This window comes from Schistocerca nitens, chromosome 9 (genome assembly GCF_023898315.1).
Source record: "Schistocerca nitens isolate TAMUIC-IGC-003100 chromosome 9, iqSchNite1.1, whole genome shotgun sequence".
In the NCBI taxonomy this organism is placed as follows: Eukaryota; Metazoa; Arthropoda; class Insecta; order Orthoptera; family Acrididae; genus Schistocerca; species Schistocerca nitens.
In genome coordinates this window covers 252592043-252736221 of record NC_064622.1, presented here as the reverse complement: position 1 = coordinate 252736221, position 144179 = coordinate 252592043, and positions in this window count along the sequence as shown.

Here is a 144179-nt window from a genome sequence, read left to right as displayed (position 1 = left end):
CTTTAAGAGAAGACTTTCTGACACTTATATTTACGCTTCATATTGATAAATTTTTCTTCTTCAGAAGCGCTTTCTTTGTCAGAGCCAGTCTACATTTTATATGCTCTCTACTTCGACCATCGTCAGTTATTTTGCTCCCCAAATAGCAAAACTCATTTACTACTTTAAGCGACTCATTTCCTAATCTGATTCCCGCAGCATCACCCGATTTCATTCGACTACATTCTATTATCCTTATATCCTCCTTTGAAGACACTGACCATTCCGTTCAACTGCTCTTCCAGGTCCTTTTCTGTCTCTAACGGAATTACAATATCATCGGCGAACCTCTAAGTTTTATTTCTTCTCCATGAATTTTAATTCCTATCCCGAATTTTTCTTTTGTCTCCTTTACTGCTTGTTCAATATACAGATTGAATAACATCGGGGATAGGCTACAGCACTGTCTCACTCCCTTCCCAACCACCGTTTCCCTTTCATGTCCCTCGACTCTTATTAATGCCATCTGGTTTCTGTACAAATTGTAAATAGCCTTTCGCTCCCCGTATTTTACCCCTGCCACCTCCAGAATTTGAAAGAGAGTATTCCAGTCAACATTGTCAAAAGCTTTCTCCAGGCCTACAAATGCTAGAAACGTAGGTTTGCCTTTCCTTAATCTGCCTTCTGATATAAGTCGTAGGGTCAGTATTGCTTCATGTGTTCCAACATTTCTACGGAATCCATATTGATCTTCCCCGAGGTATGATTCCACCATTTTATCTATTCCTCTGTAAAGAATTCGTGTTGCTTATTTAGCTGATATTTCGGTAATTTTCACCAGCTTCCTTTGGGATTGGAAATATTATATTCTTCTTGAAGTCTGAGGGTATTTCGCTTGTCTCATACATCTTGCTCACTAGATGGTAGAGTTTTGTTAGGCCTGGCTCTTCCAAGGCCGTCAATAGTTCTAATGGAATGTTTGCTACTCCCGGGGTCCTGTTTTGACTTAGGTCTTTCATTGCTCTGTCATATTCTTCACGCGGTATCAATATCCCATTTCATCTTCACCTACATCCACTTTCATTTCGGTAATATTTTCTTCAAGTACATCCCTCTTGTATAGACCCTCCATACACTCCTTCCACAATTCTACTTTCGCTTCTTTGCTTGGGACTGGTTTTCCATCTGCGCTCTTGATATTCATACAGGTGGCTCTCTTTTCTCTGAAGGTCTCTGAAGGTCGCCACATTATTCTAGGACAGAGTTGATGAAAAACAGAAATATAAAGCACTGAAATTTTCTGCAGTATGTATCGCAGAGAGAGCCTAGACATCGAGATGGAGGAGTTTATAAAGAAATAAAAGCATTAAGCCCAATGAGACTTCGGGAAGGTGTCACATCGTTTATTCTGATAGATGTAACATCATTCAAAAAGTTCTCGCAGATGTGTAATTGACTCTATGAGTATTTGAATTGTAAAACTCTATGCATTGTACTGGACGGACAGAGTTACCCGTGTTAAGATGGTGATCAAAATACCCAACGGGCGTGTGCTATGTATGCTGCTCGGTATCCTGGACGACATCATCCAAGTGTCCGGACCGTTCGCCGTGTTAAGATGGACTATTTACCAATTGCGGAAAAGGTCGATATCGTGTTGATGTATTGCTGTTGTGATCAAAATACCCAACGGGCGTGTGCTATGTATGCTGCTCGGTATCCTGGACGACATCATCCAAGTGTCCGGACCGTTCGCCGGATAGTTACGTAATTTAAGGAAACAGGAAGTGATCAGCCACATGTGAAACGTCAACCACGATAGGCAACAAATTTTGATGCCCAAGTAGGTGTTTTAGATACTGTCGCGGCTAATCCGCACATCAGTAGCAGACAAACTGCACGAGAACCGGGAATCTCAAAAACGTCGGTGTTGAGAAAGCTGCATCAACATCGATTGCACCCGTAACATATTTCTATGCACCAGGAATTGCATGGCGACGACTCTGAACGTCGTGAACAGTTCTGCCACTGGGCACAACAGAAATTACGGGACGATGACAGATTTTCTGCACGCGTTCTATTTAGCGACGAAGCATCATTCATCAACAGCGGTAACGTAAACCGGCATAATATGCACTATTGGGCAACGGAAAATCCACGATGGCTGCGACAAGTGGAACATCAGCGACCTTTGCTGGTTAATGTGTGGTGCGGCATTATGGGAGGAAGGATAATTGGCCCCCATTTTGTCGATGGCAATCTTAATGGTGCAATGTATGCTGATTTCCTACGCAATGTTCTACCGATGTTACTACAAGGTGTTTCACTGCATGACAGAATGGCGACGTACTTCCAACATGATGGATTTCCGGCTCATAGCTCGCGTGCGGTTGAAGCGGTATTGAATAGCATATTTCATGACAGGTGGATTGGTCGTCGAAGCACCATATCATGGCCCGCACGTTCACCGGATTTGACGTCCCCGTATTTCTTTCTGTGGAAAAAAGTCGAAGGATATTTGCCATCGTGATCCACCGACAACGCCTGACAACATGCGTCAGCACATTGTCAATGCATGTGCGAACATTACGGAAGGCGAAATACTCGCTGTTCAGAGGAATGTCGTTACACGGATTGTCAAATGCAATGAGGTTGACGGACATCATTTTGAACCTTTATGTTGTTAATGTGGTATTTACAGGTAATCAGGCTGTAACTGCATGCACTCTCAGAAATGATAAGTTCACAAAGGTACATGTATTACATTGGAATAACCGAAATAAAATGTTCAAACGTACCTACGTTCTGTATTTTTAATTTAAAAACCCTACCTGTTACCAACAGTCGGTCTAAAATTGTGAGCCATATGTTGGTAACTATTACAGCGCCATCTATCACAAAGCGAAAATAGTAGTCCAACTAAAATATTCATATTTCTTTACGTACTACACGAATATGTAATAAAATGTGGGTTCCTATTTTTAAAAAAAATGGGGTTGATATCCGTTTGACCTATGGCAGCGCCATCTAGTGGACCAACCGTAGCGCCATCTGGTTTCCCCCTTCAAGCTAGACAAGTTTCGTTGTTTGTTGTTTTTTCGTTTGACGCTTATTTCGTGAGAATTTGGCCCGGTCACTATCAATGGACCACCCTGTATAGATTTAAGTGAGTTTGAACTTGTGTTGCATTTAACGCACGGATGATGGGAAACAGCATCTCCTAGGTAGCGACGAAGTGGGTATTTTCCCGTGCGACCAATTCACGATTTGTACCGTGAGTATCAGGAATCTCGTAAAACATCTAATTTCCAACATCGGTGCGGACGGAAAAAGATCCTGTGAGAACGGGATCGAAAACGACTGAAGAGAATCGTTCAACGTGACAGAAAAAGTGCAACATTTCCGCAAATTGCTGCAGATTTTAGTGCTAGGCCATCAACAAGTGTCACCATGCGGACCATTCAACATCATTGATTCAGGCTTTCGGAGCCGAAGTCCCACTGATGCACCCTTGACGAGTGCACGACAAAAGGATTTACGCCTCGCCTGGGCCCGTCAACAGTGACATTGGACTGTTGATGATTGGAAACATGTTGCCTGTCGGATGAGTCTCGTTTCAAATTGTATCCAGCAGATGGACGTGAACGGGTATGGAGACAACGTCATGAATCCCTAGACCCTTCATGTCAGCAGGAGCGTGTTCAAGCTGGTGGAGGATCTGTAATGGTGTGGGGCGTGTGGAGCTGGAGTGATCCGGAACCCCTGCTACGTCTGTATACGAATCTGACAGGTGACACGTGCGTAAGCATCCTGTCTGAGCTCCGGCATCCATTCATGTCCATTGTGCATTCCGACGGACTTGGACAATCCTAGCAGGACAGAAGGACACCTCACAAATCCAGAATTGCTGCACAGTGGCCCCAGGAACACTTGCCTGATTTTAAATACTTCCGCTGGACACCAGACTCCCCAGAGATGAATATTATTGAGCATATCTGGGATGCCAAGCAAGGTGCTGTTCGAAAGAGATCTCTACCTCCTCGCACTCTTACGGATTTATGGGCAGCTCTGCAGGATTCACTGTGTCAGTTTCCTCCATCACGACTTCAGACATTAGTGGAGTCCATGGCACAGCGTGTTGTGGCTCCTCTGCGCGCTCCCGGGTTCCGTACATGAAATTAGTCGGGCGTACCAGTTTCTTTGGCTCTTCACTGTAAGCGGTAATGCCTGAACAAAGAAAACTTGTTCGACTTTTCTTATGTCATGAGTGTTGTCAACTACCATAGCATGTCACTTCGTATAGGAATAGCACTACGTAATGGTGTAAAATGAGTCAAACACAGCAAATCAGTACCAAGGAAAGGGAATGAAATTTATTGTAATGGCTCTGACAAAGAGCAGGTCATGTGTGCAGTAAATGTTATACATCACGCTAGTTCGACCAGTTCTATGGTACTGCAGTGTTTGAAGTATGTAAGATGTTAGGAACAACACAAACAACCAACAAATTAACGGCTAAACTTTTAAGATTATGAAAAGACTTTATAGCCCTTACAGAATTGAGACACAAATACTAGGGAGAAATGAGAATCCTTAGAAGGGTAACGGTTTAAACAAAGGCAACTGAGACTGCAGCCCACCAATAGAAACTAGGTCGCAGTTACCGGCCAATGCCTTACCAGCTCAGCAGCATCAGCTGACACGGCTTCGGCGTGAGGGATATCACGCAGGCTGTCGTCGCATGAGCGGCCGACTACCGATTAGGCCAAACAAGACCTTCTACCGCTCTGCGCATGTCTCGAAGCGGTCTCGGTACAAGGGGTGTTCCGTAACATCTGGGCCGTCCGGTGATACGTAGCCTGTGTGGGCGTCGCCATATCTGTGACGCTGCCTCCGCCGGGCCGCAAACACAGGACCGCTGCCAGAGTGTCCAAGCTGTGCACACGGACGTCGCCCCTCTGCAGCACCGGCACCAACAAACTGTGGCATCGACGCCGCCACTACTGTCCACCTGCTTCGGGTAGCACGTAGCGGTGTGCTGGGTTCCGAGGATCACCTCCAGTCGCCTGCAGCCTATCTGCCTAAAATGTGCTGAGCCATACCTGTTCGTATTCATCAATAAAGTGTTCTACAAGCTGAATTATTAGTGTCACAACTTAGAAGAGCTTTGGTAGACATAAAATTCGACTAAGACAGAAGGGATCGACAACATTCCATCGAAATTTCTGAAAGCATCTAGGGAAGTGGCAACAAAACGATTTTTCTTGTTAGTGTGTGGTATGTATGAGACTGGTGACATACCATCAGACTTTCTGAAATACAACATCCACACAATTCCCAGGATTGCAAGATCCGACAAGTGCGAGAATTATCACACAATCGACTAACAGTTCATGCATACACGTTACTGACGAGGATAGTGTACAGATGAGTGCATCACAAAATTAACCTATCATGATCAGTTTGCCTTTAGGAACGTCAAAACCAGGAGAGAGAGGCTATTCTGACGTTTTGGCTGCTACAGGAGCCAGGAGAGAAGAAAAATCAAGACACTTTCACAGGATTTGTCGATCTGGAAAAACGATTCGACAACGCAAAATTGCGCAAGATGATCGAAATACTGAGAAAAAGAATTTTAAGCTAAAGGGAAAGACGAATAATGTACAATATGTACAAGAACCAAGAGGGAACAAACACCCCCACCCGAGCCCCCCAATCTTCAGTCAGCACATCGAAGAGCAACAACAGATATAAGAGAAAGGTTTAAGAGTGGCCTTTAATTTCAAGGTGAAAGAATATTATTTGTAAGATCTGATCTAGCTATCCTACGTGAAAGTGAAGGATTATAGGAACTACTGAATGAACAGTCTAATGAGTACATAATTTGGACTGAGAATAAATTGAAGAAAGACGAAAGAAATGGGAATTAGCAAAACTGAGAATAGCGAGAAAATATCACAACTGGTGACAAACAAGTAGATGAGGTTAAGGAATTCTGCTACCTAGGCAAGAATATAGCTCATGACGGACGGAGCAAGGAGGACATAAAAACAGACAAGCACTAGCCAAGGGAAGTCTACTAGTAGCAAACGTAGGTCTTAGTTTGATGATGAATTCTGGAGCGGAGAATTGTACGTTAGTGAAACTCAACAGTTGGAAATCCGAAACAGAAGAAATTCGAGGCGTTTGAGATGTGGTGTCACATAAGAATGTTGGAAATTTAGGTGGACTGGTAAGGTAAGGAAGGTGAGAGAACCGACGAGAAAAGGAATACCTGGAAAACACTGGTTAGAAAGGAGAAATAATATTGGGACATCTGTTAAGACACTAGCGAATAGTTCCATGACACTAGAGTGACCTTTAGAGGGCAAAAAGTGTACAGAGATTGGAATACATCCAGAAAATAATTGAGGATGTACGTTTTAACTACTATTCTGAGATGAAAAGGTTGGCACAAGAGTGGAATTCATGGCGAAACCTATCAGACAGCCAGAAAAGAAAAATATTAACAAAGAAAAATATTAATAAAGAAAATATTAATAAAGAAAAATATTAATAAAGAAAAATATTAATAAAGAAAAATATTAATAAATGCTACTAACAATAAGAATAAAGCTTAGGCCCTACAGCAGGGTAATGCCGTCACATACTCTTGTGTGTCAATTAATTTGTTTACCGTTGAAAAGCGACTAATGAAGCAATACCTGGTCTATTGCGGGAATTACTTGCGACTCGGAGAACTCATTTTCATCAGCTGTCCAAACATACACTTAGTCATCAAAAGTTTCAGGACACCTGGCTGAAAATTCCAAATATATTCGTGGTCACCTCCATCGGTAATGCTGGAATTCAATATGGTGTTGGCCTACCCTTAGCCTTTATGAAATCTTCCACTGTCGCAGGCAAACGTTCAGTCGGGTGCTGGAGGGTTCTTGGGGAATGGCAGCCCATTCTTCACGGAGTACTGCACTGAGGAGAGTTATCGATGTCGGTGGGTGAGGCCTGGCACGAAGTCTGCGTTCCAAAACATCCCAAAGGTGTTCTATAGGATTCAGTTCAGGACTCTGTTACTGTCGTGTACCCACTCCGCCACAGTCAGTGCATCATGAATATATGCTCGATCGTGTTGAAAGATGCAATCGCCATCCCCTAATTCCTCTTCAACAGTGGGACGCAGGAAGGTGCTTAAAACATCAGGGTAGGCCTATGGTGTAATAGTGCCACGCACAACCACAGGGGTGCAAGCCCCCTCCGTGAAAAACCCGACCACACCATAACACCACCGCTTCCGAATTTTACAGTTGGCACTACACACGCTGGCAGATAGCGTTCACCGGGCATTCGCCATACCCACACCCTGCCATCGGATCGCCACATTCTGTACCGCGATTTGTCACTCCACACAACGTTTCTTCACTGTTCAATCGTCCAATGTTTACGCTCTTTACACCAAGCCACCTGCCGCCTAACTGTCACAGTACTTGCAGTGGATACCGATCCAATTTGGAATTCCCGTTTGATCGTCTGGATTGACGTCTCCCTATTACACATTGCCATCCTCTTCAACTTTCGGCGGTCTCTGTCAGTCAAAAGACGAGGTCGGTCTGCACGCTTTTGTGCTGCACCCGTCCCTTCACGTTTCCACTTCACTATTATGTCGGGAACAGTGGACCTAGGGATGTTTAAGAATGTGGAAATCTCGCGTACAGACTTATGACACAAGTGACACCCAAACACCTGACCACGTTCGAAGCCCGTGAGTTCCGCGGAGGGCCCCATTCTACTTTCTCACGATTTGTAATGACTACTGAGGCCACTGGTATGGAGTACCTGGCAGTAGGTGGCAGCGCAATGCACCTAACATGAAAAACGTAAGTTTCTGGAGGTGAACGGATACTTTTGATCACATAGTTTATGAACAACACAAAATTTTGTTTTCTTAGGACCATAGTACGAAACGCAAAGTATATTCTGTTGTTGGTGAACTACGAAAGAAAGAAATTTTTCACACATTCGTTTCACAATCTACGTTCTTCACCACACTGAATCACTTGATAATGCTATTATTTGAAAGCAGAATGTGATATTTGTAAGTTACGTAGTCTCTATAACAGTCACAAAATTGTGATAATACAATTATCCATTCAAACCAATTTAGGTTGGTGACAGGATAGAGGGTAAACCCTTTTTGTTATACAGCTCAGAAAATTAAATTTCACTCTCAGTGGGTAATTGACTCCAAGATGCTAACAACTGACCTAGAGTATGGTGTACCAAGGAAAATGTGATGTTTTTTGGTCGGTACTTCAATGTAGTGACCGATTTTAGAACCACATGAAGGAGTGCACAGTTCGGGCAACCATAAGAATTTGACGCCATTTTCTGTACCCGTTGTTGTTAGACGTGGGATATGTATTGTGCAGCATTACTAAAAATGTGTCGTTTAAAATGCACGTGTCGCATAAGCTATTTCGAATTAATGTTAATTCTTCTAATTTTATGGTGACTAAAAGATATATATTTTAACAATTTTATAACATATTGACTAAGCCATAGTTCTTCGGTTGTCCACTATCTTGTACCTTGAAACAGAAAAATGGCTCTTACTGTGGAACATATGACACTTGCAAATTGAGTTTCTTTAATGTCATAATGGTTTTAACAGTTTTGAAAATGGAAATTTGGGTTATTGTCTTTCCATTTCAAAATGTATTATGTAACAGACTGACGACTAAATACAAAATTGACAGGATTCTCTCGACTGGAACGCATATAAACATCAATAAATATTTCTTCCTATGGATATGACAATGTTGTACTTTGGAACATGATTTCTCAGTTGAAAATAAAAACTTAAATTTTCCACCGTAATATTTTTAATTTCCGATAAAGGCGAGTAATATACTGTATGTACCAGAACTAAGAGGAAACAAAAACCTCCTCCCCAGCCGCACCCACTCGCCACCCTCTATGTTCAGTCAACACATTGATGATGCAATAACAGAAATAAGAGAAAGGTTCCAGAGTAGTATTAAATTTCAAGGTGAAAGGACATTACTTATAAGAATCGCTATCGCTACCCTATGTGAAAGTTAAAAACTATAGAACTGTTGAATGAAATGAACAGTTTAAAGAGGACACAAAATGCATTGAGAGTAAATCTAAGAAATAGGAAAGTAATGAGAGTTAGTAGAAATGAGAACAGAGAGAGACTTAATATCACAATCGGTGACCAAGAAGTAGATAAAGCTAAGGAATTCTGCCATCTAGGCAGCAAAATAACTCACGACTGACCGAGGAATGAGAACGCAAAAAAAAAAAAAAAAAAAAAAAAAAAATACAAAAAAAAGCACTAGGACTGGCAAAACGGGCATTCTTGTCCAAGAGCAGTCCACGAATATCAAATATAAGTCTTAATTTGAGGAAGATTTTTCCGAGAATGGACGTTTGGAGCACAGCGTTGTGTGGTAGTGGAACATGGACTGTGAGAAGAATCGAAGAATTTGAAATGTGGCGCTACAGAAGATTTTGAAAATTAAGTGGACTGATAAATAAAGAAATGTGGAGGTTCTCCGCAGAATCGACGAGGAAAAAAATACACGGAAAACGCTGACAAGAAGGACGGACAGGATGACAGAGCATATGTTAAGACATCAAGGAATAACTTCCACAGTACTAGAAGAAGCTATAGAGAGTAAGAGCTGTAGAGGAGGACAGAGACTGGGATACATCCAGCAAATAACTGAGGACGTGAGATGCAAGTGCTACTCTGAGATGAAGAGGTAGGCACAGGAGCGATACTCCGAAAGTTGGAAATTTGTGGTAAGATCCTTTGGGACCAAACTGCTGAGTCATAGGTCCCTAAGCTTACACACTACTTAATGTAACTTAAATTAACTTGCGCTAATGACAATACACACATCCATGCCAGAGGGAGGATCGAACCTCCGACTGGGGGAAGCCGCGCGGACCGTGACAATGAGCCTCAGACCAAGCGGCCACCCCGTGCGGCTCGGAACTCGTGGCGGACCATATTACACCAGTCAAAAAACTGGTGATTCAATAAAATAAAATAAAATCAACCACTGGTTGCCTTCTTAGATCGCTCCATCTCCTATCTCCAACAGAGAACCACTCGCCCACTCATACCCTGCAGTAAACTCTGTTCCAGAAGAAAGACTACGTAGTTTTACGATATATGGACATGTGAGCTCGCACTGCTTACCAACGTTACGAATGTATATAACAGAAAATGACAACGTATATGTATGTGTATAAAGTTGACATGGCTTAAAGCCAAAACATCTGTACTTGATAATGGCCTAAGGCCGAAATTGCAGTGGTGGAAATGAAAAGTTTAACAGTCACTGGCGTAAACATGATGTCTTTCAAACATTATTAATTGTTAACCTACATAAGTTAGAATGTCGTGAGCCACAGTAGAATAGCTATAGTAACAGCACGGACTGTCGATAGCCAGTCCCCAAGTACTCATCATTAAAAGTTCAACACCATTGGAAACACTTCGTTTTGTGTCGAGAGTTCTCTGTCTCAGCTTGCTGCCACCCTCAGCAACGTAAAGCTGCGATTCTGTAAGTGAGTGATGAAGTATACTGTCTTTGTGAGCGGATGATTGATTAATAACAGTAGTTCTACTTATATTTAATTTTATTATGCAATGAGACACGATCACAAATGTTGATACTAAATGTTTGTATTACAACAACCTTAATTTAATATTATATTTCTTAGGTGGTATAAACCACATTTGTAGAAGGCTGTCGCTATAACGCACATTCAGGAATCCATGTTATTTCCGTTTTAAATTCATACCATAACAGCTGATCGGTACCAGTCGCGGACGCTCTGAGCTGTCGGTACTGGAAAACAAACAATAAAACATTCTCCCTTCAAAATGTTCAAATGCGTGTGAAATCTTATGGGACTTAACTGCTAAGGTCATCAGTCCCTAAGCTTACACACTACTTGACTTAAATTATCCTAAGGACAAACACACACACCCATGCCCGAGGGAGGACTCGAACCTCCGCCGGGACCAGCCGCACAGTCCATGACTGCAGCGCCTAAGACCGCGCGGCAAACATTCTCACTCTCACATCCTCTAACAGCGCAATGGCCGCTGTAGTTACCTCTCTACCGCTGATGTAGGCGGCCAGCTCTACTTAGTTCAAAGCCGAATTCACCAACGTCAGTTAAAAGTAAGTAAGTCTTAAAATATGTAAGTATTTGTGTTTGTTAGTGAGCAGGAAAACTACTCTTATGAAGTTCTCAACGGTCGTCGGCGTTTGTGGAATCGGCTTTCAGTTGCTAGATACATGTTGTAAAATATGGCTGAGAATCATGGGCCTCACAGATATTTAATTCGGGTCGCATGTGGCCCGCGGGACTCAGTGAAACGACCACTGTTTTAGAGAATACATTAAAATTTCAGAAATATGGCAACAGCGCAAACAAGAAAGAGGAAAGCCACAGGGTAAACACAGTCTGGAGCCCCGTGCTGCCGCAAAAGACCGTGTGAAGTAAGAAGGGCAGAACGACAATATAGTGAACAGCAAAAAGCTCTCAGACGTTGACGCAACAGGCAGCTATAATCTTCGACCGGAGTCCGGCAACGGCAATGGAGGGTGAACCTTCTTTCACAATGCTAGCCCCTCGGGTGGTGCCATACGTCAGATGAATTATTAAAGAAATGTCGATCGAAGACAGTAGCAGGTCAGCAATACAAGTGGCGACGAAAGCTTCAGCAATAAAATGTTTTACTACTGACCACGTCAAAACAATTTTTTCAGAATACGTGTTTTATAGGAATGAATAGATGTATCATCTCACTGCATATTTGGTCATAAAAATGTTGATTGTGTTAATAGGCGGATCTAACTTCCCGTAATATACGAGTAAGGTTAACGACGTCACCAGCCTGGCATCGTGTCTCGACTTCGACCTTGCAGCCTTCCTCTAGAATCCTGTTTTTATCGAGCGGCTTCACCAGTCCACTTTGAAGCTCAGCTCAACATTGGTCTTTGCGCTTAATTTGATCTTCCCCCATAATGCGAACGCTGTACATCGAGGGACAGCGTACTATTCCACTCCGCAATAACACACAGAAGCACACATTACGAAGACTAAGTTTCCAGCTGCAGGTCACGAAAGGCCTGCTGCTAACGGAACCAAGTAGGAGAGGGGAAATGTTAGTCGGCGAATAAACACCAGAATGTAAGGTCACCACTGAGCTATAACCATAAAAAGAACATCCTGAACTGCAATTGAAATGAGAAACACTTATTTAACATCGTACTTAACTCACAGGCAAATGAAACTAAAATCTACCGGTAAACTCATAACTACAAAGACCCTGACGAGAACATTACCTGAGATACACACTCTTTCATACCATCTCGAAAGTATCAAATGCTACTCGTAACTCCTCGTTACCCATGAAACATGAAGAGTATAATTGTAAATTTGTTCAGTAATGTTTCATATCAATTTGAGGTGTGGAAAGTATTAGTCATATATGCGACGCATGCAGGCAATGTAGTGCTTCTCCATGTTGGTTTCACAAGTGCTTGACAATGACAAGTAGTCAAAATTAGCTAATCGCACAATTAAATAAAATTCATGTTACAGTACACTACGGATCCTGTTTACGCTTACTAAGCTTCTGGAGGCCGTGGATCCACACAAATACAAAATCTTAAATGTAAAAATAATTGGTCAACCAAATCTTCAGTCTCAGGCTGAGCACGCCCAGCTTCGCCGGAAAATTACAGGGCCCGAGAGTCAAAAATACCTTTCTCCCTGGACATGAAAAAGGAGCTTACAATTCGCCAAAAGCGTTGTCGTTCCTGTCACTTTTCATAAAAATAAGTAATTCAGTGAAATTAAGGAAACTAATTTACACTATCGTTCTAATTCAAAGTAATTGAGTGAGGCTCATACGATAAACGTGCGCTATTGTGCCTTTATACAGAAGGGCAGCATAAAATGCCACAGGTTTACCTGACACAGAATGTCACGGAGATAGTGGAAAACATTAACTACTAAATATTTCAGAATGGAAGCCAACTAAAACGCAAAGGCCTACGTACAAAGTTTCAAGAACATGCATTAAGTGAGGAATCCACATCTATATGTACACATCGTCAGGCGGCTTGTGGAGTATGGATGTAGATGTAGATGAACATCCTCAAGTCGTACAGTGCATGGCGGAGCGAAAAATGTACCAAAATTAGCCATTCGTTTTCCTATTTCTTTCTCGTATTGTGGAAGGATAAATGACTGTCTGTCTCTGTATGCGACCAAATATCTCTTAGCCGTGGTGAAAGCATAATGGTCACACAGTCATCTTCGAACAGAGTTTACCAGAAAGGGTTTCACGAGAAATACGTCGTCTTTCTTCCAATGATTCTCATTTAAGTACCCTGAACTTTTCTCTTACTATTTCACATGGACTATGCCGACCTATTACGATCCTAGTATAGCATCTCTGAATTAGTTCAGTTTAGTTTCTGTTCTCATTTCGTCTTGCTTCGAAATGTAAACAATGGAGCAGTAATCAAGAACTGGTCGAACTAGCGTCCTATATGTTATTTGTTTTACAGTTCCACCGCACATTCCAGGAACCCTTCCAACATACCTAAGTCTACCATTTGCCTCACATAATAATGATTTTACAATGAAATGAGTTACCCTAACTGCATACAGGCGCTGATATAAGTCAACGGCGCCAGTTAAAAACGAGTGCCCCGGCAGGGACTCTAATCCAGGATCTCCTGCTTACATGGCAAACACATTATCCATATGTGCCACAGAGAACACACATTATAGTGTGACTGCAGGGACCTATCTCAGGCACGCCTATCGTGAGATCCACATTCGCAACTTATTGCCCCGCACTATATTCATATAGTCCATTGATCGTGACCGGGCCAAATATCTCCGAAATAAGCACCAAACGAAAACACTACAAAGAACGAAACTTGTCTAGCTTGAAGGGGGATACCAGATGGCGTTAGGGTTAGCCCGCTAGATGGCGCTGCCATAGGTCAAACGGATATCAACTGCGTTTCTTTAAATAAGAACCCCCATTTTTTATTACATATTCGTGTAGTACGTAAATAAATATGAATGTCTTAGTTTGACCACATTTTCGCTTTGTGATAGACGGCGCTGTAATAGTCACAAACATACGGCTCACAATTTTAGACAAACAGTTGGTAACAGGTAGGTTTTCTAAATTAAAATACAGAACGTAGGTACGTTTGACATTTTATTTCGGTTGTTCCAATGTGATACATGTACCTTTGTGAACTTATTGTGGTGTCACCGCCAGACACCACATTTGCTAGGTGGTAGCTTTAAATCGGCCGCGGTCCATTAGTACATGTCGGACCCGCGTGTCGCCACTGGCAGTGATCGCAGACCGAGCGCCACCACACGGCAGGTCTCGAGAGACGGACTAGCACTCGCCCCAGTTGTACGACGACGTTGCTAGCGACTGCACTGACGAAGCCTTTCTCTCATTTGCCGAGAGACAGAATAGCATTCAGCTAAGTCCATGGCTACGACCTAGCAAGGCGCCATTTGTAACATTGCATGTATCTAAAGAGTCTCACTTGTATCGCCACAATCTCCAGATGTCTCATCAAGAACGATGTATACAAGGATGGATTAAAGTTAAGTATTCGAGAAGCTACGTACTTTTCTTTATAGCATTCATAACGTATCCTGTTCCAGACCTCACTCCATCCTTCGTGAGTTAGCACGTGCATCTTGGCCACCTCTTTCAATTAGTGTGCGTAGTGTCGGCAAGTCTGCCGACACTACACTTATCATATCTGAGAACGCATGCTGTTACAGCCTGATTACCTCTAAATACCACATTATGGCAATAAATGCTCAAAATGATATCCGTCAACCTCAATGCATTTGGCCATAGGTGGAACGACATGCATCTCAATAGCGAGTAGTCACATCGGTAGAACATTACGCAGGAAATCAGCATACATTGCACCATTTAGATTGCCATTGATAAAATGGGGGCCAATTATCCTTCCTCCCATAATGCCGCAACATACATTAACCCGCGAAGGCCGCTGATGTTTCACTTGTCGCAGCCATCGTGTATTTTCTGTTGCCCAATAGTGCATATTATGCCGGTTTACATTGTCGCTGTTGGTGAATGAAGCTTCGTCGCTAAATAGAACGCGTGGAAAAAATCTGTCATCGTCCCGTAATTTCTCTTGTACCCAGTGGCAGAACTGTACACGACGTTCAAAGCGGCTGCCATGCAATTCCATAGAAATATGGTACGGGTGCAATCGATGTTGATGTAGCATTCTCAACACCGACGTTTATGATATTCCCGATTCTCGCGCAATTTGTCTGCCACTGCTGTGCGGATTAGCCGCGACAGCAGCTAAAACACCTACTTGGGCATCATCATTTGTTGCAGGTCGTGGTTGACGTTTCACATGTGGTTGATCATGTTTCCTTAAATAACGTAGCTATCCGGCGAACATTCCGGACACTTGGATAATGTCGTCCAGGATACCGAGCAGCATACATAGCATACGCCCGTTGGGCATTTTGATCACAATAACCATACATCAACATGATATCGACCTTCTCCGCAATTGGTAAATGGTCCGTCTTAACACGGGTAATGTATCACGAAGCAAATACCGTCCGCACTGGTGGAATGTTACGTGATACCACGGACTTATACGTTTGTATATTATTACAGCGCCATCTATCACAAAGCGAAAAACGTGGTCCAACTAAAATATTCATATTTCTTTACGTACTTCACGAATATGTAATAAAAAGGGGGGTTCCTATTGAAAAAAACGCAGTTGATATCCGTTTGACCTATGGCAGCGGGCCAATCATAGCACCATTTGGTTTCCCCCTTCAAGCTAGGCAAGTTTCGTTCTTTGTAGTGTTTTCGTTTGACGCTTATTTCGTGAGATATCTGGCCCGGTCACGATCAATGGACCACCCTGTATATAAGGAGATGGTATCTGTTCTTTTGGACATGTCCGAAAGAACAGATACCATCTGTGTCCATGGAACCCGTTAGAATGAAATTACAACGAAATGAATAACCCTAGCTGCATACCGGTGTTGATATGAGTCAACGGGGATAGTAGAGGGAGAACAAGGCTTGAATAGAGCTTCACACTGGTAACTGTAACAAATTGTGTTTTATTGTGAATTTCTTATAACAGCTCGTGTTCAAATATCCTTTGCAAACCTCAATGCATTTTACTCACGTTCTAAACAATTGTGTATACATTAAAGCTACACCAACACCGATCAACATATAATAGAATTGATCCAAAGGTATAGTAAAACAGTCTGTGATTTGTGGTGGTATTTTCGAATGTGCTGTGAACGAAATTTCCAAAAAGCACACGTCACTATCGTCAGCTCAGTACTCATTTAAAAGCACACGTCACTATCGTCAGCTCAGTACTCATTTTTATCGACCTGAAAAAGCTGTGTTGAAAGCAGAGCACATGTTAACACGATATGTCCGAAAGAACAAATACCATCCTCATATATATATATATATATATATATATATATGATTTCAGTTCACTGTTTCATTTGACATTGCTTCTTGGTGTTACTGCTATATACTTATACCCAAACCTCGAGATGTCAGGCACTCAGATCCGTACCAAATGTTGGGTGTCGATAGAGTATCAACCAAAACACCGATTTAATTTGTGCTACCTGCTGTCGTCCAGTAGAAGATGTGTGAACGGTAATTAAAAGTAGAAGTACGGAGAATATGCAAACCATATCTGTGTTCTACGGAGGTTAAGATGTCTGCTAGGTGAGTGGGCGCCAGCACGGTAGGTCAGCGATTTCGGTCAGAGGGTAAAAAAAAAAATTAAAAAAAATTAAAAATCTGAGTAAACGAGTCAACAACGAACTTGAACGGATATTATCGAACGTCCGCCCAGAACAAAATGAGATGAAAAAATAAATAAACAATAAAAGTTTGTAGAGGGTCAGATTGGCGTGTAGAAAGTCCGAAATCCACTAATGGCAATTTTTTTAATAGATGACGCCTGAAACTACTGTATGGGAGAACATTTTTCTGTCATGTAAAAAGAGGTTTCGGAGTTTGTAGCAATTTTCTTTTGCCAGTCCGCTTTCGCTTCGTAAATTGAAAGTAGCAAAGCTATAGCGTACGTTTGCATAGATAACACCAAACGTATCTATACAAATGAACTCTATAGTTTTGCTTCTTTCAGCTACTTAAGTGAAAGCAGCCTGCCTAAAGAACATTGCCAGAGACTCTTAAACGTCCTTTTACATCGCAGAAAAATGTTCTCCCATGTAATAATTTCGCGCGTAATCTGTTAAACAAAAATAAGTCGCCGTCAGTGGGTCTCGAAGTCGTGACGTTTTGTACAACGCTCTGATGCTCTACCAACTCACCTACCAGACCGCCTCATGCGCGGATGTCACAGATACGGTTTGCCAATACTTCGTGGTTCTGGTGTGCCTTTTAATAACCGTTTGCGTATTTTCTACTGAACTACAGCACACAGCACGAACTAAATCGGTATTTGTGATGAAACTCTATCGACACAAAATGTTTGGTACTGATCTGAGTGTCTGACTTCTGGAATTTTGGGTGTTAGTGACGTGTGTATGTTGTTGACCAGAGACTTTGTACCGGATGGCTACCACTGAAGAGCAGCTGCTCATTCAGGTCCAATATGGGCTGTAATTATCGTACGGCAGCGAAATGCGGTAGATATGCTAATGCGTTACTGCGGAACCGATTTAGAAGACAGAATAGTTCCAGCTGTGGTCACCAGGTACAAATCTGACGCTGTCCACCGTTTGCATGACGGTATGACATCCACGCTGTCATTTGACAAGCCATAATGTGATTGAACAGTACGGCTATCGAGAACATAGACAGTATGCTGCTAGTGAAATTGCTTTTTCGTGAACGGTGACAATTACGGACAGTGCCGCATGGAGAGACTATCGCCTACTGAAAGGTCTTAGAAGACGGACGTCACTAAATCGTTAAAGAAGATAATAATGAAACTCGAAAACAAGGTTGACCTTAGTGTGGCATCTGGAATAGGAAGGTGTTCTATATCAGTGGAAGTTATTGACGCGGTTGCTGTTGCTGCAACTGACCATGCACCACGTGTCCCCGGCAGTGCTAGCGCCCATGCAGTATCACGAGAATTGTCCATCCCATAGTCAACAGTACGGAGAGTTTTGTGGTCTAATTACACTGATACCCGTAAATGATCCAAACGGCACAGAAACTGAAGCCTCATGATCCGCAGTAGCTTTCTGAATTTTCTCTTCGGTTTCTGGACGGATCAGCTGACGAATGTCGTTCTTCTGTGAACAGAATACACGCATAGGGCCTGTCAGGCGTCCCGTGACGTTTTTAAGGCAGAAGGTGTAGAAACTACTGCTTTCATGCAAAATAGGTAAACACCTCATGTCGTTGGCCAGTGAAATGTAACCTTCTCTGGACGTTTCCCAAAAATGGTTCAAATGGCTCTGACAAGGGAACCTCCCCATCGCACCCCCCTCAGATTTAGTTATAAGTTGGCACAGTGGATAGGCTTTGAAAAACTGAACACAGATCAATCGAGAAAACAGGAAGAAGTTGTGTAGAACTATAAAAAAAAAGCAAAATATACAAACTGAGTAGTCCACGCGAAGATATGCAACATCATGGACATTCCGAAACTAGGAGCGCCGTGGTCCCGTGGTTAGCGTGAGCAGCTGTGGAACGAGAGGTCCTTGGTTCAAGTCTCCCCTCAAGCGAAAAATTTTTCTTTATTTTAGCAAAGTTATGATCCATCCATACGTTCATTGACGTCTCTGTTCACTGTAATAAGTTTAGTGTCTGCGTTTTGCGGCCGCACCGCAAAACCGTGCGATTAATAGACGAAAGGACGTGCCTCTCAAATGGGAACCGAAAACTTTTGATCGTAAGGTCATAGGTCAACCGATTCCTCCACAGGAAAACACGTATGATATATTCTATACGACACTGGTGACGGCATGTGCGTCACATGACAGGAATATGTTGTCGACCCACCTAACTTGTACACTTGGCGAATGGGTAAAAAGATTCTTCCACGGTGCCCGATTAGGTTTACTTGTGGATGTGATAATTACTCCCAAAAAAGTGATGAAAACATAAGAGTTTGTCACTTAAACTGCAACAAATCAATCGAAAAGACTCACACGCGCACACTTTTCCCTGTGCTCTGTCAAAACATATGTTTTTTACGACATTGGTGACGGCATGTGCGTCACATGACAGGAATATGTTGTCGACCCACCTAACTTGTACACTTGGCGAATGGGTAAAAAGATTCTTCCACGTTGCCCGATTAGGTTTACTTGTGGATGTGATAATTACTCCCAAAAAAGTGATGAAAACATAAGAGTTTGTCACTTAAACTGCAACAAATCAATCGAAAAGACTCACACGCGCACACTTTTCCCTGTGCTGTCAAAACATATGTTTTTTACGTTTTCAAATTTTTCCGTGTGTAGACCGTCAAATCCTGCATATGTCCAAGCAAATCCGAACATGTCCTGGAATTTTGAACTTTGATAATTGTCTGAAAATAAAGAATTAAACTTTTTGCTCGAAGGAAGACTTGAACCAAGGACCTTTAGTTCCGCAGCTGCTCACGCTAACCATGGGACCACGGCGCTCAGGTATTCTGTCGGTACTTGATGTTGCCTATCTTGCGCATGGACTACTCAGTTTGTATATTTTGCTTATTTTTTCATAGTTCCACACAACTTCTTCCTGTTTTCTCGATTGATCTGTGTTCAGTTTTTCAAGGTCTATCCACTGTGGCAACTTATAACTAAATCTGAGGGGGGTGCGATGGGGAGGTTCCCTTGTGAGCACAATGGGACTTAACTTCTAAGGTCATCAGTCCCCTAGAACTTAGAACTACTTAAACCTAACTAACCTAAGGACATCACACATATCCATGCCCGAGGCAGGATTCGAACCTGCGACCGTAGCGGTCGCGCGGTTCCAGACTGTAGCAGACGTTTCCCAGATGCATGGCCTACAAGATCAGCTGATCTGAATATATGTGTCTTTTGGCTCCGAAGATACCTAAAAGAAGCGTTCACGAGAGACGCCTTCGGTCTCTATCTGATCTGAAGCCCATTATAGAGGAACACTTTGTTCCGATTCAACGGAAACTGCTGCTAGTAACTGTTGTTCACGTTTTGCAGATGCAGTATATCAACAATAAGCCTTTCTCACTTGTTTGACCATTTCCCTATTCGTCCCGTTCCTAATCCGTTACATATTGAAACATTTCTATTACGTCTTTATTGTATTCACAACGCCAGATTTGCCCCTGGTAGCTTAAATTGGAACTCTCTCTCTCTCTCTCTCTCTCTCTCTCTCTCTCTCCTTCCTTCAGTGTAAATCGGTAGTCGGACACGGTACGGTTCTTTGTCTCTGTTGCAGTCATTATTTTGTATTACATTTATCCACATTTAAAAAGAGCTCTCATTGATCACATCTAGTGGAATTTTGTTTGAAGTTTCTTACACTCGACGAGCAAACGATACCTTCCTACAAGCAACTGCACCGTAACTGAATAACCTATCTGATAAACCAGATATGCGTAATGAAAGCATTAGAAATAATGTGGAGTTTCCATTGGGGACAACTGATGTCGCTTTCATTTCTGTGAAACGTTTGCCTCGCAGTATAAAGTGCTGGGTTCTATTAGGCAAATGTGCCTTGCCGGCCGAGGTGGCCGAGCGGTTCTACGCGCTACAGCCTGGAACCGCGCGACCGCTACGGTCGCAGGTTCGAATCCTGCCTAAGGCATGGATGTGTGTGATGTCCTTAGGTTAGTTAGGTTTAAGCAGTTAAAAGTTCTAGGGGACTGATGACAGAAGTTAAGACCCATAGTGCTCAGAGCGATTTGAACCATTTTGAATGTTCCTCGAGGCAATCACACACGTGGTGACTTCAAAGAGTAAGCTACACATAATGTAAGCAGCACTACACTTCAAAGTGACATAAACACACGAAACTATTTTTGACATAATTTACATTCAGAATGAGATATTCACTCTGCAGCGGAGTGTGCGCTGATACTGGCAGATGTAAAGCTGTCAGGACCGGGTAAGAGTCGTGCTTCGGTAGCTCAGATGGTAGAGCACTTGCCCGCGATAGGCAAAGGTCCCGAGTTCGAGTCTCGGTCGGGCACACAGTTTTAATCTGGCATGAAGTTTCATAATTTACTTTTAATGTAACGTTCTGCAAACTGTTCAACTCCTCGACGACGGAAGTTCCGTCCTAGGTCACGGAGCCATGCGATAAAGGCTGCGTGAACACCCTCAACATCGGAAAGCCTCTTTCCCTCAGATACACTTTCAGCTTCCCGAAAAGAAAGATATCCTATATTCCCGGTGAGCTTCATCCACGTCTGTGTGGCTTTGAATAACTGTTCACTGCTGGATGCGACGCAGCGTTTCGTCCATATGCCGTCAGAGTCTGTGTGCAGTTGAGTCTTTTTGCCCACAAGCATCGTATTGTTCCGCTCACTTACTTTGTAGAACGTTTACAGTAACCGCGCCATTTCTCCACTACACTATGATGCACCTCCTCCATGCATCGCAGTAGAACCGTGTTTGCATGAAACGTGAAACATGTACTCTCCTCTGAGAATATACCGCTCTTTTCTCCCAATTATATGAGCGTGCAACGATATGTGTAACTTACTTTGCCAAATCCTTACGTATCAGCGAAGGTACTCCTTAATACCGCATTTTGGTTGGTTCAGTTTTGGGGAATGTCGGTCGCACAGCAGCTGGAAATTTCTTGAGGGAAGTCATTTTCTAGCGTGATCTGTTTTTATTTTTGAAATAATCAATTTACTTCCCCTTAGGTATTCGCAACCTATCTTTGTAACTTCCAATACAGTGAAAAACTGTGACTACACAACATCTTACATTCCTCACATCTGTGCAACACCCGGTAGTGCCCAAAATAGTTTCTCAAATTTTTTTACATTTATTTCTTTTACCTTACTTTTTACAATGAAAAATAAAATTTACCTTTCTGCTTTTAATACAAATAAATCTCACCAAATATACCAAGCAAGTAACGGTAAACACTAACGAAAGTAACTATGAAGAAACTTTGGTTAACAGATAAAATACTTATATTGAGCGACGAAAGAAACAAGAATAAAAGTCTTCAGGAGAATACTGGAATACAAAAAAATTAATCACTTATGAATGAAATGAATGAATTGCAGGGAAGCCGAGACTAAATGGCTGCACGAAAAATGTGAAGAATTGGAAAAAGTAATTATCGTCGGAAGGACTGACTCATTATACAGAAAAGTCAAAAAAACCTTCAGCGACACTGAAGGCAGAGGAGAGAACGAAGAGGTGGAAAACTTATAATCAGGGCTTCCATGGTGGGGAGTATTTGCCCGACGACACGATAGAAAAACAAAATTGAAATCTGTATGGAAGACATAGAGGATCCACAAAGATAGACAGAATTTAAAAGAGCTCTGGAAGACTTGAGATCAAATAAGGCAAATGAGGTAGATAACATTACACCAGAATTCCTACAATCACTGAGGGAAGTGGCAACCAAACGAGTATTCAAGCTGGTGTATAGAATATATGAGACTGGCGAAGTACTATCAGACATTTGTAAAAATATCATCCACACAATTCCGAAGATAGTACGAGCTGGTAAGTGTGACAACTGTCACACACTCAGCTTAACAACTCATACACCCACAATGCTGACAGGAATAATATACAGAAGGATTGAAAAGAAAACTGAGGATCTGTCAGATGATGATCAATTTGGTTGTAGAGAACTTAGAAACACCAGAGAGGCGGTTCTGACGTCTCATTTGATAACGTAAGCAAAATTGAAGAAAAATCAAGAGATGCTCATAGGATTTGTCGAATTAGAAAAAGCGTTCGACAGTGTAAAATTGAACAAGAAATTTGAAATTGTAAGACACACAGGAGCAAACTATATGGAAAGTAGGGTAATAGACAGTATGTATATGAACCAAGAAGGGGTAATAAAACTGAATCACAAATAATGAAGGGGGTGCAGCCTTTCGCCTCTACTGTTCAGTCTACACATCGAAGAAGCAATGACGGAAATAAAAGGGATGTTCAAAGTTGGGATTAAAATTCAGGGTTTATTAGTTTGTTCATTTACCATATACCCGATTACACACTATCTGTGATACTACAGGTATGTATTTTGTGTGTGTGTGTGTGTGTGTGTGTGTGTGTGTGTGTGTGTGTGTGTGTGTAGTGTAGTGTAATGTTCGTGTTATATGATGGTGTGATGTTGATGATCGTGAAGGAGAGAACGAAATTCTGTGCCGGCACTACCATACTCCTAGCGAACAGCACGAAGGAGGCCTCCTAGCTTCACGCCCATATCCGATGGACGGGTCACCATTAACAATGTCACATGCCCTCACTTCATGAGACACTGTGGAAAGGTTTGGTATTTAATATTCAAGGTGAAAGTACACTCTTTGACATAAAACTTGACCGGCGGCCGGCCGCTTCAGAGGCTAAGTCCGCGCCGATCGCGACATGGGACAAAAAAACTGGCCAACTCGCTAATTCTCTAAGTCCGGTTATCTGCACAATCTGGCAACACTGTAGACTGCGGCACTTCCTGGAGGAAAACTTGTCTCATGATAGAGAAACTCTAGGCTGATTACGCCTGTGGTCTAGCGGTAGCGTGCGCTGTTTCTGTTCATAATGTCAGTGGATCGAGAGCAGCTGGCATAAAATATTTTTTATAGCCTCCTCTGTCTGAATGCTGAAGACGTGAATGTAATGGTAGCGCAGATTCAATCTATTTCACTTTGTGACACACCGATATCAAAATTTTATCCAGTAACGATTTTGCGGCAGATTTCCTGCAGACTGTCCTCTGGACGCCGTATGCGGCAAAGCTCCGGGATCCATTTGCTGGCTACTAGCAGCGGCCGTGGCGACAGCAGCGGCGCTGCACTCCCCCGTTCTTTATCGGAAGCGCCTGCTACCGCTCATCGCTTTTGATAATTTAAAACGCTTTATTATTAAATGTTGCTCCACAGAAAATTTCTACAATTTCCATTCACGCTCAAAAGCAACGGAGACAGACGCCCTGATTAGTAGGCGGGTATTATATTACATTAATCGGCAAGAGCTGAGTATGGCCCGAAATTAATTTTATAGACTGGGACGAAATTAAACCACCTCACTACATTCGATGAATTTATAAATGCTTCATACCTCGTTTCTTTTCCTTTCAAACTCAATTATTTGTGCAACTTTTGGTCAATGTTTGGATGTTTTCGTCAAGCCAGGGTGAGCGTCTGTGGTGTAAAGTGTATTACAGTTCTTGTTTCATTCCTTATGGTAAGTCTATGCGATAAACTGTGTGAATACCTTGCAATGCATGCTCTGTAGCAGTGCAGGAACACTGCACATTTGGAGTTCCATGTATGGGTTCATGAAGTATTTATTGTTGATCGGAAGTGATAGTTAAGGTCATCAGATTTAAACCAGAAAAATTTGTCGTTTTGAAGGTTTCAGAGAACGGAAAGGAATTGCTAACGCCGGTGTTAGAAAACGTCTACAGTTAAATGCTATTGCAAAAATTTAGAAGAAGGGAACTATATTAATGAACATGTGCACTTCATAAACAACCTTCTGACATGTTAGACCTATATGACGAACAAAGCTCAAATTTATATCGTTGACAGTCGGTTTGAATCTTTTCAGGGTCTATTTTACAGTGAAGCACCTTGGAATTTGCAAAGCAGAAATCCATGATATTAACTTAATTTACTAAGTCGAAATCGGACGAAGATTGATGTTTAAAGGCATTCTTCAGATTTCGCATAAGAAATTTTTACTAGCAGTTTGCAACTCCATTAATTAAAATGGAAAATAAAAGGTTGTAGTCAGCGGCTTCTACCGTGATTCGAGCTGCTATGTCTTATAGTACAAGCACTGCAACGCACAAGGGAACCTCTGAGCTAACGACACACTGGCGGCCAGAGGCGGAATATAGTCACTGCGATGTTGCCTGAGCCTCAAAACGCAACCTTAAACACACGAACAGAGGAGGTGGAGATTACTGTTTTAACGTCCCGTCGACAACGATGTCATTAGAGACGGAGCACAAGCTCGGATTAGGGAAGGATGGGGAAGGAAAGCGGCCGTGCCCCTCCTAAGGAACCATCCCGGCATTTGCCTGAAGCGATTTAGGGAAATCATTGAAAACCTAAATCAGGATGGCCGGGCGCGGGATTGCACCGTCGTCCTCCCGAATGCACACACAAACAGGTGTTACTTATGTGAAGAACGCCGTTCTTGGAGTCCAGAAATTAAATATACTTTCTAATTGTGTCATCTTGCAGTGGATTATATCGTACGAGTCTTCGATGTGGAAAACGAATGTCAAGTGAATTTAGCGAGGTAACGCCGACCTACACCCGGAAGTAAATGCACTATCAGAGTGTTGACAAATACTTGCTACGACGCTGCCATTTCTAGGCTCTCTGACGAGGCAGCTCTTCAGCGAAATGCTTGCCGTGATTCTCCGATACGGTTCTTCAGAGTGGAGACGCGCGCGCACGTTTGGTTTTTATGCGGCGTTCTCCCCTGATGGTTTCTGACGTCGCCTTGTGGGCTATGTATACATATGAGACATTCAATTATCATTAATCCAGAATCATACAAGTTTCAGCTTCCGGCGTGGAAGAAGGCTGTTGACGCCGACATTATATCATTTCAACGTAGGGAAAGCAAAACGGATCATTCAATGTTTCTCATTCAACATAAAGCATGTGAGATAATTTTCCGTAACGTTCATAATCATCTAAAAATACAAACGAAGTAAAAATACACCGGAAGCTTATTCGAATTGAATATAACGCTTTGCACCTCGATGTCGAATTTGTCCACTTGCAATCTTATGCAGCATACACATAGAATGTCATGATTACCACGAGAATGAAGAAATATGTTGGTAAGGATGGAAGCAAGAAGAGACGCAGTCAACAAATATTCTATTCCTCATGGCATTCATTTCATTTGACACGTAAGAAGAGGTAAAGCGGGAATTTACTTTCGTTAACACGAAAGATATGCCGCACATATTGATAACGAGGAAGTCTGCGTCTTCATACGTTTCCTCCTTGAAATCTGTATGCTCTATTATAAATTAAGTAGCCCGATCATTGTTTCAGTAATGTTACACTCTTGTTTGACCCCGTAACGATGAACAGATTCCAAATGCATGTCTCCCTTCCTGGGTTGTTTTTTGTGTTTTATTGCTTGGAATTCCTGAAGCAGACCACTGTGCCTTCCCCCCTCGTGGGTTAGGTCTCAAAACTAAACCGCTTTGTATCCAATGGCATAATTTATTCAGACAGCATCAGCATAAGACTATCAAACAAAGCCTTCCATTTACAGTTGCAGCACTCTAACCAGCACTGACCAAAGTGTAATCCACGGTCATGGTCCTAAATTACCAGCTGTCTGCTACTGTGGCAAAGTCCGTACTACACTTTCGATTCCGCAGCACCATTTTATGTGGTAACACTGTGTAGTTGCACAGTTGTGCTACCAGGTCTGTCCTCACACTGTCACCTTTATGTATCTCACTTCTCCTGTAGCGTAGATCACGAGGAGCCGAAGTAAATGAGTGTATTCTGCATGACGTAACATTCAGTATTCCCTTCTTTCATAGCCACTCTTCATGTGCATCGATACCAAATAGGAATGCGAAAACTCTTGCGAGTGAGAGAATGACAATAACAATCGTAACAAGAACAAGCAAATAATGAATGATGTTTATTCCAACGCAGAACGAGAATGGCTTTAAATATAAAAATCTGTATCTATATCTATATCCATATCTATTGATCTTTGAGTTGGCACAATGCAAATATATTCTTAGCATTTAGTTACTGAATTTAGTTCTGGATGTTTGCAGAGAAAAGGAAAAGTCGGTACTTCTCGCTAGTGTAATATAATGTGAACCAGCAACTACCCTTTCCTTAGAACACGACTCAAGCAGGTCCTCAAGTAGGTAGCAAGGCACTGCTGCATTCTGTTCCCTGACATTGCTCTGATGACGGTTAATGCAGATAGTTCCGATTATGAAATACAAAACGTATTGCAGGTTAGTTCCTATGATAGTAACATTAAATTTGCGTTGTAGACGGCACATGAACGTGACGACTATCCATATTACTCATCAATATAAAAAGACAATATTTTGGGAATTTAGCAGGATTACTCAAAATGAATTCTGAAATTGGGTGACTGACTGCACAGGTGCTAAACGTCGTCAAGAGTATACGATGTCCTAATCGCATTAGGAATATGAAGATCGTCTTCGACAGCTCGCAACTTTCACATTGCTATCTCCACCCTACTCCAGACAGCCCTCGGTGGAGTTGCACTACGTTGCCGATGTTATGGAAGGCCTTCAAACCGACAACAGACCACAAATTGAAAAATACAAGCGAATTCTCTTGCAGCGTAAGCTTATTGTAACTAATCTAAAAATTATTGGAGAGGAACATTGTCCTATTCAAAAAAAGTAAAATGTTACACACTGTTGACGTCAAACGGATATTATCTATGTCCTGTCTTGTGTCCTACTCATCTATAATATCAAGTGTACTATGAAAATGATTATATATAATGGATGATAGGGTAATGCATTGATACCAGATGGTGGGGGCCGGCCTGTGTGGCCGTGCGGTTCTAGGCGCTTCAGTCTGGAACCGCGTGACCGCTACGGTCGCAGGTTCGAATCCTGCCTCGGGCATGGATGTGAGTGATGTCCTTAGGTTAGTTAGGTTTAAGTAGTTCTAAGTTCTAGGGGACTGATGACCTTAGAAGTTAAGTCCCATAGTGCTCAGAGCCATTTGAACCATTTGAACTATTTAACACAAAATGACATTAAAAATTAAAGTTATTCACGAGCAGCTAGTTGAGAATATGTATGAACATTAAATGACACGACGAACTGAAATAATATGACGAAGAGTTCAGCGCTCACTGGAAATAGAGCCCCACACATATCGTTGTTGACTACACACAAAGAGACGTCAGCTACCGAATTTTTATCCACCAGCTGCTCAGAATAGCATCTTGAACTTACAGTCATCTCGCAAATAGTTCTGTGTCTCACTGGGAGTTAAAAACGTCAGATATCATTAGTGTTGACAACGAATGAAAATACATTAAAAATCAAAATTATTATCCACCAGCAGATAGGTGTTCTCATGATAGAGCTTGATAATACATAATTAAATCTTTAGTGCCGGGCCAGGATTCGATCTCATTCACGCGTAATATGTGAAGGTGTTGAGGAATCTGCAGTTTTGAACAAACAACAAATTGTAGCCGAGCTGTATTGCCACGAAGGGATCAAATTCCGCGTTAAGGGCGGTCTGAGTTGCATTCCCAGTTTAGAACCAATTTTATCGACATACAGAAGCTCAAATAAAAGATGGAATAAGTGTCCTGTGACCATACATAGCGTTTGTGTCGTCACTTGAAATAAATAACTAGTATAAGAAAGGTTACTGGTGATAGAGTTTCTACATGTCGCCACTCCAGACTTTATTGTGGTTCAACCTACCGTCTACTTGGTAAAGAAGGAATATCATCTTTAATGTGAAATTTCAGACCACGCAGCCATTATATCTCCTTCACTTGGTGTAGCCAGGAGAGAATGGAATCTGTCTCTCCCTATCTAAAATCATTGACGGAAGTGGGAATCGAACCCAGACCAAAGGTATAACAACCTACAATCCGTCCAACAGACCACGAAATCCTCTTCTCTGCGAGTCATTTTTCTATCGTAACGCAGTTGCGCCACACTGGATGAGAATTCTGACACACAGGCTCCCTGTAGTAATTTGCAGCATGTTCAGTAAATTCATTTACTTGGTTGACCGAATCACCATGAACTAGCTGCCTCGGCTACCCAGTGCATACATTCGACTATTTTGTAATCACAGAAATAAAATCACGTAACTGCCACCTACACACAGCTGCCAACAGTGTAGGATGCAGAAGTTTAAATAGGAAGTGTTCCTTTCCACTTGAGCTATTCTATTGCGCTATCTGTTACTAGAAAACGTCGTTCAGTCCAAAAGAAAAGCTGTAACTGTTTGTCTCTCAGAAGTCAAGACCTGGCCATATGCATAATCTCACAGTGCTGTGGAATCCAAAAGTTCTGGAGGAAGAGTTGCCGAGCTCTGGAGCTGCTGTAGCTACGTGTCAGCTTGTAGCATAGATAAGATGTCGCGAGTTCGAATACATTCAGTGCTACAATTTTTAAAACGCAATTCTGCTCTCTGCTGAAGGTATCAATCTAATGGAACTTTGAACATAATTCCCTTCACTTCTCAACCCAAAGTAGTCGCATGTGGAAAAAGGGCTAACTACTGTGACATTTTGTTCTATTCAGGTTTAATAGACAGCAGGCAGCAGATGCATGAAGATGTGCAGGGAGAGCGCATCGTGCCATAATATGTCAGAAAAGTATTTTCTACATTAGCCGTCGTGTGGTAGTGATATTTTATTCTTCTTCAAACTTTGTTTGACAGCTTTAACTCAGAACAAGTTTTCTACATGCATGTAATCAAAAAACTGCATGTGCATTGTCAGACTGTCATAGGTAACATCAGAGAATTCGCATATATCGTTGATGTTTAATTTCTCTCTCATGTTTACTATTGTTTTAACAACACTAAAGGAAACCTTACGAAAATTGTGCACTGTATTATAAGAAATGAAATAAAACTAACCATGATAACCTTACGACGAAAGTATCTGTACACAAGCATGCCTCTATCGACACGAATTAGTAAAATACTACTCACTTAGATTTTGATTGGGTCTGTGTTTGATTGGTATGCTGTGTCATACTCAAGAGGTATGCAAATGTGGCATTTCATAAATATAGTTACGTATTCCTAGAAACCCAAAATTCGCTTGGCAGCAGCGGAAAGAGGCCTTACCTGTTGTGCAGCATTGTAAGTTTTTCAACATTGCACTATGAGCTGAAAGCATTTTCTTGCGATTTCCTTATTGATGTTTGATCTGACTGCTTGTAGCTCTTTCACAGAAGGGATAAAAACGTTACAGTCAGTGAGACTGGAACTGCGAACCGTAACAGACGCTTTTTCACAGGTCAGCACGTTACCACAGAGCTGGCGAGGAGGTATGGGTCTTAGCTTCCTATTACGACGGCAATAGTAACTAGAACTCGTAAACCGCTATTTGAAGGTCGAGATTAGTTGCGGTTTCCACCTGCAACGACTTTCCTGGGCTGAAAACCGTAATTGTGCAATCTTTTGTTACCCTTCAAGCGATAATAACTCAGATTATTCAATGGAAATGACAGGTAAAATCAAGTGAACTTTGAGGCTTAATTCCGTGCACACCAGGAAGTAACTCGTCGATCACAGAGTTGCCAAATATACGTTGCCTTGGTGCCAAATCTCAGTTACAGTACCAGCAGGAAGAAGACGAACCGATGTGATCCTACAGCGGTCTGGGAAGTGACCATAGCTGGTGTCTCCAAGTCGCGGCTGCTACGGCCTGGAATACGTAATGCGTCTGATTCGCTTTCTGTAACTAGGTTTAGGGACTGGAGCGTAGTTACCAATAATACTCAGAAATGACTGCAAACTGAGCATCATAAATCAGTAACTCTCATTGTTGTTTTTATATTTCTTTCGTAAGTGTACTCAAAACTAAGAAAGTCATTCACAGGCGTTTTCGTGCCTCGCCGATAGTCGAGCACAACATACAAATAAAAATAAAAAAGAATGTGTGTGTGTGTGTGTTTGTGAGAGAGAGAGATAAATAAAAAGCAATGAGAGAGAGTGTAAAAAATTGTTGTAAAGAAATTGAGTCATGGTATTTAAAGAAATCTTTCATTAAAATGACACGTTCCACATCATTACGAAATGTCGTATTCATGATCTATGGAACAAGAGTTAATCTAATGTAAGCTAATCTAATCTAATCACATCATATTGATGATTAGCCATGAAGAGTCATGAATTACCGAAATTTTGGCCAATACCAGTAACCAAATCTAAACTTGAAAATAAAAGACGACAATTTTTGTAATAAACCGTGACTCCTATCAAGACCCTTTCGTCCCTGTTATCTAACCACGAAAGATGTCTGATATACCTCCATTCTGAAGTAACAAAGTGTGCATGCATTTAAAGATGACGTGCATGATGTGAAGTTCTGTGACGGAGATACGAACCCAACACGTAATCCGATTGTTAACTAAGAAAAATCAAATGTTACGTATCAGTTTTTCTTACGAGCCGCTAGGTGTCTGAATCTAAAATAAGGATACAAACTTTTGTGCCTAAGCGACAATCGAACTGCATACCTACCGTGCATCCACGAATATAGCTTAACTATCAGTTGCTTACTCATGAACAGTAAGATGTGTGCGTGTTTGACCAGAAATAACGACACCTGTTGCGATTGTTGGAAACACATGAACAGACATTGAAATTGCGCGTTAATTTTCACTAGCAGGTGGGTGTGCACTTGATAAAGCTAGAAATGAAATTATGAATATTTTTGTACTGGATCAGATTTCAGACCCACATACTTACCTTTGGACGAGACCTAGAGAAGATTGCAGTCTTGGTAAAAGGAACGAAATGACTGAACTATACTGTTCCGAGAGATTCAGATCCTCGAAAGAGGAGATACGAATTCGAATCACAGTCCAGCACCAAATTTTTAAACGTCTCTAGTTCAATCAAGTACAAGTAAAATAAGAGCCCTGTCCCTTTAAATGGCTATCGGTTCATCAAATAAAATAAAATTTCCTAATGTAAGTAAGCTTACTGGCGACTGTATTTCTGTTTACCATGACTTCCGTTGTGTCATTTCCCAACGTAAACCGGCTCTGCCCAGTTGGTAATGAAGGAACGTGATGTTTAATGCGGATTCCGGATTATAACGTCTTTCTCTTGAGGTTACCAGAGGTAAAATAAATCTGTTTGTGCCTCTTAAAAGTAAATGCCTGAACCCACGCATTGCACCTGGGATAGCTCGTTCCACCATACCATTTTGGCCACATTACCCAGCCCCAAGAGTGTGCTGTAACGGATGATGTGCTTAGCTTACAAAATTAGTCACGGTGGAAAAAATGCGAGTCTATTAAATGGTCAAGTAGAAGCAAGCTTCTGACGCAGAGATTATGCTATTCTCATGTCAGCAGGATGTAAAGACTCTTCTAGGCATCATAGGCTGGATGTGAAGCCATTTTGATTTTTCACAAATTCAGCAAATTTCGTAGTTCGAGAAAATCCACTGTGAAGTGTGAAGTTGCCGGATAATTCGATTATTACTGTTATTATTACTATCATTTTATTCATACCGCTGCTGGAACACGACCGTAGTCTTCAGGTAAAACGCGAGACCAGCTAATATGACGTCTGGCGACCGAAAGCACGTATCGACAAAATTTTTATCGCCCCTTTCCTCTCGGTGCTGAAGCTATGAGTGTAATTCAAGCGAATCTACAATATCATATTAGCTGGTCTCGCGTTTTACCTCAAGACTACGGTTGTAGTCAAGAGTAATGTACTAAGACTGGAGTCAAGACTTCCTCTGGGAAGTGCCGCAGTCTACATGTTGCTAGATCGAGCATATTGCCAGACATAGAATTCTGAGAGGAGCACGACTGTATTGTCCACCTTACGTGAACGACTCGGCGGTCAATTTTTTGGTCTGAGACTGTATCTACAACACATATTGCACGCTGAAGACCCAGAAGAATTTAAAAAAAAAAAGTAGTTTATGAGAGCAACGTTAACCATAGCGTTCGAAGTATTCATAGTATTGTATACGTGTGTGTAAAAGCCTTCCAGTGACCACTCAAGAAAGAAAAGGATACACAGTCTAGCTCCAATATTATAAATACGCCTCAGTTTGTGGATGAACTCAGACTTAGGTTGATAATAATTGTGAAAATTTAGCAGCACTGTACCCATTGGTGTTAAACTCGTTTTCAACCAATGATTCCCACAGCTACAGGGATACTACTTGTGATACCTCTTAGACAAAATACTTAAGCAGTGTTATCAGACGAAAAGATCAACCTGACACAAACTGTGGGAAGTTTGTTTTACAACCTTCGTACCTGGATATTCAGCTTTTTCCTATTTGAGATATCTGTGAACGTTGCTGCTTAGGACGATTTAAGCAGAAACTAAATTCCCTCAGCTTCGACAATGTTTAAAGAAATCGTCTTATTGGCACTAAATCGTGGTTTGTGAATTGTTTACCGGCCGTACTCTGCCGTATTTTGCCGGTTGGAAGGCAAAAGCTTACTGACAAATTTCACACAGAAATTACTGTTACAGTGTACTTATGGAGCCAAATGAGTGAATTGCGTATTTTCCGGTGAGAAAGAGCACTGGCAAACAGTCTTCGCTACATTAGGTTATTTAAACTGGTGTCACTCTGAGCTAGAATGTATGGTCAGCGACTAAGTGTAAGGTCAACGTTTCGGATGCGAGTTTTGCGACTGTGAAATACTTTCCTACATTATAGAAGCGAATATTAAATTTGAACTAATATTGCGAAATTTTGTACTTGGACAGCTTAGAATGAAAATACTTCTGTTTATTTCAAAGGGAAACAATAGATTTTCTAAAACACTGTCTGTCATACACAACTTGAAACAGGTCATGTCGACCAAATCATGTGGAAGAACTAACAGCAACGTATATCGGAAGGCAGTAAGATCTCTTGCCTTTTGGTTTGTCAGTACTCGATAGCCATTTCTAGGCGAAAGTAAATGAAGAAAGGCAGTGCGTTTTTGTTACCAAGTAACGTCTTCGTCAATTACTTTAGTTTTAATCTACGAGTAATTGCTGGTGTTTGATACTAACATGAAAAGGATTCCGTAGACAGGGAAAGAACCTGTTCTTGGGAAACTACATCTATAGTGACCAAAAGGCATTAAATGATGTTCAAGCACTTGTGTTACAGCAGCGGTATGAATAGAATGATATTAATAATAACAGTAATAATCGAATTATCCGGCAACTTCACACTTCACAGTGGATTTTCTCGAACTACGAAATTTGCTGAATTTGTGAAAAATCAAAATGGCTTCACATCCAGCCTATGATGCCTAGAAGAGTCTTTACATCCTGCTGACATGAGAATAGCATAATCTCTGCGTCAGAAGCTTGCTTCTACTTGACCATTTAATAGACTCGCATTTTTTCCACCGTGACTAATTTTGTAAGCTAAGCACATCATCCGTTACAGCACACTCTTGGGGCTGGGTAATGTGGCCACAATGGTATGGTGGAACGAGCTATCCCAGGTGCAATGCGTGGGTTCAGGCATTTACTTTTAAGAGGCACAAACAGATTTATTTTACCTCTGGTAACCTCAAGAGAAAGACGTTATAATCCGGAATCCGCATTAAACATCACGTTCCTTCATTACCAACTGGGCAGAGCCGGTTTACGTTGGGAAATGACACAACGGAAGTCATGGTAAACAGAAATACAGTCGCCAGTAAGCTTGCTTACATTAGGAAATTTTATTTTATTTGATGAACCGATAGCCATTTAAAGGGACAGGGCTCTTATTTTACTTGTACTTGATTGAACTAGAGACGTTTAAAAATTTGGTGCTGGACTGTGATTCGAATTCGTATCTCCTCTTTCGAGGATCTGAATCTCTCGGAACAGTATAGTTCAGTCATTTCGTTCCTTTTACCAAGACTGCAATCTTCTCTAGGTCTCGTCCAAAGGTAAGTATGTGGGTCTGAAACCTGATCCAGTACAAAAATATTCATAATTTCATTTCTAGCTTTATCAAGTGCACACCCACCTGCTAGTGAAAATTAACGCGCAATTTCAATGTCTGTTCATGTGTTTCCAACAATCGCAACAGGTGTCGTTATTTCTGGTCAAACACGCACACATCTTACTGTTCATGAGTAAGCAACTGATAGTTAAGCTATATTCGTGGATGCACGGTAGGTATGCAGTTCGATTGTCGCTTAGGCACAAAAGTTTGTATCCTTATTTTAGATTCAGACACCTAGCGGCTCGTAAGAAAAACTGATACGTAACATTTGATTTTTCTTAGTTAACAATCGGATTACGTGTTGGGTTCGTATCTCCGTCACAGAACTTCACATCATGCACGTCATCTTTAAATGCATGCACACTTTGTTACTTCAGAATGGAGGTATATCAGACATCTTTCGTGGTTAGATAACAGGGACGAAAGGGTCTTGATAGGAGTCACGGTTTATTACAAAAATTGTCGTCTTTTATTTTCAAGTTTAGATTTGGTTACTGGTATTGGCCAAAATTTCGGTAATTCATGACTCTTCATGGCTAATCATCAATATGATGTGATTAGATTAGATTAGCTTACATTAGATTAACTCTTGTTCCATAGATCATGAATACGACATTTCGTAATGATGTGGAACGTGTCATTTTAATGAAAGATTTCTTTAAATACCATGACTCAATTTCTTTACAACAATTTTTTACACTCTCTCTCATTGCTTTTTATTTATCTCTCTCTCTCACAAACACACACACACACACATTCTTTTTTATTTTTATTTGTATGTTGTGCTCGACTATCGGCGAGGCACGAAAACGCCTGTGAATGACTTTCTTAGTTTTGAGTACACTTACGAAAGAAATATAAAAACAACAATGAGAGTTACTGATTTATGATGCTCAGTTTGCAGTCATTTCTGAGTATTATTGGTAACTACGCTCCAGTCCCTAAACCTAGTTACAGAAAGCAAATCAGACGCATTACGTATTCCAGGCCGTAGCAGCCGCGACTTGGAGACACCAGCTATGGTCACTTCCCAGACCGCTGTAGGATCACATCGGTTCGTCTTCTTCCTGCTGGTACTGTAACTGAGATTTGGCACCAAGGCAACGTATATTTGGCAACTCTGTGATCGACGAGTTACTTCCTGGTGTGCACGGAATTAAGCCTCAAAGTTCACTTGATTTTACCTGTCATTTCCATTGAATAATCTGAGTTATTATCGCTTGAAGGGTAACAAAAGATTGCACAATTACGGTTTTCAGCCCAGGAAAGTCGTTGCAGGTGGAAACCGCAACTAATCTCGACCTTCAAATAGCGGTTTACGAGTTCTAGTTACTATTGCCGTCGTAATAGGAAGCTAAGACCCATACCTCCTCGCCAGCTCTGTGGTAACGTGCTGACCTGTGAAAAAGCGTCTGTTACGGTTCGCAGTTCCAGTCTCACTGACTGTAACGTTTTTATCCCTTCTGTGAAAGAGCTACAAGCAGTCAGATCAAACATCAATAAGGAAATCGCAAGAAAATGCTTTCAGCTCATAGTGCAATGTTGAAAAACTTACAATGCTGCACAACAGGTAAGGCCTCTTTCCGCTGCTGCCAAGCGAATTTTGGGTTTCTAGGAATACGTAACTATATTTATGAAATGCCACATTTGCATACCTCTTGAGTATGACACAGCATACCAATCAAACACAGACCCAATCAAAATCTAAGTGAGTAGTATTTTACTAATTCGTGTCGATAGAGGCATGCTTGTGTACAGATACTTTCGTCGTAAGGTTATCATGGTTAGTTTTATTTCATTTCTTATAATACAGTGCACAATTTTCGTAAGGTTTCCTTTAGTGTTGTTAAAACAATAGTAAACATGAGAGAGAAATTAAACATCAACGATATATGCGAATTCTCTGATGTTACCTATGACAGTCTGACAATGCACATGCAGTTTTTTGATTACATGCATGTAGAAAACTTGTTCTGAGTTAAAGCTGTCAAACAAAGTTTGAAGAAGAATAAAATATCACTACCACACGACGGCTAATGTAGAAAATACTTTTCTGACATATTATGGCACGATGCGCTCTCCCTGCACATCTTCATGCATCTGCTGCCTGCTGTCTATTAAACCTGAATAGAACAAAATGTCACAGTAGTTAGCCCTTTTTCCACATGCGACTACTTTGGGTTGAGAAGTGAAGGGAATTATGTTCAAAGTTCCATTAGATTGATACCTTCAGCAGAGAGCAGAATTGCGTTTTAAAAATTGTAGCACTGAATGTATTCGAACTCGCGACATCTTATCTATGCTACAAGCTGACACGTAGCTACAGCAGCTCCAGAGCTCGGCAACTCTTCCTCCAGAACTTTTGGATTCCACAGCACTGTGAGATTATGCATATGGCCAGGTCTTGACTTCTGAGAGACAAACAGTTACAGCTTTTCTTTTGGACTGAACGACGTTTTCTAGTAACAGATAGCGCAATAGAATAGCTCAAGTGGAAAGGAACACTTCCTATTTAAACTTCTGCATCCTACACTGTTGGCAGCTGTGTGTAGGTGGCAGTTACGTGATTTTATTTCTGTGATTACAAAATAGTCGAATGTATGCACTGGGTAGCCGAGGCAGCTAGTTCATGGTGATTCAGTCAACCAAGTAAATGAATTTACTGAACATGCTGCAAATTACTACAGGGAGCCTGTGTGTCAGAATTCTCATCCAGTGTGGCGCAACTGCGTTACGATAGAAAAATGACTCGCAGAGAAGAGGATTTCGTGGTCTGTTGGACGGATTGTAGGTTGTTATACCTATGGTCTGGGTTCGATTCCCACTTCCGTCAATGATTTTAGATAGGGAGAGACAGATTCCATTCTCTCCTGGCTACACCAAGTGAAGGAGATATAATGGCTGCGTGGTCTGAAATTTCACATTAAAGATGATATTCCTTCTTTACCAAGTAGACGGTAGGTTGAACCACAATAAAGTCTGGAGTGGCGACATGTAGAAACTCTATCACCAGTAACCTTTCTTATACTAGTTATTTATTTCAAGTGACGACACAAACGCTATGTATGGTCACAGGACACTTATTCCATCTTTTATTTGAGCTTCTGTATGTCGATAAAATTGGTTCTAAACTGGGAATGCAACTCAGACCGCCCTTAACGCGGAATTTGATCCCTTCGTGGCAATACAGCTCGGCTACAATTTGTTGTTTGTTCAAAACTGCAGATTCCTCAACACCTTCACATATTACGCGTGAATGAGATCGAATCCTGGCCCGGCACTAAAGATTTAATTATGTATTATCAAGCTCTATCATGAGAACACCTATCTGCTGGTGGATAATAATTTTGATTTTTAATGTATTTTCATTCGTTGTCAACACTAATGATATCTGACGTTTTTAACTCCCAGTGAGACACAGAACTATTTGCGAGATGACTGTAAGTTCAAGATGCTATTCTGAGCAGCTGGTGGATAAAAATTCGGTAGCTGACGTCTCTTTGTGTGTAGTCAACAACGATATGTGTGGGGCTCTATTTCCAGTGAGCGCTGAACTCTTCGTCATATTATTTCAGTTCGTCGTGTCATTTAATGTTCATACATATTCTCAACTAGCTGCTCGTGAATAACTTTAATTTTTAATGTCATTTTGTGTTAAATAGTTCAAATGGTTCAAATGGCTCTGAGCACTATGGGACTTAACTTCTAAGGTCATCAGTCCCCTAGAACTTAGAACTACTTAAACCTAACTAACCTAAGGACATCACTCACATCCATGCCCGAGGCAGGATTCGAACCTGCGACCGTAGCGGTCACGCGGTTCCAGACTGAAGCGCCTAGAACCGCACGGCCACACAGGCCGGCCCCCACCATCTGGTATCAATGCATTACCCTATCATCCATTATATATAATCATTTTCATAGTACACTTGATATTATAGATGAGTAGGACACAAGACAGGACATAGATAATATCCGTTTGACGTCAACAGTGTGTAACATTTTACTTTTTTTGAATAGGACAATGTTCCTCTCCAATAATTTTTAGATTAGTTACAATAAGCTTACGCTGCAAGAGAATTCGCTTGTATTTTTCAATTTGTGGTCTGTTGTCGGTTTGAAGGCCTTCCATAACATCGGCAACGTAGTGCAACTCCACCGAGGGCTGTCTGGAGTAGGGTGGAGATAGCAATGTGAAAGTTGCGAGCTGTCGAAGACGATCTTCATATTAATAATGCGATTAGGACATCGTATACTCTTGACGACGTTTAGCACCTGTGCAGTCAGTCACCCAATTTCAGAATTCATTTTGAGTAATCCTGCTAAATTCCCAAAATATTGTCTTTTTATATTGATGAGTAATATGGATAGTCGTCACGTTCATGTGCCGTCTACAACGCAAATTTAATGTTACTATCATAGGAACTAACCTGCAATACGTTTTGTATTTCATAATCGGAACTATCTCCATTAACCGTCATCAGAGCAATGTCAGGGAACAGAATGCAGCAGTGCCTTGCTACCTACTTGAGGACCTGCTTGAGTCGTGTTCTAAGGAAAGGGTAGTTGCTGGTTCACATTATATTACACTAGCGAGAAGTACCGACTTTTCCTTTTCTCTGCAAACATCCAGAACTAAATTCAGTAACTAAATGCTAAGAATATATTTGCATTGTGCCAACTCAAAGATCAATAGATATGGATATAGATATAGATACAGATTTTTATATTTAAAGCCATTCTCGTTCTGCGTTGGAATAAACATCATTCATTATTTGCTTGTTCTTGTTACGATTGTTATTGTCATTCTCTCACTCGCAAGAGTTTTCGCATTCCTATTTGGTATCGATGCACATGAAGAGTGGCTATGAAAGAAGGGAATACTGAATGTTACGTCATGCAGAATACACTCATTTACTTCGGCTCCTCGTGATCTACGCTACAGGAGAAGTGAGATACATAAAGGTGACAGTGTGAGGACAGACCTGGTAGCACAACTGTGCAACTACACAGTGTTACCACATAAAATGGTGCTGCGGAATCGAAAGTGTAGTACGGACTTTGCCACAGTAGCAGACAGCTGGTAATTTAGGACCATGACCGTGGATTACACTTTGGTCAGTGCTGGTTAGAGTGCTGCAACTGTAAATGGAAGGCTTTGTTTGATAGTCTTATGCTGATGCTGTCTGAATAAATTATGCCATTGGATACAAAGCGGTTTAGTTTTGAGACCTAACCCACGAGGGGGGAAGGCACAGTGGTCTGCTTCAGGAATTCCAAGCAATAAAACACAAAAAACAACCCAGGAAGGGAGACATGCATTTGGAATCTGTTCATCGTTACGGGGTCAAACAAGAGTGTAACATTACTGAAACAATGATCGGGCTACTTAATTTATAATAGAGCATACAGATTTCAAGGAGGAAACGTATGAAGACGCAGACTTCCTCGTTATCAATATGTGCGGCATATCTTTCGTGTTAACGAAAGTAAATTCCCGCTTTACCTCTTCTTACGTGTCAAATGAAATGAATGCCATGAGGAATAGAATATTTGTTGACTGCGTCTCTTCTTGCTTCCATCCTTACCAACATATTTCTTCATTCTCGTGGTAATCATGACATTCTATGTGTATGCTGCATAAGATTGCAAGTGGACAAATTCGACATCGAGGTGCAAAGCGTTATATTCAATTCGAATAAGCTTCCGGTGTATTTTTACTTCGTTTGTATTTTTAGATGATTATGAACGTTACGGAAAATTATCTCACATGCTTTATGTTGAATGAGAAACATTGAATGATCCGTTTTGCTTTCCCTACGTTGAAATGATATAATGTCGGCGTCAACAGCCTTCTTCCACGCCGGAAGCTGAAACTTGTATGATTCTGGATTAATGATAATTGAATGTCTCATATGTATACATAGCCCACAAGGCGACGTCAGAAACCATCAGGGGAGAACGCCGCATAAAAACCAAACGTGCGCGCGCGTCTCCACTCTGAAGAACCGTATCGGAGAATCACGGCAAGCATTTCGCTGAAGAGCTGCCTCGTCAGAGAGCCTAGAAATGGCAGCGTCGTAGCAAGTATTTGTCAACACTCTGATAGTGCATTTACTTCCGGGTGTAGGTCGGCGTTACCTCGCTAAATTCACTTGACATTCGTTTTCCACATCGAAGACTCGTACGATATAATCCACTGCAAGATGACACAATTAGAAAGTATATTTAATTTCTGGACTCCAAGAACGGCGTTCTTCACATAAGTAACACCTGTTTGTGTGTGCATTCGGGAGGACGACGGTGCAATCCCGCGCCCGGCCATCCTGATTTAGGTTTTCAATGATTTCCCTAAATCGCTTCAGGCAAATGCCGGGATGGTTCCTCAGGAGGGGCACGGCCGCTTTCCTTCCCCATCCTTCCCTAATCCGAGCTTGTGCTCCGTCTCTAATGACATCGTTGTCGACGGGACGTTAAAACAGTAATCTCCACCTCCTCTGTTCGTGTGTTTAAGGTTGCGTTTTGAGGCTCAGGCAACATCGCAGTGACTATATTCCGCCTCTGGCCGCCAGTGTGTCGTTAGCTCAGAGGTTCCCTTGTGCGTTGCAGTGCTTGTACTATAAGACATAGCAGCTCGAATCACGGTAGAAGCCGCTGACTACAACCTTTTATTTTCCATTTTAATTAATGGAGTTGCAAACTGCTAGTAAAAATTTCTTATGCGAAATCTGAAGAATGCCTTTAAACATCAATCTTCGTCCGATTTCGACTTAGTAAATTAAGTTAATATCATGGATTTCTGCTTTGCAAATTCCAAGGTGCTTCACTGTAAAATAGACCCTGAAAAGATTCAAACCGACTGTCAACGATATAAATTTGAGCTTTGTTCGTCATATAGGTCTAACATGTCAGAAGGTTGTTTATGAAGTGCACATGTTCATTAATATAGTTCCCTTCTTCTAAATTTTTGCAATAGCATTTAACTGTAGACGTTTTCTAACACCGGCGTTAGCAATTCCTTTCCGTTCTCTGAAACCTTCAAAACGACAAATTTTTCTGGTTTAAATCTGATGACCTTAACTATCACTTCCGATCAACAATAAATACTTCATGAACCCATACATGGAACTCCAAATGTGCAGTGTTCCTGCACTGCTACAGAGCATGCATTGCAAGGTATTCACACAGTTTATCGCATAGACTTACCATAAGGAATGAAACAAGAACTGTAATACACTTTACACCACAGACGCTCACCCTGGCTTGACGAAAACATCCAAACATTGACCAAAAGTTGCACAAATAATTGAGTTTGAAAGGAAAAGAAACGAGGTATGAAGCATTTATAAATTCATCGAATGTAGTGAGGTGGTTTAATTTCGTCCCAGTCTATAAAATTAATTTCGGGCCATACTCAGCTCTTGCCGATTAATGTAATATAATACCCGCCTACTAATCAGGGCGTCTGTCTCCGTTGCTTTTGAGCGTGAATGGAAATTGTAGAAATTTTCTGTGGAGCAACATTTAATAATAAAGCGTTTTAAATTATCAAAAGCGATGAGCGGTAGCAGGCGCTTCCGATAAAGAACGGGGGAGTGCAGCGCCGCTGCTGTCGCCACGGCCGCTGCTAGTAGCCAGCAAATGGATCCCGGAGCTTTGCCGCATACGGCGTCCAGAGGACAGTCTGCAGGAAATCTGCCGCAAAATCGTTACTGGATAAAATTTTGATATCGGTGTGTCACAAAGTGAAATAGATTGAATCTGCGCTACCATTACATTCACGTCTTCAGCATTCAGACAGAAGAGGCTATAAAAAATATTTTATGCCAGCTGCTCTCGATCCACTGACATTATGAACAGAAACAGCGCACGCTACCGCTAGACCACAGGCGTAATCAGCCTAGAGTTTCTCTATCATGGGACAAGTTTTCCTCCAGGAAGTGCCGCAGTCTACAGTGTTGCCAGATTGTGCAGATAACCGGACTTAGAGAATTAGCGAGTTGGCCAGTTTTTTTGTCCCATGTCGCGATCGGCGCGGACTTAGCCTCTGAAGCGGCCGGCCGCCGGTCAAGTTTTATGTCAAAGAGTGTACATCAATGATAAGGTTAAATGGCTGGTTCAAATAGCTCTGAGCTCTATGGGACTTCACTTCTGAGGTCATCAGTCGCCTAGAACTTAAACCTAACCTAAGGACATCACACACGTGCATGCCCGAGGCAAGACTCGAACCTGCGATCGTAGCGGTCGCGCGGTTCCAGGCTGTAGCGCCTAGAACCGCTCGGCCACTTGGGGCGGTGATAAGGTTAACTGATGATATTGTTGTCCTCCGTGAAAGTGAAGAATTACAGGATCTCCTGAATAAAATGAAAAGTATTATAAGTACAGGATATGGACAAAGATTAAACCGGAAGAAAAAAGAAAGTAATTAGAACCAACAGAAATGAGACAAGCGACATAATTAAGATTAGAATTGGTGATCACGAAGTAGACGAGGTTAAGGAATTTTGTTATCTTGGAAGCAAAGTGACCCATGGCGGACGAAACGGGGAGGACATGATCAACAGACTAGCACAAGCGAAGAGAGTACTCCCGGAGAAAGAGAAGTCTGCTAGTATCATAGGCCTTAATGATAATATACGTTTGGAGCACAGCATTGCACAGTATCGATCCAAGGGCAGTGGGAAGACCCGAACAGAAGAGAACTTAGCGTCTGAGACGTGGTGCTACCGAAGAATGTTGAAAATTAGGTGGACTGATAAGGAATGTGGGGGCTCTTTGCAGAATCGGTGAAGAAACGTGGAAAACATTGGGTTGCAGAAGGAACAGTACGATAGCAAAAATCCTTCATGGTACCAGAGGGACATCTAGAGGGCAAAAACTGTAGGGGAAGGCATAGGTGAAATACAATCATCATCTAATTGAGGGGGTAGGCGCCAAGTATTTCTCTGAGATGAAGAAGATGGCAGAGCAGAAGAATTCATGGCGGGTCGTTATGTACTGAAAAAAGAAATAACACAATTAGAAACTACAAATGAAAAACAAAAACCACAAAATATGTCGTATGATAAGCAGCACAGCATTCAACACACAATCTTACATTACATTAAAGTGCTTATTCCCAAAAGTGGACAACTCACTATCGATAAATTTTCAGAAGGAAGAAAAAGACTTCCCACAGCCTTGTTTAGTAATTTAATGTGCGCTTTTATTTCTGCTGTGCGTGAAAATTCGTTTTCTGGACTGTGTCAGGCAATATTATCTTGTTTTAAAAACTTTTGTAGCCACTATGGGGATTTTTATCACGTGAATTATCCCCTTATGGCAATAAAAGAGGAAGCAAATATATTACGAGGCACATTTTTAAATTATGTGAGAATTAAAAACTTATATTTAATGAACGACAGTTTCTGGATGCAGTAAATGTAATGTAAAGTATATGCGTCTGCCTGATATACGTATACTATTACACAGAAAAATTTCTGTACAAAACCACGGTATGAAATACATGTAAATGATAACCGAATAACTTACTCTTACAAACCGTGTTACAAATAATAACTGAGCACATGTTCACAAAAATTGTTTTAAGTGTATACAAAAATTAGTAGGAAACATGTTACAAAAAACCATTGGTTCTAGTTATTTTCCAGTCATTGTCACCCACTTTGTTGTAGGCTACGTCTTTAGCTGAATAAAAAATTAGATACTCTAAATCTGTAACATACTTCAATAATTTCTCAATATCATTGTTTTCTTGTAGTTTTTGGGAACGTTCCCATAATATGCTTCTGTTTAGGAAGACTATGTTCGTGTTGGAAAAATATGTCTCGGCTCTCATTAATGTAACTGTATGAATTTAGGGTCCTCTGACATGGGGCCTGGTTTTTCGTTTGTCAATGAGGGACAAATGATCCTTTGTTTTGTGTTCTAGTGCCTCTTCCAATTGTTTCTTCCTGGATGACGTTCTTTTTTGGAGAAAGGGATCCATCATGTTTTAAAATTCACTACTTCCTTTTCACGGCCCCTAAGTTGCGGCCAGGTGATTGACATGACAGCTCTCACATGAGGAAATGCTGGTAGAGTTTATGAAATCAGCTATTCTCTAATAATAAAAAAGACTTGCTTATAACCCTTTGATTACGATTTTATCCCGTGTATGCATTGCTGAAGAAGTGGAGTGCACTTATAGGGCAAAGTACTCAGCGTAATTGTATCGAAATGGACACACTACATTAGGACCCTTCTAGCCTTGGCCCTCATACTAACAGTAAAACCCAACTCCATCTGTTTTCCCTGCAGTGTATTTTCAAATTAAAAATCCATATGACACCAAATAGTAATCTAGCTTGCTTTCGTTTTTTCGTCATTGTTTGAACCAATGAGAATAAAATTTCGGAGAGAATATAGAATTGTTGGAAATTTTATTATTGTGTGTCGGGCATAACTAGAAACTACCTCCCATGTAAAGATCATGATGTGCAAGTCATATTATCTGACGATTTTGACCTATGGATCAGGATGTTGTGAAAATAAGGATCTGAGCAGAGTACCATAAACAGAGATGCACTTTATACGAACGATATTCGGTAGGGTGAAAAGAAACAGGATAAGAAGTGAAATAATACAAAAGAAACTGCAACTCAAGCCTTAAAATAACTGCGGAGACTAATAGATTAAAATGGTTGGCCACATTAAAAGAATGGGACCAGAAATAGTTCAGAGATGAGTCCGAGAATGAACAGAATCCGGACGAAGACCAATTTGGAGGCCACGAACGACATGGAGAGACAAGGTGAAGGATGATATGAAGCAATGACGATTGTAGAGGAAGGAGACGCAAAACGATAGACCCGTGGGAGAAAAGAGCAGCATGCAAGAGGCCCCGTCTACGACCTCGATGAGCAGCAGCATTCCAGGAAGAAGATTTGAAACTTCACACACCGAACTGCTCATGTTAACATTATAAGTGGACTAATTAATCAAAGTTTTCGACAACAATTACGGATCGTTTCAGCATTATTTGAGGCTAGCCACAAGTTTATTTCTGGAGCGTGCCAAGTCCTGGAGTTCTCTTCTATTGGAATCAACTGCAGAATTAAATGAGCTCTCTGCAAGAAGCAAGGCAATGGCAGCTCCCATTTTACTTCCAATCGATATATTTATGTCTAAAGAAACAGATGAGTTAAACCCTTTTGCTTACTAGTGGTTCTTCATGAATTGCGTACGTGCTGCTGTCTTACACTTTACTCCGTCACACCGTCTTCTCACACGCCGGTGGTTCATTTCTTCACAGCAGAGGTCATCTGGTACAGTTCGCAGTGCAAGGTTTATCTAGGTCCGTTCGGTTGTGTCGCGTACTTCGTCAAGTATACCTTCACAACTTCTTCTTGAAAATTTACATTAGCGATTGTACTTGCGTTTTTGGATTGTACTACCCAGACATTGTGTCGTACGAATAAAAAAGGGAACATTCTTCGGAGTAAATTCTCAGAACAAAAGAACGTTCTCTGAGAAAGTTCTCAGTTTCGTGTGAATAAAAAAGTCGAAACATATTCTCTGACGAAGGAGTTCCTTCTCACTACGTCCCCCCCTTCTTGAGAAGTTGTCTTTGTGTGTCGTCTATTGTGTGTGACACAGAATGCATGAGTAATGTTACATCTGATTCATCTCTATCAAACAGGCGAACTGTTCAGTGCGCAAATATGGAACCGGCATCAGAGTGTTCTGGAAGAAATATACCACATTTCGTTCGGTTTTACTCTTACGCGAAGCTACTAATTATTAAGACGATTGCAGACAGTTAACTAAAATGTATTCTCTTGTAATGTAACCAAATTTTTGACATGTGGTAAACTTTTTGTTACTGAAGTTAGGTGAACCAGTTAGCAAACGAAATCGGAAGATTACACGACATTTTCATTTACTCCAAACCGGAACTCTGTCAGAGTTTTCTAACACCAAATAAATGTATTTAAACACGACACATAATGGTGTGCTCTATTGTCAAATCTGTAAGCAGTTGCTCGTGCGGTCCGTTACGATAAACAGATCGCTAGGTTTGTAACAAACCAGTTATTAATTTTTCTGATCCGCCTACTTGGTTATAAGTAAGCAAAATATAAAATTTATGCTGTAAGAAGACATGCTGATGAATATCAGGAAATATAAGTGAAACATTTGTTTTGTGTAGGCCTATATCTAAGTCTTCTCGTACATCAGTCTGAAAACTTTGTTCTGATACACAGCAACAAAAATGTTTTAATTGTCACTACATTTGAAAGGTCACCTCTCTTCTTTCAAGCTTTTCTGGAAGTAAGTCAGGCAAATAAAGTTTTCGGGTTACATATATCTTTTTTGCCATCCAAGCAATACAAATTCTGTCATTACTACCAAAAAGCCGTTAAAAGTTAATCTCAATAGAACTTACTCAGCTGAAGTATCTTACAGAGCTCACTCAAAAAAAATGTTCTCCGCTTATGAGAAGCTCCTCTAGTTTTATTCATACGAGATCGGAAAATGCTCATTGTTTTGAGCAACTTCCCACACCGTTGTACTTGTACCGAGAACATTCTCCGGTTCACATTATTCTTGCGAACCTGAAAATATTCTCCGATATTTCGAGTGAAAACTATGTTCTCTGTTTTATTCATATCACCCATTGCATATAGCGCCGTCCAATAACCAACCGAAAAGAGCCCATTACCGTTTCCTGTTCGTGGTATCTATCCTGTACTGATTCACATTTTGATACACTTGGACAGTTGCACCCGTGTGCTTCTTGTATTCCGCCATGATGAGTAGTCGAGGAACTTCATTATCTTTCGTTGACCACTGAGAAAACTTTTTATCTTTAGGTACTGGTTTAAGACCATTTGTATTTGATGCTGCAGAAATAGCAGAGTTCAAAAAATGGTTCAAATGGCTCTGAGTACTATGGGACTAAGAACTACTTAAACCTAACTAACCTAAGGACATCACACACGTCCATGCCCGAGGCAGGATTCGAACCTGCGACCGTAGCGGTCGCACGGTTCCAAACTGAAGCGCCTAGAACCGCTCGGCCACAGCGGCGGGCTAGTATTTCTCCAGCTGTAACCAAGCTTCAGACTTCCAACGCTAAATAATTCTACAGATTAGTTATCAATTTTTATCAGGTGCTTATAACTGTGCTCTTTGACGCAGAATCTTCGTTGACTCGAAATATAGTAGGTTAAATTTAGGCTTTTTAAGGATTTTTTTAATGTAGACGCATCATGCAAATAAATTTGGTGTATGGTGTGACCTGTGACTACTTACTGCGACTAGTCACAGTCGTTGGAGATACGTATCTGGATTAATTGCAGCAACTGTAAGTCTAAGTAACACATTCTAAAGATAGACTGCAAAGTACAACTGAGTATTGTAAGTCGGGTAAACTCGACAAGAGGATTTATAAAACTCCGTCCGAACACCTCGGAAGGTCCAGCGGTACTGTCCGACCGCCATGTCATGGAGTCACTGGATGCGGTTATGGAGGGGCATGTGGTCAGCACATCGCCGTCCCGGCCATTGTCAGTTTTCGTGATCATCTACAGGGTTTAGGGAGACAGAAATATCAGATTTCTGTAGAGCCACTCCCCTTTCCAGGTATATCTCAAGAATGATTTGTTATTACATTACGATACATTAACTTCTTAAGAAATTTAGAGAGAGTTATCAGTTTTAAAATTTTGTCTAGTGCAAAAATGAAATCCGCATAAATGCCGCAACTGAAATATAAATTTTTAACACGCAAACACACCCAAAGGATAAAGTTAGATTACAATCGGCTTTGAATATGTCTTAGTGTAAAGCAAAATAAAAGCTAGTTATCTCTTTATACATGCCCATATGGCTGTCAAACGGCCGAAACACCTCACTGAAAAAAACTGTGTTTAATATGTCTGTATGAATTCCGTTAAAAGGTTAACAGTTATCAAAAGAAATTCAAATAAAAGTTTTGTTGCTTTTAATGTACATTACAACAGTGCATCCACATTTGTCAAAAAGTAATTTTTCAATATCCTCTCCCCCTCCCACCTATTTTGTTTTTCATTTCTACATCTAATAGCAAAACATTTAGCATCGTTCACACCAAATTCTGTCGTATATGATGCGGTGGTTTTCTAAAGATGCATCTGTCAGAAACAAGCAAGAGATATCTCTGTATCACTGTACGTACACCCAATGTTGTCGTGTTAGATTGTTTAATCTTCGAGATAAATCTGGTGTAAATGTAAATTACACATTAATTCTTCTACAAACATATTTTCTTTTAATTTTCTGAAATATATGTATCAGGTCACCTTCCATTCAAAAAGCTGTTGCACTTAGCGACTGTTATGTTGCCTTGTAAATTATAGATTGTTGCGATCAGTCGTCCTTTCTAAATTTTATTGTGTAGATTTAGATTTCGGCTAGAAGCTAGCCATTCTCAATGCACTATAATTTTCGCTCAATGCATGTAATGTGGATGAAGCCCGAGCAACAGGCATTACATGCGTTGAGCGGAAGTAATAGTGCATTGAGAATGGCTAGCTACTAGCCGAAAGCTAGATCTGCACAATAAAATTTAAAAAGGACGCCTGATCGCTGCAGTCTACAATTTACAAGTGAAATATATTTTCTGGATGAATACCGTTGAAACGTTATCAGATATAAAGCAACAGTTCAAATAAAAGTTCTGTGGTTTTTGTGTACATTACAACGGTGCACCCATATTTGTCGAAAAAGTATTTTTTTCTTCGAAATCCACTCCCCCTCCCCTATTTTGTCTTCCATTTAAACATTTGATTAATAGCAAAACGTGTAACATGGTTAATGCCAAATTCAGTCATATATGATGAAGTCTTATTCCAAAGATGCATTTGTCAGAAATAAGCTAGAAATATCTCCGTGTAGCTGCATGCACATCCAATATGAATTCACTTCACTCAGTTGTCCTGGTGTGTTTACAGATAAAAATATTATAAATCTATATTCTACAAATATTCTTTTATATAATGAAATGTAGTTTTTCAGCGCTTCGTCAAAATTGGTTAAAATTTGGATTCAGTTTGAAAACGCATTCAGTATGAACATTGTTCTTCAAAGGAATACCAAAAGTTGAAAGTCTACCAATATCCCTGAATGCCTTAACTCATAGTTACACGATACAGCCCATTATATCTGCTGCAGAAACTTAAGGCCCCCCTTAATCATAGTTTTGAAAGAAAATGATGGTAAGTTCGGACCAAGATTTATATCTTTCTGTTCGCCTCTACGTTCGCCACACTGACACCAGAGCTCGTAAGGGAACATTTCGAACAGCTACATATACCTAATAATTACGAATGAAAAATCTGTCTCGTGGTTAAATTCATGGACGAGTCAAAACGGAAATATATTAATACTATTGATAATCGTGGAAAAGAGGTGAAAATGTAAGGATTCCTGTCCGAATGAGCAGTATCATTCAGCCAACAAACGTATATTAATTTCAGCCGTGAAAAAACTTATTGAGACAGTTTACATTATATTGTTAGGCAATTATATAATTGCGATGTTAAAGTGGATTTAAGAAACAGTATCCTAAAATTCAATCCTTCGTTTATAATCCGTTTCTTTCTCTCACATCTGTCAACCTTTTTTGATTTGCATGGTAAGAGAGTGGTTACATTGAACAGCAACCACCTAAATGAAACTAACCAGCTTTAAGAACTGTTATCCTGTTTATGACTCCTGTCATGGAACTCGAATTGTCTGACGTGCTTGGTGCGGAAAATCAAAGTGCATTCAGCACCTTTTTTTAACACAAACAGTTCTGAGTTTCCTCGTTATTGTACAATTTACAATAATGTCACATTAACGTACAAACAATTTCAAACAGAATATAAGTAAATAGGAAATGTTTACAACTTGAAAAAGTGACCAAATGTGAAAATGAAACCCAAATACCACATAGGGTATCTTTTATTTCATAAAATTGAAAGGATAAATATATCTACACATGGAAGAATATATGTATAATATACATTTGGAATATTTAAATAGAAAGACTTGCTAAACAACCCAACACAACTGGCACTGAAGCAGACTCATATTCGGTACACATATAGCAGTACACAGGTATTTATAGGTTATTGTGCGTCTTTGGAATACCACTTCATCACATTTGACTAACTGTGGTATTAACAATGCTGATGTTTTACTATTAGTTCAATGTTGAAAAGAAAAATAAAATAGTGCGCTGTGGAATTTTGAAAACAATGACTTTTTCGACAAATCTGGCTGCACCATTGAAACGCATACATAAAACCATAGAATTTTTATTTGATATTTTTATATATATTACCGTTTCAAAGATATTTATTCACAAATGTCGAATTCAACTTTTTACAAGGGGGTGTGTCACATGCTTAACTGGAATATAGACGCATATGAAAAAAATTGTGTGTCTCTTAATTTGCTCTACACTACAACATATACAAACCAAATCAAAATTGAAGTGCATCTCTTGAGTAAGTTTACTTTTATATCAGGTAGCATTATCAGTTTCGAAACAAATTACAGTATTTCGATGTCACTGTGTTAGTCGAAATGCTTTGGTTTTTCTTGAAGTAGATTCGAAGCAATGAGTATATTTACAGGACTCTGTCATAAGAGTGGTACATTATCTCTCAATACACATTGCTGTATACGCAGCAATATATGTTGTAACCACTGTTATGCAGCCACCTTTTGTGCCTGCGTTGTAATCAATTAAATTATGTGTTTTACATGTGTAAGGTGGCAGACTAAATAAAGGTCAGATTTGCTCATTACATGAGAGCTTTATAATTCGCAATGAGAAGGTGAATATGACATGTAATGTAATTCGGGGGTTCAAATTTGCCTATCAGCATGTAATGCAAAAAGGGATGACAGTAAATCGACGGTAATTAACACTCCATTCCTACATAATACATGTCTGTGAGCGAAAGGTGAAACAAGCAGCGGGAGACATTGTAGTTTGGAAGCCAAAGGGACAAGAGTAGAAGCAAAGGTGCACGCCACGGGCTACCACGGAAACCACTTAAAGGGGTGTCAGGCAGAAAGTCAATGACCCTGACTAGGTGACTCAGACAAGAGAAACGCATGTAGCGGCCCATCTGCAGAGGGACTGAGAAAAAGCTTCAGAGAACAGCGTTTCGGAATTCCAAAGACATAGGAACAAAACCGGTGACGCTTAACGATCACATGTCCAGCAAGTGGGACACATATGAAGGTCAATGTACGCCTTTAGACGTCTAGAACAGGCACAAAACGTCAGATTGGTGGAAACACACTATGAAGGAGAAAAATATTGAAGTTTCAACGCAGTTTAATAGAAGGGACATTGCGATTGGTAGAGTGAATTTTCACAAAATAGAGGAACGCTCCTGTTGGTCGAGAAAGGCCATGATGTGAAGAACAAATGAACCCAGCTGGGGAGAGAGCTCAGACATGAGTAAGACAGGAGGGAAATTTTCAGGGACTCTTCTCTGGTTTGGCGGCAGGTGCAGAATGGAGCGCTTAACGCTCTGTACGACGCAGAGAAGAAATTTTTGTGAGCACTACGTTCACAGAGGCTGAAATTCAGCTAGAAATTAGCTGCAGCGTCGTTTTGCTCCAACTGTGGAGAAACGAACCAGCCAATTAGTTAAATGTTCTTGCGAGGACTGAGAGGGAATTATAATATGCACGCTGCTCCAACTATGGTGGTGTATATCGCCACATACTAAAACTGGGGTGAGTTCTCGCGTAACGAGAAACACAGGGAAAGTTTCTGCTGGAGAGTTCGGCAAAGTCTTATTTAGGTTTATAGGAACTTCAGAGGAAGAGAGCGGCCTAGAAGACGACAGCTCCTAATGGCAGCTTAAGGTAAATACACTCCTGGAAATGGAAAAAAGAACACATTGACACCGGTGTGTCAGACCCACCATACTTGCTCCGGACACTGCGAGAGGGCTGTACAAGCAATGATCACACGCACGGCACAGCGGACACACCAGGACCCGCGGTGTTGGCCGTCGAATGGCGCTAGCTGCGCAGCATTTGTGCACCGCCGCCGTCAGTGTCAGCCAGTTTGCCGTGGCATAAGGAGCTCCATCGCAGTCTTTAACACTGGTAGCATGCCGCGACAGCGTGGACGTGAACCGTATGTGCAGTTGACGGACTTTGAGCGAGGGCGTATAGTGGGCATGCGGGAGGCCGGGTGGACGTACCGCCGAATTGCTCAACACGTGGGGCGTGAGGTCTCCACAGTACATCGATGTTGTCGCCAGTGGTCGGCGGAAGGTGCACGTGCCCGTCGACCTGGGACCGGACCGCAGCGACGCACGGATGCACGCCAAGCCCGTAGGATCCTACGCAGTGCCGTAGGGGACCGCACAGCCACTTCCCAGCAAATTAGGGACACTGTTGCTCCTAGGGTATCGGCGAGGACCATTCGCAACCGTCTCCATGAAGCTGGGCTACGGTCCCGCACACCGTTAGGCCGTCTTCCGCTCACGCCCCAACATCGTGCAGCCCGTCTCCAGTGGCGTCGCGACAGGCGTGAATGGAGGGACGAATGGAGACGTGTCGTCTTCAGCGATGAGAGTCGCTTCTGACTTGGTGCCAATGATGGTCGTATGCGTGTTTGGCGCCGTGCAGGTGAGCGCCACAGTCAGGACTGCATACGACCGAGGCACACAGGGCCAACACCCGGCATCATGGTGTGGGGAGCGATCTCCTACACTGGCCGTACACCACTGGTGATCGTCGAGGGGACACTGAATAGTGCACGGTACATCCAAACCATCATCGAACCCATCGTTCTACCATTCCTAGACCGGCAAGGGCACCTGCTGTTCCAACAGGACAATGCACGTCCGCATGTATCCCGTGCCACCCAACGTGCTCTAGAAGGTGTAAGTCAACTACCCTGGCCAGCAAGATCTCCGGATCTGTCCCCCATTGAGCATGTTTGGGACTGGATGAAGCGTCGTCTCACGCGGTCTGCACGTCCAGCACGAACGCTGGTCCAACTGAGGCGCCAGGTGGAAATGGCATGGCAAGCCGTTCCACAGGACTACATCCAGCATCTCTACGATCGTCTCCATGGGAGAATAGCAGCCTGCATTGCTGCGAAAGGTGGATATACACTGTACTAGTGCCGACATTGTGCATGCTCTGTTGCCTGTGTCTATGTGCCTGTGGTTCTGTCAGTGTGATCGTGTGATGTATCTGACCCCAGGAATGTGTCAATAAAGTTTCCCCTTCCTGGGACAATGAATTCACGGTGTTCTTATTTCAATTTCCAGGAGTGTACCTTGTGCAGAGGCATAAACTTGTTTGGTTCACTAGCTTGCGTCTATTGTAAACTCGAGCGACCTTGGGTAATCTTTCGTTCAATTGGTCACATAACTTACCATCCACCGTAGACTTGATTGTCATCCTAAATAGTACTGGAATTTGACCCGGAATTGGACGATTTTCGTAGTATTGAGCAACATCATTACGTATGTGTAGGACTAATTTTGTGAAGAAACTTCCAATTTAACTTAAATATTGTTGTGTTTAGGATTAATATTCTTTCTGAGAGTAATATTTAATATTGCTGTGTTTAGGAATGTTTCACTTTTTGATGTTGGAGAGATGTGTTATCCTAACTGTTTTTATGTTGTCAAATAGGAAACTGTGTAAAAGCGTGTATTTTTGAGCAAAAAGTGCGACATGTAACATGTGATTTCTACATACACACTTGTTCTTAATCATAGAAAAAGATAACCACAGTAACCACATTACACATGTAAGTGACAGTATTGTAAATTAAATATGTTCCTTAACGTCAATGTGAGATTCCATTTCGTCACAATTTATTGTGTTGAATTCCAGAGTTTCTGATGATCTTCTTGTAAAATTATACAGCGAAATCGGTAAAAATAAAACATGCTGATTGTAACTCGTGGCTATCATGGTAATAGAGGCCCTTCTCGTGAGTTCAGAAAAACGCAAAAAAAGTTGTTTCATGCAATAAGTTGCTTTTGTAGTCTTTTTTTAGGGTTTCATGCATTAAGCTATAAGAACAGAACCCTCATAGGATAGTTTTGTTGTCTGTCCGTCTGTCTGTCACTCTGTCGGTCCAACTGTTAAGAATCATTTCCATCAGGAAACAATAAGCATATGGAGATAAAAAACATATAATGTACTAAGGTCTATTGTCCCTTGACAGTGTAGAAATTTTAAGCTTCTAAGTCAACACAATCAAATGATAAGGCCATTTATGTCCTATATTTTAATACACCTAAACCCACTCATCAAGATCTATAGGTTTCTTTTTGTTGACCTAGCATCATGTAATTTGGCTAGAAGGATTTCGAAATACAACTGAGGGAAAATATCTGTTAATTTGTAATTATATAACATGAAAAAATGTTTTTTGTATTTTTTCTATCATGCTGTTTGTTTTTCTGTCCGTCTGTTAATACAATTTTTCTCTAGTACAGTTTGACGCATCAAGTTCAAATGTATGTGACATATGGTGGTGTAAAAAGTTTAGGCTACTAAGTCATTTCAGTCAAAATACATCGTAATTTATGTCACATACTGTGTTTTAATATTAGAAAACTCACTCATCAAAAGCTATGGCGTACTTCCCATTGACCTAGAATCACGAAATTGGGCAAGAATGTTTTCACAGTACACATAAAGGATATAAATGAGTTGTTAATTTGTAAATATATAACAAAGAAATTAATTTTACTCATCTCTTATCGGTCTTTCAGTTAGCCTCTCCGTTTGTGCAGAACCGTCAGATCACGAGTACCATTCACTCATCTCAGACTTTTTATTCATATCATAATCAACACTGAGAATTTGCTCTTCAGATACACCAATTTTTTTCATTTTAATTTTTTTTTTTTTTTTTTTTTTTTTTGAGTTCTGAGGTAGAACGACGAGGCATTCTAGATGAAAGACAAATTGGCTGCAATAGCATTCTCATCGTATCATAATTCATGAATCATTCCTCATATATTTACCCTCGTCTACCCTTTCAGTGTTGACAAGGACACGAACCTGACACTGTTCGCTAAGGTATTCAGGCTTTTTTCTTTCAGGAAAGTTTATTTCCGTCGGCGACAACAAATGGTAGTTCCCAGATGTATGAACGTCACGATTAGCGCTGTCTCCCACCGTAATGAAAGGTTTTGTTCATTATACAGTTGATGGCAACATAAATTCTGGTGTGTCACGGCATACTGGCGACGCTCTGCGACGACGTAAACCTTTGTTTGCTTAACTATCGATGTTTCGTAGAAGCCACACAAATTGACCTTCCTTTGTCCGTTATCAATCAACCTCTCTTTCGAAATGAAAGAAGACATTTTACTATTAAGTGAAGGCAACCCGTCTACTTCCTCATCACTTACTTCTACACCTAACTCCCGATACTGTGCTGTATTAAAAGCATCAGTTTCAAAATATAATATTAATTTAACTTATATGACAGTCTCTCAGAACTGTGCAATGATTTGTCACTGGACTCCTATTTGGAACTATAAGACGCCGAATTTCCGCCCATATTTGTCTTATGTTTCACCAGGTTTATGCGGGTGATTTCCAAAGACGAATCTAAGAACGATTTTCCCATTCTTATGTAACACAATTTTTGTGTTCCGTCTGTGATAACTTTGTTGCCGAGAGGCCGCTAAACCCCCTAATTTCCTCCATGAGTGCGTTGTTGGAACATACGTTAACTAAAATCAGTGGCACCACCATTTTTGGGAGTTACAATATGAAAGTTGTGACGTGTAAACAGTAACAATTTCAATCAAACTTCGTATATGGTATTTTGAGAGTCAAACAATTTTTATTTTAACTAGCGCAGCTTTCGCACCAAATACATTGAGTTCACGTCTCATCCAGAAACCAGGCTCACCAAAATCACTTTAGAAAATGATGGTTGTTTGTTACATCAAACTTCGTTTGGGACGTATTAACATGGTTACAATGAACAGGCGGAGGTCTGTTTACAGCAAAAGTTTGAAAAATCTGGGAGTAATGAACTGAAGGAGATTTCATTCATTACATGTGGTGGAATTCGGAAAAGCATATTGTCCAGTCTTTAAGGTTCATTTCATGATTGACGAAATGGCGACTATTTTTAGAGAACCAATTTGTGTGATGAATGGATGTCTACAGTTTGTCAGATGCCCGAAGTGTAATATATTTCTAAATTGGGTGGCACATTCTCGGCCAGTACCGGCCTCTTGTACAATGTGCCAGAGTTATGGACACCTTGTGATTGAGTGTAAATGATTGATCATGCGACGCTGGAAGTACGTGAGACGGAGAATTATTGAGGGGATGAAATAACCGTGACACGTAAACCCGTGGCCGTAATCAATTGTGCAATAAAAACCTTAGTATTCGAGCATTAACCTTTGCCTTGAGTGATAGGTATTGCGGAACTACGATATCGAAAATTATTGTACGAAGAAGATATCGCCTGTAGTAACCATGAAAGGAAGTGGTGGTGGCGGACCATTGTCCTTCTGCCATATTTTGTCCCATTAAGCAAGAGCTTAGGTACCACTGTTCAGCATTACTTAATTCTTATAGCTGACTACGCAGTATATTCTGTGACTTTTGCAGATGTGTAATGCGAAGCTATGTCGTGAAGGAAAATGACACCACAACACGGCGACACCTACAATGGAGTTACAGTTGATGTAACTTTGCAGGGCGACAACAGAAAAACAGAGAAACCAAACGAATGTGAGGAGTAGCGAGAGGGGTGAGGAATGTTTACTGGAGGACGGTGAAGGCGGGAATAATATAGTAAACAATAAGGAATATTCAGAACACGAAAATGTAGTTGGTAAGTTATGCCCAGCAGGTTTTTTCAGTCGTGGAACAATTGAAGAGGCTATAAAGATGGAAGAAGAAGATAAAGTTATAGCGATATGTCGGTGGGAAGAGGCAAAGACGATTTCCAACGAACCGAGGTTAAGCCGAAGCTATTACAAAGTTCTTCAAAAGCTAATGACTATACCCGCAACTGCACCTTGGCTTCCTTGTATTTGCTATTTAATTCCTACCGAGCGAGGTGGCGCAGTGGTTAGACACTGGACTCGCATTCGGGAGGACGACGGTTCAATCCCGCGTCCGGCCATCCTGATTTACGTTTTCCGTGATTTCCCTAAATCGCTCCAGGCAAATGCCGGGATAGTTCCTTTGAAAGGGCACGGCCGATTTCCTTCCCCCTCCTTCCCTCACCCGATGAGACCGATGACCTCGATGTCTGGTGTTCTTCCCCAAGAACCCAACCCAACCCCTATTTCATTCCTAAGGGATGTGTGTTCCTGTCTTTCCCTAAATGTTGATGTACTTCCTTCTCTCGTTTGTTAATTAAGCATTTCATCTAGAATGAGATTTTCACTCTGCAGCGGAGTGTGCGCTGATATGAAACTTCCTGGCAGATTAAAACTGTGTGCCCTACCGAGACTCGAACTCGGGACCTTTGCCTTTCGCGGGCAAGTGCTCTACCATCTGAGCTACCGAAGCACGACACACGTCCTGTACTCACAGCTTTACTTCTGCCAGTACCTCGTCTCCTACCTTCCAAACTTTACAGAAGCTCTCCTACGAACCTTGCAGAACTAGCACTCCTGAAACAAAGGATATTGCGGAGACATGGCTTAGCCACAGCCTTCCATTCTGGAAACATCCCCCAGGCTGTGGCTAAGCCATGTCTCCGCAATATCCTTTCTTTCAGGAGTGCTAGTTCTGCAAGGTTCGCAGGACAGCTTCTGTAAAGTTTGGAAGGTAGGGGATGAGGTACTGGCAGAAGTAAAGCTGTGAGTACCGGACGTGAGTCGTGCTTCGGTAGCTCAGATGGTAGAGCACTTGCCCGCGAAAGGCAAAGGTCCCGAGATCGAGTCTCGGTCTGGCACACAGTTTTAATCTGCCAGGAAGTTTCATAAGCATTTCATCTCTTACCGAAGGTTTCTCCTTTGTTATTTTCCACTTACCTGTGTCTATCTCCCCCTACATCTGTGATTGCCCTTCTTAGAGATGTCCAGTTTTCTTCAACTGCCTAGTCTGGTGTTCCTTATCGAAGTACCCACATCCTTAGCAGGCTTCAAACGCGTCTCGTGATTCCTCAGTACTTCGGTGTCCCGCTTCCTTCCACATTTACTTTTTCGGACGACTCTCTTAAACTTCATTCCACTCTTTATCGTTATAGACACACCTTATCTGATTTCTGAATCTGTCTGACAACTATGTGATCCAGCTGGAAACTTCGCGTGTCTCCCGGTCTCTTCAATGTGTACCTCCTTCTCTTGTGATTCTTGAACAGAATATTCACTATTAGCATCTGAAACTTACTGCAGAACTCAATCAGATTTTCTCGTCTCCCATTACTACTGCCAAGCCCATATTCTCCCGTAAACCTTTATTATATTCCCTCTCCAATGCTCCATGACTGTTAGATTTATATCTGCTTTATATACTTGACAACCTGTTTAATATCATCATATACTTTCTCTGTCCCCACATATGCTGCTCTCGGCGTTAGTAGGTATACCTGAACTATCATAGTCGGTGTCGATTTGCTTTCGAATCTGATGAAAACAACCCTGTCGCTGAACTGCTCACAGTGAATTTACTCTCTGCCCTAAATTCCTGTCCATAAAGAACTCAACCCTCCTTATACCATCTTCTGCTACTGTTGATATTACTCTGTACTCATCTGACCAGAAATCCTTATCTTCTTTCAATTTCACTTCACTGACCGCCACTAAATTTACACTGAGCTTCTGTCTTCCCGTTTCCAGTTTTTTTCCAGTTATGCTACTACTTTCAGACGTTTGGCATAGAGTGCCCCGACTCGTAGAATGTTATTTCGTCCCGTTTTATTAGTCCCCTCCAGGAGATCTCATTGGGGGCTAGTCAGGAATCTCTTGCCAATGGAGAGCTCAGTCTTTTGCCAATGGAGAAATCATGATGACACTTGTGATACGCAGCATCTCGTGTGGACACACGTCAATGTCTGTAACGCAGTTGTTCTGTTGCCGTCTGTCTCCTCATGCCGTTGATCACTGCTGATTCTTGTGCCTTTTAGACGCAGTCCCCCCCCCCCTCCACAGCACTCTTAAGAGCAAGAAAGTGTCCTAAGCGTCCATCCAATCCTCTACCCACTTTGACAAGGCCGTTGGCTGAACCCGAGTGATTATTTGTACGGGAAGTCTCTGGCTCGTAGTGCTGATAATTTCTCTTGAAATTTAAGCAGTGGGTGGGTTATTATAAGGGACGTTTTTCATAAAGAGTCAAAGACGCTGTTCTTATACCATGAGTTCACTTCTCCGAGGGTGTGCGGAATGAAATAAAAAACAACCATTATCTCTGTCTAACCAAAACTGCAACAGGACTTTACAGCCACACTATGTGTCCCAGTGGAGAATGTGCAGTCGTAAGAGCTGTTGCACAAGTTTCTCAGTAGTTATGGGATACGAAAAGCTGTTTAGGTAAGTGATTGTCAACGAAGTGTACCGTGCTATACGAAGTCACTGCTTAAGTACGGTTTTAAAAAAAGGACTGAATGTCAAGGTGCCATTGTTTTTCGAATTTCAGTATTCGTCAAGTGTTATATGTACACCATATGAAGTGAACGTGTGTCTTCTCTTTTGACTTGTTACTAACTTCAGCAGTAGATTTTATGGATTTTATAGTGCTAATAATCTCCCCCACAGCTACACGTTGATAACGCGTGAAGGAAAAGGATTTATACTGTTGTAACACCAGTTTTGAAACTATGCACTGACGTCAGCAGACATAAATGTCACGAATATGTACACACAACAAAACGGTGCGGTTCATTTAAAAAGGTTTGTGAAAGAAACAAGCTGTTCCACTGGTTGCAAGCGACGAGAAGGCTATGTAGTAATACGACTCTGTGACACACGGCACGATTAGGCTGTTTATTGGCGTCATCTCCTACACGGAAACGTCTAAGCGAGGCTTATACAAAGTGGGTTTACGTCACTTAATCTGATGCAGCTAAGATGTCGCGCAGACGTCAAGGTTGTAACCTGCCTGTTTATTGGACAATCTAATGGACACTGAAATTCTACAGAAAACTGCCCTGATCAAAATTCTCTCTGTCTCTGTATGAATATTATCCATGAAAATACTACTGTAACGCAATCTGACGTCATTTCATGATACTTTAACGCATACAAACGTATTTAGCGCTATAGTTAAATAGGGCATATAGCTAAGAAGTTGATTCTGTGTAACGAGTAAGTTTCCCATAACAAAAAATAATACATCATCATGAAGAAGTTTATTACGTTCTGACTTATAACCAAAATACTTGTTTTGAACATACGTGTCTCATTTTCCGTCGACAACATGATAAACTAGGGTGTAAGACGAGGAATGGCCAGTATTCAGAGATACGGAAGAAACGAGCATCATAGGCAAGAAAGTATAGTTAACATGGGCTCTGAAATGCATACCTTAAGAGCTATGAGCACTTCTTCACCTTCGACACTCTGAACCAAATCTCTTCTACTGTAAGCTCTTTGCTTTTCATGTTTTGGAAGAAGGTAGTATAGACCAAAATAACAAAGAAGTTGTCTATTAAACTTAGGCTCTAAAATGCATACATTAAGACTTACGAGCACCTGATCAGCAGAAGATAGGTATTTCACATTATAGAATAGCTCGTAAGGTATGTAATTCAGAGCCCATATTAAATGGACTTTTTTTCCTTTTTTGCTTTCGTCCATACGACCGCTTCCCAAAATATGGAAAGCAAAAACCTTTCAGAAGAAGAGATTTGGTTCACGGTATCAAGCATAAAGAAGGTTTCATAGCCCTTACGACATGCATTTTAGATCCCAAGTTTACTGGACATTTTGTATCGAATAATCTTTCCTGTCATATCCCTCAATATGGATCATTACTCTCGAGACTCCCCGTAGAGAGATTTCGTTGAATATTGCGCGGAACACTGAATAGCAACTATTGGTACCAATTTCTAGATGGAAACTCACATGTTGGATCCTGAAATAAAAGTACTAAACATTTGCAAAGATCTAAATGTTAATCCATCTGAAAATCAAGTCTCAACAGACAGCTCTGCTGGAACCAAAAGATTACAGTAGTATCACATTATAGAACAATTGTTCATAAGCCTATGACCATACAGTAATTTGACAATATCCAACACACATGTAAGTACATGTATTCACCTTAACGACGGAACAGTGTATGAATATACATGGGATAGGAAAAATAATGTGAACACCTGTACTAACTTGGGAATGGTTTATTAATAAGGATTTCGACTCCCATTTGCCCACAGCACAGCTGCGAATCTTCTTAGAATACTGGCATATAATTATTGTATAGGCTCCTGTGGAATGTTAAGCCACTCTTTGATCAGAACCTAACTCCTGTAATGACGAGGGAGGTGGGAATCAGCTCCGGAGTGTGCGCTGCGATACCGCTCACAAGGGTTTGATAATGTTCAAGTACGGGAACTGTGTTGGCCGGGGAAGACGTTGCAGTTCAGTTGCAGGTTCCTCTTACCACGATTGAACTGTCCTGGCTGTCTGAATGGGTGCATTACCGTCCTGAAATATGGAATCATTGCTGGGAAACAACATCTGAATCATGGGTTTCACGTGATCACCTAAAAAGTTCACATAATCTGTAACACTGCCCTTGAGAGTAATAATGGGACCAGCAGAATACCATGCTACGGCTGCCCACAGAATCACACTTCCACCTCCATGCTTAACCGTTGTAATAAAGCAATCAGGATTCTTTTGGCATTCTCCAGACGTAAATTCGGCTCGATGTTGGGAATAACGAAAATTTTGACTCGTCCGATCATATGACGTGTTTCCACTGATCAGCCGTCCAGAATTTATGCTCCTCACACCATGTTTTACGCTTTTTTGCGTTGGTTGTCGTCACTAATGGTTTCGGTATAGCACATCGTATGGAGTTCTCGAGGACAGTGTCGACAGATACTGTGTCTCGAAGATGTCTATTGAACTCTGCAGTCGCCTTAGCCGCCATAGATTTGTGTTCCTTTTACACAATTCGAGTTAGTGTACGACGATCTGCGTCATTTAGTTGTAATTTGCGCCCACTACTATGATTACACGGTGATGCCTTTCCAAGTTTTGTGTAGGCTGTCAAGACTGTTGAATCAGTTGCGCTTGAAACATTCAATAAGTTGGTTACTGATACTCCAGCTAATCGGGCCCCCACAATCCGCCTGCTTTGGAATTCTTTTGGTCTTTCATTGCACGTCGACCTCGACCCCTGAATGCAAATACCAAGCGTGCACTACTCGTAAACAACCTGTACTTATGCCTAGCCGGTACTGAACACGCACAGTAAAGTGCGTTACGAGCCTTACCTGCATTGTTGGCCGTCACACAATACCATCCCATTACTACCACTGTTCACGATATTTTGATTATCCCCTGTATATTATTCATGACAGATAACGTCCGGTGGCCGAGCGGTTCTAGGCGCTACAGTCTGGAACCACGCGACCGCTACGGTCGCAGGTTCGAATCCTTCCTCGGGTATGAATGTGTGTGATGTCCTTAGGTTAGTTAGGTTCTAAGTAGTTCTAGGGGACTGATGACCTCAGCTGTTAAGTCCCATAGTGCTCAGAGCCATTTCAGCCATTATTATTTTTTTTTTTTTTTGGTAACGTCCAGTAGAGATGCAATACATTTTTAATTGTCAGTAACGGGAAAGCAATACCAGATTTCAGGACAACAGTCCCTTCTTCAGGTGCAACTGAACATTTTCATTTAAAATATGACGACTGTACAAACTGTCAGACGTTAAAAAACCCAAGAGAATTTGTAGTAATTAATCTAGAGCGCTTACCACGTACATACGGAGCATCCATACAAGTGGAGTAACAACGGTTAATATAGTGTTTCTGTGGTACATCGCGTATAAGCAGAAAATCTCTCTCATATATCCCTAGGCCGGACAGAAAGTTCTCGAAAAAGAGGGCCTATACAAAACACAACAAATCTCCGTACATAAACGAGCGCAATCACAGAAATTAAAATCAGACGGTAAACTATTAATGATCCCATATCCCATACACCACAAAACCGAGTTACAATGGTCTTGGCTTAAGGATTTCACTAACAAACCGCCACGTATATCGAGATAGCCGGACTTTCGCTCACTGATGTAGAAATCGTTATACCAACAAAGTGTACTGCCACAGAACGGGGCAGACAGGGACGAAGGCACTGCTATGTTATTTCACTTCATAACTTCGCCGACCGAGCGCCAATCCATAATCAAACATAAACAGGAAGAACAGGGCTCAGAGACCCAGAATTATTAACACTCAGATCTTTCCACCATACGTAAATGTTATTACAGATACCGCTGTATCACTGAAGCTTCCATACGTACACTGTATAATTTACACTCTAAGCGCAACCGCCTGATCACAGTACCAGGGTTGCAGTTGAGTGAACATCAGATATTGCGAGTGATTTTTTTCCCTCCAGCGTGGGACCCTGTGAAATCGACAACGACATGGCTGCCTCGTTAACAATAACAAAAAAGGAGAAAGACTTAAAACGATGATGTAAGCACCTAAAAATACTGCCTTCATACACTTATTACAACATAATGATCCAACGCAATAGCTTCTCATGAAAATCAGTACCGCCGAGCGGGTCTTGGCGCTTCAGTCCTGAACCGCGCGAGTGCTACAGTCGCAGGTTCGACTCCTGCCTCGGGCATGGATGTGTGTGATGTCCTTAGGCTAGTTAGGCTTAAGTAGTTCTAAGTTCCAGGGGACTAATGACCTCAGATGTTAAGTCCCATAGTGCTCAGAGCCATCTGACACAAATTCGTGATTATTCATAAAATCTGGGTACAAGATAATGGTACGTAACTGTGAAAAGGACTCAGAAAGCCTAAACTTTAGAATGATAAAGTACAATTGACAAACAATCTACGAAAGTCAGCTGCCACGATCAACAAAGTATGGCGCCATGTACAGTTACGTAAATAGTTTTAGGAGATTAGTGTAGATAATAAGCAGGGGTTAGGATCTTCTTGCGATCATCGTTCCAACGTCGCATTACCTAGCTACAAATAGTACACCATATCACGTAGACTCGTTGGACAGTCCTTTTCCATATACAAACAACCGCAAACAATGACATTTAGTCACCTCTCCGCTGTTACTCAACTTACTAAGCTGATCACATACAAACGACTATCACCATACAACACTTCAGTGTCAAGACATGGTGGGCACTGGAGGATCACATGATGCTCACCATATACTGCTCGTATCAGTATTATTTTCTAAGAGGGTGCACAAAGATCAGATGATGTGAGCTTACACTGGATTACTGATAGAAATTATTTATGGATCAGTAGTTTTTCTTTTCATTATCTGCAGCTGAAATGGTGTCACGACATCCTCTATCTCACATCCTCTATCTCATCCTCTATAACCTGTCTTCGACGTTCTAAAATCCATGTGCAAATGAGCCATTTTTCACATGTACTCATTTTCGTGCCAGAAGACTTATTCATGGATGTCGTGGTAGATTAATCAGTGACCTTTATCTCATAGCCTGTCACAGATTCTGGTACACGATTTCTAGTAACTCCCTTGAACTTGTATTACACACAGGAGTGCTGTTCCTGCATAATCCTGGTTTGAATATTTTCTTGTTGCCTCTCTTGATAGATTGGTTACAGTTGATTCCCTAATGAAGAAAAGACTGGGTCCACATTGCTCACTCCTGAAAGGACTGGATGCTCAACCTCAACCGGAAGAAGAAGATGGCGAACAAGAATAAAAAATGGAAGACGCAGGCAGCGTACAATGCCATCTGGTCAGGCGTTCCACCTCAGAATTAGCAACCGCTAGCTTGCTAGTGAATGTGTGTAGTGGTCTTGAAGGCGTCTGTCTGCATGGCGGTATCCACCCCCGCGCTCAGCCCCTTATTGGATTGGGCATGGGGCGGAGGGGAGGAGGCGAGATGGCGGGAACGGCCATTTCTTCTTTGGTGGCCCTCAGCTCTTTTCGTAGCTGTTGCAACTGAAGGTGAACGTCTTCGCCTTATGCTATCAAGGCAGCCCTTTCTGCCACCATAGCGGCTTTTGGCGCGGTCACTAGTTCGTTGGTCCCAGTAAGTGAATTGGGGCGCCTGTCGCACGTGTTGAAAGCCACGTTTTTTATCGGCGCAGCCCTCTTCCCCCTCATGACTGGATGGTCGGTCCGACAGAAGTCTCTTCCTGCTCGGTGCCTCCGGCTGCCACAACATCTTGACGGACTGTCTTGCGGGTGTTACTCGCCTTTTCTTGTTTTCGCGGCTCCAGTTCGCTTGGCAACTGCACCTGTGCGCCGCCGTGGTACACACAGCTCGTCGCGTGTCCAAAGCCTCTGGCAGCGGAAGCACTGCTCCTTCCTCTTCTTTTCATCTCGGTCGGCGATGTCGACCAAATGAGCACCTCGACTGCTAGGTGCTCCATGATTGCAGCAAGCAAGCGGGACTTTGACTTCCCCATCGTTTCACCTCCCTTCCGGCGTCCAGACACGTTCGGATGTGTGGCCGTGCGATAAGACGGACAGTGAAATAGCGACCTGCAGCGATTCTAGCAGCACAACCTACCATTACGGATAACGGTATACGTGACGTACAGATGTACAGGTAACCAAATGACGGAATCCGGTAGATGTGATGTACATGTACAGTCAAACAAATTATTACAATTTCAGAAAAACTTGAACCATTTGTTAAGGATAAAGACCTTCACAAATTGAGCAAGTCAGTAACGCGTTGGCTCACCTCTGGCCCTCATGCAAACCGTTATTCGGCTTGTCATTGATTGATAAGAGTTGTTGGATGTTCTCATGAGCCATTTCTTGTTACATTCTGTCCAGGACATCACACCCATTCATACCCCCAGCCCACAATGCTCCAAATGTTCTCAGTTGCGGAGTGATACAGTGACTATCCCGGTGAAGGCAGGGTTTAGGAAACAGGAGAACAAGCAGTAGAACTCTCGCTGTATGCGAGCAAGCATTATCTTGCTGAAATTTAATCCCAGGATGGCTTGCCAAGAAGGGGAACAAAACAGGGCGTTGTATTTTGTCGATGTACCGCTGTGCTGTAGGGGTACGTCGGATGGAAACTAATGCGTCCTTCTATGAAAAGAAATTGATGGTTTTCGGGTCGTATGTTGGACGACAGTCTGGTTGGTGTCACACCGCGTCTGGGGCCTCTTAGACATGTCTTTGCTGGTGATACGGAATCAGTTCGAAGCATGACACATCACTGAAGACAATTTTACTTCAGACAATGAAATTCCAGGCCAAAGACATGTCTGGAAACGCCATGGACAGGGGTGGGAAACCAATCTTAACTGTCGTCCGCCACGCGGCTCTGCAATCAGGAGTGATCGTCTCAAGGCTATATGCTACTACTAAAAGATTGTAACTGGAGACGTCATTCCTTGATCTCTTCCTAGATATGAATTTTTCTTTTTTTATTTTACTTGATCGATTGTCTCTTTCAGTTTCGGTCAAAGAAGCTCGGATCCTTTTTTTTCTCAAAACTTACAATTATTTTTGGTTGTAAAATTTCCTTTTATTTCCATCTTCCTTTCTTTGATTTTAAAATTAGACATAGATGCTAACAGATTACTATCCTTCCTTACCTTTTTCTAAAAACGCACTTAACCTTTTCGATCTTAATCCCCCTCATGTCATATACCTGAAATCTGTAGATTAACCTTTTATGACTTCAATTTATCATGATCCGAAATAAGATCTATAGCACTTGGTTGCACCTTAAACTGCTGTACGATATTGGAGGTCATTTTTGACGGATGAAGCAATTACTTAATAATTAACGACGCATGTGTTTAACAACACGTATGAATACATGTGTCCAGAGCAGCAGAGTATTTAATCTAATATCGCCCTGATTAGTGCCTTTGATAACCCTGGCAGAAAACGTTAGTGTACAGGTGCAGTCGAAAACTTTTAATTACCACCACGTGAAACTCTAAACAAAGAAATAACTTTTATTTTTGATTTCGGGTGCATATCTATAGCTCTGGTATACATGAAAACCTCTTCGCCACCATATAGTGCCATAACTGCAGATGGGTGAAATACGTTCACTCGATAGGAAAAGTTCTACAACGGAGCAATGCTCCGGGTAACCTACATTGCAATCAGCGAATGAATCAAAGTTTCTCTCGCATATTTTTTTCGCGTCAAGAAGGCACATTGCAACAGCGATGGGATTGTGTTTATGGCCTATGATCGGCGTAAATACCTTTTATTAGCTACCATTCGATACCTCAAAAAAGTAAGTGATATTAATCATCCTCTTCTATGAGAGAAAGAAACTGACGATTATGTCACAGGCTAACAAGTTCAGTGACATTCGACTGTGAATGTTAAATAAAATTCTTATACTGAAATAATGTAGAATTAAGACAATCGTATGACAGTGTTGACGAAGGTAAGTTCTTTCCTCATTACGAGAATGATTAAGGGAACATCTCAAATAAAGCCTGAATCGTTTGGGCAATGATCATTTCGGCTCCAATTCAAATTCTACCGGAAAATATTTTTCAAGTAAGGTATGTGATACGATGTTACGAAATTAAACTCGATTGAATAATTAGTTTTTGTTAATAACTGAAATATGCAATACTGAAGTTCCACAATAATATTTATTTGATAGTTCGCTATTAACCGGCTTTCGGCTCCTTAAGCCATCGTCAAATCGTACTGAAACGATAATCCACACAACTTCAAACAGAATTCATAGCTGTACAAAGTCGTTGTAGAAAGGTATGTAACATTTTATGACTGTATCCACAGAAAACACAATTTAATGGAATACCTAAAGAGAATCCGAACAAACAAAATTTATATAACAGTATATACAAATATTAGAGCTATGTAAATGTATAGGCGAAGTATGATGTACAAGTGAGTTATGGCACAGGCTGCTACGTAGTATGGGCAAACTAGTGACTGTGATGAATAGCAGGAGAAGGGGGGTTGAGAAAGAAGCCTGTGGAATGTTGGTATGTTGGTATGGCATAGTTATAAGCAGATAATAAGCTTGCAATGATTCCACATCCGCATTCCCTAAACTTCTTTCTTTCCCCCCCCCCCCCCCCCGCCCTTCTCCTTTCGGTCTGTTCATCACATTCAGCAGTTTGCCCACATGACATAGCAGCCTCATACGTCATTATTGGCCTGTACATTCGCGTTGTTGTTTTCATGTTTGAATATACTGCAAATAAGCTATATTTGTTGGGAGTCTCTTTAGGTATCACATAATGCTTGTGTTTTGCATCGAAACAAATAAAATGTAACATATCTTTGTACAACGATCTTTCTCCACTGTGAATCCTGTCTGAAGTAGTGTTGCCTATCTGTTCAGTATTAAATTATCTGAAGATGGGCTAAGAAGCCGAAAGTCGGGTCATCAGATACGAGAAATCAGGGCTCATATGGAGGAGTACAGACAATCGTTTATCCCTCACTCTCTTTGCGCGTGAAACAGGAGGAGAGATGGCGATTATAGCAACAGAGTACCTTCTGCCTCGCACCTTACAGTTGCTTGCAGATGAGCTGTAGATGTAGATAGCGAAATACACTCCTGGAAATGGAAAAAAGAACACATTGACACCGGTGTGTCAGACCCACCATACTTGCTCCGGACACTGCGAGAGGGCTGTACAAGCAATGATCACACGCACGGCACAGCGGACACACCAGGAACCGCGGTGTTAGCCGTCGAATGGCGCTAGCTGCGCAGCATTTGTGCACCGCCGCCGTCAGTGTCAGCCAGTTGGCCGTGGCATACGGAGCTCCATCGCAGTCTTTAACACTGGTAGCATGCCGCGACAGCGTGGACGTGAACCGTATGTGCAGTTGACGGACTTTGAGCGAGGGCGTATAGTGGGCATGCGGGAGGCCGGGTGGACGTACCGCCGAATTGCTCAACACGTGGGGCGTGAGGTCTCCACAGTACATCGATGTTGTCGCCAGTGGTCGGCGGAATGTGCACGTGCCCGTCGACCTGGGACTGGACCGCAGCGACGCACGGATGCACGCCAAGACCGTAGGATCCTACGCAGTGCCGTAGGGGACCGCACCGCCACTTCCCAGCAAATTAGGGACACTGTTGCTCCTGGGGTATCGGCGAGGACCATTCGCAACCGTCTCCATGAAGCTGGGCTACGGTCCCGCACACCGTTAGGCCGTCTTCCGCTCACGCCCCAACATCGTGCAGCCCGCCTCCAGTGGTGTCGCGACAGGCGTGAATGGAGGGACGAATGGAGACGTGTCGTCTTCAGCGATGAGAGTCGCTTCTGCCTTGGTGCCAATGATGGTCCTATGCGTGTTTGGCGCCGTGCAGGTGAGCGCCACAATCAGGACTGCATACGACCTAGGCACACAGGGCCAACACCCGGCGTCATGGTGTGGGGAGCGATCTCCTACACTGGCCGTACACCACTGGTGATCGTCGAGGGGACACTGAATAGTGCACGGTACATCCAAACCGTCATCGAACCCATCGTTCTACCATTCCTAGACCGGCAAGGGAACTTGCTGTTCCAACAGGACAATGCACGTCCGCATGTATCCCGTGCCACCCAACGTGCTCTAGAAGGTGTAAGTCAACTACCCTGGCCAGCAAGATCTCCGGATCTGTCCCCCATTGAGCATGTTTGGGACTGGATGAAGCGTCGTCTCACGCGGTCTGCACGTCCAGCACGAACGCTGGTCCAACTGAGGCGCCAGGTGGAAATGGCATGGCAAGCCGTTCCACAGGACTACATCCAGCATCTCTACGATCGTCTCCATGGGAGAATAGCAGCCTGCATTGCTGCGAAAGGTGGATATACACTGTACTAGTGCCGACATTGTGCATGCTCTGTTGCCTGTGTCTATGTGCCTGTGGTTCTGTCAGTGTGATCATGTGATGTATCTGACCCCAGGAATGTGTCAATAAAGTTTCCCCTTCCTGGGACAATGAATTCACGGTGTTCTTATTTCAATTTCCAGGAGTGTATAACATATATATTATAATACACATTAATAATGTGTATTAATGGTATTACTGTGTCTATGATCCTCTTATAACCCACCGAATACTCCATAAACACCCAGTTTCAACTAATTGCTTCATAAGCAGGGAATACGAGAAATTTACATGTTACATCTAGCACGATAAGACAGAGAAAGGTAACTGAAAAGAGAGAAAATAATTGCAGGTAAAACATTATCTGATAAAGAAAATCACTCAGAAAGTGTTCAGCCCCCCATACTCTACGTACTTCTAATATATTTAAAAATCGTTGGATTACTGATTTTTAGTCTGTTGGGTATCGAGTTTTGTCATAGAACATCGACTTATGGATAAAAAGCTAACGTTACAGAAACTAAAGGAAAATGGCGCAACCAATTCGATAAGTGGATTTTCGAACGGTAATTCGTTTTCTGTATTTGAGAGGGAACAACGCAGTAACAATACATGTTGAATCGGTGGATGATTACGGCAACAATGCACCGTACGTGCTATAGTGGTGGAGCTGATGCTTGCTTCCAATGTGGTTAAATAAGACCAGATGAGAAGAAACGGAATGCCAGGCCATTTCCGTATGAAGAGACGGGATATAAAAGAGAGGAGAAGGTCTTGGTACTCCAAGACGGACGTACACTGTGTGATCAGAAGTATCCGGACACCTGGTTGAAAATAACCTACAAGTTCGTGGCGCCCTCCATCAGCAATTCTGGAATACAATATGGTGTTGTCCCAACATTAGCCTTGAAGACAGCTTACACTCATACGTTCAATCAGGTGCTAGGTTTCTTGGGGAATGGCAGCCCATTCTTCACGGATTGCTGCACTGAGGAGAGGTGTCGATATCGGTCGGTTTGGCCTGGTACGATGTCGGCATTCCAAAACATCCAAAAGGTATTCTATAGGATTCAGGTCAAGACTCTGTGCAAGACAGTCCATTACAGGGATATTACTGTCGTTAAACCACTCCACTATAGGCTGTGCATTATGATCTGGTGCTCGATCGTGTTGAAAGATACAATCGTCGTCTCCGAATAGCTCTTCAGCATTGGGAAGCAAGAAGGGGCTTAAAACACCCATGTAGGCCTGTGCTATGATAGTGCCACGCAAGAAAAAACAAGAGGTGCAAGCCCCCTCCATGAAGAAACCGACCTTAACATAACACCACCGCCTGCGAATATTACTCTTGGCACTACACACACTCACAGGTGAGGTTCACCGGGCATTCGCCATACCCAGACCCTGTCATCGGATCGCCACACTGTGTAACGTGATTTGTCACTCCACACAACGTTATCCACTGTTCAATAGTCTAATGCTAGCGCTCTTTACACCAATCGAGGCGTCGTTTGGCATTTGCCGGCGTGATGTGTGACTTATGAACAGCCGCTCGACCATGAAATCCATGTTTTCTCACCTGCTCCCTAACTGTCATAGTACTTGCAGTGTGTCCTGATGCAGTCTGGAATTCCTGTGTGATGATCTGGATAGATGTCTGCCTGTTACACATTAGACCTCTTCAACTGTCGGCGGTTTCTGTCAGTCATCATACGAGGTCGGCCTGTAGGCTTTTGTGCTGTACGTGTCCCTTCAAGTTTCCAGTTCACTATCACGTCGGAAACAGTGGATCTATTAAAGTTTTGGGAGTGTGGAACTCTCGCATACAGACTTATGACACAAGTGACGCCCAACTACCTGACCACGTTCGAAGTCCGTGAGTTACGCGGAGCGTCCCATTCCGCTCTCTCACGATGTCTAATGACTACTGAGTCCGCTGATATGGAGTACCTGGCAGAAGGTGGCAGCTCAATGCACTTGATATGAAAAAAACGGATGTTTTTGGGGTGTCCAGATACTTTTGATCACATAGTGTATCGCGATCGAAATTACTATGAATAAAGAGAAAACTAGTCATGGACCAATTTCCATCGGTTTGTACGACTTTGTGATCGTGACAAAGGTCGTCGTGGGGTGGGTTTCTTATACGACAGTGTCAAAATTCACTCTGCGGAGGACTCAATCATGCTGCTTCATAATGTCCTTCGTATTATCCCTTCCTCAAATGAAGATACCACGACATGGTAGTATATTCGACAAAGACGATCAGAAAATTTTCGAAGCTGAACGTTTCCTGAACAACGAAAATGCTAATGTCTTCAATGAACTTGTCTGCAAATCATCCATCGTTTGGTGAAATACGTCGTATAAAACTGTGAATATGTGGGGAAGATTAAGTTTCATTGTAGCAGCTGGTCTTTTTCTTGAGATGACAATATGTCATTGACAATTAATACCTTATCACTAACGCACTTATACAACAATATGACGACATCGTAAAGTTTTACTGGAATGTAAAAACAAATATATCTGCATGCTGTGGGGAATGATCTGGAGAGCAAAGAGACATTTCAAGGACAACAGTGTCGGAAGTTGAGGTGTGGATGGGCAGCTTTTGCACCTATGAGAGTACTGTCACTGGAGCGTCTATCTAGGGAAAGCAGTGGCGACCAAAGTTGACACCATCTCAGCAGTACAACGCATGTACGGCGAGACAACTTCCTCAGAGTTCATCCTTTCCTGAAATGTCGAGGACGTGGCAGCGGCACCGTGAATTCCGATTAGCCCGTCTGCCGCTTTGTAAAAAGTGTCAACGACGGCACACTAGGCGACCGATCCGTTAGTCTCCTTCAACACTGAGCAGCAATGCGCTGCGGACTAGAATGGGAACTGCGTGAGAAGCGCTAATGTGGTCATTCTTTTGTTCACGAATGTCTTAATCGTGTTTGGTAAACTCACTAAGATTTGCACTATAAAAGAGTCGTCATAAAAACTAACAATCTAGAAAAATAATATTGAAACTGCTATTAAACACCTGTAAAAATATTAAAATGTGCGGACTACACGAAGAAATAAATATTTCTCGAGTACGTTGATAGACAAGTATCATCAAGTACATGGGGGTCAAAACTAACGCCACAATATTTTAAATTGTTTGGTCTACGTTTCATCCAGTACTCTATCTGAAACAAATGAAAAATAATGTTTATGATGCAACTTTATTACACACAACATTTTTTTTTCATTTTACTTCTCAGAAATGTAACCAACCATGCTCACCACTGTATACAAGCATAAAAGTTCCATTGTTAAGAATGACGCATTATCGGTGGAAATATGACTGTCTAAGCCACCTGTCATTTCTGATAGTGTAATACTGCTTACTCTTTGCAGAGATGGCTTTTTCTGTGTCTACTTCCTTCGTTAGAGAATGTCCGCCTGCTTAGCTGTTGGTAACTTGCTTATCTCTCCTGCGAGATAACAGAACGCAGCATGTCATTGTCAATGGAGAGAAGTCTTCCGAACTAAGAGTGATTTCAAGCGTGCCCCAGGGGAGTGTCGTAGCACCGTTTCTATTCACAATATACATAAATGACCTTGTGGATTACATCGGAAGTTCACTGAGGCTTTTTTCAGATGACGCTGTGGTATATCGAGAGGTTGTAACAATGGAAAATTGTACTGAAATGCAGGAGGATCTGCAGCGAATTGACGCATGGTGCAGGGATTGGTAACTGAATCTCAATGTAGACAAGTGTAATGTGCTGCGAATACATAGAACGAAAAATCCTTTATCATTTAGCTACAATATAGCAGGTCAGCAACTGGAAGCAGTTAATTTCATAAGTTATCTGGGAGTAGGCATTAGGAGTGATTTAAAATGGAATGATCATATAAAGTTGATCGTCGGTAAAGGAGATGCCAGACTGAGATTCATTGGAAGAATTCTAAGGAAATGCAATCCGAAAACAAAGGAAGTAGGTTACATTACGTTTGTTCGCCCACTGCTTGAATACTGCTCAGCAGTGTGGGATCCGTACCAGATAGGGTTGATAGAAGAGATAGAGAAGATCCAACGGAGAGCAGCGCGCTTCGTTACAGGATCATTTAGTTATCGCGAAAGCGTTACGGAGATGATAGATAAACTCCAGTGGAAGACTCTGCAGGAGAGACGCTCAGTAGCTCGGTACGGGCTTTTGTTGAAGTTTCGAGAACATACCTTCACCGAGGAGTCAAGCAGTATATTGCTCCCTCCTACGTATATCCCGCGAAGAGACCATGAGGATAAAATCAGAGATTAGAGCCCACACAGAGGCATACCGACAATCCTTCTTTCCACGAACAGTACGAGACTGGAATAGAAGGGAGAACCGATAGAGGTACTCAAGGTACCCTCCGCCACACACCGTCAGGTGGCTTGCGGAGTATGGATGTAGATGTAGGTGTAGAGCGGGCCCGGGTTCGATTCCCGGCCGGGTTGGAGGACTCTCCGCTCGTGGCCTGGGTGTTGTCTCCATCACCATCTCATGCTCATCACCGGCGTGCGACTCGCCCATTGTGGCGTCTAATGAAGTAAGACTTGCGCATGGCGACCGAAATTCCCCGAAGAGGGAGCTTCCGGCCAACGGTGTCATACGCTCATTTTATTTCGGTAGAGAATATACAGGATTCGAATAAAATTATTTTGTACGTCAACCAGCAGTATATCTCTGTTGTCTACCATTCACTAGATAATATCTATAAAGTATGAAGCTAAGTATATGTTGCTAAATACGCTTTACAGGGAGGCAGAGATCTTCTTGTGTGCTCTGCGCTGTGTTGTATCAATATTGATAGCTTTCCCCACGAAACAGATCGTTCCCCGCTTTTGACAACGGAGCGTTAGATATCTGTCCCCCACAACCTAGAGAAATCGGGCTTCGAAGTCAACCCCCTGTGATGTGCTGCAAAATGTGGCACTTGGGATCCCGCCCGCCACTTTGGTCCGGTTAGTGGGGACTGCTTTTAGTTGATTGTGACAAATTCATTTCGTCCACTTCAAGAAATGTTCGGGAGTTCTTTTTGTTTCGTTTCGTTGAGTTTCTCAGTTAATTTTCGTGAGTACTACTTAACACTTTTGTAATACTTTTGTTCATGCAGACAGCAGAGAGTGATCGTGACCCATCAGCAGTTGCCCCTCTTTGGTTGATTACTTATTGTGTACTGCTTAAAATAGCATATACGAGTATATTAACTTCGTAAAAGTTAAAATTGGATTTAGATATTTTCCTGTGTTTCACCAAGACAGAGATTTTCTGAGTGACAAACCACGTATAGAAATTAGTAGTCAGTTTACGCCGAGTCCTACGCCTTACTGCCTTCACCAACTGCTTCTATTCTTGCAGTGTTATGTTCAGATGACAGAGTTCCGAAATTTATTTTCCGTTTTTGAGGCGCTACATTGGCCTTCGAACCACATGTAAGGGAAACATTGACGTAGCGAGTACAAGCTGTGCCACTGTGTACAATATCAGGTTCTATGCAAAGCGATTCCCAACTTAAACATTATTTCTCCACTAGGATGATGATAGTAGAATTTATTACTTTATGTGGAAGGGCTTTGACTATGTCTATGAGGTCACTCTAGCTCACCTCTGAAGTTTCAGAGTGGGCAGAATGAACTGCTTCTTCCTCTCGCGGAGATACATGTGGGTTTGTTGAACAATTAATTCAGTATTACCGTCCTCTTATGTGGTTCCCAGTTTCTTTCGTCTCCATCTTTAAGTTCGTCGTTCTAGTTATATAATTTGTGTTTCAAACATGATCGTTATACATCAAGATATATACTAAGTAAGGGTTTTGCAGTTTCATTTTGGTATTAATGTTCGTTCATGCATTTAATGTGGGATGTTAATCACCATAATAAATTGTTGTTGTTGTTGTGGTCTTCAGTCCTGAGACTGGTTTGATGCAGCTCTCCATGCTACTCTATCCTGTGCAAGCTTCTTTATCTCCCAGTACCTACTGCAACATACATCCTTCTGAATCTGCTTGGTGTATTTACCCTCTACGCTACCCTCCAATACTAAGTTGGTGATCCCTTGATGCCTCAGAACATGTCCTACCAATCGATCCCTTCTTCTAGTCAAGTTTTGCCACAAACTCCTCTTCTCCCCAATCCTATTCAACACCTCGTCATTAGTTATGAGATCTACCCATCCAACATTCAGCATTCTTTGTGTAGCACCTCATTTCGAAAGCTTCAATTCTCGTCTTGTCTAAACTATTTATCGTCCATGTTTCACTTCCATACATGGCTACATTCCATACAATTACTATCAGATACGACTTCCTGACAATTAAATCTATACTCGATGTTGACAAATTTCTCTTCTTCAGAAACGCTTTCCATCCCATTGCCAGTTTACATATTATATCCTCTCTACTGCCACCATCATCAGTTAATTTGCTCCCCAAATAGCAAAAGTCCTTTACTACTTTAAGTGTCTCATTTCCTAATCTAATTCGACCACATTCCATTATCCTCGTTTTGCTTTTGTTGATGTTCATCTTATATCCTCCTTTCAAGACACTGTCCATTCCGTTCAACTGCTCTTCCAAGTCCTTTGCTGTCTCTGACAGGATTACAATTTCATCGGCGAACCTCAAAGTTTTTATTTCTTCATCGGGGATAGGCTACAACCCTGTCTCACTCCCTTCCCAACCATTGCTTCCCTTTCATGCTCCTCAACTCTTATAACTGCCATTAGGTTTCTACACAAATTGTAAACAGCCTTTCGGTCCCTGTATTTTACCCCTGCCACCTTCAGAATCTGAAAGACAGTATTCCAGTCAACATTGTCAAAAGCTTTCTCTAAGTCTACAAATGCTACAAACGTAGGTTGGCCTTTCCTTAATCTAGTTTCTAAGATAACTCGTAGGGTCAGTATTGCCTCACGTGTTCCACTATTTCTACGGAATCCAAACTGATCTTGCCCTAGGTCGGCTTCCACTAGTTTCTCCATTCGTCTGTAAGGATTTCGCGTCAGTATTTTGCAGCCGTGACTTATTAAACTGATAGTTCGGTAATTTTCACACCTGTCAACACCTGCTTTCTTTGGGATTGGAATTATTATATTCTTCTTGAAGTCTGGGGGGATTTCGCCTGTCTCATACATCTTGCTCACCAGGTGGTAGAGTTTTGTCAGGACTGGCTCTCCCAAGGCCGTCAGTAGTTCTAATGGAATGTTGTCTACTCCCGGGGCCTTGTTTCGCCTCAGGTCTTTCAGTGCTCTGTCAAACTCATCACGCAGTATCTTATCTCCCATTTCATCTTGATCTACATCCTCTTCCATTTCCATAATATTGTCCTCAAGTACATCGCTCTGTGGAAATTATTTTACGAATATTCCAATTCATTTAACATTTTCCTGCCTTCTGAATATTGTTCCCCAGTGAAAGGTAAAGATGAAAACTGTTACATTCAGTATGAAATACGAGGGAGCTTCTTGTGTAGGTAGTGTACACAACACATGCACTATGGCATCAAAAGTATACGGACACCTTACTGAAAATGACTTACAAGTTCGTGGTGACCTCCATCGGTAATGCTGGAATTCCATATGGTGTTGACCCATCCTTAGCCTTGATGACATCTTCCACTCTCGCAGGCATGCGTTCAGTCAGGTGCAGGGTTTCTTGGGGAATGACAGCCCATTCTTCACGGAGTGCTGCACTGAGGCCTGACACGAAGTCGGCCCTCCAAAACATCCCGAAGGTGTTCTATAGGATTCAGGTCAGGACCTTGTGAAGGACAGTCCCTTACACGGATATTATTGTCGTGCAACCACTATGCCACAGGCCGTGAATTATTATCAGGTGCTCGATCTTGTTGAAAGATGCAATCGCCAACCCCGGATTCCTCTTCAACAGTGGGAAGCAAAAAGGTTCTTAAAACATCACTGTAGGCCTGTGCTGTGATTGTGTCACGCAAAAGAACCAGAGGTGCAAGCCCCCTCCATGAAAAACTCGACCACAATAACACAACCGTCTCCGAATTTTATTGTTGGTACTACACACGCTGGAAGATATTCACCGGGCATTCGCCATACCCACACCCTGCCATCAGATCGCCACATTATGTACAGTAATTTGTCACTCCAAATAAAGTTTTTCCGCTGTTCAATCATCCAATGTTTACGCTCCTTACACCAAGCGAGGCGTCGTGTGGCATCTACCTGCGTGATGTGTGGCTTATGATTAGCCACTCGACCATGATATCCAAGTTTTCTCACCTCCCGCCTAACTCTCTTAGTGCTTTTAGTGATGCAGTTTGGAATTCCTGTGTGATGGTCTGGATAGATGTCTGCCTATTACACATTATACCCTCTTCAACTGTCGACGGTCTCAGTCAGTCAACAGAAGAGGTCGGCCTGTACGCTTTTGTGCTGTATGTGTCCCTTCACGTTTCCACTTCATTATCACAGCGGAAACAGTGGCCCTACGGATGTTTAGGAGTGTGAAAATAACGCGTACAGACGTATGGCAAAAGTCACACCCTATCACCTGACCACATTCGAAGTCCGTGACTTCCTCGGAGTGTCCCATCCTGCTTTTTCACGATGTCTAATAACTAATGAGGTCGCTATTATGGAGTATCTGGCAGTAGGTGACAGCGCAATCAACCTAATATGAAAAACCTATGTTCTGGGGGTGTCCGGATACTGTTGATCACATAGAGTGTGTGTAGCCAAATAGTATCATTGGGAGCACTGCCATGTGCAATTCAATAAAAGAATCTTTCATGAATAGTTACGGTCTGCCGACATTGGGCGCAGGGTAGACGCTGATTATATGTACGAGGGTCAGTCAAAAAGTAATGCCTCCTATGATTTTTCTACGTTTAATTGTCAGGAAATTTAAATGCAATTACATAGGTTGAAAACCACAACATTGAGGATCATTTTGTCATTTTTCAATGTAATCTCCGCCCATCTCTACAGTTTTGGTCCATCTTTGAACAAGGGCATGTATCCCAGCACGGTAAAAATCACAGCTCTGCTTCCTAAGCCATTGACGCACGGATGTTTTGACGGCCTCCTCATCTTCAAAATGAATCCCACGATGAGCTTCTTTTAGTGGCCCGAACAGATGGAAGTCTGATGGTGCCAGGTCAGGGCTGTATGGGGGATGAGGCAAAACTTCCCATCCAATTTTGACAATCTCGTCAGAGGTGTGACGACTGGTGTGTGGTCTTGCATTGTCATGCAAAAGAAGAACATCTGCCATTGATTTTGTTGGGCGAACTCGCTGAAGACGTGCTTTAAGTTTTTTGAGGGTTGTGACGTATTGAACAGAATTTATTGTGCATCCCTGCTCCAAAAAATCAACCAGAATCACACCCTCTGTATCCCAGAAAACTGTTGCCATAACTTTCCCTGCCGATCGCACAGTTTTGAATTTTTTCTTCCTCGGCGAGCTTGTGTGACGCCACTCCATTGACTGCCTCTTTGATTCGGGTTCAAAAAAATGCACCCATGTTTCGTCCCCGGTCACAATTTTTTTCAGAAACTCATCTCCCTCCAAACGGAAGCGCTGCAAGTGTTGGGAGGCTATTGTTTTCCTTGCCTCTTTATTCTGATCGGTTAACATTCTTGGAACCCACCGTGCACAAACTTTTGAGTACCCCAATTGTTTAATAATCGTGATCACACTGCCTTTACTAAGAGAAATAATGCGACACACTTCATCTGCAGTCACCCGACGGTCACCACGAATGATGTCATCAACTTGCTGAATGTTGTGTGGAGTCACTGCACTCACCGGCCTGCCGCTCCGCTTTTCGTCAGTCAACGGTGTTTGCCCTTCAGCTTCCTTACAACGACGAACCCATCGTCTAACAGTGCTGACATCCACTGTCACAACACCATACACCTTCTTCAGTCTTTCATGAATGCGTATGGGCGTTTCACCTTCTGCATTCAAGAATTCAATCACACAACGCTGTCTCAAACGAACATCGATGTCGGCCATCTTACAAACTTCTGCTGTGCTGCCACTTGTTGACACAGAAAGTTACTACTGCAGTGGATTGCAGAAGAAGGTTTGAGGAATGGCGCCAAATTCAAATTTTTCACTTAACTTAATTTCTTTAAGTAGAAAAAAAATGGGAGGCATTACTTTTTGACCGACCCTCGTAATTCCTGTAGCCACTTATTCCCGCTCATGATTGAGTCAGCACAAGTGCTGTAAGTCCACCGCATATGGCATTTTTCTTGTTTACTCGACAATGAATTCACTTACCAACCACTAAGTTCATTCATACAACCAGAGAGCAACAGCCTACAGCTCACGCTTGTATAGCGTAAAGGGTAAATGGGCAGTTTTCATTGGCAGTTGTGGCCAAGATAATGTCACACTTGAGAGATAGTGGGCTGTTAGCAGAGGTCATGACGGAACACCTATATAATTTTCATAAATGATATTTTTTGAATCAGCCGTCTACTGAATGTTTTGATGCGACCAGCTACCTGTTCTACAACTGTGCCAATCACTTCAGCTCAGAGTATCACTTGCAAACCTGCATCCTCATTTATTTGCTGAGTGTATTCCAATGTCTGTCTCCCTCTACAGTTTGTACCCTCTACATCTCGCTCTAGTACCATGAAAGTTATTCCCTGATGTCGTAACACATGCTCTATCATCCTGTCCCTTCTTCTTGTCAATGTTTTCTATGTACTCTTTTTCTCGCCGATTCCCAGTTCACCTAATTTTCAACATTCTTCTGTAACATCACATCTCAAATGCTTCTACACTCACCTATTCCGGTGTGCCCACAGTCCTAGTTTCACTACCATAGAATGCTGCCCTCCAGATGTACAATTTCAGGAATTTCTTACTCAATTTAAGGCCTGTGTTGGACGCTAATAGCCCGGATTACCCTCCTTGCCTGTGGTGCTCTGCTTTTTATGTCCTCCTTACTTCGTCCATCATGGGTTACTTTGTTGCATGGATGGAATAATTCCCTAACGTTGTCTACTTCGTGTTCACTAATTTTCATACAGATTTTCTCGCTATTCTACTTCCTGTTGTAACCTCTTCAATTTATTTCTGTCTGAAATATAGCCCAACTTTACCTCTCCTCTATAAAATCTACGTATTACTAAAACGTATGTCCCCACAAACCGTTATCCAACTTAAACTCATACGCTGTACGTTGACTAAATAGAACTTAATTTGAACAGAATTGTAACTGGTCTGAATACAGCTCTTCTCTATATTAAGCTCTTCTGAAAAAAAATAATTATCTGGTTCTAGTCAAAATTTCCAGTGTCCCCACGCCTTGCCAACATTTTTTCTGATTTCTCGAAAGCACAACGGCAAACAGCAAGCAGTTAGCGGCTAAGCTAGATTTCAGTTTCTAAATACATATTCAATCTGTTGCATATGGTATTGCGTATTGACAAGCAGTGGGATGGGGAGAGTAAGTACAACTATTAAATGATAATCCAAGACTGCGATTTTAGCATGAAGTATGTATTCAAAAAGACAGAGTAAAACTTCACACATGACATAGGCCTGAACAATAGTATGCTTAGAACAATGATTTCTAGAGGGTAGAATGTTACCACAGAATTTCTATAAAAATTGAACATCTCAATGAGTTAATATGTTAATGCAGACTCAGGGAAGTGGGGTGGTCTTTCTCTCATTTCTGAGCAAGGTAACTAGCTGACAATAATCATTCCTAGTTGCGCAGTGCTGCAGTCATACCCCAGTATTCTTCTCTTCAAAAATAATGACATTGTTCAAAATATGTATTCTCTACTCTTTCTAATTTCTTCATCCTTGATGTCTTTTACAATCAATCATTCTTCTTCCACCAGATACAATCACAAGTCAACACATAACTACTGAATACATCCATTACCTACCACCCTTCAACTAAAAATGTATCAGACTGCGCAGAGGCAAAGACTGTGCCACGACAAGACCAAAGACCTTTAAACAGTAACGTAACTTGCTCTCTCTGATATGCACATCGATAACATACAAAACCCAAAATGACTTCACCACCTTACACTGTCATTTGTCATTACTTTTGCTTTTTCTAGTTTATTCTCATTACATGTTCTATACTCATTAGGCTGCTCATCCCATTCAAAAGTTGCTATAATTCTTCTACACTTTCACTGAGAACAACGATGTCATCAGTGAATCTTATCATTAATTGCCTTTCATTTTGAATTTTAATTCCACTCTTGAACCTTTCTCTTATTTCCTTCGTTGGTTCTTCTGTGAATAGACTGAACAGTAGAGGCGGACGACTACATACCCGCATTACACACTTTTTAATCCGAGCACTACGTTCTTCGTCTCCAACACTTACTTCTCCCTCATGCTTATTGCACATATTGTATGTTACTCGACTTTCCCTGGAGCTTACCCACATTTTTCTCAGAATGTCGAACATCTTGTACCATTTTACATTTTCAAATGCTTCTTCAGGTCTTCAAATACTATGACTGCGTCTTGATTTTTCTTCAGTTGTACTTCCATTATCATTACTTCAGTTTAAATTCTGTTTCTAATACTGGATCCCTTATCTTTTCCCTGTCAGCTCCTGTTTCTTCTTGTAAACAATACATTATTAAAACTGATTTAGGTTTAAATATCCATACCTTTATCTTGAAATTATGTCTGGAAGTTAATACTTGAAGCATGTTTGTAAACTTATAACATTGATTATATCTGTATGTGTATTACTTTAGAAAGATCACTACACTGTAATAGTAACAAAAATAAGTAAAAGAAAATAATAAATAAGAAAATAAGTGAATGCTCCCGAGGAGTTACTTCTGTAATTAAGAGAAAGATAAATACTGCAGAAATCTAGTAAGCGTGTGAAGCGATTGGCTTGGCACGCTCGGTGGTGCCGTGCGCAACCGCTGCGGAAGGAGGAGGAGGTGGTGAGGTGTTTAAACGACGCAGACACACCGACTATGACTGGGGATGTAAAATTATTGTGGTGCTAAAAGCTGCGTCGAATCTTGATGTGGCTTTTCCTTATAGGCTGTTAAGTCGTCTCTGCAATCATAAAGTAGCAGGTGCAAGTATTTCCGGAATTATGACGCTCTTGAACTTTCATGAGCCACAGAAACTGCTGGAACAAAGGTTCTGGGAAGCGTTATGTGGCTTAGCGTGTATTAGTTTATCAGAGACGTGAAGAAGTTGTGTGAGATCATCGTCCACCACCACTTCGCCGACGCAATCACACTCTTGCTTCCGTCTACGCAAACTACGACGGCTGGCCTTTCATTTTGTTCAGTAATTTTGTTAACGGGAGTATCAATCACAATAGATCAAAGCGAAAGAACATATGAAGGGCTTATTTCAATAGTGGTACCAGTCCATTACCTCCACTTTTTTTCCTATAATGCTTCTGAAATTAACGATCCAAACAAACAGAAAGAAAGGTTCATCTCTAGCAAGAAGCCATATGCTTGAATATTTCTGGTATCTCAACTGCAGATTTTTCATCGCTAATTTAACTTTAAGAAAATGAATAACGTAAAAATCTAGCAATCGGATTGGACAACTGGCTTGGTGCACTCTGTGGTGTCGTGCGCTGTCGCATTGGATGAAGGTGGTGATACACTGAACGGCGTAGACTCATAGTCGATGGCCACGGATGTAAAACTATCCTGGCGCTCAAAGTGCGTCGAATCCACATCAAAGTGATGTGGCTTTTCCCTTACACGCTACCAAGTCGTCCCTGCAACCATCAACTCGCAAGTGCAATAATTGCCGGACTCAATGATGCTGTGAAGTTTCATGAGCCACGGCTGTTGCTGCAACAATGTCTCTGGGAAGAGTCATGTTGCTTGGTATGTGTCACGTTATCAGAGACGGGAAGAAGCTGTATGAGATGATTGTCCACCACCGTGTGGATGACGTGACCACAATCATGTTTCCGTCTACGTAAATCACGCCAATGCAAGACTTTCATTTTGTTCAGTAAAGCCAGGAAAGCAATTTTATTAATGGAGTATCAGTCACAATAGGGCAGTTAAAGAACATTTAATTTGATAATCATAGTTATTAGTAACAGTAATTAGCTTTTATTAGATTATGCCATTACTTTTAGATCCCAAAAGATTTGTCATTTAAAACAAACAATAACTTTGAGAAACGATCTTCAGAATCGTAGTATTATTTTCTAATTACATAATACAATATTAAGAATGGAGTTCATTTGGACCACAATTTTAATTATCTAGCCATTGGTCAACTTTCTTTTTTCCATTTGCTGATGTAAATTGTGCCAACTTGAGGTTCGTAACCCAGTTAATAAACTTAAATAATTAATTCCGTAAAGCATTTTTATGATGGCTGCCAGAATAAGAGCAAACACGATCGGGTTACTGTAGAGAACAACCTAGCTAAGGACAGTAACTAAAGCATTAGGAGTTGTTCTGGATGAAACAGAAGTGGCAACTACACACACAAACGTGAGTTTTCTGGAGATCCTGCAGCGCCATGACCAGCCTTGTGTTGGCACTGCAGTGAGGTTTGCTGAAAAGGCTGCTGCTGACTGAAATGAAATGTGATACGGGTGCAGAGTCTGATGCAGGTGGGAGATGTGGTTATACCGAACATGACCTACACTAGGAGAGGCAAAGAGCGGTTGGTTGAGTTTGTCATAGATAATATACGGCGGGCCATCATCACACAAAGCCAAGAGATCTGTGGTTACTGATGTCAGAGAGACGCCTTCGTTAGGCTAGAAACAGGATTCAGGCACTCTGTTTTCAAAGACATCTAAATAACAGAAGAACTCGATAAAATGCTTGAGTAAGCACAAAAAACAGATGTTATTCCATCAAAATTCTGGAGTAGAAAGGTAGGAGAGCTTCTAGTATGAAACTTCCTAGCAGATTAAAACTGTGTGCCGGACCGAGACTCGAACTCGGATCTTTCCCTTTCGCGGGCAAGTGCTCTACCAAATGAGCTACCCAAGCACGACTCACGCTCTGTCCTCACAGTTTTAATTCCGCTAGTACCTCGTCTCCTACCTTCAAAACTTCACAGAAGCTCTCCTGCAAACCTTGCATAACTAGCACTGCTTTAAGAAAGGATATTGCGGAGACATGGCTTAGCAACAGCCTGGGGGATGTTTCTAGAATGAAATTTTCACTCTACAGTGGAGTGTGCGCCGATATGAAACTTCCTCGCAGATTAACACTGTGTGCCGGACCGACACTCGAACTCGGGACCTTTGTCTTTGCGGTCTAGTGCTCTACCAGCTGAGCTACCCAAGCACGACTCAAGCATCGTCCTCACAGCTTTAATTCTGCCAGTACCTCGTCTCCTACCTTCCAAACTTCACACAAGCTCTACTGCGAACCTTTAATCTGTCAGGAAGTTTCATATCAGCGCACACTCCGCTGTAGAGTGAAAATTTCATTCTAGCTTCTAGTATGTTTGCAAATTTTAGAGAGCTCGAAAAGATTGACATCCTGTGCCTAAGGGACCACGACAATACTACTAGGTTACGTAAGTTGTCTATAAAAGATTACACTATAGCAGCTTAGTAATACTGAACTAATATGAGCAAAGGAGGAGCTGTTATATATATTAAGAGAGGACACAAGTTCAAGAATAGTGTAGCATACATAGTGTAGTGATCAGCTCAGAGAAGTTTGTGGTTGTCAGGTATTTCTCCTTGGTATGCCGTTTTATCGCTGGGGCTCGTCCATTCAACAGAAATATCAGAACACCAGAGAGGCCTGCCTGAGGTTCACTTACAGTTGATTGGAATATTGTTAATTTACCTGCGGATATGGGCAAAGCTACCATTGTTTTGGACAAGCAGCAGTACGTTGAAATGATGCTGTGTTTACTGTCGGGTTCAGCGAATCGCAGGATTGTTGCTACCCCTCCAAAAGTGTTGAGAGTAAGCTTCGCAGCATCATGAGGGAAGGTTCCTTGTCTCAGGAAACTATCAAGATCCTTGATTTTTATTGCGTTTTCACATAGGTTATAATGCCTCCTTAAGGTCCACAGCGGTTTCTCTTTGTCCATTTGTGCGTAACATCGGTGCTGCGACATTTCGTGCATAAATACACCTCGCTACTCTGATGAAACCATTTATTGCGTCCATTAGAGGGAATGCGTTTTAATGACTCTGATAGTCTAGTAAGCTTCGATGTGGCTTTTCTCTTCACTCGTGTGTCTCTGATTCGTTACGGTTGATTGAGGTTATGTCTGGTGCTGAATTAACAAACCTATTTCGACTTTCATTTAATTTTTATTCAATGATCCTTAGTACGAGAAGAAAGGTGGAGCTCCGATAAGAAACCCGTTGAGGCCTGTTATGGACAATTTGTTTATGGAAGATTTCGAGGAACATTATTTGGAGGCGGTAGATTTGAAACGTTCGTGTTTTTTTTCCTTCTTTCTTTTAGATATGTAGACGATACTCTCTTCGTTAGGCCCCATGGCACTGAGAGTCTGAACATCTGAATTCAATCCATCCAAATATTCGTTTCAAGATAGAGCTGGATTAGAATGGATGTCATCCCTTGCTTGATGTTTTGATCAGGAGGAAAGCTGATGGTATGGTGGTACAAGCTGTTTATAGGAAGCCTACTCCCACTGATTTGTATCTGCAGGCTGATAGCTGTCACTGTCCAGCTCAACGTGAAGGGGTACTTCGTACATTGATTCACAGGGCCCACGTCATCTCGAACCCTGAGAGCTTTCAGCTGAGTTATGCTATCTCGAAATCAACTTTTGTCAGAAAGGTTATAGTGAAAGACAGATCACACGTGCTTTGCGCTATCGACAAATGTTCATCAAAGTTACGTCCCTTTTGCCTTACGCAGTAAGCATTTCGAGCAGGATTGCTTGTAATCTGCAGAAGTCTGATGTGAAGCGTGTTTTCCGACCACCATCGAAGATCAGGGTTCTGTAAAGGATAATCTTGGTTTGCGCGATCCGGATGTCTACCGTCTTCCTTGCAGTTTTGGCATGGCACATGTTGGTCAGACTAATCATACAATGAAGGCTTTCACGACCGGATGGTACTGTTGTTGATAATTCTTCCGGGTTATATGGCCGTGGTCCACGGAATTCTTCTATTCCTAATGTTGCGTCCAATACTACGTTGGACATCCTCAGAGGTATGGCTGGTCCTGCTGAGTCCTGCCGTCGGCAGGACCAGCCATACTTCTGAGGATGTCCAACGTAGTATTGGACGAAACGTTAGGAATAGAAGAATTCCATGGACCACAGCCATATAAGCCGGAAGAATTATCAACAACAGTTGCTCAGACTAACAGGACTGCGAGGACCGGTGTACTAATCCAGCTAGGAATCCAGCTCTCTGCCTTGTCAAAAAACAGAGGGAGAGTATTCATGCTACCCCACCAGTTGATCATTAGTTTCAGCATGGACGTGGATCGTCTTTGGTTTGTGTTGGCTCGAGTGTTTACAGTGTGTTAGTGTTATCTTTTCGAAATTTCTCCAAAAAGTGATCTTTTAAATTCCCCTGCACAGCTCTTACTTGCTGCAGTTCATCCTTGAAAACGGCAGGGTCTGCTCGTGTTGAAATATCAGTGGTTGCTCAGGATGTCACACGGCTACATTCCCGTAAGTTATTTAAAGCAGTCAATAGTCCGTGTTAGCTTTCTAAACTTTCTAAACGTCCTGAAAGGAAAAATGACATGGAAATCTTCTTTGGATGCTACAGTTTGATCTCAGTAATTAACTTTCCAGTAGAGGTGAATAAATACAGTAGGATTCTAACTTATAGTGTTTTCCTTGGGGAAGCTCAAATCTAGAAAGGAACTGTCTACCCAGTAATAATTGCTTTGTCTAATCATGATATGTAGTTAGTTAGGATAAATGATACAGTGCCTTACAGTATGGATACTCCTCAGTGGAAACCAGTCAGAACAATTGATGACTTCAGGACAAATGTTCTTAAATAGTTCGCAAGAGGTGACCTGGGATTATATGTATAATGAACCAAGTGCTAACAGCAAATTTAACCCATTAAATTATAAATTCATATTATTATCTGAAAACAGCATTCCACAAAATCTAATCTGAAAGAACGTTAATCAGCCACGTAAAAAGTCATGGATCGCTAGAGGGATTAAAGTATCTTGGTAAAGGAAGGCGGAAATGTAACACCTATATAGAACGTTGTGATATGAGAGACAGGACAACCACCCACAGAACAGGATAACATCACTATAGAACTGAATGGTAGGTCTATAGGTGATGAGTCACATGTAGCAAATATATTAAAGAACCAATTCTTAGATGTAGTAGGAAGCACATTGATAAACAGGTCAAGAGAAAATGACAGCAGAATGTAAAAAAGTAACCTCCATAAAAGGTGAACTAAGAAGACGTGACATAAGAAAATAAGGTTAAGCTGAGTTTTAAATTGCATTTCCTGACAATCGTCTCCCAGTGTTTATGTACCTTTCTCTCAGAATCTATGAGGGCTAGAATTACGAAATTTTGTACACATGTTTCTATAAACCCGATAAATATTGTTCAAAGAGTAAATTTTAACATTCTAAGTGTAAGCTGAGATAGGAGGCAAGGTCTTGGATTTTTGAAAGACCCTTGTGTTGTACTTACAGAATTATAACTAAAAATAATTAAAATACTCCCATTTGATATATTCAGAAAAATTCATGAGAAAAGCTTACTATCTGCAAAGAGAATAAAGTGAGATAAGTTAGTATGAATCTCTTGAACAGTTTCTGACAGGGAAGTAGGTATACATACTTGAGAGTATATGATTTCTATAGTCCATCAAAAGAGTTAAATATATATAATCCAATGATCTTAACAGTAAATGTGTTAATTTCACGTAAATCAAGATAGGAAATTTCATTGATGTATCTACAAAACTGTGGGTTTGGTGCACCTTGTAAAAAGTGTGTATTTTTGTGTGTTTTCATGAACGTTCCCACTTAAGAAAGAGAGTCTTTACCGCTCACAAAAGTGCTACAAGGATAACTGTACTGCTCACTCATAATCATCTAGTAGACATATATTTAAGAAGTAGTGGTTTCTCACTACTGCCTCTCAGCATATTTATTCGCTAATGAAGCTTATAAAATTTGTTGTAAATAATTAACTACATATTTAAACGAACAATGATGAACACATTTACAATATCAGAATCAATACGACATTAATTACTCCATATAACGATTTTATTTAGCACAGAAAAGGGTTGCACAATGCTGCAAAAAATTTTGAGTCTTAGTCAGTGATACAGAGTGTCTGGCAGACAGTAAAGTAAAATTTAAAAGCAAACTGAAAATGTTTCTCCTTAACAACCCCTTCTGTTCCGTACCATAATTTATATTATCGTATTATGGTAGGTAGGAATTACTCACAGCTGTATATTTAAATAATAAAATAAAATAAAAACTAATGAATATTGGGCATACAGCCATTTTTAGAAAATAATTTGGGATATGAATGCAATGTGACTCGATCCACTCCACAACAATTTCTTGGGAAAAATTATCCATGGAACACGAAACTAACCAACATGGCATTAGAATCAGTTTGCTTTGCTTATGTCTTACAATTATGAGCAGAAATTACACTTAAGAAATTCAAGTATTCGTTTTCAAGTTGCAGTAAATTTCAGAATTAATTCAAATTAAATTAGCTCCTTCAGAACTTGGCCACAGAAAGAATCTAGGCATAATAATACATTCAGAGGGATTATTAAAGCAAGATAAAATCTTCCTTTTACGTCCACGTGCATGTTCGATGAATGGATCTATTACAGTATCAAATCGATGCTGAAGGTACATATTGCAAAGATTAAGGTAGTGCTTTTGAAACAATGTGTCCATTTTACGACTGAGTCCCTGCATCCATCAGTTACTTCCAAGTTATTAGTGCACTCCCCAAATTGTTCAGCACAATTCATTTAGTACGGAGATGGTTCAGTTCATAAAGAATGCTAATAATAACAGCATTAATTGCTCAAGTAAGTAAAATGCAAGTACTCCAGTGAGTGACAGGACGAATCTTTTCTGTTAACTGATGTTGTTGCTGTGGTCTTCAGTACAAAGACTGGTATGATGCAGCTCTCCATGCCATTCATCCTATGCAAGCCTCTTCACCTCCAATTAACTACTATAATGTACATCCTTCTGAATCTGCTTAGTGTATTCATCTCTTTGTCTCCCCCCTACGATTCTCACCCCCTACGCTTCCTTCCAATACTAAATTGGTGATCCCTTTATGCCCCAGAACGTGTCGTACCAAACGATCCCTTCTTCTAGTCAAGTTGTGCCTCGAATTCATCTTCTCCCCGATTCTATTCAGTACCTCCTCATTGGTTACGTGATCTACCTATCTGCTCTTCAGGATTCTTCTGTAGCACCACATATCAAAAGCTGCTATTCTCTTCCTGTCTAAACTGTTTATTGTCCATGTTTGACTTCCATAAATTGCTACACTCCATATAAATATTTTCAAAAAATATTTTCTGACCCTTAAATCCACACTCTATGTTAATAAATTTCTCTTATACAGAAATACTTTCCTTGCAGTTGCCAGTCTACATTTTATTTCCTCTCTACTTCGACCATCATCAGTTATTTTACTGCCCAAATATAAAAAATCATTTATTAGTTTAAGAGTCTTATTTCCTAATCTAATTCTCTGAGCATTACCTGATTTAATCCGATTACATTCCGTTATACTCTTTTTTTCTTTTGTTGATGTTCATCTTATACCCTCCTTTCAAGACTCTATCCATTCCGTTCACCCATAGTTCCAAGTCCGTTGTTATAACTGACACAATTACAATGTCATCGGAAAATCTCAAAGTTTTTATTTCTTCTCCCTGGCTTTTATTTCCTACACCAAATTTTTGTTTTGTTTCCGTTACTGCTTGCTGAATGGAGAGATTGAATATCATCAGAGATAGGCTGCAGCACAGTCCCACTCCCTTCTCAGCCCCTACATCTCTTTCGTGTCCCTCGACGCTTACAATTGCCATCTGGTTCCTGTATAAACTGTAAATAGCCTTTCGCTCCCTGTATTTTACCCCTGCCACCTTCAGAATTTTAAAGAAAGTCTTGCAGTCAACATTGTCAAAAGCTGTCTAAAAGACTACAAACGGTATAAACGTAGGTTTTCCTTTCCTTAACCTATCTTCTAAGATAACTCGTAGGGTCAGTATTGCCTCACGTTTTCCTACATTTCTACGCAACTCAAACTTATCTTCCCCGAGTTCAGCTCCTACCAGTTTTTCCATTCTTCTGTAAATAATTAGTGTTAGTATTTTGCAGCCGTGACTTACTAAACTGATAGTTCGGTAATTTCCCCCCCTGTCAGCCCTGCTTTATTTGGAATTAGAATTATTAAATTCTTCTTAAGGTCTGAGGATATTTCGCCTGTCTCATACATACTGCTCACCAGATGGAAGAATGTCATGGCAGGCTCTCCCACAGGTATCAGTAGCTCCAACGAAATGTTGTACACTCCCAGGACCTTGTTTCGACATAGGTCTTTCATTGCTCTGTCGAATTCATCACGCAGTAGCATCTCTTCCACCTCATCTTCATCTACGTCCTCTTTTATTTCCATTAAATTGCTCTCATGTACATCACCCTTGTACAGACCCTCTGTATAGTCATTTCAACTTTCAGCTTTCCCTTCTTTGCTTAGGACTTGTTTTCTGTCTGAGCTCTTCATATTCATGGCGGTGGCTCTCTTTTCTCCAAAGGCGGCATCGATCTTACCCCTAGTGATATATACATCCGTACATGTGTCCTCTGGGCATTCGTGCTTAGCCATTTTGTACTACCTGTTGACCTCATTGTAGAGACGTTTCTCTTCCTTATCGCCTGCTTCATTTATCGCATTTTTATATTTTCTCCTTTAATGTTTCATATTCAGTATATCTTGTCTCATCCAAGGATTTCTACTATCCCTCGTCGTTTTACCTATTTGATCCTCTGCTGTGGTAACTATTTCATGTCTCAGAGCTAGCCATTCTTGTTCTACTGTATTCTTTTCCCCTGTTCTCGTCAATCTTTCCCTAATGCTCCCTCTAAAACTCTGTATAAGCTCTCGTTCCCTAATTTTATCCAGGTCCCATCTCCTTAAATTCCCACCTTTTTGCAGTTTAGTTAGTCTACAGGCCCGAACCAATAAATTGTGCTCAGAGGCCCCATCTACCCCAGGAAATGTCTTTAAAATCCGGTTCCGAAATCTCTGTGTTACCATAATATAATCAAACTGAAACCATCCAGCGTCTCCAGGTCTCTTCCATGTATACAACCTTCTTTCATAATTCTTAAACCAAGTGTTAGCTATGATTAAGTTACGCCCTGTGCAAAATTGTGCCAGGCGGATGCCTCTTTCATTCGCAGCCCAGAGCCCATATTCACGTCTACTTTTCCTTCTCTTCCTTTCCCTACTATCGAATTTCAGTCCCCCATGAATATTAAATTCTCGTCTCCCTTATCAATGTGAATAATTTATTTTATCTCATCGCACATTTCTTCACTCTCTTCATCATCTGCGGAGCTAGTTGCCAAATAAATGTGATATTGTTGTAGGCATGGGATTCGTGTCTACCTTGGTTACAATAACGCGTTCACTATGCTGTACGTAGTAGCTTTTATGCGTTTCTATTTCTTTATTCATTATTAAAACTACTCCTGCATTACCCCTATGTCATTTTGCATTTATAACCCCGTATTCATCTGACTAGAAGTCCTGTTCCTCCTGCCACCCAACTTCACTAATGTAATTTGTATCTAACTTTGACCCATCCGTTCACTTTTTAAATTTCCTACTCTACCTGCCCGATTATGGGACCTGCCATTCCATGCTCTGATCCGTAGAACGCCAGTTTCGATTATCTTGATAACGTTGTCGTCCTGAGTAGTCCCCATCGGAGATACGAATGGGCCACTATTTTACCTCCGCAATATTTTACCAAAGAGAACTCCATCATCATTTTAGTACAGCTGCGCGCCCACTGCTTTCAGCCGTGTGAAGGACCAGCCTAACAGCGCTGTTTTGGTTGATATCACAAGGCCGTTTCAATCAATCGTACAGACTGTATGCCCCTACAACTACTGAAAAGCTTCCTCTTCAGAAACCACTCATTGGTCTCTCCTCTCAACAAATACCCTTTCGTTGTGGTTGCACGTACGGTACGGCTGTCTGTATCGCTAAGACACGCAAGCCTCCCCACCAACGGCAAGGTCGATGGTTCGTGGGGGTTGACGGGGGTGTTAAATGATAATTTCTGTGAAGGCTTAGTTACGATCTGCGTTACAGCCATGGTCACGCGGCTCGGTTGAGAAAACGGCAGCTACAGTGTCCCATTTTGCGTGCAGCGATCGATCATACGAAGCAATACCTCCCGTAATTCAGTATAAAAGTTTTGATGGCAGTTGAACATTCAAACGATCTTAACATATGCAACAAACTGTTACTGGACTAACTGGTGACGAAGTATCAGTTTCATCATAACTCTCAGATGAGGAACTTGTAGCAATAGTACGCATTTTGTCTTAGAAACACGAATTGAATTTACATAAACTCAACGTGGTTCGATCACAATTAATTTTAAATTATAGTAAGGAGTATTTGGTGTCGACTTAACGTTTAACTTTCGTAACAAGATATTGGGTATACTTTACTTCTCTCTTTCGAATGTACTATTTTGTATATTTGTATTTATTGAGGTGGTTATATTCAACAGTCATTTTGAATATTTGTCTTTTCTATAATTTTAAGTCAGATGACTCATTAGAGTCGACTATGGATGAACGCAATCAAGGTATTTCTCCTAAGAGATGAATATCGAATAGGTAGGGACTGGGAAGGTAATCGGCCGTCTCCTCTTACGAAGGCTGTTCAATAAAGAATGATCATACGAGGGCTGTTCAATAAAGATTGTTCAATAAAGAAGGGTCATAATTTTTATGATAATATTTTCTCGCGCTAAAATTTAATCTTATGATATTCAGTTAGCTTAATGTGCAAAAAACACGTCGTAGTAGTTTCATCGTTGGGACTTTTCACGTCACTACTCTCTCGAATTGTTTTAAATTGTTGCTCTTTGGTTTATTTATTTATTTTTTGATTATTGGCGTAACAACGCATATATGGAAAGAGTTACGTGAAATACTTTTAACAATGCTGTGCTTTGAATTTCTTTATCATCGTTACCTTTTTGCAAAATAAAATGTATCTATGGAAGTCTTATTGTTCTGTATCTGGCCTACAATTTAAAGAACGATTTTTCTTAACTGCAACTCATGCTAAGGATCAATATAACTTCCCTACTTCATAGTTATTAAAAGTTGAAATTACTTTTAATGAACACTGATGTTACAGTTCGTATGATCGTTCAAAAACACAAGTTCGCAGTGGATTTTATTTCTTGGTGAAATACTATTTCATACCACGACTAGCCCAAGAACTATAAAATTTGCCAGATCAGAACGGAGCACAGCAAGATTACTATCAGATTTTGAAGGTACATTAAATTATTTGCACTGTAAATTATATCCTATCAGCAGCCCGCGTCAACCTGCAACACATCATAAAATCTGCTGATCTTCACTGCCAGCCTGGGAGCTAAAAGAAATAATATTATTTTACTATTATTTTACCGCTTCCTTGCGGTATGCTCGACTATATTGTAAGTCGTTTAAATACGCCGCGGCAGCGGCTCTTCGTTCTCCACGCAGCTCACCACCACAGATAATATTTATATAACTGAAAAATGTCTCAACAGGATGGGATAATAGGCAAGCAAGCTTTAACAATTAATAATACAAGTTTTCATTTAAACAACTCTATTAAAACATTTAAATATCTCATTGATTACAGACCTGTGTGAATTCACACGTAATGGCGTACATTTCCCAGTCTCGACAAAAGAATGCTACATTCGCGTTCTCCGCGACAACAACAGGAGATCTTACTCTCACAACTTCCAGATTAAGAAGACAAAGAATTTAATTTACATCACGCATTATATACTAGTTCCTTTTGTAATCTCTGTTCAACATTTATCTTCTGTGGCGGTTTTATTACTCGCCGACGCAGACGTTCTCAAAAATAAATAATAAAAAAAAATACTTAATTTTACACAATGACACAATATGATACATCTAATTTTCTAATTACTACATAATATGTTGTTTTTGTTTCTTACTAGACGTTACAATGCCCCCTGGCAGCAATTGACTAACGTTGAAAATGTTCGGCAATATGCTGCCACTAACGTCTGTTTGGTTATTGTCTGTTACCTTGGTTGGAACATTCACTTTACACTTCTTAGTTCTTTCACACTGTAGGTTTAATTACACTTTTTATACTGTTCTTACACTTTGCGAGGTGACCGTCAACCTAGTCCCAGGGTCATTACATTTATTTGGCTCCCCCATTCGGGCTACGTGCGATCAGAAAACCTGGGAAAACTGCGCCGGAGCCATGGTCATCTCACAAAAAGTTCAGACTCTATTCAATGTTCACATATAACAAAGGCTATTTGTGATAGTATGCTAAACTTTTAGTCTCTTTGTTATCAATATAATATTTGTGTTCTGGATTGTAATGAAAGTCACTTATTACACATTTTTACAATAGTATAATGAATCGTCCTTGCACTTACTCGCGACAGTTGGTTTAAAATGTCTAGCATTCGTGCGAGTATCCTTCATTAACATGACGAAAACATATTAGATCGATACATCACTAAACCCATGAATACTTTGAATTTGTGTTGGATAACTCAAAAAAAAAAATGTTTGTCACATCATTTCGTGTCCACTAAACCCTATTCATGTTAGTGCATTAGATACATAGTTGATAGTTCATTTGAATGACAACAATGTTGTACGGAGCTGGCGGCGCGAAGCAATTGTTGAGTAGCGTCGTCTGGAACGCCGCGTACCGACGGCCGCTGGGTTCGACGACCGGCTCTCAGTAACAGCGACGTCGTGCTGACGTGGCGCCCAAGCAGTCGCGAACCGCGGCGAACCATTCGCCGATGTCGGCGAGTGGCAGTGGTTTACCGCGACCGGCTGGCTGGCGGCACGGCACTCGTCTCTGCTTCTCCGCGTGGCTCCCCGTCGTAGCGCATGAAACAAACATTCCACAACGGTGTACTGTCTTTAAGGACACAGATTACTAGCTGTGGAAGAAGATACAACTTGTTAAAAGCGTTTATTGTTCAGTAGCCGTCGCTTCACTGGTATGCACTGGTATGTTTTGGCGTGATAACAGGTTTCTTGTGGCATTGTGACACTGGTATTCAGGGTTCGTCACACGCACATTGTACTACACATTTTCGCTCACTCCCACGGTTGATACACTGCCAGAGCGTCTTTCAACACGCGAAAATGTTTCGTTACACACATACTAAATGTCTCCGTCGAGCGATGTTTGTTTGAATCGACTTCGAACGGATCAATAACTACTGTTTTTATACACTGTCTATTGTTCGTTGAGCACTGCACTAGGACAGTCTATCACTCAACACTAGACTTATCGACGTATATATTGGTGCAGATACAACAGTCATTTTCTGTCCCTACTACACACAATATTCCGTCCTTTCCTTAATTGTTTATGCACACAGTTTATTTTTTTAATACCTTTTAACTGTTCTTCGCATAATTACTCTCATCTACATGGCGTCTATTTGTTTTTACCTTATCACAACACAGTTTTCATATTGTTACTAGGCGTATATAGCCCTTTTGTAAATTTTTTAAAGGTGTGTGATTTTTTTTTTTTTTTGTACATAGTTTTCCTTTCCTCCTTTCAGTGTAGCTTGCCTGGTTATCACCCATCTAGCAAACAGATTTTACCATGTGCATGACAGCTTGACTTGGGCATATTGCTCAATAAATACTTCATTTAGCACTAGCATTATTTTTAGTGATTTTTCCTACATGACTACAGTGTAGGTTCCGCATTGGTTGACTTAATTCGCGTATCGCGTAATGAATATTCAAGGGCGTGTACCAAGTACACAGGCTTCAATTGAAGCATTGCTACATACAGAGCGGAGTTTCCACGGAACGGGCTTGTTTTTAATTAGCTTCTGCTCCAGTGTCGTTCTCAAATCACTACTGGCAGCAAACATCACATCACATAATTGTTGCATATTACAAAGTCAATGTTTGGCTAGTAAAGACTCTCTCTCTCAGGGTTCCTTATTCTAATACAATTACAGCAATTACCTTACTATATAAGATTACATCATTAATTGCACTTACACACTACACATAGAAAATGGTTCAAGAAATTAATCCTTTATAAAATGATTCAAGAAATTAATCCTCACTTTATCAACAAGAAGATTGTTCGTTGCTTAATGAGCATATAATATTTTAATGACTAATTGTCTGTAAACAAAATCTTTCCTGTGTAAGCTATTGCTCACTTTCTGATTCCACTTCCTCCAAATTTAATTACACACAAATTTCTTTCTTAATACTAACATACTTATATTCTAAAACACAATTAAAATCTTCTTACAACTATTACTCTTTATATGTGATATGTCACTGAATAAATAACTTCACATCTTTACGTGGATATAATCCTTTGATCTTCCCCGTATGGGGATGTGCTAACAAATAGCTACATTCGTGTGGCACGCTTATTACTTCAAAGGGCCCTGAATATAGCAATTGCCACTTACTATTCTGTTTTAAGGTGGCTGAAGATTTAGGGTGGTTACGAATAAGTACTAGGTCTCCTACATTATATTTCTGTTCGTTAGTTACACCTCGATCGTACCTCTTTTTTTCTTTGGCCACTACTTCTCTCCTCGACCAAGGGATGGAGTAAGTTGCGCGACAGTATGTTTTATGGGGCACACCTCTATGTGATAGTGGTACCCTTTGACTATTCCTGGTCGGTCGGTAAATACCATAGTATATTCCGATAGCAGCAGCGTCAACTGTTGCTTTTGTGTATCACTTAAACCTTCAGATTCGTGCACTTTGGTTTGAAATGCCTCAACATTTGTTTCAAAATTTCGCTCCTCTAAATTCGGGTAATAGAGGTCTGCTGCATGTGAAAAATCATCGAGGTGTAGTACCCAAGGGTTCCTACCTTTGATATTGATTCGATTACAACACGGCACAAGTACCTCCTTCGATTTCATCATAGATAACTCAATCCTCCTACCCCTATTAATTATGCTTAATTTCCCCAAGGAGAGGTCGATCAATGCGTCCCTCTCACGGAGAAAATCTACTCCCAGAATGCAGGCCACCTTTAATCCTTTAACAACGAGGAACGAGCTCACTATGGCTTCGCCCTCCTTACAAATCTCCACCTGCACCTGGTACTTAACTAACTGGCTCTGTGCACTAATGGCTCCAGACACCTTACAATTATTAACCGGGAAAGTCGGAATGCTATATCCTTTTCCCAGTGCTTTAAATAACTCCATACTCATTACACTTACTGAGGCACCTGTGTCGATGATTATATTCACTGCAACATCATTGATTTTCGCTTCGATAATAGCTTGCACATTTTCGTTATTATCGTTCTTACATTCGTGCGGTTCGTTCAGCAGATCTTTATCCATACAGAACACCGTCGTTGTATCGCAGCATACGTATCCCAGGTATATTATTATCACTCGTGTTGCTCTCACTCCATCCCTCGGCCATCGATGGAGAGCATATCGAGGCCGATTCTAGTTTGTTGGATTGCTTACTTGTGAGGTACTTGGACGGCTATTGTCCGCGACCTCCACTATATGTCCATTCTGATTTGTAGGCCGCCACGGCTGCGCAATAGGCGCGTTTTGCGGTGGTGGTCTATTGTTGTCATACCGGTCATTACCCTGTCGCTCTGGGCTTCTTCGCTGATTCTGTTGCCAATTTCGATTACTATCACTATAATTGCTCTGCCACTGACCTCGCGCATTTTTCCAGCGGTTGGTCCCTGACATTCCGGATTCGTACCGGTCGTCAAATCGACGCTTTTTGTTATAAGTTGGTTGTCCATACCCGTTCTGGCTTCTACCATTACTACCATTTTGCGAATGTTCTTGTCGCTTGTTACCACCCCCACCATTTCCATGGTTGTGGTTTTGTGCACTACTATTTCTGTCATGTTTACATCCTGACCCATTATTCCGCGAGTGATCGCACGCTGATTTTGCGTCTTCCTGTATCAAGTCTATTGAATCTAGAACAGACAGGAAGTTTTCCATGTCGCTTTCTGGTACGTGTATTAATTTCTCTTTGATATGAATGGGTAAATGTGATTTTAGCAGTCTTATTATGTCTCTTGGTGATACAGGCTCGTCCCAGTAGCGCGTTTTGTTTATATATTTTTCAAAATACCGCCTCAAATTCCCAAGACGGGGTGAGTACGGTTCGGGATTATATACTTCTTTTCTTAGCCGCTCTTGTATACAAGGCGACCAATATTTCGACAGAAATGCCCTTTCGAACTGTTCGTATGTCAAATGGTTCAAATGGCTCTGAGCACTATGGGACTCAACTGCTGAGGTCATTAGTCCCCTAGAACTTAGAACTAGTTAAACCTAACTAACCTAAGGACATCACACACATCCATGCCCGAGGCAGGATTCGAACCTGCGACCGTAGCGGACTCGCGGCTTTCGTATGTCCTGCAGCTGTCTGCTACTTCTGTAGCCCACAACGCTGCGTCACCTTGAATGTACGACATTACGTATTGAATTTTCTGTGTTTCGTTCCATACACTGGGCAAGATATTTTTAAAGCTTTTTATGAATACTACTGGGTGTACTGATTTCCGTTCAGTAGTAAACGTTTGAAATTGCCTATTTTTGATTAAACTTTCTTCAACTAATATTTTTGAACTACATGGGTTTGCTCCTGGGACATATGCTGTGTGCTCCGAACCGGAGCTACAGCTCTTCGCATTATCGACTACAGATTCCCCATTGTTGTATCGCGTATAAGTTTGTGCGTTGCCAAAACCATGGGCTGTTGGCGACATAGGTTCCTGTTCCAGATGTTTTCTGCTTTGTGCTAAACCCTTCTCCAGGTCGGATATCCGTTTGTTCATATTCACTTGCCACTGCGGAATATCCTCACTGAGTATTTGTTTGATGGTTTGCACGTCGTTCTGTACCTGACTATTTACTGCGGTACTGAACGATTCGGAATCTCTATTTGCTATGGCTGCTTGTACTTTAGAATTAATATTTTTGTCAATCTCACTCTCCTTCACTTCTAGCCATGAGTTGAATTCTGTTTCAATTTTAGTTGCTTGTTCGTTCCACTTCTGCTCTACAAGCTGTGTGGAATCTATTTCTAGCTTTTCTACCCGGTTGGCTAATACACCTATTTCGTCTACCCTGTTAGTGTTTGCTACTTGCAGGTTGTTGACCTGTTCAGTCAGCTCCTGCACGGCCTTAGGTATCGACTCATAATTCTGTTTCATATCTGCAATCTCTTTTTTCATATTTTCTAACGACTGCACAAGTTGCTGGTCACGCTCAGCTTGCTGGCGATCTCGCTCAGCTTGCTGGCGATCTCGCTCGGCTTGCTGGTGCGCAAATTTTTCCTGGTAATCTAACACACGCTCTAAGATAGCCTGAAGCGAATACCCACCAGGCAGATTACCACTCTCTGGTTCCTGCTTTCCTGGTGGTGGTACAACTTCTTTATCTACATCTCCTTGATCACTAGTGGGCGGTGGCACCACTTCCTGTGCCCCTGCTCCCACATTTTATTTTATTTATTTTATTTTATTTATTGATTTATTTAACCTGGCAAGATTAGGGCCATCAGGCCCTCTCTTACATCTAACCAGGCATTCTACTTATTTTACATTCATATGTTTTAGTAGGCATGTTAAACTACATCTAGTACAAAAAGTGAAATAAACAATTTGAAAGGTACACCTGGAAAAATACATACATATAGAGTTTATATTCTTAGATCACAAGTACTGTTATAATTAGACATTATTGAACAGACAGATTTGAGATAGGAGTGCTGGCAGCAGGGAGTATGAGGGAGACTCATGGTGAAGGGAGGAGAAGAATAGAGAGACATGATGAAACATAATTAAGGAAATATAAAGGAAAAGAATATTGCGAGGCTAATAGAGGTGGATGAAGAGGAAGGCATCTCAGGAGCAACATAGGAGACGCTAGCTTTGCTATTTGCCAGATGAGGGGATTGTCCTTGTACATTAATTTTGTGGAGAACTTTATAAGGATGATAGTAGGAAATGCTTCAGCTTCTTCTTAAAAGCAGCAGGAGATTGAATTTTGCGCAAGGTAAGGGGCAGTTTGTTCCAGAGGCGGACAGCGGCAACTGAGAAGGAGTTTGCAAAAGTTTTTGTTTTGTGAGTGGGCACAGTTAGGATACCAAATAAGAGTGACCTCGTGTTTCGATTATGATGACATGACAGGTTTTTAATCTCTGAAGCAAGGTACTGGGGTGTTTGCGCCTCGAGGAGTCGGTGGAGTAGACATAGAGTGTGGTAGTCGCGCAATTTGTCCGGCCGCAGCCACCCTAGCTGGGAGTATGAAGCACTAACATGATCGTATCGGCGAATGTTGCAGGTGTAACGCACACAGGCATTCATGGTTAGCTCTAGCCGTCTTTTGTTTTCACTGCTCATGCCTTGTTGAATCATTTTCGCATGTTATATCCTCAAAGAGAGTACTAGTACTACTTGAGGTACCCGGTTCCACATTTCCTACGCTACTTAATTGCTGTTCCTCAGTATCCATATTGCTCGGACGTTGACTACGCAACTTAACCATATTCCTAAATTGCTTACTAAAACACAAACCTGACAGTTTTGTCACTTGCACACAAAATACGTTAATTTATCTACACTACACTGCACACTAAAAATTACTATCTACCATCAACTTTGTCCTGTCCCAAACACTAACATCAAACTACGCACAATATGCACACCACCAGCGATATGAGATCACTTCACTGGAGCTCAACTTCTACAAACAGGACAACTACACTGTAGTCTTACCTTTAGTTTATCTTATCTCGGGGTTCGGCTGCCCCCGGATTACGTAGTCGTTAGAGCTTCTCAGTACTATCAGGATCGTCTTCTCAGACTCGCTTGCAGTAGTACGTTTTGTCATGAAAGAGTGTTTGCACATTCATTAATGCATAGCATTGATCATGATATACATACATACATTTATCACTAAATACATACATACATATATATATATATATATATATATATATATATATATATATATATATATATATATATATACATACATAACAATCAACCCTGAAAGAAAAATACATAAAATTTTATAATTGTGGCCACTGCAAATTCGGGCCCCACGTTGGGCGCCAGTTTCACGTCACTACTCTCTCGAATTGTTTTAAATTGTTGCTCTTTGGTTTATTTATTTATTTTTTGATTATTGGCGTAACAACGCATATATGGAAAGAGTTACGTGAAATACTTTTAACAATGCTGTGCTTTGAATTTCTTTATCATCGTTACCTTTTTGCAAAATAAAATGTATCTATGGAAGTCTTATTGTTCTGTATCTGGCCTACAATTTAAAGAACGATTTTTCTTAACTGCAACTCATGCTAAGGATCAATATAACTTCCCTACTTCATAGTTATTAAAAGTTGAAATTACTTTTAATGAACACTGATGTTACAGTTCGTATGATCGTTCAAAAACACAAGTTCGCAGTGGATTTTATTTCTTGGTGAAATACTATTTCATACCACGACTAGCCCAAGAACATGAGACTCTCATAAAAAAAAATTACGTTATCACTATAAAATTTGCCAGATCAGAACGGAGCACAGCAAGATTACTATCAGATTTTGAAGGTACATTAAATTATTTGCACTGTAAATTATATCCTATCAGCAGCCCGCGTCAACCTGCAACACATCATAAAATCTGCTGATCTTCACTGCCAGCCTGGGAGCTAAAAGAAATAATATTATTTTACTATTATTTTACCGCTTCCTTGCGGTATGCTCGACTATATTGTAAGTCGTTTAAATACGCCGCGGCAGCGGCTCTTCGTTCTCCACGCAGCTCACCACCACAGATAATATTTATATAACTGAAAAATGTCTCAACAGGATGGGATAATAGGCAAGCAAGCTTTAACAATTAATAATACAAGTTTTCATTTAAACAACTCTATTAAAACATTTAAATATCTCATTGATTACAGACCTGTGTGAATTCACACGTAATGGCGTACATTTCCCAGTCTCGACAAAAGAATGCTACATTCGCGTTCTCCGCGACAACAACAGGAGATCTTACTCTCACAACTTCCAGATTAAGAAGACAAAGAATTTAATTTACATCACGCATTATATACTAGTTCCTTTTGTAATCTCTGTTCAACATTTATCTTCTGTGGCGGTTTTATTACTCGCCGACGCAGACGTTCTCAAAAATAAATAATAAAAAAAAATACTTAATTTTACACAATGACACAATATGATACATCTAATTTTCTAATTACTACATAATATGTTGTTTTTGTTTCTTACTAGACGTTACAGACTTCAGGTTCCTTCCTGTGAGAGGCAAGCGAGATGAGACATGTTCTGTATCGCCTACCGCTGCAACGGAGGTAGCACGCGAGGAACAAAATGCGACTTTGAAATTCTGCTTTCGTCTCAACAAATCTTCATCTGAGTCCCATAAAATGTTACAGGAGGCCTATGGACAATCTGTTCTTCGCTACAGCACAGCTCGAGGGTGATTCAAAATGTTTAAAGGAGGGTGGACTCGGTGCTCCAGTTACTGCTCTTACGGAAGAAAACATCATAACTTCTGCTGTCATTGTGAGAGACTATCGACGAAGTACCTTAAGATTACTTTCTGAAATACTGAACATTTAATTTTGTGCCTCCCACACGTTGGTGACATATAAATTACACGTTACATGTGTTTGTGTGTGATGAGTTCCAAGACTATTGATTTCCAAACAAAAGCACATTCGCGTGCAGCTCTGCATGCTATTTAAGTTGATGTTAGAGTAAGATCCGGAGTTCCTTTCAAATGAAATCACTGCTGATAAAACTTGGCTACATCACTTTGGTCCTGAGCGAAGCTCAGTGTGGAAATCTCATTCATCAGCAACCTCTCCAAAAAGCAAAAGTGATAGTTTCCGCTGGAAAAGTTACGGCCCTCTCATTCTTTGATATTCAAGGAATGGTTTATCACCCTGTTGTACCTACACACATCAGTAACTGGACAGTACTACAAGGATGTCCTGAAAACACTGCAGGTCCATATCAGGCGCAAGATACCACATTTCCGTGAAGCAGACTGGATGCTGCATATTGCCAATGTTGTTGCTGAATATCATGCAAAAATCATCGTGAAGACTATCCCTCACCCTCCCTATAGTCCGAATTTAGCACCATTTGACTTTTTATATTCCCTAACATAAAGAAACGTCTCTGTGGGAGGCATTATCAATCATGAGAAGCAATGGTGAAGGCTGCTGAGATGGAATATCTATTAGCTGGTATGAAGAGCGTTGTGAACACGCTATCGTAGCCAAGAAAGAAACAAATCCTACATCGACCACATTACTACAAATTTATGTGCCATCTACCTCCACTGAAGATGAAGAGATTTAAGAAATTTGGATAATAAAAACTATTCCCTTATTTAACAGCACTACACATTAAATCTAGGTGGTTCACTGTTTATCTCCACTGAAGATGAAGAGATTTAAGAAATTTGGATAATAAAAACTATTCCCTTATTTAACAGCACTACACATTAAATCTAGGTGGTTCACTGTTTATATGTCATCAGTTCCCCAGCAGAAAATCGATCATGGAAAAGAAGCAGTTGTTAAGGAGAAATGATTTTAGGTTAGACTATAAACTTGTCTTACCAGTCACGCATTTTATTTAATAAAGTAAGCGGCCAAAAATATTTCTCGCCACACACTGTACTCCTCGCTGAGCCACTGACAGCTTTAATAATGGATAATAAAGCTCTTCTTTTGTCTGTAGTGTTGCAAGTGTGGAAATAACTGTCTTACTAAATTTGTGATGCGTTACTTACTACCAGTTTCATTACGACTACTGTATTGTGGTGGTGCAGTTAAAACACCTGATAGCTAATTAATCCAGAACACATTATTTAGTGGATATATATGCAAAATATGCCAGAAGGTTGATTCCTTTGTTTCCAAAACTACCAATTATCAGAAGAGCAAAAGTAGCTGAAGTTAACTGTTTGAGAAAGTCAGTAACATGCTTCTTCCAGTTAAAGTTTTCATCAATATGTACACCCGAAACTTTCTAGCCTTCTCTCCCTTTTACTAACTTCTTTTGATTTCCTGTATCTGTTGCTGGTATGACACCATTTGTTGAATAAAAGTGAATATAAGGTTTTTTTTGGTTCTCAGTGTGTAAGGAAAGACCATTTCCAGAGAACCATTTCATAATTCCGTTAAAAATATCATTGATGATTTCTTCCATAGGTTTCTCTGTCATGGGACTTACTATAACACTAGTTTCATCTGCAAAAGTACCATTTCTGTTTGTTGAACGTTAAATCTAAGGTCATTCACATACACAAGGAAAAGGAGTAGACCAAAAATTGAATCCTGTAGGACTCCCTTTGTGATTTCTTTAAAGTCACCAAAATTTTCTACGCTTCCCTGAAATTTCCAGCACTACTTTTTGCATTCTTTCCGTTAAGTATGATTCATAGCGTTGTTGTTGTTCTGGTCTTCAGTCCTGAGACTGGTTTGATGCAGCTCTCCATGCTACCCTATCCGGTGAAAGCTTTTTCATCTCCCAGTACTTACTGCAACCTACATCCTTCTCAGTCAGCTTAGTGTATTCATCTCTTGGTCTCTCTCTACGATTTTTACCCTCCACGCAGCCCTCCAATGCTAAATTTATGACCACTTGATGCCTCAAAGCATGTCCTACCAACCGGTCCCTTCTTCTTGTCTAGTTGTGCCACAAACTCCTCTCCAATTCTATTCAATACCTCCTCATTAGTTATGTGATCTGCCCATCTAATCTTCAGCACTCTTCTATAGCACCACATTTCGAAAGCTTCTATTCTCTTCTTGACCGAACTATCTATCGTCCATGTTTCACTTCCATACATGGCTACACTCCATGCAAATACTTCCAGAAACGACTTCCTGACACTTAAATCTATACCCGATGTTAACAAATTCTCTTCTACAGAAACGCTTTCCTTGCCATTGCCAGTCTACGTTTTATATCCTGCCTACTTCGACCATCATCAGTTATTTTGCTCCCCAAATAGCAAAACTCCTTTATTACTTCAAGTGTCTCAATTCCTAATCGAATTCCCTCAGCATCACCCGACTTAATTCGACTACATTCCATTATCCTCGTTTTGCTTTTGTTGATGTTCATCTTATATCCTCCTTTCAAGACACTGTCCATTCCGTTCAACTCCTCTTCCAAGTCCTTTGCTGTCTCTGACAGAATTACAATGTCATCGGCGAACCTCAACGTTTTTATTTCTTCTCCATGGATTTTAATACCTACTACGAATTTTTCTTTTCTCTCCTTTACTGCTTGCTCAATATACAGATTGAATAACATCGGGGAGAGGCTACAACCCTGTCTCACTCCCTTCCCAACCACTGCTTCCCTTTCATACCCCTCGACTCTTATAACTGTCATCTGGTTTCTGTACAAGTTGTAAATATCCTTTCGCTCCCTGCGTTCTATCCCTGCCACCTTAAGAATTTGAAAGAGAATATTCCAGTCAACATTGTCAAAAGCTTTGTCTAAGTCTTTCTTTTTTTTTTTTTTTTGGTTATCAGTCTAATGACTGGTTTGATGCGGCCCGCCACGAATTCCTTTCCTGTGCTAACCTCTTCATCTCAGAGTAGCACTTGCAACCTACGTCCTCAATTATTTGCTTGACGTATTCCAATCTCTGTCTTCCTCTACAGTTTTTGCCCTCTACAGCTCCCTCTAGTACCATAGAAGTCATTCCCTCATGTCTCAGCAGATGTCCTATCATCCTGTCCCTTCTCCTTATCAGTGTTTTCCACATATTCCTTTCCTCTCCTGTTCTGCGTAGAACCTCCTCACTCCTTACCTTATCAGTCCACCTAATTTTCAACATTCGTCTATAGCACCACATCTCAAATGCTTCGATTCTCTTCTGATCCGGTTTTCCCACAGTCCATGTTTCACTACCATACAATGCTGTACTCCAGACGTACATTCTCAGAAATTTCTTCCTCAAATTAAGGCCGGTATTTGATATTAGTAGACTTCTGTTGGCCAGAAATGCCTTTTTTTGCCATAGCGAGTCTGCTTTTGATGTCCTCCTTGCTCCGTCCGTCATTGGTTATTTTACTGCCTAGGTAGCAGAATTCCTTAACTTCATTGACTTCGTGACCATCAATCCTGATGTTTTCTCGCTGTTCTCATTTTTACAACTTCTCATTACCTTCGTCTTTCTCCGATTTACTCTCAAACCATACTGTGTACTCATTAGACTGTTCATTCCGTTCAGCAGATCATTTAATTCTTCTTCACTTTCACTCAGGATAGCAATGTCATCAGCGAATCGTATCATTGATATCCTTTCACCTTGTATTTTAATTCCACTCCTGAACCTTTCTTTTATTTCCATCATTGCTTCCTCGATGTACAGATTGAAGAGTAGGGGCGAAAGGCTACAGCCTTGTCTTACACCCTTCTTAATACGAGCACTTCGTTCTTGATCGTCCAACCCTCTTGGTTGTTGTACATATTGTATATGACCCGTCTCTCCCTATAGCTTACCCCTACATTTTTCAGAATCTCGAACAGCTTGCACCATTTTATATTGTCGTACGCTTTTTCCAGGTTGACAAATCCTATGAACGTGTCTTGATTTCTCTTTAGCCTTGCTTCCATTATTAGCCGTAACGTCAGAATTGCTTCTCTCGTCCCTTTACTTTTCCTAAAGCCAAACTGATCGTCACCTAGCGCATTCTCAATTTTCTTTTCCATTCTTCTGTATATTATTCTTGTAAGCAGCTTCGATGCATGAGCTGTTAAGCTGATTGTGCGATAATTCTCGCACTTGTCAGCTCTTGCCGTCTTCGGAATTGTGTGGATGATGCTTTTCCGAAAGTCAGATGGTATGTCGCCAGACTCATATATTCTACACACCAACGTGATTAGTAGTTTTGTTGCCACTTCCCCCAATGATTTTAGAAATTCTGATGGAATGTTATCTATCCCTTCTGCCTTATTTGACCGTAAGTCCTCCAAAGCTCTTTTAAATTCCAATACTGGATCCCCTATCTCTTCTAAATCGACTCCTGTTTCTTCTTCTATCACATCAGACAAATCTTCACCCTCATAGAGGCTTTCAGTGCATTCTTTCCACCTATCTGCTCTCTCCTCTGCATTTAACAGTGGAATTCCTGTTGCACTCTTAATGTTACCACCATTGGTTTTAATGTCACCAGAGGTTGATTTGACTTTCCTGTATGCCGAGTCTGTCCTTCCAACAATCATATCTTTTTCGATGTCTTCACATTTTTCCAGCAGCCATTTCGTCTTAGCTTCCCTGAACTTCCTATTTATTTCATTCCTCAGTGACTTGTATTTCTGTATTCCTGATTTTCCCGGAACATGTTTGTACTTCCTCCTTTCATCAATCAACTGAAGTATTACTTCTGTTACCCATGGTTTCTTCGCAGCTACCTTCTTTGTACCTATGTTTTCCTTCCCAACTTCCGTGATGGCCCTTTTTTGAGATGTCCATTCCTCTTCAACTTTACTGCCTACTGCGCTACTCCTTATTGCTGTATCTATAGCGTTAGAGAACTTCAAACGTATTTCGTCATTCCTTAGTACTTCCGTAGCCCACTTCTTTGTGTATTGATTCTTCCTGACTAATGTCTTGAACTTCAGCCTACTCTTCATCACTACTATATTGGGATCTGAGTCTATATCTGCTCCTGGGTACGCCTTACAATCCAGTATCTGATTTCGGAATCTCTGTCTGACAATGATGTAATCTTATTGAAATCTTCCCGTATCTCCCGGCCTTTTCCAAGTATTACTAGCTGAAACTTGTTACAGAACTCAATTAGTCTTTCTCCTCTTTCATTCCTTGTCCCAAGCCCATATTCTCTGTAACCTTTTCTTCTACTCCTTCCCCTTCAACTGCATTCCAGTCGCCCATGACTATTAGATTTTCGTCCCCCTTTACATACTGCATTACCATTTCAATGTCCTCATACACTTTCTCTATCTGTTCATCTTCAGCTTGCGACGTCGACATGTATACCTGAACTATCGTTGTCGGTGTTGGTCTGCTGTTGATTCTGATTAGAACAACCCGGTCACTGAACTGTTCACAGTAACACACCCTCTGCCCTACCTTCCTATTCATATCGATTCCTACACCTGTTATACCATTTTCTGCTGCTGTTGATATTACCCGATACTCATATGACCAGAAATCCTTGTCTTCCTTCCACTTCACTCCAATGACCCCTACTATATCTAGATTGAGCCTTTGCATTTCCCTTTTCAGATTTTCTAGTTTCCCTACCACTTTCAAGCTTCTGACATTCCACGCCCCGACTCAAAGAAAGGTATCCTTTCGTTGATTACTCAATCTTTTTGTCATAGTACCCTCCCCCTTGGCAGTCCCCTCCCGGAGATCCGAATGGGGGACTATTCCGGAATCTTTTGCCAATGGAGAGATCATTATGATACTTTTTCAGTTACAGGCCACATGTCCTGTGGATACACGTTACGTGTCTTTAATGCTGTGGTTTCCATTGCCTTCTGCATCCTCATGTCGTTGATCATTGCTGATTCTTCCGCCCTTAGGGGCAATTTCCCACCCCTAGGACAAGGGAGTGCCCTGATTCTCTATCCGCTCCTCCGCCCTCTTTGACAACGCCGTTGGCAGAATGAGGCTCACTTCTTATGCCGGAAGTCTTCGGCCACCAATGCTGATTATTTATCAAAATTTATTATGAATCAAAGACGCTACCCCTAGACCACAGGTCTACAAATGCTATAAACGTAGGTTTGTCTTTCCTTAATCTTTCTTCTAAGATAAATCATAAGGTCAGTATTGCCTTACGTGTTCCAATATTTCTACGGAATACAAACTGATCTTCCCCGAGATCGGCTTCTACCAGTTTTTCCATTCGTCTGTAAAGAATTCGTGTTAGTATTTTGCAGCTGTGACTTATTAAACTCATAGTTAGGCAATTTTCTCATCTGTCATCACCTGCTTTCTATGGGGTTGGAATTATTATATTCTTCTTCAAGTTTGATGGTATTTCGCCTGTCTCATACATCTTGCTCACCAGATGGTAGAGTTTTGTCAAGACTGGCTCTCGCAAGGCCGTCAGTAGTTCTAACGGAATGTTGTCTACTCCCGGGGCCTTGTTTCGACTCAGGTCTTTCAGTGCTCTGGGAAACTCTTCACGCAGTATCGTATCTCCCATTTCATTTGCATCTACATTCTCTTCCAATCAAATAATATTGTCCTCAAGTACATCGTCCTTGTATAGACTTCTATATACTCCTTCCACCTTTCTGCTTTCCCTTCTTTGGTTAGAACTCTTGAAATTCATACAAGTGGTTCTCTTTTCTCCAAAGTTCTCTTTAATTTTCCTGTAGGCAGTATCTATCTTACCCCTAGTGAGATAAGCCTCTACATCCTCACATTTGTCCTCTAGCCATCCCTGCTTAGCCATTTTGCACTTCCTGTCGATCTCATTTTTGAGACATTAGTATTCCTTTTTGCTTGCTTCATTTACTGCATATTTATATTTTCTCCTTTCATCAATGAAATTAAACATTTCTTCTGTTACTCAAGGATTTCTACAAGCTCTCGTCTTTTTACCTTCTTGATCCTCTGCCGCCTTCACTATTTCATCCCTCAGAGCTACCCATTCTTCTTCTACTGTATTCCTATCCCACATTCCTGTCAATTGTTCCCTTAAGCTCTTCCTGAAACTCTCTACAACCTCTGGTTTAGTCAGTTTATCCTGGTCCCATCTCCTTAAATTCCCACTTTTTTGCAGTTTCTTCAGTTTTAATCTACAGTTCATAACCTATAGATTGTGGTCAGAGTCCACATCTTCCCCTGGAAATGTCTTACAATTTAAAACCTGATTCCTAACTCTCTGTCTTACCATTATATAATCTATCTGATACCTTCTAGTATCATTCTAGATTCATTCTACGTCATTCTAGTATCATTCTAGATTCATACCAGTTCTGTACTATTCCATTAGTTCCATAAAACACTTTTAGAAGAATTTAATAAGATTTACACACTCAAGATTCTTGGAAAGGTCACAAAAATATTAGCTGGCGATATTTTGTTATTTAAGGCTTCTGATATTTGGTGGGCGAATGTAGAAACAGCATTCTTAGTCGAGTAATTCTTCTGGAATGAAATCTGTGATATGTTCAGTAAATTGATTTTACATGTATGTGAGACTGGTCTTGAGTGCATTACTTTTCCGATTCTGTAAACAAGGTGTCACTAGGGAAAGTAGAGGATAGCAATTTATATGTTTCGACATTTTTCTTCTAAAGAGTTTTTAAAACTGCATAGTTAAATCGGTATGGAAACTTTTCTTGTACCAATGATGCATGCTGCTCACGATTTTTCGTATTGTCAGTAAAGAAGACATTTTTAAATAATTTCCTTGTAAGTGCATTTGCTGTCGTTACTAACACGAGACGTGAGTTTATCCTGAGAGCAAATTTATTTGTAATTCAACTGATAAATGATACGAAGAATCCAGATTTGAATGTCTTTAAATACGGATTCATAAAGTTAGCTTTTGTTTTGTCATTATAGAACTATTACCCATCGCACTAGAGTACCAGTATAGCTACGAAGTAGTAGTCTTGGCTGGAGAATTGTAAAGGACAATCAGGGAGAACAAATGGCGATATTATTTTCTTCAGACCATTGGGCAGAGATATAATAAAGTAACAGTTTCAACAAAACGAATGATAGTGAATTTGGTCTTCATCTTGTATCGCCAACAGTTTTACCGGGGGAGGTGGTGCAGTGGTTGGCACAATGGACTCGCGTTCGGCAGGACGACGGTTCAAATCCGCGTCCGACTATACTGACTTACGTTTTATCGATTTTCCTAAATCGCTCCAGGAATACGGCAGAATGGTGCCTTTGAGAGGACAGGGATGATTTCATTCCCCATGCTTGGAACATTACAAAGTTTGGGCTTCGTCTCTAACGATCTCGATGCCGACGAGACATCTGGCGTAGTCTTTCTTCCTTCCTTCCAACAGTTTACATATATCCGTGAATTTCAGTGTTTATGTCAGTGTCAGTATGAATATAAATACACAGCCAACATTTTTTATGTTCAGAGAAACGTATGATCAAATTATCAAGTTTATATTTAAATTTTTTTTTGAGAAAAAAATTTGAACTCAACGCCATTTTCATAGTTACGTTAAAAGTGTTGCTGCCTCTGAACGTGAATCCCTGTTATCTCTACATCCGTAGCTACAACATATGTGTTAGAATTCCAGTTATTGCATCTTTATATTTTTTCTGCATACACAAGGGTTGCCCAGAAACCAATGCACCGCATTTTTTTCTTCAACGATTCTTTATTGTAAGTAATGAGAATTACATATGCCAAAGAATGGTGTTTCATCGGCACACCCTATTTTTCCATTTAATCTTCATCCCGTTCTATGGCCTTACTCCTGCACGAAACCAGGGCGTGTATGCCCTGTCTGTATCAATCCTTGTCCTGGTGGCGGGGCCATTGCTTTACAGTGCGAATCACCTCCTCATCGTCCTCAAAATGTCTTCCACGAATGGCATACTTTGATGGCACAAACAGTAGAAGCTCGCTGCAATACAAGTGTGACAGCCGTGGTGAGTCTCTCCGACCGCTGCAAATCGTGGAGCTCCGCCGAACCGCCTCCTGATGACCTCACCATCTGTGCCCAGCGACTAACTGTACTTGTGTCGACAGCAGATGCTCCATAGACTTTCTTCACACGCGTTTGTGAATATTCCCCACAGCTTCTGTCTCTGAATGACGGAACGTTGCTTGTAACGTACAACACATACAAACGGCATTTTGAAACTGTTGCTGTTACGTCTTCATATGAACAATTTATGTAACGATTGGAATTCACTGTATCTAGTGTTTTGTGGCGCTATACGATAAGTTCATTTATTTGGATAAAAGCGTTTGAGGCCTGAAGATGGCAAAATGAATTGCCAAAAGTCCTTGCCTTCAGAATAAAGTACACGGCTGTTGGTGAGGTTTGTTGACCTAGAAAATTACTTAACAGCCGATGTCCCCTGGCGATGATGAACCAACAGAGATTAAGAGATGTGTTTTACACTTTTCAAACACACACGATTTGCAAGTTTTGTTCATGGGTAACTGTAGTAGAAATAACGCTGAATCTTGTGTACAGCGAACTTAAGAGTCTCTGTAACTGGGAAACTGTGTTAAAACAGACTATTGTGACAGTTATGTATGTTCTGCATTAGTATGGTTTATACACGACGAAAATGTGTAGTTGATCATGGATATACAATGTTTTTTAACCTTGAAGATGACTAACAGTCGAAACCGGTAGAGAACAAAAAGTAAAATTGTACAGCTGATTGCACAAATATGCTTTTTCCAAGATATTTAACACCTGCAGATAATCAACTACGAAAATCTCTTCTAAATTATAGCCCTTTTCCTTTTCTTTCTTACTAATGGTTCTTACACTGTTAAATAAGTTTGTAGGAGCAAATAAACTCGGTTCTTTGTTACACATCATGATAAATAAAAGGTCGTGCGACTAAGGCCTCCCATTAGCTAGACCTTTCGCCAGGTGCAAGTCTTTCGCTTGGACGACACTTCGGCGACTTGAGCGTCGATGAGAATGAAATGATGATGATGAGGAGAACACAACACCCAGTCCCTGAGCGGAGAAAATCTCCGACCCAGTCGGGAATCGAACCCGGGCCCTTGGGATTCACAGTCTGTCGCGCTGACCACATATATATATATATATTTTTTTTCTGTCGATATAGTTCGTTACGTTTGGTCTGGGCGGTCGTCACAAGACATCCGTTCAACATGATCGTTGATGCCTTGACTGAATTTTTTTACTACAGAAAGCACGCAGTCCTCTGACCGAACATGCTGAGCTACCGCGCCGGCATCACTCAGCTACCGGCGGCGGACACACATGATGATAAAATCATTATATAGCAGCTGCCACAAACAGTAAGACGTTTTTCTTTTTAAATTTCCATTCGTTTAGAAAATCTGAACAACTTGTAATTTATTTTGTGGTTACATTTAATGTGTTGCATGTAATATTTTTCATGCATATAGCTCACTGAATTAACATTTCTCAACAACACTTTTTTTTATTAAACGTGTCTTGCGCCGAAAAAATTGCCGAGAGGTAGCTTTTCTGTGTGTATGCGGGAGAGGCAGAGGGCTGGCACAGCTTTGACAGTTCTGCCAGCGGAACAGGTTCACCTCGGTACAGTCCTGGGTCCATTGGCTGCTGCCTTGAAATCCTAGGCTTCATCTCCATCTCCCCTTTGTTTTCTCTCACGGTAAGCAGCGCTTATCTACTGTTTCACTGAGCGATAAATATATCGTTAACGAGGCATATGTACTAACTTTACACGAATGAACACTCTCTTCTTCAGCATCACGTGAAAGTTACAACTGCCAGGGATGTCCAGCGACCTTTAGTGTAGGCGACGTTTTGCCCTCTCACCTGTAGACTCATTGCAGACAACTTTCGTCGTAAGCGTGTGAGAGAGTGCCGAAACACACGATAGGAGCAGCTGCTACAGCCTCCCCCCCTCTAACCTGCTACCCGTGACAAATCCCGACACTGCCGGCTCCCGTACGAGACTGGATGGTGTGTGTGAGCAACAACCTGCAACAGGTTCATTGTCTGACGGGCTAGGTGTTGCCACACCTCTTGGAGGAGGATGCGGCTGCGGCTTCACCGGCCGGCCAGCTCGCGGCCTTCTCACATTTGTATATGAAGGCCTTTGGACTGAATCCAAAACGCCGTCGCAGAACAGGAACTACAATCGTAGTGATGCTCAATCAAGCGATCTGAGGCCTTTTAAACTGCATTTAAATCAAGCCTGTTACTTTCCCTCCACGATATAGGAATTTCTATCTCTAAATCTTTCTTTAAACGAAGCTCTCTTTTAAGTACACCGTAACTTTACCGTGTCACGTGGTTTGAAAGGGCGTGAACATCAGTAGTGTCGTGGAGCTGCAGACTTGGATGTAAGTGTTCGTTTTATTTCTTTTCTATAACGCCATTAGCACGCAATCGTTGAACGTTGTATTATATTACGGTTATAATAAACCTGTGCATTGAATCCATCCTCATCTCCTCCTGAGAAACTGGACCGGTTTAAACCACGCTTGTACACATACCCCTTACTGTCAGGAAAAAATTCGTGTGTGTGTAAGAACCATCCACCTATCGTAGCTCAGGTGATATGACGACATAAGCAACGAGATGCGTTATTATTCTATTCGCAGACGGTATCCATATACAAGCAAAATCATATCATGATAACACACATAGATACCGAGCGGTTCTAGGCGCTTCAGTCCGGAACCGCGCGACTGCTACGGTCGCAGCTTCGAATCCTGCCTCGGGCATGGATGTGTGTGATGTCCTTACGTTAGTTAGGTTTGAGTAGTTCTAAGTTCTAGGGGACTGATGACCTCAGATGTTAAGTTCAATAGCGCTCAGAGCCATTTGAACCATTTGGACACACATAGTTACGTAGATACAACGTCGTAAACACAGAGGTGCTGGAATAAGTACCGAATTGTGCATAACGTTTAAATTTATAACTTCCTTGCAACTAGCTCCATGCGCAACACATTTTGAGGACAGTATCCGTATATGTTGCCTAATGTATCCACAAAATTATATCACAGTATGATTCATGGATCAGGAGTTGTTGTTGTTGTTGTGGTTGTGGTCTTCAGTCCTGAGACTGGTTTGATGTAGCTCTCTATGCTGCCCTATCCTGTGCAAACTTTTTCATCTCCCAGTACCTACTGCAATCTACATCCTTCTGAATCTGCTTAATGTATTCATCTCTTGGTCTCCCTCTACGATTTTCACCCTCCACGCTGCCCTCCAATGCTAAATTTGTGATCCCTTGATGCCTCAGAACATGTCCTACCAACCGGTCCCTTCTTCTTGTCAAGTTGTGCCACAAACTCCCCTTCTCCTCAATTCTATTCAATACCTCCTCATTAGTTTTATGATCTACCCATCTAACCTTTAGCATTCTTCTATAACACCACATTCCGAAAGCTTCTATTCTCTTCTTCTCCGAACTATCTATCGCCCATATTTCATTTCCATACATGGCTACCCTCCACACAAATACTTTCAGAAACGACTTTCTGACACTTAAACCTGTACTTGATGTTAACAGATTTCTCTCCTTCAGAAACGCTTTCCTTGCCATTGCCGTCTCCATTTTATATCCTCTCTACTTTGACCTTCATGAGTTATTTTGCTCCCCAAATAGCAAAACTCATTTACTAATTTAGGCGTCTCATTTCATAATCTAATTCCCTCACCATCAACCGATTTAATACTACTACATTTAATTACCCTCTTTTTGTTTTTGTTGATGTTCATCTTATATCCTCCATTCAAGACACTGTCCATTCCGTTCAGCTGCTCTTCCTGGTCCTTTGCTGTCTCTGACAGAATTACAATGTCATCGGTGAACCTCAAAGTTTTCATTTCTTCTCCATATATTTTAATTCCCAATCAGAATTTTTCTTTTTGTTTCCTTTACTGCTTGCTCAATATACAGATTGAATATCATCGGGAAGACCCTACAATCCGGTCTCACCCCCTTCCCGACCACTACTTCCCTTTCATGCCTCTCGACTCTTATAACTGTCATCTGGTTCCTTTAAAAATTGTAAATGGCGTTTCGCTCCCAGTGTTCTACCACTGCCACCTTAAGAATTTGAAAGAGAGTATTTCAGTCAACATTGTCAAAAGCTTTCTCTAAGTCTCCAAATGCTGGAAACGTAGCATTGCCTTTCATTAATCTGTCTTCTACGATAAGTCGTAGGGTCAGTATTGCCTCACGTGTTTCAACATTTCTACGGAATCCAAATTTATGTACCCTGAGGTCAGCTTCTACCAGTTTTTCCATTCGTCTGTAAAGAATTCGTGTTAATATTTTGACCCCTGACTTATTAAACCGATAGTTCGTTAATTTTCACATTTGTGGCAACCTGATTCGAATTATTACATTCATCTTGAAGTCTGAGGGTATTTCACCTGTCTCATACATCTTGCTCAGCAGATGGTAGAGGTTTTTCAGGGCTGTCTCTCCCAAGGCTATCAGTAGTTCTAATGGAATGTTGACTACTCCCGGGACCGTGTTTTGACTTAAGGTCTCTGTCAAACTCTTCGCGCAGTATCATATCTCCCATTTCGTTTTCATCTACATTCTCTTCCATTTCCATAATACTGTCCTTAATTACATCGCCCTTGTATAGACCCTCTATCTACTGTTTCCACCTTTCTGCTTTCCCTTCCTTGCTTAGAACTGGGTTTCCATCTGAGTTGTCGGTACCCATACAAATGGTTCGCTTTTCTCCAAAGATCTCTTTAATTTCACTGTAGGCAGTATCTAACTTACCCCACTGATATATGCTTCCATAGGCTTACATTTGTCCTCTAGCCATACCTACTTAGCCATTTTGCACTACCTGTCGATCTCATTTTTGAGACGTTTGTATTCCTTTAAGCCTTCTTCATTCGCTGCATTTTTATTTTTTCTCCTTTCATCAATTAAATTCAATATATCTTCTGTTACCCAAGAATTTCTACCATCCCTCGTCTTTTTACCTACTTGATTCCCTGCTGCCTTCACCATTTCATCTCTCAAAGCTACCCGTTCTTCATCTACTGTATTTCTTCCTCCCCTTCTTGTCAATCGTTCCCTAATGCCGTGCCTGAAACTCGAAAGAACCTCTGGTTCAGTCAGTTTATCCAGGTCCCATCTACTTAAATTCCCACATTTTTAAAGTTTCTTCAGTTTTAATGTACAGTTCATAACCAATAGATTGTGGTCACAGTCCACAGCTGCCCCTGGAAATGTCTTACAATTTGAAACCTGGTACCTAAATCTCTGTCTTACAATTACATAATATATCTAAAACCTTCCAGTATCTCCAGGCCTCTTTTATGTGTACAACCTTCTTTCATGGTTCTTGAAGCAAGTGTTAGCTATGATTAAGTTATGCTCTGCGTATAATTCTACCAGGTTGCTTTCTCTTTCATTCCTTACCCCCATTCCATATTCACCTACTACGTTAACTTCTCTTCCTTTTCCTACTATCGAATTCCAGTGACCCATGACTATTAAATTTTCGTCTCCCTTCACTATTTGAATAATTTCTTTTACCTCATCATACATTTCACATTTCATCTATCTCTTCGTCATCTGCGAAGCTAGTTGACATATAAACTTGTACTACTGTGGTAGGCTTTGTATCTATCTTGGCCCCAATAATGCGTTCACTATGCTGTTTGTAGTAGCTTACCGCATTCTATTTATTTGCTCATTATTAAACCTACTCCTGCATTACCCCTAATGGACTTTGTATTTATAACCGTGTATTCACCTGACCAGAAGTCTTTTTCCTCCTGCCACCTAACTTCACTAATTCCCAATGTATCTAACTTTAACCTATCCATTTTCCTTTCTAAATTTTCTGACATACCTGCCCGATTAAGGGATCTGACATTCCACTCTCCGATCCGTAGAACGCCAGTATTCTTTATCTTGATAACAACGTCCTCCTGAGTAGTCCCCTCCGGAATATTTTACTCAAGAGGACGCCATCATCATTTAACCATACTGTAAAGCTGCATGCCCTCGGGAAAAATTACGGCTGTAGTTTCCCCTTGCTTTCAGCCGTTCACAGTAGCAGCACAGCAAGGACGTTTTGATTAGTGTTACAAGTCCAGATCACACAATCATCCCGACTGTTGCCCCTACAACTACGGGAAAGGCTGCTGCCCCTCTTCAGGAACCGCACGTTTGTCTAGCCCCTCAACAGATATCGCTCCATTGTGGTTGCACCTACGGGACGGCTATCTGTATCGTTGAGGCACGCAAGCCTCCCCACCAAGGTCCACGGTTCGTTGGGGGGGGGGGGAGGGGGATCAGGAGTTATGGCATCATAAATAGAATCAGGATTTATGACACCATAAATACTCAGATCCGTGAAAAACGACGCTTCACGTATGACACTTCTCTACTAGTACCGTAACGCTATTTGCAACAGTATGAACATAGCGCTGAATGTATCTATACAAACATATAATTGTATGACACATAGTTCAAGAGACATGAATCATAAACAGCGAGATGGTTGGGAAAAAATTCAGCGTCATACACGAAGCTTTAATAAATTGAATCTTTACTACTCAGACAGTCCTACAATCGAGACAACTGAACGAAAGCAGTGACACTTGGGAGCGCTTATGACAGCTTTGAATTCCCAAGCACAAAAGGCTGTAGGCGAAAGCAATAGTCATCTATAGCGCTATGAGGAGTCTCTGCCACAGTCGTGTACAAAATATTTTCGTACTGTATTTATACAGTTTTGTAAATCTGTTTTGAAATTTCAATGGTACATGGTAAAAAACTTTTCCGATATTCCACTATAAACATGTCCATCTTTGGTTTGTCTGTTTTTTTTATATATATATAACACGAAGTTGGCAGAATGAATACCCTTGAAATGCAAGGTTTGTCAAGTAGTAATGATGAGACCTGGCTGCATAGGATGCGTAGTTGATCAATTTAGGCATCATTTCCGCTATAGAAGTTCAGTGATCGAATATGAACATGGTAGATAATTTGTAATATAATCTAAATAGACATTTTCAAACAAATGTCACGGTTTCCAAAATAATTACTCGAGTTATTCTCTGAAGGTTTCGTTAAGATCCAAAATATACATAGTTCACTTGATTGTCATACGTTCAGCACTTACCACTAGACTGAAACTCCTCCTCGGGCACAATTTGCGCACAGTTTTTCTTGTAACAGAATTTATATTCAGTAAGGGTAGACGCGAACAGTTTTGTACTTGAGAGAGTCTCAGGTTCATATAATTTATGGAATTGCAGCCGGATGACGTCTTCGACAAGTTGGCGGTGGCATGTTGTTCCGTTGGTAGTAGTTCATCTCGTAGTGAAACTGAAGTAGATAGTTCCTGTGAGCTAGATTGGCTGAGGTCCTTGTACCGACCTCTCAACTCAGATGATAAAATTTCTGAGAGGATGAAAGTAAACTTGAGTTTAATTTTGAGCACGTACCCGACCCATACAACTATAGTTGGCGGAAATACCTGTTTCAGTCCGGAGGTATGCATAAAACATCGTCCGAAATTGTACTAAAAACATTATCTGAAAATTATTTCTAGCACTTAGTTAATAAATTCATGCTAATAGTAAACGGATGTAAAAACACACTTGACCTCATAGCAACAAATAGTTCTGAACTAATAACGACCCCAAATCCTCCAAAAATGCATCAAAAATGAACCTATTCAAAACGGATGACAAGAATTCTCTTTACGCCTTCCTGAGAGACAATCTCCACTGCTTCCAAATTAACTGTGTAAGTGTAGATCACATGTTACTTGAATTCAGAGATATAGTAAAGCCAGAAATTGAGAGAATTATACCAAATAAGTTAACAAACAATGGAGCTGATTCCCATTAGTACACAAAAAAGGTCAGAACACTGTTGCAGAAACAAAAAAGCACGCCAAATTTAATCTAAGGCAAAAATCACCAAGGTTGGCGACCTTCTGCAAAAACTCGAAATTTAGCACGGACTTCAGTGCCAGATGATTTTAATAGTTTCTACAACTAAACTTTGTCTCGAAACCTGGCAGAAAGTTCAAAGAGATGGTGGTCATATGTAATGTATGCTAGCGGCAAGACACAATACCTTCTCTACGCGGTAACAATGTAAATCCTATCGACGACACTGCCGCCAAAGTAGAGTTACTAAACGTAGCCTTCCGAAAGTTCTTCGCCAAAGAAGACGAATTAAATATTCCAGAATTCGAATCAAGAACAGCTTCCTACATGAGTTACTTTTAAGTAGATATCCTCGGAGTAGTGAAGCAACTTAAACCAATAAAAGCAAATCTTCCGACCAAGACTGCACACCAGTCAGGTTCCTTTCTGAGTATGCTGATACAATAGCTCAATACTTAACAACCATATAAGACCGCTCAGTCCACGAAAGACTGGAAAGTTTCACAACTCAAGCCAATATTCAAGATAGGTAGTAGGAGTAATCCACTAAATTACACATCGTTAACATCGATATGCAGCAGGATTTAGGGACATATATTGTGTTCGAGCAGTAAAAATTACCCCGAAGAGAATGGTCTTTTGACACACAGTCAACACTGATTTAGAAAACATCGTTCTTGTGAAATACAGCTATCTCTTTACTCATACGAAGTGTTGAGTGCTATTTACAAGGGATTTAAAAGTGATTACGAATTTATAAATTTCCAGAAGGCTTTTGATAGTGTACCACACAAGCGGCATGTAGTGAAATTGCATGCTTGTGTAATATTAGTCATCGACTTAAACAGAAGTTATTTCTGGCTAACCCCAAGATAGTGTTATAGTCCCTCTGCTGTTCGTGATCTATACAAAATTATTTAGGAAACAATCTTGTCCGAAAATTGTCAGTTGACCCTGAACAATGAAAAATATAAGGTCCTTCACATGAGTGCTAAAAGGAATCCGTTAAACTTCGGTTACACGATAAAGTTGTCAAATGTAAAGGCCGTAAATTAAATTAGATACCTAAGATCTGCAATTACGAGCAACTTAAACTGGAAAGAATACATAGAAAATGTTGTGGGGGAGGCAAACCAAAAACTGCGCTTTATTGGCAGAACAGAAAATATAACAGGTCTACTAAAGAGACTGCCTACACACCCATAACCCATCCTCTTTTGGAGTACTGTTACACAGTACGGGATCGTTACTAGATAGATTTAACGGGGTACATCGTGAAAGTTCAAAGAGGAGCAGCACGCATTTTACTGTCGCGAAATAAGGGAGACAGTGGTACAGTATTTGTAGTGGACATAATTGATATAAAGGCGTTTTTCGTTACGGCAGGATCTTCTCACGAAATTTCAATCACCATCTTCCTCTCTCGAGCCGCGCGGGATTAGCCGAGCGGTCTAGGGCGTTGCAGTCACGGACTGTGCAGCTGGTCCCGGCGGAGGTTCGTGTCCTCCCTCGGTCGTGGGTGTGTTTAGGTTTAGGTTAAGTAATGTGTAAGCTTAGGGACTGATGACCTTAGCAGTTAAGTCCCATAAGACTTCACACACATTTGAACATTTTTTTCTTTCGAATGAGAAAATATTTTGCTGACGCCCACCTACATAGGAAGAAGCGATCATATGAAGAAATAAGGGAAATCCATGCTTGCACGGGATGACATAAGTGTTCGTTTTTTTCCGCATGTTGTTCGAAATTGAAATAACAGAGAATTATTGCGAAGGTGTTTTGATGAAGCCTCTGCCAGGCATGTAGGTGTGATTTGCAGAGTCTCCATGTAGATGTAGATAAAGCCGATATTTCGACAAGTGCACATCCTGTCATTTTCAAGGCACAACTGCCGCAAGAAATGCTCTGCAAGTTCTCTTGCGCATAGCTTACTCGCTGCAGTTTTGCCTTGAAAATGGCAAGGTGTGCACCTGTCGAAATATCGTCGGCTGTCAACCATTATATATGCCAGGAGAAATTAAGATTTCACAGATTTGTACTTAATGTCTGAATTTGCACTATTTCGTTAACGTGAATATGTCGCCAGATCGAAAGCACCTCATGTACTTGATATTTATATTTGAAATAACACATTTGCATGATGCTTTCGAAATCAGCACAGAAATGAGACGAGGAGGTAGACTACCGCCTCAGCTCATCAGCTGTGTTTTAGAAATGGAAGAGAGGAAGCCACATTACTGGGGAAGAAAAGAGGGTACATGAATCTTACAATTGACACTCTGACCTTTGAAGATGATATAGTGATCTTTTCAGACTTCATAGATACGGTGCTAAAACAAGTTAACCAACTAACCAGACAGGAAGCGAAGACTAAGCTGCAAATCGCCTTTGAGAAAACTCACTTCATGACAAACGTATAATCTGCACCAAGAGAACTGGAGGTCAAACAAGGAAAATTCAAGCATGCAAGAAATGATTAAATACTTAGGTGAAAGGCATGCAGGAATGTGCGACAGTCAAAGCTCGGAAAATCAGACAGTTGAATAGACGAAGTAATTAATTGACCGAAATGAAGAAAGACGTTCATTGTCTGATTTAACTGTTTTACTTTACTTTTGAGAGCCTTCTTAGCTGGGCCTAGCGTGTCTGGTAGGAGGAGTTGGGTTAAATGCCCCGTAATAGCAGAGATGTTCTTTTCGTGGACGTATTATAATCGGATGTACTTAGCCTCACGATGCCGACTGAAAATATAATCTAATGGGAAGTAACGAGTCTAAACGTCCACGAGAGCTATGACATGACCTCATGTTCCTACGATGACTGATCAATAAGGACTGACACTTTTTTTCACACTTCTTTAATAATGCATTTCAATGTATCCATGATCTTTTTTAAGGTACCTTCGCTCCTATTTGAATACATTTTTAAGTGCGCCTCTGCCATCCCTAGAAAACATGGTGCAGATCGGTCTCTGTCGGGTCATTGCGAACTTCTCTCTTTTCTTGTGCACTGCTTTAGAGTTCTCAAATCGAATGCTGTGAAGCTTTGCCTTCAGTGATGAGAACAAATAAAATTACACCGGTGCAAGACCGGGGCTATAAGGTGGTTGCGATACACTAGTAAACTCGAATTGAGCCAGAAACTGCATGACGTGACGCTGCATATTGTCACGATGAAGTCGCCACGCACTCCAACAAAGTCTGGTCGTTTCCTTGCATTGTGCGTCCTCAGTGTAGCCAATACCGACGTGTGGTATGCTGCTGCATAAGTGATGTGATAGGCCATTGCACGCTGATAAATAATTCCGTGACAATCAAAAAATGCGACCTCCATCGCTTTTCCTGCACTTGGAACAACAGTCGCCTTTTTTGGTGTAGGAGAACACGGCGGATTCCACACTGTGCGGGCTTGTTTCCCTTCTGTGTCATAATGATGCAGCCATGATTCATCAACGGTAATAATCGATTCCAGAAACACATCCTCTCCGTCAGCTAAGACACAGTACCTCACGGCTTGACTCCGTTCGGACAGCCTTTTGTTCGCAAGCCAACAGATGTGTCACGCAACAGACGTGACACACAACGGACACGAACACTAGTCATAGGAAGATGATGACGAATAATGATAAGGACAATGCCACATACAATTGTCGACACTGCACTGAGGTTACATGATGTTGTCCGCCGATCCCTATCGGCAGTTGTGTTAATGTTGATTTCAGCCGAAGCCGAAACATGAGGCCCACCTAGCTAAACACGGACAAGTTGGCCTTTTCTGAAGCCCTTGAACCACCAAAACACAGTTGCGTGAGGTAGTGCATCTTCACCGCAAGCTTGTAGCAGCTCTTCATAAATTTCAGTGGCTGTATGGTTTAAACGAACACAGTATGTTATTCCACCGTACTGATCCTCTCACATCATCTCCATTGTTTTGGATGCGAATTGGTTCAAATGGCTCTGAGCACTATGGGACTCAATATCTTAGGTCATAAGTCCCCTAGAACTTAGAACTACTTAAACCTAACTAACCTAAGGACATCACACACACCCATGCCCGAGGCAGGATTCGAACCTGCGACCGTAGCAGTCCCGCGGTTCCGGACTGCAGCGGATGCGAATTGCAAAGAGCATTTACAAAATAGAGCATTACTACCAACATACCGGTACAAGAGTGCTGCCGTCTGTTGACATAATACATAAAAGTCTGCTCCATTCATATGTTCATGGTTCATGGAAGCAACATGGAAAAAGCCAGTATCGGTCTTTGTTGATCAATACTTATGCATTTCGGACCTTAACGACGCTATTGGCAGAGGATGACATGGCGCATATGGTTACATTTGGAAGTTTCTGGCCTTTCGTTTGTTGACAGATTGTGCACGGCAATGTTGCGTACGTCACATCTACTCAGCGCCCATCAGAATCACTGCACTACAATGATACTTGGGGCAGAGACTGGACAGTGTGATTTATGAGAGATGATGGCGCAAGAGGCGGCCGGCAGCGCTTGGTGAGCGCCGCACCCTGAGGAATGCAGTTCTCAGAAGGCGCCTCTCTCGTCTCCTGACATTTAAGACACCCACCTGCAGGTCTCAGCATTTACTTCTCAATGCAGGAATACTACGTAATAATGCCGTAAAAGTCGGATGTGTTTGTCACATCAGAGATGGACATGTTATGGACATATACAACCACATTAACGATCCCAATAAGTAGTAATCGTGAGAACATGTATTTCATGTCAGTTTCTAATTACACACACTCACCTTGCATTCGTGTGATACCGGTGAGTTATACAAGGTGGGGCACTAGAAACCGGCTCCGAGTCCTATACTCCTCGTTATCGCCTGCCAAATTGTCCTCTATTGTTTCGAAGCCGTTGCGACTACGTTTTGTATTGTCGGTACGAAAGCTGTTGCTACTTGGTTGAGACATAGGAAGTAAATACCTGAGGGAGATGTATCTTCTTCAATAAGGAATCACAATAGTGGAAGCGTCGTTTCTACCGGTTCGTTTAAGGAAACGCGGGTCATCTTTCCAAAGACGTTTCCTGGCGTATCCATACGGCAAAGAAGTGCAAAAAGTTGATACCTAAACTGTCGCAAGCAGTGAACGTTTCACATAGAGCTCGTCAACATGTTTTACACCATACAGTGACTAACACCTACAAATTGATATGTGAGAGCTGAAGATCAAAGATAAGGCAAAACGTGTTAATTACTGTACATGGCTATGTCAAACATCTGAGAGGAATTTTGGTTCTGCTGCTGTATTTCATGAGTGATGAAGCCTAGTTCCATCGCACAAAAGATAAGAACTCCCTGAACCCTAGATACTGATGAACAAACAATGCCTATACCATTAATGAGGGACCTCTTCACGGTGATTAATCGTGTCAGCACCATTGTGGATTGTGGGTCCTATATCGTTTTTAAACAACAATAGACACTGCAATATATGCGAATCAAATGGTTCAGATGGCTCTGAGCACTATGGGACTTAACATCTGAGGTCATTATTCCCCTATAACTTAGAACTGCTTAAACCTAACTAACCTAAGGACATCACACACATCCATGCCCGAGGCAGGATTAGAACCGGCGACCGTAGCAGTCGCGCTGATCCGGACTGAAGCGCCTAGAACCGCTCTGCCACCGCGGCCGGCTATGCGAATCCTGGAGGAGTTTACGCATAATTGACCCCAGAGCAATACACGTATGTTGTCTTCAAGCATGATGGGACGACCTCACGCAGCTTCACGCGTGAGTCACACGACCTTATGAAAGACTCACATAAGAAAGAATTGTAAGTAAATATTGTGAACGCTTCGTTCGCTGTACCTAATCACTTGTCACTTTTGTCTTTGGGACAATCTATAGGGATAAGTATACGAAAACATCCAAATGTCATTAGAAGACTTGAAGGACAATCTTGGGAATTAAATTTTGCGAACTGATGCGGCAGAATTGCAGATAGTGTATATTAACATGTTCGTGGCTGTCCAAAAGCACTGGGGAGCAAGGAGGTCATTTTCAGCACCTAATGTAATGTAAAAGAAAAGATAAGTTTAGTAAATGTAGACCTTTGCATTAGCTTATTCGTATTCCCTTAGTATCTAATTATTACACGTTTATGTGTTTGTTGTTGTATATGCTTACTTCGGGCAACAACTGGTGCTTAACTGGCGAGCATTCTGCACCAGGGGACGGTTTTTCATGCACGAACTTGTGTAAATGTGGACAGCAGGAAAATATACTCCAGTATCTAACGGTAAACTCGTAAAATTCTTTAGTAAAGAAAATAAATTTCATAAAAGAGTGTGTCATTATTATTAATTTTTGTTAAAAGTGCCTGCTATATGGCTAGACATACTTTTTTTTTATTCCGAGTTCCGGCATTTAACATTTGGCCTATTCTCTCATGTACTTCCTACCACAAACAATCATCTCTGAATATCTAATGAAAATGACTCTAACTACAATATTTAGCAGTAAATTTTGTATCTGTACTGTGACAATTTGTTTTTCATCCCGAATGTAATTGTCATCGAGAAATAATAAGGGGAGATTGTGCTACAGACGTAATACAGTCGATAGGACGTTGCTTCGAAGCCGGGTCCGACATGTGATGTGCCCTTAAACATTAGCGGACTACTGTTTACGATGGCTTCTTGTACTCAATTTCTGTCGTGTGCACACCAAAGTTATTTTAAATAGAAAATGTTACAGTGCTTACCGGAATAACAGAGCGTCATGAAAGCATTTTCTGACATTTTGTGGCCTGAAATTCATATTTTATCCAATTATATGACGCATTTCACCTCGTTAATGTAACTTACTTTTGTGTTTCATTTCGAATACCCAAGAAACGAAGTGAATGTTACGAAAAGGCTGCTTTCGTAAACCAACATGTTCGGTCTACGTCCTCTTCCCGAAAATACTGAGAACATATTTGTCTCTACATGATTGGTTTCTAGTCTTCCTTCTAACAGCGTTCACTTAAAGACCTTTTCGAGTTAGACTGATAGGAAATCTGAAGTTAAATAACAGAAATAGAACCACTACATTAAACATAAATAGTGCAATCAAGAATGTGTATAGAAAAGAAACTATCGCTTGAACGAGTCCGCTTACGAATGAAACGTGATTCGTTTACACTTACGAATGAATAGTACACGCGTAAATGGCGCAAGCTGGCTAGTTTCATCAAAATGCTTCCACCGGGAGCTAATATTTGGAACAACTAACATGGCGGGCTTGCTTTCCAAGTTTTGACTCCCTGACAACTCTCCTCATTATACCATCATGGTAATATTTGATATTTTGATTTCGTGTCCAGCGATGTATCTTCTTACCTTGCTGATGTCACCTGCTGCTACTGTAAAACGCTGCATAATCTCTGCTCCTCTCCCATCGTAGTCTGCTACAAATGGCGTCCCTCAGCAGCATTTGCGAACAAATTTCGTTGAAAGTTACTACGTCCAAAATTTTACTCCTGGATGGCAAAATATGCAGAATGAAAGTTTAATTTGATAGAAACCACTGGATAAGATTTGAAGTAATAAGCCACGAAAACATTATGTAGTAGCAACAGTGAGTACAAACCTACCAGTTTATATCTGTCTGAAGACGTACACGTTTATTTGGTAATTCAATTCTCCGTAAACACTAATCTGCTCATAACATATTGTCTTCAATTTACACAGTTCATTCTCAGTCCACAGTCAGTACACACAATGACCTTTCCTTGACAATATTACGCATTCTTTACATGAGTTATCCCTCTACACGTCTTCCTGCTGTAAGTCCCACTACAATGTCCACCTTCTTGAATTTCACGTAGTTGCTGTCGTCCATTAAAGTTTTTCTGAATATTATCTACTATTCTATCTTGATCCCGAAACTTCACCGGAAACACTTCTCTCTGCATTCTTCAGTTCTTGTTCCTGAAGTCTGGAATCCTTTAATACATACACCATCCTTGCGTACAACAAATAAACGAAGGCTCCAAGCTGCATTTACCAAATAGTGCAACATAGCCGCCATTACACGCCGACGCCACGATAGTTTGGAAGCAGCACCAGTTTCTTTCGAAAACAGCTCCATCTTTTACTATACAGACTCTTCGTTTAAACCTCCTTTTCTCAATACGGTACAAATTATTCCTCCTCTGTGTTTTCACTTTACTGAATTTGATAAAAGCCACGAACTCCGTCATAATCCCATTTAGAAGTCACTGTTCTACTCTCAAGTGTTTCCCTCGTCCTATATGAATTTAAATCACGGATTATATTTTATGTTGAAAGCGCATAGAAGTGATAAAATTAATGTACAATAATTTAATAGATGATACAGATTTCCACTGTAACAACATTTTCACCAACAACACTTTCACATAATAAAACACACTTAGAGATATTCACATTCGTATGCAAAGAAATAAGTCAGTAAATATGAACAAAAATTTACACTAAAGAAATGTATCATAGCACTTTGCCTAATCAGAACAGATATTTAATACAATTTAAAATATCTATCTCAACGAGTTATGTTTTCTAAAGAATAGCAACTAAGAAATTTAATTTATTTCTTTCGCCTCCAAGTGATACTCTTACGATTACACAGAGCTGTGTTACATTAATGCAATCATAGCAGTCCTTAATCTTACACAAAACATCCTGTCTGTAGTTTTCTGTTCCTTCCACAGCTAGTACTCCCATACAACGTGACTCTTACCAAAAATCACAGACATTACCAAAAGAACAAAAAATACGCTTAATGTGTTTGACAGACGTTTATGAGACAAATATTAATGAACGATGAAATCATATACAGTGAGCCAGTCTTCTCACAAATTGCTGCACTGAACTACTTACATATTTCTAAAAAGCCCATGAGTGATCAATGTGGTGAAAAATCTCGATCCCATTGCGCTAGCTACCATCTACCATCTGAACATATAAATAATCTACATTTCTGGGTGGATTATTGAGCCTGTTATGATGTGTATAGCCTTTTCACGAGGATACTTGGTGAACAATCAGCACTCTTTATTGTTGTTTCAAAAAATATGCGATCCATAATCCGACTTACTGACACGGCACGCCTCACTAAAGGAATGGATGGGTGTAAATTCGTGACCTCCGTCTTCAAAAGTTTATATTAAATAGTGAATGCGGAAGAAAGGTGATGAATGGGTGGAAATTCACGACTTCCATCCTCACAGGACACTGTGGTAATGGCGGAAGTTGAAAATTTGTGCCGGACTTGAATCACAACACGGATTTAGTACTTCTCACGAGAGATCACAAATCGCTCCGATACAAATTTTAGACGATCGCTTTCTCATTATCACATTGCGCGGTGCAACTCGAAGTCACGAATTCCCATCCATCCCTTCCTTCCTTTATCTCTATTTCATATAAATGTATGCACATGGGGCGTCATCACGAATGGTGTCTGTCAGACATACACTAAGTGATCAAAAGTATTCAGATACTTAGCTGAAAATGACTTGACAGTTCGTGGCGCCCTCCATCGGTATTCCTGGGATTCAGTACGATGTTGCCCTACCTTTAGCCTCGATGACAGCTACCACTCTCGTAGCTACGGTCGCAGGTTCGAATCCTGCCTCGTCAATGGATGTGTTTGATGTCCTTAGGTTAGTGAAATTTCAGTACTTCTAAGTTCTAGGGGACTGATGACCTCAGATGTTAAGTCACATAGTGCTCAGAGCCATTTGAACCACTCTCGCAAGCATACGTTCAATCAGGTGCTGGAAGGTTTCTTGGGGAATGGCAGCCCATTCTTCACAGAGTGCTGCACTGAGGAGCGGTATCGATGTCGGTCGGTGAGGCCAGGAACGAAGTCGGCATTGCAAAACATCTCAAAGGTGTTCTATAGCATTCAGGTCAGGAATCTGTGCAGGCCAGTTCATTACAAGAATATTATTGTCATGTAACTACTCCGCCACAGGCCGTGTTTATGAACTGGTGCTCGATAGTGTTGAAAGATGCAGTCGCTATTTCTGAATTGCTCTTCAATAGTGGGAAGCAAGAAGGTGCTTAAAACATCAATGTAGGCCTGTGCTGGGACAGTTCTACGCAAAACAACAAGGGGTGTAAACCCCCTGAATGAAAAACACCACCACACTATAACAGTACCGCCTCCGATATTTACTGTTGTCATTACACACGCTGGCAGATGATGTTCACCGGGCATTCGCCATACCAACACCATGCCATCGGATCGCGATATTGTGTGCCGTGATTCGTCACTCCACACAACGTTTTTCCATTGTTCAATCGTCCAGTTTTTACACTCCTTACACCAAGCTAGATGTCGTCTAGCATTTACCGGCATGTGTGTGGCTTATGAGCAGCCACTCGACCATGAAATCCAAGTTTTCTCACCTCCCTTCTAAGTGTCATAGAACTTGCAGTGTATCCTGATACTGTTTGGTATCCCTATGTGATGGTCTGGATAGACGTCTGCGCATTACATATTACTACCCTCTTCAACTGTCGGCTGTCTCTGTCAGTCAACAGACGAGATCGGCCTGTACGCTTTTGTGTTACGTGCCCTTCACGTTTCCACCTCACTATCACATTGGAAACAGTGTACCCAGGGATGTTTACGAGTGTGGAAATCTTGCGTAATGACGTTTGATACAAGTGACACCCAATCATCTGACCACGTTCGAAGTCCGTGAGTTCCGCGAAGCGCCCCATTCTGTTCTCTCCCAATGTCTAATGACTACTGAGGTTGCTGGTATGGAGTACTTGGGCGTAGGTGGCAGCACAATGGACCTAATATGGAAAACGTATGTTTCAGGGGGTGTCCGGATACTTTTGATCACATAGTGTACCTCACGGTGTGTAGCGGTGGGTACTATGTGTAACACTCTTTTTCCAGTTCCAGTTTCGGGAAAGAACGATTCGTGGTTAGCGTTAGTGTGGGCTCGAATCTCTCTACTTTCGTCTTTGTGGTGTTCTCGCGAGATATACGAAGCAGACAGCAGTCTCTTGGTTGACTCCTCAAGGAATGTACGTTCTCGGATCTTTAGCAGTAATCACCTTGATTCTGAACGCCTCTCTTGCGTCATTTGCTACTGGACCTCGATGAGCGTCCCTGAAACGCTTTTGTGCTTAAAAAATAGACCTGTTACGAAACGTGCAGCTCTTCACTGAATCTTAGACTGAAGAGCAATATGCAAGCATTGGTTGAACGAGTGGTTTGTAAGCTACCCGCTTCGTTGATGGACGACATATGCTGAGGATTCTTCCAGTGAATCTCCGTCTGCCCTATACCTTACCCATGATTAATTTAATGTGGTCTTTCCACTACAAACCATTTTGTATGTATGCTTCTAGATATATTATGGAAGTAACTGCTTCCTGTGATTGTTCTGGAATCGTGTAGTCATACAATAAATTGTCTTTCTGTCTATTTATTTGCAATGCGTTTCGTTCGTATGTTGAGGGTCAGTTACCACTTCCTACACCAAGCGCTCATCCTGTGCATGTCTTCCTGCATTTCGCTACAGTTTTCTAGCGCCGCGACTTATCTGTATACAACAGCGTCTCAGTGAAAAACCTCATGGAACTTCCAACATCACCTACTGGGTCATTTATAAAGTATGCGAACAGTTATAGTCATATAATACTGCCTAGAGATACGCTAGAAATGGCTTTTACCTCTGAAGACTTTTCTCCTTTCAGAATGTCATGCTGTGTTCTGTTTGCTAGTAATTCCTCAGTCTAATTACACAATTAATCTGATATTACGAACTCTCGTATTTTGTTGATTAGGCGGCAGTGCAGAACTGTATCTTACGCCTTCCGGACATCAATGAACACGATATCTACCAGTGAGCTTGTATGTACCGCTTGCTGGTTCTCGTTGAAGAAAAGAGTGAGGAGCTAGGTTTCGCGCAGTCGTTGTTTTAGGAACCCGAGTTCATTGCGGCAAAAGAGAGTTTCAGTGTCCATAAATGTTATATCCCCGATCGTAAAAAATTTTGCAAAATTCCAACATCAAGCCATAGGCCTATAGTTTTGTGCGTCTGTCCGACGAACCTCCTTGAAGATGGAAATGACAACTGCTTTTTTCCAATCATTTAGAACGCTTCGTTCCTCTGTCGTTTTGTCGTTCTCACGAGGATTTAAAGGAGGACCTACAGCGCGATTTCCCTCTAAGAAACACTTCTGGAAAATGACGTTTAGTATTTAGACATTTTCTGAGCCGCTCTGTTTCAACGCCATTACGAGTAGGATCAGAGAGTGTCCGAACAGATGGCTTCCATCCGTTTACTGTTTGAACATCAAACCAAAACGTCTTAGGATTTTCTGTCAAGTCGGTGGATCCCATTTCATTTTCGAATAATGTGAGCGCTTCACGTATAGCCCTCTTAAAGTCAGTTTTGGCTTCATTTGCTTTTTGTTTATTTGTGAGACTTTGGCTACATTTCAATTTGCAGTGAAGCGCTGTTTGCTTCTGTGGCAGCTTTCTAACACGTTTGTCAATCCGCTGTGGGACTTTTCCGTTCCTTACGGGTTTTCTCGGCACGTACATGCCCAGAGCGATTTTACGTTCCTCGTGAACCTTGTCCATTGGTCCTCAAAATTATCAGCGCGGAGATGAAATTTTCGTCGTGGCTTCTCTGGTAATCTGAAAGCTGTCTCTTGTAGCTCTTGCTAAACAAAAATGTCTTCCTACCTTACCTTGTATTCCTCTTTACAGTCGGATTCGGCGAACCTGTAACGGCATTACTATCACTGTTCCTTGTTCTACGTTAACTGCATCTGTAACTTTTGGTTCGTCTGTCACTAACTGGCTATGCCATCACGCCCGCACGGAATGAACGCCACAGCTTTACCGTGCGTCACTGACTTCAAGCAGGGTAACGGATAGTGATACCACACAGTTTTCTCATTAAGGATTGTATCCAGCCGTTCGTCAAAAATTATGCATGTCACACCATCTCAATTACAACGCCGGCTAACAACTGACGGGTTAACGAAACTGGATGATCCTTACACTACAACTACACATTAAATCCTACTATCCTCATAGGTGTTCCATGTGTACCAAAATCCTACTATCCTCATAGGTGTTCCATGTGTACCAAAATCCTACTATCCTCATAGGTGTACTGTGTGTACCGCAATATTAGGTATTGTGACTTTCGGATGCGAGTTGCTGATCACGTTTTCCATCGCTACTTTATCTATGTCAATCCAGTTTTACATGTGTCTTGACGCAGCAATACCATGGCGAATAGGAAAATGTTAGTGAAATATCAACCACGAGAAGGGCTCGTATGACTGTCCAATGTCGTAGGCGTCAGTACACAATGTTTGTGGGAGATCGACTGACAGACAGGCGTAATCTCACTACCCAAAGGGCGGGTTTGGTCGAATTAATATCAAGGTCTGTTCAATTTCGCTCAGGGCCTTTTCTGGCAGTACAGGCAGTTGAAGTTCTCTGGGTAACTGTTGTACAAAAATCCTTAAGGAAACTACGCAGTTCGTTGTGTGACACGGTAGTATTCCAGTCTGGTAACTGCGTAGAAACATGATGATGATGATGTTTGGTTTGCGCGGTCATTAGCGCCTGTACAAAGTCCCAATTATCGCAAAATCCAATTTTACACAATCCAAGCTACACACTGTCATGATGTATGATGATGATATAATGACCACAACACAAACACCCGGTTCCCGGTAGAGAAAATCCCCAACCCGGCCGGGAATCGAAACCGGGACCCCATGACCCACAGGCAGCAACGCTAGTCACTACATCACGAGCTGCGACCGCATAGAAGCGTGAAGCTGTGTCAGATCTTCATGACAGTAGTAGATTAAGCCTGAATAACCTAGGAACATCACACTCATCCATGCCCGAGGCAGGATTCGAACCTGCGACCGTAGCGGTCACGCGGTTCCAGACTGTAGCGCCTAGAACCGCTCGGCCACTCCGGCCGGCTGTAGAACTACGTAGAAGTAGACTAATAGGACCACATTACATCTTTACCGTTTGCCCATGTTTTGTACTGCATGCATGTTTGATTACAGCACTTCTAACTGGCATCCTGGCTACAAACAGTAAATGACATCGATGTTCCGTCCGGCGACCTTGTAGGCCGAACTAGGGTCTGGCAAGCACGAAGCCACTCGCCATTTGCTGGTGGGCAACGTCTGGCTGAAATGTAAGCCCATGGTGGCTCACCACGACGGACCACGAAACGGGGCGAAGAAATTCGTCGACCTACCGCTTTGCCTCGGATGACGACCAGAGGGGTCCTGCTATGAAAAGAAATGGCACCCTAGACCATCACTCCTGGTTGTCGGGCCGTATGACGGATGACAGTCAGGATGGTACACCACCGCTCTCCAGGGCGTCTCCAGAGATGTCATCGGCCTGGAATCTCACTGGAATAGAGTTCCCTTCAGTAATGAGTCCCTCTTAGAATTGTGCCCTGATTACCCCTTTGCTTGTCATTCGCAGCATCCTTATAGCACAGCGGTACAGCCACAATATTGTACGCCCTGTTTTCTTGTCCTTATTGGCAACCCGTCGTGGCCATACATTTCAGCAAGATAATGCTTGTCCGCACGCAGCGCTAGTTTCTACAGCTTTTCTTCGTGCTTACTAAATCCTGCCTTGCCCAGCGAGGTCGCAGGATCTGACCCCGGTTGAGAATATGTAGAGCCTTATGGGCAGAACACTCCAACCATCTCAGGATGCTGACGATCTAGCTCGTCAATTGGACAGGACTTAGCACGATGTCTCTCAGGAGGACACCCAGCAACTCTATAACTCAAACTGAAAAACTGATTGCATAAGATCCAGAGGTAGACCATTGCGCTATTGGTTTGTCAATTTGTGAAGCTCGTTCTGTTAAAAAACCAACCATTATTTCTCAGATTCTAATCATTTTTCTGTCTGTACATGTATATTACATCTACCGATTTCCATCCCGCGGTATAATTCCTTCGTGTTGCTACATTTTTTGTATTAGAGTGTATGAAGAAAGATATTCAGAGCCTAGATCTTAACGCTAAACATACAGCTAGATTCGAGTGTGTTACTAGCAGCACAAACATGTTACGGTAGGTTAGCTGGCCTTCTGCCAGTTTACTCATCTGTTTTGCAGGGATCATAGAATTCATTAAAGCAAGTGTGATCTTAATCGTATTTAAAATATGTAAGTTATATGCTTTTCAATTGAAACAAAATATGTGTGAAACATCCATGAGAACGAGTACTTGTCACGAGAACTGCAGAATGACGCATGACGGTTCCTCACTGCGTCCTGGTGCAACAACGAACCTTTGTATTCATATCCACTGCATTGCATTGCAGATTACGAGGCGCGTCCCACAGAATGATGCTCCACTCCTGCCAAGGCCGCTTGGGAATGTTCCACCACGAGGACAGAAGATGCCAGTAAAGTTTCAGCTCGCAGTATCACATATGACTCACACGACGGCTATGTTAAATTTCCATCAGTATTTCATGCGATTGACTACAACAAGAGAAAACTAAATGGGTTTCATTTATGCACCTTAATATTTCCTACAGATTTTCTCTCTGATTAACTTAATTAGGTTAAATAATTTCATTTACGATATCATTCAACAACTGCATTCACTTGAGTCAAAAGTATTTGTGGTTATAACATCTAACATTGCCTAAAATAATTACCTAAGTATGAAAGTAAAGAACCGGTGTCGTTTTCACAAGCAGTACTGACAAAAGTGTGATCGGCAAGATGTGACTCAGACTAAGTCAATAAATTTGAATCCAGATCTCCTTCTCTTGCTCACCATAATCAGTCTCCATCTGTCACCTTACATTTCCGGGAGACAGATGGAGATGGAGGAAAATGTTAATACCTTAAGTGGAGTGTCACTGATTTAGATCTGTAGTAGGGTGCAAAGTTTGAGGTTATTTAGCAAACTGATGTGTGGAATTCGAAGTCGTCAAGAGCACTTTCAGAATAATTAATTGAAGAACGATTCTTTACTAGTGAGAGCTTACTGTGAAAAGACGAAATTTAGAACCATCTAATTAGGTGTGGGCGATGGCAACTTGGTACACTTTGCTGTTATTCAATAAAATATTCGTCGACTCTCTTCTCTAGGAACTCACGCCAAATGATCTTACTATCTCCGTTAGTAAGGTAAATCCTGAACTCAAAAACTTTTTGTTTTCGTGCTTTACGCTAAACTATTTTCGGCCGTTGACCATTATAGCATCTACCAAAGCGAAACAGTATTTACTTTTACAGTACCATATAAAAACGAAAGTAAAAACAGTATTTCTGAACAACAGTGGTGCGAAACATTAGAAAACATAATTAAAATATAAGATTTTAAACATGACTGCACTTAAGCGGCTGTGCACGCAAGTGCTTCAATAGATAGGAAAAGACAGCCAACGAGTTGCAAAATGCAGGTTATTAAACCTTGACCATGATTTCGACAGCTTTAAAACTGTCTTCTTCAGAAGGTATTGTACGTAGAGTCACATATTACCTATATCCGATGTGGGAGTTGTTGATTCTGTCTCGTACATATGCGTGTTATCCACTTAATTACCATTTAAAGTGCATGATTTAAAAGTAGTAGTTCTCTACCGGAGGTTAAAGAGTAAGCCCTACAGTAGAGAGTGACTGCTTTTATATCATGTATTTCAAATGGTGTTTAAGTGGATGACACACACATTTACTAAACAGAGTCAACGGCTCCCACACCGGATATAGGTGACACGGCATTCTACATACAATATGTTCTGAAGGAGACGATTGTAAATATGTCGAAATCCATGCTCATGGTTTAGTAAACATGTATTTGGCAACTGGTTGGCTGTCATTTCAAATCTATTGAATTACAACATACCCTCTCACAGCCATTGTTTACTTTAATCAAAACTTTAGTCTCTATGTATGAAAGTATCATTTGCTGACGATATCCTTAGTGACAAATCAGCCATTACATCGAAAGGTGATGGGACTCACAATTTATAAGCGCGTAAAGAACGGTATAAAAAGCACCACTATGCATCACTGGTCGTCGAATGCCTCATTACGCCGTATCTGTCTTGTGGCATTTATCTCTTTCAAATGTCGTTCATTGTGCCATCAATAACAAAAGAATTTAAGTACCAGTGCTTCATACGAAAGTAATATAGTATTTTAAGCGTCGTTGTACATTGTGCAATACACAACGTATCTCGTGGAAATCAAATTGAAGACTCTGTAGAGAGCAAACATGGTAACGTAACACTTTGACGAATAGATATATCCCTGGTATGGATTACAGAGGTGCATTCGTAGTCTGTGTATATTTCCAATAGGAAATTTAGATATCTTCTAAGCACGCACACGGAATCATAGTTGAAGCTAGATATCTGTAAGCTAGGTAGTTATGAATGGAATCAAAATAAATGATTGTTTTAATTTTTGTATGTTTTTATGGCAGAAAAAACGTTTGTTCTGAGATCTTGAGAAGAAGAAGGTCAGTGGCAGACGATGCGACTGTCATATGGCTGTGTAAGATGAAAACATCAAAATTACCTACTGACAGCTTTAATTATGCACCATGACTGACTTTATTAAAGAAATTCAATGTTCTCTGAGATAGATGGGTAGCTATATTACAGATAGATTTAGTATGATTCTAAAAGAAGGAGTGAGGGGGAGAGAGAGGGAGACAGAGAGAGAGAGAGAGGGGGAGAGATTGGGAGAGAGAGAGACAGAGAGAGAGATAGAGAGAGAGAGATAGATGGTAAAATGGTGGCTACACAGCAATAAAGAGTTGTTAGAGTTTCTACAGATGTGTTTTGTAACTGGTAATGGATCAAAATGTACCGTATAATTGGAACGAGCTGATGTTTACTATGCAGGCTGCGCCTGCAGTTTTCTTTTTGTTTTTTCAGTTACTACTTTTAAGGATGAAGTAACTTCTAGAATCATGAGTGTAGGATCTGCGGTTTGCTGTGATAGTGAAAGCAGCTATTTTCGAATCGGAGCACCACACTGCATTAGGGAGTTTAGTGTAGCTTGTTATCATATCTTTACGTAAGTAGAGATAAAATCATCTCCACGAGATTTGACTAAATGTGTGACTAATATAGTGGCATTGGTGGTACAGCATTCACATGGGAGTGAGTAATAGCTGGATACTTAGTGTTAAACACGGATATGCTCTTCTGTATGCATGTGGTACGGATTGCCTCCTAGCGCGTGACGAGAGAGATGCAATAACATTTTTTTTAGTTTGGATACATCTGCTTTTGCAATATGCAGAATACAGATTGTTACTCACTAAAGCCGCCACACTAGTATTACAACAAGGGTATTTTTCGTGAAATACGGATTGTAAAAAGCACCAGCTTCACTCATCATTAGCTTTCAAACAGCAATCTCGGTTTAAAAGTGCTCGTTCGCTTCATGGACAAAGACCGAGTTATACGGATGCCATTGTACTTTTACTGCTACGAGCATAGGAGTCCTTACAACTTTACGACAGTTGATAAAGTGAGGCTGAATCTTTGTCGATTGACGTAAGCCAGAGCCGTCTTATACTACTACACACAATCCAACGAAGTTTGAAAGTGATGTCAGTATCGAGAGAGTAAAATCAATATCTGTATTCGAGGCAGGTATAACTATGCCTTCAACAACAAGAAAATGCTAACTGCTCGATCCATTCGACGTGTCGAGTGTTCATTCCGTGTAGGGGCCTAACCGCCATCTCCGAGGCCGACGAGAAAGGTAGACCGTGGTGCGTACGTCACAGTACGTAACACTGTAGGTCTGACGAGTGCCAGCAGCCGTCTTCGGCGAGGAGCGAGAAACTATTTCAGACGATATTAATAATTCTCGTCTGCGCATTTAAATGCACGCAGGCTCTCGACAAAACACGACATAGTTATGATCAGTAACGAATACCTCTTCAGCTGCATGTTAATTTTCCATGTGCCCTGCACGGAGCCGAGCGTTCACGAAGTGTGGCGGACAAGACGACTAATGTGACGTCACAAGTGAGTTGCGGGGCTCGTATTTCTCCTGGGGCTCGGCCATCCCCATATTTTCGCTGTGGGGCACACTGCGCAGTTAGTAGAGGAAAAAATTACATTTTAAGATTTGTTAAGTGTTTGTGATTGTACTGTATAACACATTTTCAAATAAATACCATTATCATCGTATTTAATTAAACACACTCGCTACCCTCCTCTTCTGTTTCTGAGTCATCGATTTACTTACAAGTGGTTTCAATTGGACGTGTTAATGTGTAAAGTGATTCGAAAACACAAAACACTGACGCAATCCTAATGCCCCTATGTCACTTCAGCTTTTGTAGAAGCACAAATATCATTCATATGTTGATTGCTCGTATTGTGTTTGACTTGCGGAGGTTGTTCCTTCGAGGACACACCAGCTCCCTCCAAACTGAGTACAGTAAAAGCACAACCCGTCGAGTGTCAAGTTTTTTATTTGTACTGTGGCTGTTTCTCCCTGTTTTGCGCAATTTTTCAACTTAAAAGTACAAGATTGTTTCAAAACAGAAACGTTTACCAAAATTTTATGGGAAACTAAGGCTATTGGACTTTCTTTCATAAATCTACACTAACCAGTGACACACTGCGCAGTGCTAAAAAAAGAGCCAAACAAAAAAGAACTGAGACTGATTTAAGAGGAGCCGACCTGTGGATCAGCTCACGCCACAAGCTCAAAAGAATTTCGTAAGTACGAAATGAGCTTGAGATTGCGATCTATAAGAGTTCAAAAGCACTGCCTACCCTCACAACAGAAAATTACTTGGCTATACAAGAGATATTAGTTCTGCTTGAACCATTTGAAGTAGCAACAACAAGAATCTCAGGGGAGTCATATATCACTGCTTCCTTAATTATACCTCTCACAGGAGGTATTGCTGCAAAGTTTTCAGACTTGGAAAGCACATTAACAACTAATGAAGGACGAAGTGTACTGGATTCCTTGATTAAATCAGTTAATGAAAGAGTGAAACCATTTAACACACTGACTATTAATATGCTTGTGAAATTATTAGATCCTAGGTTTAAAAAACTTGTTTCATGACTTTTAAGAGGCAGAGAACGCTGTACAAGTACTTCATAAACACTATTCTGCTGTCACCACGTAAACTACGAAATAATATCTGGAACAGAAGCATCCATGAGCAGTGCTAATACACCTACGGATATGTATACCAGTTTGAAATTGGGTGGTCTACAATTTTTCCCCAATTAGCAACATCGTAACGTCTGTGTCGTTACACCAGTCAGTGATTCCATAATTGACCTACATCAATATATTGAAAAAACTGTAATTGAGAAGCATGCTTGTGTGTTAAAATATTGTGCAAAATCTAATATTATGTTGCGTGTAATGGCCACTAAGTATTTGTGGTGTCCAGCGATTTCAGTTCTTAAAGAGGGGTAAGGAGAAGAATTTAGAGATTTTACTTGTATCTTTTAATGTTCCCCGCCAGGTTAGCCGAGAGGGCTAATGCGCTGCTTCCTGGACTTGGGTAGGTGCACTGGCCCCGGATCGAATCCGCCTGGCGGGCTAACGACGAGAGCCAATGTGCTACCAAGCCTGAATGTGGTTTTTAGGCGGTTTTCCACATCCCCCTATGTGAATACTGGGCTGGTCACCACGCCCTACCTCAGATACATGGCTCGGAGACATTGCCAACACGTTCGCATTCTTTCCTGATTTACACTAGACACAGGCAGCTGGGGTACTCTGATTCCTTCCCAGGGGCTATGGGTTGCGGCAGGAAGGGCATGTGGTCAACCCTTCACACTAACAATGCCAAATCTGACTGTAACCCCGAAGACCCTGCCAAAACTGCGCGACAAAGACGTAAGCCAAAGAGGAAGAATTGTATCTTTTAATGTTGTATTTTAGACAACAGATTGAAGGAAAATAATTTAAATACTTTACTTTTTATAAAAGAAAACTCGCATATCTTGTATCGTTGCATTTTAAGTAATAAAAATTATTAGAAAGCTATTTTTAATTTGAAATACCTCCACAAAATTTTCGATAGTGAACGATGTATCGATAGGTTTTGAAAGGACTATCGACGACATCAGTTGGGCCAACTATCGATGTTTAAGAAACACTACCAGGAATGGAGCTCTTCGTCCAAATCAAATCGACGCCCAAGAAAGTCTCTCTTCAGGGCTCCAAAATTATGGGGAGAGATCGGGATTGTACGGAATATGTCTTCCCAACGTAGGACCCGCCCACATGTTGCCAATGTTGTTCCGAGTAAGCTGCAGAGATTTCGCTGGAAAGCTGTTGCACAGGTGCACGCCTGGATACACTCATGGTTCTGTAGCCAACTGCAAACAGTGTTCCATGAAGGCATTGACCATCTTGTCTCACAGTGAGGTAAATGTATTTACAATTGTGGGGATTCCTTTTCAAACAGTGAACTGTTTACTTAAATTTTTACATCTCCTCGATTTCATTTGAGTACACACCATCAGTGGGTACGTGAATTATTAGCTTTGTAATTCTCTGTGACACGTAGAGCGATCACCATAGCACGTTACTACAGTTCGTGATTAATGTTATTATCACACCTGGTAGAGTAAATAGTGAGAACAGTGTCAGATGTAAATTGATCAGTATGAAGGGCACGGGAATGTCACGTACTCGTATGAAAAAGCGTTATCAGCCCCTGCCAGAGTTTGTAATGGACCTCATTGCTGATCTCCATTTGGCTGGCTGGTCGAAACGTGCTGTATCCAGGTATGTGGGACATTTTGATATGAAAGTGGCCAGGTATTGAACTGCACGGAATCGTTGTCAAGGTTATGGTCGACCACGTCTGAACAACGCCAGGGAGGATAGCCCTGCTGTGCACCAGGCACAAAGTAACGTCTTAACATCTGCACCTGACAGCCGGGAACAAGGAATGGAATCCCTGCAACATCCTGTGCATTCAGATGCTAGAATTATGTGCCTCGACTATTAGTACCAGCCCGTGTGAGTATCGACGGCGAATATTGTGGCGAGTAGCTTAACTTCTGGCGTCACAGTGCGCGGAACCATTGGCTATGATACCAGGTCACAGCAGATAGTGACTGAGGGAACTCCAACGGCACAATAATACGTCACAGACATCGTACGTCACCATGTGTTAGACCCCATTCGACACTATTCTGATGACATTTGTCAGCTGGACAATGATTGTCCACATGTGGAACATTTATCAATGAACCGTCAGCGTGATACTTAGGTTGCCCAGTTGCCAGCAACATCCCCAGACCTCTTCCCGACAGAAC